The sequence below is a fragment of the Chaetodon auriga genome, chromosome 6 (assembly GCF_051107435.1).
Source record: "Chaetodon auriga isolate fChaAug3 chromosome 6, fChaAug3.hap1, whole genome shotgun sequence".
Classification (NCBI taxonomy): domain Eukaryota; kingdom Metazoa; phylum Chordata; class Actinopteri; order Chaetodontiformes; family Chaetodontidae; genus Chaetodon; species Chaetodon auriga.
In genome coordinates, this window is record NC_135079.1 from 2,585,915 (window position 1) to 2,705,554 (window position 119,640).

The window sequence follows — 119,640 nt, forward strand, 5'->3', positions numbered from 1 at the left end:
TGAGGGATGAGACCAGCTGTACTGCACACAGGTGAGTGCAGCTGAATCAACCTGCTCAGCGGAGACTCATCACTGTAATTTAAGCAGCTGCAGCTTCATATTTCTTCAGCGGAGAAACAGCAGCAGCAGCAGCTCATCACACAAATTAATTCATGTGAAGGTTACAAATGAGCTTTATGTCTTATTTGTAAATGGACACACGGCATCCAGTCCTGGACCCAGCACTCCTCCTGGACATTAAAAACCTGATGGAGACACTGAATTCAAGATAATTCTGGTTTTAAAGGTAAGTATTTGCATTTAGAACATTTTCGAACTTGTTAATAGGAATGTGTCACCTGTGTGAATGATTATTAATATTGTATTAGCATCATGGGTAATAGCAGCACATATCACAGCTTACAGTGTGACTCTGTTGAAGTTTTTTGGTTTGTTTTTCCTTGAGATTCTCAGTTTTTCTTTGAGTTTGGTCATTCTGCTAAATGGACATTAGTGGTATTTCATCACATTCAGAATCAAGTTCTGCCTCCTCTTTTCTAAAAATCCTTTGATAATCTGGCATCATCATGAAATTGGGTTAATTAATTTATTCATTTTATTATAATTTTTGTAATCTTAGACATTTCCATTAAGCTGGAGATCACATGATCCTTCAAAGCTGAAACTGGAAACCGACAACAACCAACCTGTAGCTCCTGGTAGTAGTATAAGTCAAAGAAACTACTCAAGCCTAGTACTGCAAAAACGTACTTGAGTGAATGTATATAAAAAGTATGATAGAAGTTACGTGGTGAGTCTAAATTTGACTCAGTGCCTTCCGGTTGCAGAGGTGACCGTCACGCTGAATTAGACTGAGGAAAGTGCATATTAGCAACTGTTAGCTTCAGGATATTTTTCTATTTCTTCATGTGGACCATTCAGGATCCTAAAAGATGATCGTTTCCACCGAGTGAGACGTCCCACAAAGCATTAACATCTTATTCTCTCTCTGCACAGAAGGTCGTAGTAATACAGAAACCTTTCTGTGAGCCCAGACCGCTCAGAAAACCAAATAACGTTCGTGTTATTTCATAGTATTTCGTGACGTAAATGCCTGGAGCTCGGCTCTGTGTGAATCTGATTCAGAGAGCTGTGTGAGCTGAAAACTGCTCAGTTTGAAAGGAAGTGGATTAAACATAAAGAAGTTTCCTCCAAACTTTCCCCCCAAACTCAAACTGTTCAGATTTCTGCTGTAATAAGATATCGGGATAAACGTCAGCGTGGATTAACTCGTCGCAGCTCGAAACAGAAGGCAAAGTTTACAGCTTATCCTTGTTCTCTTGCCTGGTCAGGGAGTTTAAAATCAGGCCGCCTCTGAACAAAGTGCCTCTGAGCAAAGCACTGACCTCCAAACTGCCTCCAGCAGTGGGCGGAGCTGCTGCGACTGGGAGCCGACCCGTACACCATCAAATGATAACACGAAGAACATGAAGTCGGCAGTTCGCGATCAGTGAGCCTAAACTGAGTTTGTTTTAACCGTTCAGTCGCTAATTTCTGCTTTATTGTCTAACTGAACGTGAATGTACCTCCACAGCTCTGATCCTGTTTTCTCATGAAAGCAGTTTCAGTTTGAGCACTACTTCATCAACACGTCGTACTGACTGACAACTGCATTAATATATTGTTTTCTAAATCTGCTTTATTTTGAAAATTTACTAGATTCACTACACCATTGTGGTGTCTGACCTCCTGTCTCGTTCGACTGGCTCTGTGCAGATTGACGCATTGTCTGTAAAAAATAGCGTGCCCGGTGGAATTGCAAACAATTTCTAGAATTGCGGCGATCAGCTCTGCTGTACGCATCGTGGACAGAGCGTTGAAGTTACGCACGATTAACAGGTTTGACTGTTCTGGAATAGTAATTTTGTTGGGAAAGCTACATCCACTACTAATGTTTTGTCTTAATATATAATAAACCAACAGAAAAATGCAGCGAGGCCAACATAAAATGTGGCTGGATGACAGAAATGTGCCCTCCATGTGGACTGTGCCCAGGCATTGGGCTTTCATAGAGGTGTTACACACTGTACCTACCTAAGAGGAAAAGGGCTGATTCAGGATCAGTTTTGAGTCTTTTCAAGTCCCACAGTTCTCTCCATCTGCTGAGTGACCAATCTGTCACTGCCCCTTTAAGAAACTAAGCTATGCTTTAACATCTGTGGCTATCTAGAACTAGCATGTAAGCAGTTAGCTGCCAGAGGTCACCTGCAACACCTGTTTCACCACCAAGCACAGATCATTCAGTCAATTATTGAAAATATTTTTAACCTATTTTTGATAATCTATCAACAGCTTAAGTCCACTTTTGATGAAAAATGTCAAAAATTCAGAATCCTTGTTGAATCTTAACTGTGAATTGCCAGTTGCGGCCGTCGATGTGACGCTGAAGCCAACTTGACATCAACATTATTTTGTGTTACTGTGATTTTTATCTGAAATTTTACTGACATGATCAATATGGAGACCTGAAGGTTTTTTTTATTAAATAAATAAGACATTATAAGAAAAAATATATTTACTTCTGGATCAGAAATAAACATTAAATAAACATTAAAAAAAAAACATTTGACATAAATGAAACCATTTTTGTAGACGTTAAATGTTTAAAAGTATTTTTTTTATGTTACTTCATCCTGTCCCTGTTTCATCTGTTTTCTTTTCACAGCACAATTTTTCATTCACAGCGACACTTTTCATCACAAAGTCTTTGTCTGTCACACACAGCAAATCCAGCAGATTAACCTTTTCCTGAGTAAAATCAAACAAAGTTATATCTCACCGAAAACTGATTAGACGTTCTGCAAAGGGAGACGGGGGAGGAGAAAGCGAAGGAAGTGTAGAGACGGAGGATAAGGAACAAAAAGATTCTCTGACTGAATCAGATTACAGACGAAATATTAAAAGAGTGAAAAATGTATTGTTTCAAAAATAGAGTGAAGTGACTGTAATGAGTAGATATTAGGATCAGCGCACATCTGCTGCACAAGACTTAAATAGCTCCGGCCTTTAATAGCTCCCCCACCACGAACCACCATTACATAAAACTGCTTTACATGAAGAAGTCTCTAAATCTGGAAGCACACAGGTCATAAAGGAGCCCGAACATGAAATTATTTCCATGGTTTCTGTCTGATAGCATTCGAGATCATTAATGACAGTATATAATGTGTAATGTTTATGTTGACGATGTCGAAGTGCCTTCACAAAGAATAGATTGTTCTTCATAATAATCATGTGCAGACGTTTTTTCTGAGAGACATCTGAGTGTTTTATTACAGCTGCTGCACAGATGTCAGCTTGAACAACATTTCTGGTCTCTGTCGCTTTGAAGCTCTTTAAACTTCTAACTGCTCTGCTCTCCCTGGAGTCATCAGACTGGGTGGGCTCATTTGAGCCTGAAACATGACTCAGACAGTTGACTCCAGGTTGTTATCGATGAGTTTCAGCTGATTACATCACAGGCTGAGGGCTGAGCGTGGTCAGCGACGTGAAGCTGATGACTGACATCTGCATGAAGAGGACACGAGTCGGTTCACTTCAGCCTGTCAGTTCACGGGCACGTTAACGCTGACGTCACTGAGCTATTAGCTCAGTGAGGCTGCACTTAGCATCAGCATGCTAACAGGCTGACAAAGACAATGCTAACGTGCTAATATCAGGCAGGTATGTCGTCACCCAGGTTACAGATAATAAGCAGTCAGTTTTAAAGGGTGCCTACCTGTTCAGGTGGAAACGAGAAAATAGTTAACTCAAAGGGAAAATAGCCATAGTAAACGGTCCTAACCTGTTAAAGGTGTTAAAGCAGGAAAATAGAGACAGGTCACTGTCTCCCGGAGGTTTCAGTGTAACGTACCTGCCTTGAAATACATGAATATATTATATGTGTAATGTAAATGTATGTTTTGCTGGTAATTGACAGTAAACTGTCGGTTGTTACTTTAAATACTCCAGTCTTTTGTCTACTGTTTTATTTAGTCCTATATACTATACAGGAGCTTATAGGTCATAAGCGCTAGAATTGTTTATTTTAGCATGCTAATATTTGCTAGTTAGCACTAAACACAAAGCACAGCTGAGGCAGATGTTTGGCGCTGGTGGAAACCATTGGGATACGTCATCTGGGGATGATTTCATGGCGATCCATCGATTAGTTGTTGAGATATTTCAGTCTGGACCAAAGTGATCGACTGACCCCCCCAACAGACCAACACTCCCATCCCTACAGCCATTAGCATGGCTGATAATAAGAAATGAAAATTAATGGACAAAAGAACGTATTTATTGAGTTTTAATGGATGAGACCAAACCAGAGCTAAAGGGGTGAATATTGGACATACATCCACCAGGTGGACACACACACGGCCAATCAGTGGCCGATGCGTTAGCTGTTTGCTAATAGCCAGCTGACAGTGTGTCCCAGACTGTTCTGTTGCGTCCAAGTGGATGAAAATTCTTTAAAAGTTAAAGATTTAAAGGTTTACAGATTCAGTGACCAAAAGCTGGGAGATAAACTCTCAGCTTTTTGATTGAAAACCTGGCAAACATATCGTGTTTGACCATGTCAGCACGTCTGTAATTTCCTCTGTTTTCACACTAACAAACTGAATTGAGAGCTGACAGATGTTCCTGTGTATCGACAGTCTGAAGGTCTGACTGCAGCTGCACTGACGCTAATGTTAACCAGCAGGAGCTCCGTGAATCCATCACTGATACTGACTGATCGCTCTGCCATGTCGCCTCCCGGAGCTCTTAACAGCAGTTTCCAGCAGTCAGATAACAACCGTCATCTTCTCAGCAGCGGCAGAAATAGCAGAGCCATTATCCTGCTGTGTGTTATCAGGATGAGGAGGCAGGATATCAGCTCCTAATCTCCCCCCGCCGCTGTCGCTCGCATCGCTGCTGCCACCGCCGCCGCAGCAGGCCGAGGAAAATGGATTCTACATGCTCGCCGCCAAAACATTCCTCCTCCCTCCTCCTGGCCAACAGTTTGGTGAGAAATGAAACGTTGGCAGGAGAAGAAGAAGGAGTGGAGGAGCTCTCCGACCACAAACAAACAATCAGTCTGACTTTTAATTAAAGCAAAGAGAGACAGACTTTCAAGAGGGCCAGGGGGCTGGAAATGATGCAAAGGACTGTCAAAGTACACACACACACACACACACACACACACACACACACCATTCACTTCATGGAGGTGAGTTTAATATAGCTGCCATATCTTCCTCTATCGAAACCCATTTCTGCCAGCAAAAAAGGAAAAATCGATGGGAAAAGTCAAAACATTTTAGACCAAAAAATGTGTAATCAATTTCATGAGATAACCTCGATTATGAGACACAAGCCTTAATTTCTTAAGAGATAAACAGTCAGAATCTTGACTTTCTAAGTTTATTTATTGAAATTATGACTTTAGAAATCAACATTGTCCAACAATATGTGAGCAAACATTTCATCATCTCAAACTTTGCATCTGTTTTTTTTATCTTGGCACAAACGGGCTTCCGTGGATGCCAAGTGTGAGCCGAACGAAAGAAGCATCGGTCTGTGAAATGTGTGAAGCTGAGGTGAAAAATCCTCCAGAGAGGTTTCCAAAAATGTCAAAGAGGAGGAGACGCGGGAGGTGAAGATAACCGACAATGACACAGATGGCGGCAGGTTTCTGACCTTTGAACGCTTCAGAGAACTTTACAGTGAAGACATGTAAAGCTGTTTCAGGGGGGTGGCGCCTCCCAGGGACTCCAGAAAAGTGTGAAAAACTGAAGGTTTTTGAGGGCAAAGAGCCTGACGGGAGCTGCAGATGTTTCCGTCCCTGCAGCTGGAATCAGTACATTTTCCGATCTGACATCGCTGTAGCACAGTCCCAGAAGTGACTTTTGCCTCATCCACATATTTGTGACCCATATCACACATTTTGAAATTTTGTTAAAGCAGAAAAAATACTGACAAAGTTATTTGCACTTAGACATATTGTTCACTGTTAACATTGAGACCGATGATGACACTATTGGACAGAGCCTCCGGGTCTGAGAACAGACGCTAATGCAGAAATGGCTTAAACCTGCATTCTTTCTAATGGCCAGCAGGTGGGGACATCACTGGTTGCAAAAAGAAGTTCAATTGTATGGAAGCTTATGAGAAAATGAAAGTTTCCTAATGCGTTTATGGTCTCAGTCACTAGTTTCAAGTCTTCTTCACCACAGCACGATGTTCGTTTTGTAAATTATGGTCCCATTTAGAGGAAAGTCGACCATAAAACTCTGTACACTTTAGGCCGTGGCTACCTTGTGAATATGGTCAAGTCTGCTCCAAAAAACCAAGATGGCAGCTGTGACGCCAAAGTCGAGGCGTCAAACGGTGCTCCACAAACCAGCGGTTGACGTCTGGGTGGCTGGACGGCGACATGGTGCTTGTGCTTGTGTGACGTCATTTCTTCACTGTCATAACTGAAGTGGCTCCTTTTGACTGACGTTATGTCACTGTTTTGTCAAGATGTGTTTTACATGTTTCATGGAGCAGGTAATAATACAAGCGATGAGAAAAGAGCTCAGGGTTGTGCAGAAGCCTCCTGTGTTAAACTCTTCTGCACTAACTTCATCCTTCACGCTGGTCCTCTGGCTCCACCGCGGCTGGCTGTCAGTCAGTCTGCTGTTATGAATCATTTGTAACCTGACTGTCAACAGCTGATGTATGAATAAAGATTTCATCACCGCAGGTTTAATCATCACTTAAAGTGTTTCTGTTTACAAAATGAATGAGGGAGAATTAACATAATGCTGCCACACACAAAGCAACGAAGCTCCGGCACCAACAGTTTAATACAGAGTTTATTAATGAAGCTGAACTCTGATTTATTCATGCAGCTGTTTTGAATTGATTCTCAGTTAATAAATGTTTGTCACAGTCGACTCAGACTGGGAGCTGCAGGTTAACAAAGGTTATTTATTACAGTAGAGAAACGCTTCAGGTCTATTCACATTTGTTAGTGTTGAAAGTGATGAAAGATTGAAGATTTACAGTGATGTGTTATTGTAAAATCACAATAAGCTGTAATCAAACTGCACCATTATCTTTAAGAGTCTGTGATGAAGATGATTCGACGCCACATCTCACACTTTGACATGAAGACTGCTCCTCTCATCGGCCCAAAGCCTCCCAGCATTAACTGGTTATTTCTAAATGATAATAAATAAGATAAATTAATAAGAAATTCATAACTACAGTGTTTGTCCTTAAATTAAACAAAACACCCTCCTTCACACTAACACATGTGAGAAATGCCTGAACCCAAAACTGAAATTTAAACATGTTGGTTTTAGATTTCCATCATTTACCTCACGTGTGTGTGTGTGTGTGTCTGTGTGTGTCTGTGTGTGTGTGTGTGTAGGTGTGTGTGTAGGTGTGTGTGTGGGAGGACTCTGGCTGTTTGCAGCTTTGATGATTTTATTTATGACATTTTAAGTCAAGGAGAGAACATGATGATAAATAGATCAAAGGTGTGTGTGTGTGTGTGTGTGTGTGTGTGTGTGTGTGTGTGTGTGTGTGTGTGTGCGCGCACTCCAGTCGTTTATAATTCATACAACCAGAGACTGTTTCCAGCTCTGAACACACACATTCTCCTCCCTCCAGTTTGTTGAACTGCTCACTGATTCATCGATACCATGAAGCCTCTCTTCTTCTTCTTCTTCTTCTTCGTCTTCTTCTTCTTCTGTTTCTTCATACAGTAAATCACCCAGTGTGAGGACACTCTCCCAGAGTATTTTGAAATGAAGTAAAAACTGAGACGAGCCGGAGACGACGACGATCGGATGCTTCTGTCTCACACATGAAGACCAAAGCCTTCACCTTTCCTACTGCCTAACAGCATGAGTTGAGATGTCATTATTATTATTATCACTATATATAATTATTATTATTTCGATAGGAGTCATTGCAGTTGCAACAGCTCATGAAGGATATTAAGTCCATTAAGACAGTGTCCAACAGCCACAATCTGCATTAAAAAATCTCCCTTCTTCTTCTATAAACACACAGACAACATTCACATATTTTTAGATTCAGTGTGACTCACACTTTCCTGTGATATCATTATCTCCATCACAAACAAATGTCCTTCAAGTCCACTTCAAAGATCAGACAAACAGCAAAGGGGAAATGCTGCGCTTTAGAGCTGCAGAGTGGTGAGTATGACATTAGGACTCGGTGCTGTGGAAACGTAAAACACACTGGATTGATAAAGATAACAGGGAAACGTGGACGAGGTGTCGAGCAGCAATTTGAAAGAGGAGCACAGTCGAAAACATTGAGGCCTCTTACTAAAATATAATCAAATGTACTTATTGTATAACGGAAATTAACAAATATAATGGCCTGTCTCTAACATAAGCCTGTTTGTGTTAGGAAAGAGATGCTGCGAGCACCACGAACTGAAACACATTAACCTGCAGCTGAAAAACAGTGAAACTGAGTAACTGGACTGCTTGGCCTCCTTCTTCAGAAGAAATCTGATTTTCAGAGTGCCTGCGGTGCCGATCGTCCCTCCTGTGATCCGACCTGAAGGGGTTTTCTTTCTCAGTGTTTCCTTGAAACAACCAAAGACTTTGTTTTGGGCAGCAGAGCGCTGCAGTCGCTGGATGATCCTGTTTCCTGAGAACTCACAGTTTTAAAAATTAAACACTCATCAAAAATGAAGGAGGTGAACTCTGTGTGTGTGTGTGTGTGTGTGTGTGTGTGTGTGTGTGTGTGTGTGTGTGTGTGTGAAGCTCTGCTGATGGTACAGTCTCTGTTGCTGCTGCTCACACTTTACTAACATCTGACGGTAACACTGAAACAAACATCAGAAACATCGTCTCCTCCAGAACCACGAGGAAAATTAGCCTGTATGGCTCAATCAGGCACATTTACATGATGGACGGATGTGCTTTTGTTAATTAATGTGCATCTTCCCCTCTGAAATTAAATGAATATGATTTTTTAAAGGAATAGTTTCGATTTTTTGCTCACAGTTAAATGAGAAGATTGATACCACTTTCATGTCTGAGCAATATAAAGATACCGCCAACAGCTGGCTAACTTAGCTGAGCATAAAGACTGAAAACGGGGGAAAGCTAGCCCGTCTCTCTCCAACGGTAATAACGATGGTCTTTAATTTGTACAAAACCCGAAGCCAAAAAAACAAAATACATCTTTAAGATGGCGATTACGTGCCAGACTAGAGACTCCAGAAATACTGGTCTCAGTCAAGAAATAGTTACGTTTTTGTACAATTTAAAGGTTCGATATACAACAATCAGTGCCACTAGATGTCGCAGTAGAGCACCAGCGTATCAGAACAAAACAAACCACCCCCCACCACAAACAGTCACCATCTTCTCAAAGACACCAGACTCCTTTCAAAAAATCAGTAATTTTACCTTCAAATCATTGTACGACACAATGAATCTCAACAGAAACAGAATTAAAAACGTCTTGGTTCATCTTTCCACTGTACACTGTTCACCGACTCGGTTTGTCTTTTGGGTGTTGTGTGGTTTGGGACCAGGCGGAGTCGGGGGGACGTTGCTGCTGCTCGCCAACAGAAACCTGATGAGCTCCAGGGAGCTCCAGAGGAGAGAACCAGGGCCAGAGCCGGAGCTTCTGGAGGGATAAAGACCTGGAGTCACACCGGATTCTGCTCTGATCCAGAGCTGTTTACCGGCGGGAGGAGAGTTCAAAGCTTATTTCTTGAACTTCTGGGATTAAAAAGTTGATTTATCTTCAATCTCTCTTCTCAACCTGTTTGCAGCAGCTAGCCGCAGAGGTGCCGACCTCCACCTCATAAACGTACAGAGAGGAGAAGGTAAAAAGAAGAGAGGCTGGAGGGAAATATGAGAAAGAAGAGGAGTCTCTGATGAGCGCTGAGTTCAGTCAGAGGCTGAGCTGAGCACAAACACAGACACACTCGGGACCTGACGTGGCTCGCTAGCTTGCAGCTAACGTACAGGAAGGTACTTTGGCTGTTTGGAGAGAATAAACACAAACGATCCCATGGCCAAACTCGAGCGAGTGACGACAGGTGAAAATTTGCTCTGCTTTCAGTCTAAACCTCTTTTTAAAGGCAGGCAGGGACTCACATACACTAAGATGTGCTCAGGGACACCATCACTCCACTGCATCGTCACATGAATAAATGTAATGCTAAGAGCTGTTTGCTGCTCTGTTAATATTCACAGTTTCATACAATATAAAGAACCTGTTAATCAATGAGTTTTTGGATGGAGCAAAATGCATAAATGGAATGCAACTAAGTACATTTACCCAAGTACATTTTGGAGGTATTTGTACTCTGGTGTAGCAGGATGAAGTAAAGAAGATGCATTTAAAAAAAAAAAAAACTACTGGACCAAACCATTCAAAGGATGAGATTCATTATTCCTTATTCCTTCAGACGTAAGACCAGTGATGGAAAGTACATTTACTCAAGTACTGTACTTTACTTGAGTCTTTTCGTGCCACTTTCCACTTCTACTCCACTACATTTCAGAGGGAAATATTATACGTATTACTTCACTGCATTTATAAGACAGTAACTGTTACTTTTGAGATTAATATTTCCATCAACACTCTTATTTGCGCCATTCTGCATATTCAGTACTGATACTTTAAGAAGATTTTGCTGCAAATAGTTACTTTTACTTTTGTGTTTTTATACTGTGGCATTGGTACAGTACTTTTACTTCAGTACAACATCTGAATTCTTCTTCCACCGCTGATGAGCGGACAGAATATTCTACACCACAGAAGTATTGGACAAATTTAACCTGATGATGGAACCGGATGAAAAAGTTAAAGGATCATCAAAACTTTCAGTTCAGCCTGAGGGGAAGACGAATTTCATGACATTTCGTGTCTAAAAAGAGCTGCTGGACGAGGCTGCAGTCATCATTTTAACATCCTATTGACTGTTTAATAGTCCACTGACAGAAAGTGCAAAACTCAGATCGCCATACAAATACTTTCTGACTGCAGTGGATGTATGAGATGTTTTTTTAAAGGGCTGAAAACACACCTTTAACAGCGTTTCGGTTTGTTTTAGTATCTGATGACCCGAGTCGTTAAACGGCGGTCCAGCTCGGTGTGTGCAGACACAACTTGTCCTGTCGGTGAGGAGCCGAGTGTGTTCAGCGCTGAGTGAGAAGTCATTACTGTGAATAATGACTCGCTGAAGGCGCTCGTGGCCTTCGCCTTATTAGAGCGCTGACGATGACACCTCAAGCAGAGAGAACAGAGAAGAGCAACGGGGGGCAGAGGAAGACCAGGATCCAATTACCACCACACGCTGAAAGCTCTCTGTGGGCGAGCGGCGGCCTTTTCTCCAGGCGGCGGCAGAACTGGAAGGTTTTTGTCCTCAAGGTCAGGTGGTGGGAAAGAGCTCTGAGACAGTTTTTCAGGTCATAGAGGAAAAAAATCTGTGCGTTTCATCTCTGTTGGAGGTCAAAAATGACATCCTGGTACTGGATACATACATGTAATCCTTAAAAGCTCTCCAGCTGCTGTGACCTTTAACCTTATCTGTCTGGTGTGTGATAGACTACAAGAAGAAGAAGAAGGAGACCACATGCAAAGGTTATTCTTGAGAAATCTGACATGTTACACCCCTTTTGTTAAACCGCCAGCAGCCTTCAATTAAAGGCACTTTCATCTTTGAATTGCAGCCTTTTAAAGTTACACTATGCAGGATTTTCTTCAAAAAAAAACAAGAAGAAGAAGAAGTGCATAGCGTTTATTTACCTGCAGAGTCTCTGCCCTCTGTCTTTATTTTCTTATTTACTTCTTAATTTGCTCTATTCAGGACATTTCTGGAGTGCAGCTTTAGGTCAAGGGTTGTGTAGCCCCAAGCTAGCAGCGACACACAGGTGAGATCGGGACTGTAGGTGGCGACCAGGTGCCGGACCATAAGCAGCATGCATCTAAGAGGAAGTCACAAAGTGGTCAACACAGCACTAAAAAAAGTGAGGATGGGGATGAAGAGTGATGCAGAGTTAGTGTGTTTTCTGTTGGACAGGTGGGTGCTAGCAATTAGCTTAATTAGCTTAGCATTGGTTTCTCCATTACAACCAATGGGACATTCCTACAAAAGTTGCTTGCAGTGTGCAAACAAGCAGTGAGCTTCTGGTGGAGTTTGCCAGGGAAGGAAGTTCGAAGGTTGTGTTTAGTTTCAAGAAACCTGCATTGTCTCATTGTTGGGTCTCATTTCCGGGTTGTCAAACACAAATGCTTTGGGTTTGTTGCTGAGGTTGAGCCGTCAACCCATTCAGCACTTTACGACCTGGAAATGAGACCCAACCATCAGCCATCTTTCTCCAGAATCACCTGCCACACCTTAAAAGTCCTTGAAACAGGAGTTGACTTTGTTCTGCGTTTTGTGATCCAGCACCCATCAGAACAGGTTCTGGGATGTGCTCATCTTTTTTATTATTGCCATCAGAAAGCCAAATACAATTTATTCATGAGTCCATCACTTTCTGTCTCAGAAGAAGTCGAGTTCGTCTTCCTTCAACAGTCTTTTTATGTCCGTCAATTTTTTCTTTTCCTTTCGTTGTTTTATCCTCCGTCCTCTCTTTTACATACATGTTTTAAAACTAGGACAAGATCTCAAGACTGGATGATGGTTAAAACCCTTTTAAGTCTTTAAATTACATTAAGATGTGGTCAAAGCTGTAATTATAATCATAATTATAATAATGATTATATTATAATTATAGGCCTTATTCTACAGTATGGCCTTTTTTTTTTTTTTTTTTACCGAACTGGTGATTAATGCTGTGTGAACATATTGTTGTTCAGACTAAAGCTTCATCACAGCAGCCTCTGGGTCTGTGTGTCATCCTTTCATTCAGTAATCCACCTCAGTCTGTCGTTAAAAACAGGGCAGAATTTCATTTTTGTGGGCACTGAGGACGAAGGATTACTATGTTTTCTTGTTTTCATCTTGAAATGGATAATTAATAAGAAAACAAACCCAGGAAACAAGTCTTACATTTGTTCTCTTATATTCTGGATTGTACTCATTTCTGCATTTTGAAATTGAAAATGAAAGTAAATTTTAAGGAATTTGGCTGTTAAGACAGTAGGAGTAGCCAAGTGCACATAAATGGTGTCCTATGTTGTGCAAGGTTTCCTGCATATTTGTCCTGAGTGATCATTTTGATAATTATCTTGTGATGCACAGTGTTGGGGAGTAACTTCTTACATAATAAATGTGACTGTAGGCTAATCTGTTACAATTACTGAGAAAAATATGTCATTAAATTACAGTTGCTAATCAAAATGTTGATCATTGCAAAGGGGTTACAATTAAATATATTCTTTTTAATAAAACCTGTGAAGTAACTTTAGCTCCATAGGTTGTCCTAAAATTAGCTTATTAGCTTCTCTTCTCTTGTTAGCTGTCACTCTCTGAAGCATTAGCTCATAGCTCCTCCTGTCAGTCTGTAAAGCTAGCATTAGCTCAATAGGTTGTCCTGAAGCTAAAATTATCTCCTCAGCTCATCCAGCTGTCAGTCTGTGAAGCTAGCATTAGCTCCTCCTGTCAGTTTGTGAAGCTAACATTAGCTTATTAGCTTGTCCTGTCAGTTTGTGAAGCTAACATTAGCTCGTTAGCTCCTCCTGTCTGTCTGTGACGCTAACATTAGCTCAATAACTCGTCATGTCAGCCTGTGAAGTAACATTAGCTCTTTAGCTTGCCCTGTTTGTCTCTGAACCTAACACTATGTGATTAGTTAGCTCGTTAGCTCTCAGTCTGTCCGTCATTTCAATTGAAATATTGTTCAGCGAAGCCACAAGTAGATATTTCCCTTCAAACCTTCAGCCCTTGTGGAGGTGATTTCGGTTCATTCCTGTATTTCATTTCCTCTCAGTGTTTTGGTTTTACGTCCTCAGCGTATTGATTGTGGGTCTGATGTTTGGAACCAGAGCCTTTCCTCCAGCAGCTTCCCGTCGTCTCGTTCAAACAGCTTCAGGCAGGCTGTTAGAAACAAACTGCTCTCCTCTGCGTCAGCTGAAGTCTGCTGGGTGTTTCCTCCACTCTCGAACGCCGCTCAGCGTGAATATGAAGTGGAGAAGAAGACTCACTGATGTCTTAAAGAGCCGTTTTCTGTCAGAGAGGAAGAAGCAGCGTTTTGAGGGGAGATGCTCAGCAGGAGACAGACGACTCTCCAGAGACTGAGACGCATCTTCTCTTCAGAAACAAAGCGCTCGGCATGCTAAACGTTCAATACATCGTCTCGTCTGAGCAGTTTGAAAAGGCTTCAGCGGACGTTTAAGCTTCGTGCTTCATGTACGTCATGATTTATTCACTTTATTCAGACTGTTTCCACTGCTCTTTGTCACATTTTGCTTCCATCATTACAACTTTTCCACCTCGGTAAACGGAAAACTTTTTGTTGTCAAGGCTGGTTTTGTCTGATAGTCTCTAGTGTTTTAGCCCCAGTTTTGGTTAATATTCTGTGGTGTTTTGGTCCTGTTTTAACCCTCATTTGCTGCTTTTTTAGACTCCGATTTGTCCAATATTCAATGGTTTTAAAGCCTTGTTTTTTCCAATACTCTCAGGTGTTCTTTCCAGTGTTCTGTGGTGTCTTCACCCAGCATTTGTTCAATAATCGGTGGAGTTTTATCCTCTTGTTAGATATTCTCTGTGTTTTAGCTCCGGTTTTTGTACAGTATTTGCTGCTTTGTAATAGTATTTTGTAGAGTTCCAGCTCCAATTTTTGATCAATGTTCTCAGTTTTTAGCCCTGTTTTTGTGCAATATTCGCTCTTTTTTAATGCTGTTCTTTAGGGTTTTATCCCTGTTTTGTTAGATATTGTCTTGTGTTTTAGCTCTGGTTTTGATCAATATTCTCAGTTTTCAGCCCTGGTTTGGTCCAATGTTCTCACAAAAACACACGGGCTCTCCTTCCTCTTTCCAGTTCGATCAATATCTTTCTCCCCCTCAAGCTCCTCTCTCTGACCCGTCTTTATTTGCAGCACTTGACCTTTGACCTCAGTATAGATCCGGACCTCTTCAGTTCATTTTGTCCTCGCTGGGAGTCCATATCGTTCTCTGGCACCAGCAAACTTCAGCAGCATCAACAGCTGCAGTTCAGACACTCTGAGGTCAGATGTTAATGGATTCAGGAACTCATCAGTAGTGTCAGTTTGTCAGATTATTTTGTGGGGATATCGATTACTGCGGATGTGATCGGCTTTGAAAGCACAGATGGAGAAAACACACAAAGCCGGAGACAAATTAACCCAAAACATGTCAGTAACTGCTCAGTTTCAGTGGATTATCTCTCATCACTGATCGATATCTGAAGGTTTCACTGAGCCTGAAGCCACAGAGACACATGTAGTCCTAAAAATGTGGTTTTACTACACCCAAGCTTTCATTTTGGAGTGCATTCATTCACTGTTCATGCTGTTTTGTATTTGTAAAAAGCTGATTATACACGGCCAAGACATCGTCGTTCTTCAGGAGAAATCTGCCCCGGTGGAAACCAGGTTTCATGTATTTGGATGAAACGAGTCGTCGAGGTACATCTGGACAAAACATCTGCAGCTTTTCTCATGATTCATTGTTTCATGACCAATAAACTGAGTTCCTGTTTAACTCCATCACCAACCTCTGCATCACCTGTGTAGGATGAAAACAGGAAGTGCTGCTATTTGTGTTCAAGCGTCTCATCGTGTCACCTCGTTGTTCCTGAGCTGCGTCACCTCGTCGACACGCGGCGTCCTCGCTAACATAACGAGTGTGTTTAATGATCTACTTCAACGCGCAGGGGGTCTGACTCCGGATGAAGTCACCGTGTTCGGAGCAGTTTGAAATCTGTTCAGCTGCTGATCCGATAAAAGAGACGATAACATGAGAAACTTAAATCCCCTCCTGTCCAGTGAAACCTCGTATCTCCAGATGTGTTGATGCTGAATTTAGCTTTGTGCGAAACTGAAGGATGAAGTTGTCCTTTATGTCTTGAGAAAATCTAAATAAACTCTTTGAAAAGCCTCTCGGATCAGCTGAAAAAGCATCGTCACAAAGCTGAAAACTTCAGCTCACCTGTGTGTGAAGCAGCGAACTGTCAGTGTTTCCTGTCTCAGACGACCTCGTTCCCCTTCCTGGTGATGTCAGATCGTTCTGGAGGCGCCGCCCAGGTGACAACTGAGTGACGTCACACAGGAAGTGATGTCCCAAAAACACACCTGTAATTACCGCCTATCGCCACAGGTGCCACCAAAGACAACTAAACAGATGTACGAAATTGTTACTTCAGGTAAGATGTTGTAGGCGGGACTTGCAGTGCAGTATCATCACAGTGTGGTACTAGTACTCACTGGTACCTGAACCTTTTTTCCACCATTGACTTCTTTCATGATTAAACTTGACTTTCATGTCTCTAAACTCAGGTCGTCTACTCAGTTACAGGCGGCGTTACTTCCCTCCCAGCTGTTAGCTGTTTGTAAATGGACTGCACTGATAAAGCACTTTTCCACCATAATGGTGGCAGTGGAGTCACCATGCAAGGCGCTGGCCTGACCATTTTTGACATGTGGACAGAATTGATTGGATGCTGCGATTCATTGATGAACCACTTTACCTCATTGGCTGTTCAATGCAGACGTCTGCTGATTAAAAAATCTGTGATCCATTAAAAACAATGAACGTTCGGTCAGTTCTGTATCAGCGCCGTTGGTCCTGAAGTGTTTCAGTGGATCTGATCTGTCAGACAGAGCAGCTTCTTTCTTCCTCCCAAACTCATCCTCATTAGTGCCTCTTATAGGAGCCCTGTTGGCAAGGTCACCGTTGCCCCGGTAACGCTTTGCCAGCAGGATGATGCTGAGAATAATGATGAGGCCTATCGGAGCAACATCAGCAGCGTCAGGAGATAAATCCCACCGAGAGAAAAAACAACTTTATCAAGAAGATTGCAGCCTGAAGGGGAGAGGAGGAGAGTCAGCGAGGGGGGGTCAGCGTGTCCAGGTCCAGGTCTTGTTCCGTCAGCATCAGTGTGGAAGCAGCGTGAGGACATCAAGGAGCCTCTGATGGAGGCGTCTCCCGTCTTCTACCAACAGTCTTTTAACCACGTGGTGAAAAGGACAGTTGACCTGTGACGTCTTCAAAGTCGTCCTTTTATCTTTTTCAGTTCCACCTGGTTTGTAGTTACAATAACTTCATGAGATGAATTATTTATTTAAAAAAAACTGCTTAAATGTATTGATGTTGTCCAACAATGGACAAATGCACTTTTAACAGTCCAATCAGGACGACTCAGTGATCCACATAAGATGATAAGAGTCCAGTTCAAGTACAGTCTGATTTATTTCCTTCAGTCTTTGAGGTTCTTCCCCGTTGGCTCTGATTTCCATTGTTCTGCGTTTGTATCGATCTGTTCATTATTGATCAGTCACGTTCAGTTAACGTTGTCTGAAAAATGTCCCTTCAGGCTGCACGAAGCAATAAGTGAAAGAAGGCGAAGTTTGAGTGTCTCTGTGGTGATTTGGGGTCTTGTTTTCTGTCTCTTTGTGGTTGTTTTGTACGTCTTTGTCATGCTTCTCTTTGTGCTCATATTTGGTCTCTTCATGCTTCTCTTTTAAGCGTAGTCTTACATGTTGAAAAGTCAGTGAGCACCATCACCTGCAGAACATTACATCCACGATGACAGTAAATTTTCTCCTCACACAGACTCATCTCTCCGCTCGGTGAGGTTTACCGTGTGTAATTAACCACGCCGTCATTCATCATTTATCACTGACGACACAGCGGCTGCTGTTTGATGCATGAATTCAGACTCTTCTCTGTAATCTGCTCCAGTCAACTCTGCTAACAGCCTGTACAAACTCCTACAAACCTCTGAATTATTGATCGGCACCCAGTGCTTCCTCCCATCAGCTGCGGTTTCCTCTGGTATCAGATCAATACGTTTCAGACCACACAGTGTTCAAACTCGGGCTTTGATCGGGGTCTCACCTGGGAGCCTCCAGCAGGTCACTGGAGGAGTTGAACAGTTTAATCAGTGGCTGTAGCTGCTGTCATCCTGCTTTCACGTCCATCAGGTAGCTGCTTTTCAGGAGATCGTTTGACGCATTAGCATCCATCCACCAGCTCTTATGCTGATTTTCAGTTTGTGTGTTAAAGAATGAAGCGACAAAAAATATCTTAAAAAGGTTTCACGCTTGGACTTGTGTGCAGATTTCCATGAGAATATATTTTCCAACTACGTGACCTCCAGGAGCGAAACTGATGTGAAGGTGACAGAAACATGCTCTTAATGTTATTGATTATGTTGCTTCCATAAAGCAACATACTGGGTCTCTTTAATGGTTGATGAAAAGTGAACTGGTCAATGCGAAGATGGCGTTGAAAAGCAAAGGTGACACAAAGCAGCTGGGTTTAATACTCACATGTTCAGATGTTCGGTCTGATTCAAATTCTGTCTTCCCCTAATTTCTCCTCTGTCGTTGCAGCTCTTCGCTGCGTCTGAGTCAACGTTTCATCATCTGCTGTTTGATTCATGCAGGCAGACAGGAAGTGAAGTACGCGGTCGATGGCGGCTGCTGACGTTCATTCGCTCGCTGGGGAAGCCCAGCGCCCGCGGGGAGCTGCTGACGTGTGAGGCCGGTTTGTCATGTCGCCGTCTGTGTTTATGCCTGTTAGCGTCACATCAAAGACTGATGAGACACAAAGCATGATGGGAGGGGAAACGGGCATTCATCGTTCTGTGGGAGGTGGTGACGGTGTCTCCGCCTGTCACCAGTCAGGTGATGTTGATTGACAGGTGATATTTAAAAACATTTACACCAGCACGACATCACATTCTGTTTCTACGCCGTAAAAACCTCATCTGGTTGCACGGAAACGCCATCAGAAGCTGTGAGCCGCCGCCTGCCGCTGACTCAGAGCGTCTCCTGCTGAAAGGTTAACGCCTACAGGGGTTACACTCCCCACGTCTCAGCCAATCACAGACGTCCTGCTGACATGTCGTCAGCTGTCGTCACACCGCTGGACAGCAGGAAGCGCCACCGACACGGCGTGTGACACCAGCAGAGTCGTCTCGGTCAAAGTCACGACCGGACGACGACGGCGGGGAGAGAGGACATGATGACGGCCTCAGAGCAGAGACAGGTGCAGTGATCTGATTGGCTGAAACAAAAGCTGCTGTGACACAAACAGCTGAAAATGATCATTATTACCCATTAATGAATGACTCAGTGTTGAGACTCGAGCTGTTTGGGATGTTTTAAACATGAAGGTGTTTTGTGTGTGAGGCTGCAGTATTTCAGGACGCGTCCGAACCTTTAAGACCAGGTCTTCAGACTGAACTGACGTCGTCCGTCCTCTCGGTGGCTCTTCACTGTCGAGCTCCTCACTGATGTCTGAGCGTCGTCGGTCCAGCTGTGATTCACACTATGTTACATCCTCATTAAAAGCCAATTAAAAGACCATAAAAGCTACAGAAACAATCATGGTGTGCTAACTGGCGCTAATAAACGGCTGCTGAGCTGTTAACCTTTTGAACAGCGGTTTTATAGTCCAGTAGAGCTAAATGCAACAGACTAAATGTACACTGAGCTGAAGACAGAATCAATGCTGAGCGTCACAGCAGTGAGAACGGTGATGCGTTCACTTACTGCAGAGTATTTGCTTAATTTTGAAAAAAGTGAATAAACTGCAGAGAGACTCGGATCTTTGACCTGATCTGAATCAGAGAAGTGATTCAGATTATAAAGACTGGAAAAGTTTTCTCACGGGGCACAAAAAGCACGACTGTCATATTTCACATTCAGTGCCAGGCAAGCAGAGACCTGACGAAGTGTTGGCTCAGCAGTGAGTCTGTGCTCTGTTGCGCGTGCAGGCGTTTCCTCCTCGTTCTCCATCGACGTCAATAAAGCCATCAGCCTGACAGCCGCCGCCGATATTTATGATCCTCGTCATCCAGTCAGCAGCAGGAAACACATCACTTTTATGGGGGGGGGCATTAATACGACTGTTATTCAGGGATTTATGTGTCCATCCTGCAGCGGCCGTTTGTCCCAGCAGGCACTAAAACGCACCACAGTGTAATAACCTGCATAAGATGTTCAACAGCAGACTGTAAAACCTGACTGTAGATGAGACGAGGGTGTCTTCAAACATACTGTGGACAGTTTGTTTGTTGGAGGTCCACAGCTCGGTATCCCGGCGGGTCCTGAAATAGTCAAGAAATTTAATCCATAAAAAGTGTCTCAGCAAGCTTTATTTTGAAAATCTTACAGAATGTTGGGTATTTACCGTTACTTAGTAGATGCACAATGAGAACGACGGTGGACGAGGCGTCACAGATCCGTCCAGGTTAAATACATTGGTCTGAAACTGAGTGTCACGAAACGAACCAGAAGCTCGTGTTCGTTCGCACGAATCCCACAGATGAACTGTCGTGACTACTTCAGGGTTCAGGGAAAACAAACAGACGACAAGACGGCAAAGAGTTAAAGATGTTCAGAGTAATCAGCTTCTTATTATAAACCATAAGGACACAGACGGTGGGCGTGGGTCACTTTTTTCTGCTTTGTGTTGTTAAAGATCAGCTGACAAAGCTTTTCCAGCTGTGTTTGCAGTGACTCAGGTGAATGTCTGTGTGCTGTTCGGTGACTGGGATCAGGTTGGTGGAGGCCCTCTGAGGATGTGATGCACAGACTCTTATGAACCCTCCTGAGCTCAATCACAGCCGCAGATGTCTGCAGGGTGCGACCGCAGCGCTGATCGATAAGTCACAGTGTGATGGAAAAGGCTGGCTGATGGTCTGAGCATCGATTCACAGGAGCCACTTTTCTCATCATCTCTCTGTTTTCACGACTTCTGCCAGCACGTCTGAATATAAACCTGTGAGAGTGAACGACGGCAGATCTGAAGCCGCCGCAGGCGCTGACTCACCAAACAGGGTGACCATGCTGGCAGCTCGGCGAGGTGGTACCGACGCACGGCTAAACGCTAATGTCAGTATGCTAACACGCATTACATGCATTAAATTACAACCAGATTAGACTGGGTTTGGACCAGGTTAGACTGGGTTTATAACATATTACACTGGGTTTAGATCGTGCTAGAGGTTTAGGCAAGATTACACTGGGTTTAAACCATATCAGACTGAGTTCAAAGCAGGTTAAACTGGGATTGGACCAGGTTATGTTAACTTTATGACATATTACATTGGGTTTAAACTGGGTTTAGACCAGATTAGAGTCAATTCAAACCAGATTAGACAGAGTTTAGACCAGATTAGAGTCAATTCAAACCAGATTTGACGGAGTTTAGACCAGATTAGAGTCAATTCAAACCAGATTTGATGGAGTTTAGACCAGATTAGAGTCAATTCAAACCAGATTAGACTGAGATCAGACCACGTTAGACAGGGATTAGACCAAATCGGACTCAGTTCAAACCAGATTAGACTGGGTTTAGACCAGATTAGAGTCAATTCAAACTGCATTAGACTGCATTTGGACCAGATTGGCCTGGGTTTAGACCAGATTAGACTGGGTTTAGGACAGATTACACTGGGTTTACACGAGGTTATCCTGAGTTTGGGACAGATTAGACTGTATTTGAACCAGGTTAGACTGGGTTTAGACCATATTTTGCTAGGTTTAGGCTACATTAGACTTTTCTCCCCACCTGCCTGTTTGTATCTGGAGAACAGACCTGAATATTATCTCATTAAAAATCTCCACACGCTCTGAAAATGACAGAAACTGCAGTTTGTCTCAGTGAAACTGAGCGTCTCGGTATTTTTTGAAAAGTTCAAGTGAACTTTGAGCAGACAGAGTTTGAGCTTTTTCAGCGGACGGATCAATATTTATTATAAGATCAGATTCTGCTCAAAGTCTGTGGGTGAGTCTGTCAACTGGAATGAGCTCATAACTTCAGCGGAGAGAGATATCCAATCACAGCCTGTCTGCCCGACTTTGAGAAAACACGCAGCAAGGTGAAGATCAGAGCGATCTCCAATATGAGTCCATCCAAATTAAAACGCTCGCCGCTCTCCTCCAGTGCACCCAGTGTTTTCATCTACCTGTCCTTCATCAGGACGGTCCGTCTAATGAAGGACAGGAAGCCCGTCTGAATATTAATCAACTCAATAATATCCTGTGAGTTCACACGCAGGTAAAATGTCCTGATTCAGAAACTTTTCTTCACCTCTCAGGTGAAGTCTGAGCAGTCAAATCGGGGTTGTGTGTGTGTGTGTGTGTGTGTGTGTGTGTGTGTGTGTGTGTGTGTGTGCGTGTTAGAAGCTGCTGAACTCATCCTGTGTGCTGGCGATCACACAGGAGCATCATGGGAACTGTCAGTCTGAATAAGGGGCTCTGACAGACGGTTTGGGCTTCTGGAGGTTCAGCCTGTAGCAGCGGTGACGTCTGCAAGCTGCTTTCAGACGTTCGCTCATGTTTAAACTGATGTTTGTTTACAAATTGCTGCCGTTGTCAGAGACAAATGAAAAAAGCTCATGTGAAATTCATGCTTCTACGTGTAAAATGTGTTATTTCACACGTTCGCGTTGGTCACATCACAGAGGTACTGAAGAGGGGGAAACGCTCTCAGGTCGTTAGCTCGATGCTAATGAGATTAGCAATGCCTCCTGACTTGGATCAGTTTACTCCTGCAGAGGAGGTGAAAGTGGAGCTAACGGTTACTTTTAGGTAACCACGTTTTTACCCACAGTGTCGTTTCTTGACATCTTTTAGAACCAAACTTCTAACGTTTTCAAGGAGTTCAGAAAACAGAAAACATGGTTTCTGAGTTCGCTCCGCTCAGCTGTCACAGTCTGAGCTGCAGATAATAAATTTTAAAGTGGAAAAGAAACTCTTTGATCCAATAAATCACACTGTGGACGAACTTGAAGTGTTTCTTGTGAGGGAATGAGCGGCGGTGTGCTGCCGCGGCCTTGAAGGAGCGTTTGGAGAGCGGAGGAGGTGTTTTTTATTGCAGGTGGAGGACGCAGCGTCTCCAGGCAGCTCGGGCTCGTGAACAGACTTCTGATGGAAACGTCAGCGTTCGTCTCCACCTTCACCCTGTGTCCGGACACCACGCCGCTGTCAGCGCGTCGCCGCGGCTGTCCATCACACCTGGCAGGGATATTATTGTTCTCACGCAGGTGGAGGCGGCCGCTTTGATGACGGATGAGGCGTCCTGCTCAGAGCGGACCAGGGGGAGAATCCAGCCCTGGAGAAATGAAAGACTTGAGTGTGGATGTCAGAGATGAACAGCTGTCCGCTGGCAGACAACATGAAACATCTTCATCATCAACAGAGACACTGACATTACACCTGCAGAGGGTCCGTGTATGTGAAGACCCTGATCCAACTCCTCAAAACGTTCTTTCTCCCCTGAGTTAATGTTGACTTGTGATACTTTAATACATTAGTAGAAGGGAAACAGGGAAAAACTAAATTTGTGCATGAGTAAATGTACTTTGTGATCCGATGCTCAGCTCCTCCACCGGTTCTGGTTTTCTGCAAATATGTCTCTCAAAAACTCAGTCTGGTGCAGAAATAATAAGCAGGTGACGCCAGAGAAAGCAGGTAACAGGTGAAGTTCTGACAAACAGGTGTCTCAACATGAATTTCAGATTGTTTCTCAGCAGTTTGGGACCGAGGAGCCACGACAGATAATGAGTGTTCAAGCTCTTTAATAAGAGGCAGATTTCTAATAAATTAGTGCTAATAGCTCACTATTTATATCAGACTAATGTGACATAATGAGCTGCGCCCTCAATTACAGCATGTTTCATTATATAATTGATGTTCATCCTCGTTTTATTTCGTTCAGAGACGCAGACAGCGAGAGGAGAGCTCAGCCTGCAGGATGAGAAATGTTTAAAGTTTAAAGAATCGCCCGAAGAAATCGAAGTTTCAGACAGAGGAACTCTCTCTGCTCAGGTTAATGAAACACTACACAACCAGTTAACCCGTTTCCCAACTTTCCTGCCAAACTTAAGCCAAGCTCCGTTAGAGATTTAGGGCAGATTACACTGGGTTTAAACCATATCAGACTCAGTTCAAAGAGGGTTAAACTGGGATTGGACCAGATTATGATACCTTTATGGCAGATTATACTGGGTTTAAACCAGATTAGACTCAGTTCAAACTATATCAGAATGGGTTTAGACCAGGTTAGGCTTAGTTTAGACCAGATTAGGGACAGTAAACCAATTTCCAAACTTCCCTGCCGGGCTAAAGTCTTAGAAGTGATCAGGTGAGAACATTTTTATCTCAATACTCCATTTTAAGATCTTAATAATGAGGTTTTAGACTGTGACATCATTCTGTCTTTCATGATGCTGCCTGTACAGAACGACCACAAGCCGCTGCAGCCGGATGCCATCAGTCCAGTTTTATGAGTGTAAACAGAGGTGTGCCACAGGGTTCTGCTCTCGGTCCACTTTAATTCACAGTTTTTATCAATGAATTAGGTGAAAAAGTTAGAAAAAGTAAAAATCCTGTGGATGATGCCTCTCATTCAACACACAGCAGCGCCCTTTGCTGCCCAGACAAGCTAAACAATGAGCTGAAAGTCAGTGTAACGTCCTGTAAAACCAAAGGAAGCTGCAGAATCAGGTGATAATTTTCTGCTGGTTCGTCAACAACAGCTTTCACAATGTCACATCATTTGATATATTGTTGGAAAAATATCCATCATGGCCGCTTTAAGCACAGTACTTGAGTAAATGAGTGACTTTCTGCCAACAAACCACAGCAGAAAAACGCTCATCTTCCTCTGACGGTCAGAGGAGTCACTCCACCTCCTCTTTTTCACTGAAATCAGCAGCTTCCTCACCAGCCGGCCCGTAAACCCAACCCACAATCCTCTGCAGGCCGTCCAAACGGGCCAGATTCAGCACGCTGAGATCAGCGCTGTCAGATCGCCTTCCAGCGGACAGCAAAGACGCCAAGAGGATCAGACAGGCAGAGACGCTGGTCTGAGTCCAGGTCCTGTCTAAACCTCTAAATCTGGATTCAAACAGTCTGAAGGTTCAGATACAAAGATCATCACAGACCAGAACCCTGAAATCCAACAAGAACCCCAAACTGCCTCAGCAGACGGGTGGTGACAGAGGTCAGAGGTCAACCAAACAGCAGAAAACAGGAAGTGTTTTTACTCAAATATGACCAAATATTAGAATATAAAACTGGACCTGCTGACTCAAAGCAACGTGAATCCATCCTCATTCTGCTCGATCTGAAAATACAAGCCCAGCTGTCTGTCTTCACAGAGATGTGATTATCACAGATTAGCCACAGTTATCGCTCTGCCAGCTGCAGGTGAACAGAGCCATATCACCGACACATGCATGAATACAAATGCAGCTTTATACGTATTAATGCAGGAGGATATTTACATAAGACTGAGACGCCTCATTTAACAGAGTCGAGTGTGGAGAGACGGATGAAGTCTGGCAGACAAGACCCAGGGAGAAACAAAAAACAGAAACAAACTGAAGTCCTTCATTTTTATTGTCTTAAAAGTGACATCAGTGTTCCCACGAAGCTTCCAGAGCAGCTCTGGGTTCACGACATTTCTCTCCTTCCCCGTTTTACTGAGTCAGTCAGAGAGCTGCTGTTTTTGTGACATTTGGCATTTTGCTCTGAAAGCTCTTTAAGTTCACTGTCAGTTACTGTTGTTTTGTTTTTTGGCCACTTGATGGCAGAAGTAACGCATTTTGACACATTATCACCCTTTGAGTTAATGTGGTGAATTTGTTAACAAACAGTTGCTTATTGACACATCCAGCAGTTATGGAGCGACATCGTCCTCCGTTTGGAGTCACGTTTGATGAATGTAAGTCCAATATTTAGTCTGTTTTTAGCTTCTGGTTTTGGTCTCTATACCAACTCCTGAGAGAAATATCTGGCTGTTAACTCTTAAATCCTCCACAGTGTTCAGCGGCCTGACTCTAACTGTGTCCTTCTGCTGCAGTGCACAGAGGGTTTGTCCAGCTTTTCCCATCAAAATGACACAATGAGGGTGAATTGTTTTCACATTGATGTTTGATGCATCATTACCATAAAAATATCGATCATGGCTGCTTTAAAACAGTCCTGCTTTATTACCTGTATTGTTCCAGCACTGTAGCCAAAGAGCTGTGTTTTTTTCATATTGGACTATACTGCGCTAACTATGCTCACTGCCAATGCAGGAAGTGGTGTATTCTAGTTGTTCCTCAAGTGATGTCACTTGAGTCAATGTCGGCTGAAGAAGTTTGACAAAGACAGAAATCTGAGGGTTGACAGAAATTACGTTTCCATACAACTAATTAGCAAAAGAAGACACGTTTTGATGTAAATATAACGCGTTATTCTTAATTATGTACCGATAAGTTCAGGTTGCATTGTGGGTAATGTAGGGTCGGGTTTTGACAGGAAAGAAGAACGCATGAAATAAAAACATGATATCTTTAGTTCTGCTGCTAAATTGCTCGTCCTCATTAAAACTTGAATTTCATTCTGAATTCCTGCCTGTCCTCTGTCCTCTGTCGAAGTTTACTTTCCTCGTCTCGGTGTCAGTCCTGTTTGTTCCAGATATGAATAATAAAGTTGAGCTGAAACATGTTTTGGCTCCTCAGAGGTCCTGCACAAGCCTCCAGCTCTCCGAGTCGATGTTAAAGAGCTGTGGGCCGCCGAGTCGACAGAGGCTAAACATCCCGCCCTTCTTCTTCTGCTCCTCCTGGACTTCCTGTCTCCTTCCATCTGCTCGTCCTGAGCTGCTCTCCGGTTTATCCCAGACATGTCAGGCTGTCTGCGCTCTGCTCCACCCTCTGCAGCGCTGCAGCACCGAGGATCTAACGGCGACGATCGCTGTTAGAAAGCTGTCAGACACGGAAACGTCTGTCTGTCTGTCTGTCTGTCTGTCTGTCTGTCTGTCTGTCTGTCAGCAGAAGCTTCCACCTAAGCAGCTCAAAGCAGCATGAAGACGACGATGATGGTGGTGTTTGTTGGGGTGGGGGGCAGCGGAATAAACTGTAAACATCTGTAGAAAACCTAAAAATGATAAATAAATACATAAAATTAAATAAAATACACAAATTCTCAGCTAATAAAGCAGCCGTGGCTAACATAACCTCCGCCTGCAGCAGACACATGACGGTGCAGTTTCTCCACCTGACGAACGTAAATCCAGCTTTCAGTCTGCTTTTAGTTTGTTCTTTAACTCCTGTGAAAACTCTCTTCAGCTGCTGGATTCTCCACTTTCTTCCCCGTCGTCTGTCTCTGTGGCCACAGGAGGTAACGTCATGTCACACCGGCTGAAATCCTTCTGAAAAAAGAGGAACTTTTCGACACTGCAGCTTCATGATGAGCCAAATTTTCATATTCATGGAGTCATGAATTAAGAAATAGAGTAATTTATATGCAATTCCTAAAAGTGCTGAATAAAGAAAAGCAGGAAAGCAGGAACTTTATTTTGGACGTTGTTGCTGTAATAAGGCTCATTTTCAGACCTCTCCATGCAGTCATCTGAATATACCTGTACGTTTGTACATATATCATGCATGTATATTTCTACTGAAATCATGTGTGTGCACCGTGCTTCTACTTAAACGTGCTTCTACTGAGACCTTTAACCTGATCCACAGTATAAACTGTCTTTTAGGCTGTTTTTCATTTGTTTTTAGACATTTCTTGCTTTATATTCTTCAGTCTTTCATAAATAAAACTGCACTGCATCCTCTGGTATGAAACGTGCTTATGGCTGTTATTGTTCTAGCTTTGTTTCTCTGCCAGTGACCGGGCCCATCACAGCACAGTTTTGTCATCTAAAAACTCTCCGCTCCTTCATCAAGGTCGTCCCAAAAACTTGCTGCCATCATCATCATTAACAAACTGCTTCGTTTTCGAGAAACAAGAAGAAACAGCCACGTCTGCGTAAAAATAACACGACATTAAACTTAAACGGCTGAACCCTTTACACACGCACACTCACACACACACACACCACACTCACACACACACACACACACACACACACACACACGCACCTCTTTCCTCTTGCTGTTAGCGGTTAATAAATAAAGGAAATGAGCAGAGAGAGCTCATTAATATCAGTGAAGGTGAGCAGCTAACAGCCCCAGGAGGCTGCTGCAGTTTATACAGGAAATGGATGGAGGGGGATGACCAGAGCTAATGCTAATGCTAACACACACACACACACACACACACACACACACACACACACACACACACACACACACTTACTGTATCTTTACAGACATTTAAATATGTTTTTTTTTTCATATGAAATACAATTATCATATGCAGCCCATTGGTAAAATGAATAAGTCATATGCAATTTTTAGTTTGCAAAATGTGTGTGTGCATGTGTGTGTACGTCTCACTCAGGTTTAATGCTGCGTTTTCTACCTCACAGGGGCGAAGACTCCCAATAATCACAATAACAATTACATTGCTTAAAATACGTGCAGAGAGAAGTATTCTGGAATATTTACACCTTATGTATTAGTGTGTGTGTGTGTGTGTGTGTGTGTGTGTGTGTGTGTGTTAGCGTTAGCATTAGTGGTAGCATGAGTGTTAGTGTGACCTTGGCTGGACTAATTATTTATATCGAGGACACGGGGGAGAGCACGTTCTCCTGCCTCTAATGACTCATAAACAATTTTAACAGGATGAACTCCATCAGGGCCTTAATTAGTCTGCAACACACACACACACACACACACACACACATTACATACAGATATCTCTATATGGCTGTACAGTGCATGTAAATTATATTCCAGTGGATTGGGAGCATCTCCATCACCTGTTATCACTTGACTTAGGTCACATGATTCACCTGATGAGGAAGACTGTTAGATGTGGTTGAAAGCTGCAGATAAAACGAGTCAGTTTACCTTTAGTTAAGATTATTCTGACAAACATCATTGAACAGCATTTAAAACCGCCCTGAAATCTCTCACATTTACAAAACAAACAACTTTATTACAATCCAACATAATAAAACTTTATTAAGATGTGGGACATTACAGTCAGCGATGTGTACTGTGTACCTGAGCACCACCGATAGCAAAGTGAGAGCAGAAAAAACCCCACAAAATAAACTGAAAAAAGGGGAAAACACCAGATTTGGGCCGAATTTGCCGTCTGATGTGGCCCAGAGCACCAGTCTGAGATACTGAGCCGAGCTGATCCAGGATAAGTCTGGATGGAGCGTCGGTGCCACGGCTTTGATCCACCTCCCTGCTGTCTGAGAGCGTTTCGTGAGCAGCGCTGACGCTGAGCCCGTGTGTTAAAGATCCCATGAAATGAACTCACTGGAAAACATCTGCATCTTCAGTGAGAGGACAGAACAGACCCGGGGGGGGGGGGGGGGGGGGGGGGGTGAGTGCAAAGACCCTCAAAAACAAGACATACAACAGAGCAGAAATATTACTTAAAATAAGCATAAGTGAAATACTCCAACAGGAAAACTGACTGGTAGGAAAATGTATCCTGTCAGACAGAAACAAGCTCTTATTGCCTTGATTTAAAGGTTCAATGTGTATTTTTTATATATTTAAAAATAACTTTTGCTGTTCATGTCACCTCATCCTGACAGTGGAACATGAGAACATGAGGTTCCAGATCAGAGAGAAAGTGAAGGTCTGTGTTGGTGCAGGTGAACGAGGCGCAGCTGGAGAGCCATCAGGTCTATCAGGCGGTGGGCGGGGCCGAACCTCAGGTCTAGAAAACCACCTGCTGCACAGGTGAGTGTGTTTCAAACAGAGGAAACACAGAATAAACTCATCGACATGAAGCTGTGTGTCAGAATCCTTTTCTGTCTGTTATGTGGAGCTTCAGCAGCAGCTCAGTACTTAAACTGGGACCTTCAGCCTGCAGCGGGCGGGTTTGGAGACCAGAGACCAGACCAGCCTGAAGTCCAGGAACCAGCAGGTAGACCTGATCCACACCACAGGAAACATGACAACACTGACCTGTTTAAGATCTGATGCAAAGTGCAGCATTATTTCATCAATATGGTGGATTTAACGATCGACTTTCATCAGAAATGTTTTGATTTGTGGAAATATTGACAGTGAAACTCACCTGCACTGAATAATGAAATCTGTGGAATTAAAAACACTCAATAATAAACAGAACAGAGGAGAGAAGACGCTCTTTCAGGTAGGGCACAAGGTTTCTGTCTGCACGTGACCTTTTAAAATTAATTTTAGTGTCAGGGAGATCACTCACTACAGCCCCTCAATCAATCTGAACATCGAATGTTTTAAAGGAACACAGACTTCACGGATCCCAAACTGCAAAATGTTCTTTTATTGTATGTTTGGGTTTTTCCTCAAAGCCTTTCACAGTATTTATTCAAACTAAGGCTTATTTTCTCCATTAATTGATTGTTTTATAAAAATTCTGAAAACAGTGACAAATACTGTTGCAGAGGTCAACCAGCGGTCAAAACTCAAAATCAGTAGGAAATGAAATTATTAAATTATTCACTGGAAAGCAAATGTTGACATTTATGAAGCTGGAACATCAAATGTTTTATTCTATTGATTTAATTTCATTGTTTCAGTTGTACTTGTATAAACTGTTGGGTAGTTTACTTTTTAACTTTGTGTGCAGAAATGTGTAAAGTAACTAGTCACAGAATGAATGAATGAATGAATGAAATGTAGTGAAGTGAAAAGTAAAAATATTCTGACACTGAAGTGTAGAAGTGGAAAAAGAAACTGATGGAAAAGACTCAAACTTCTAGTTGTTGAAACTCCACTCATGAAAGCCGTCTTCCCCTCATTCTGCTGCTCAGTACTGCCCCCTGTGGCCGGAGGGCAGAAAACCACTTGTGTGGTTGGTGAGAGCCGCTGTTGTAGTGGATGGGACAACACGGTCGATTTATGCTTAATGGAGGATTTGTCACTCCTGTCCCTGCCAGATGTCCTCCAGGAGAAGCAGTCTTTCCAGGAACCGTTGTCCTGGAGGTTTCCAGATCCACCGGCTGAGGAGGAGCCTCAGTTCCCTCCGAACTTTGAGCTGAAGGCTCCGTCAGCGGCCAACAGCATCAGCGCCGTCTGCGGGGAGAACTCCGTCCGGGTGGAGGCCAAGAAAGACCTGCTGGGGATCGGTAAACCGGTCCAGGCTGCGGACGTCACGCTGGGAGGATGTCCTGCCACAGGGGAAGACGCTGAAGCTCAGGTCCTGGTCTTTGAGTCCGAGCTGCATGGATGCGGCAGCCAGCTGCTGGTGAGGGTTTGCAGCGACACTTGGGTGACTCAAGGTCAGCTTCATGTTGAACATCGGACAAAAACATGGCTCACTGATTGACTGCTGTTGGTGAACACCTGAACTGACCTGCACTGAGTCCGGTCCCACTTAGTTACTGTTCAACTGTCATGTTTTTTAGTTTTGAACAGCAGCAGTTTGACCACTTTAAGCACAACACGCTTTACAGAAACAACTTATTCAGACAAAAGCAGCTTCTCATGTTGAGCAGACAAATGTCAGCTTTACCGATGATTAGTGTTAATGTCAAAAATCTAGATTGATGGAACAGCGAAGTGTGTTTCAGATGTCTGAGGACTCGTTCGTCTACGCCTTCACGCTGCTCTACACTCCCAGCCCTCTGGGGGACAGTCAAATCATCCGAACCAGAGACGTCTCAGTCAGCATCCAGTGTCAATACCAGAGGTCAGATTTTCCACTGCTGAAAACCTGAACCTGAAATACTTTTTGTTTTGAGTTTCTATAACTTCTTCTTTTGTTTTTGTTTTCAGGAAGCATGATGTGAGCAGCGGGCTGCTGAGGCCGACCTGGACTCCGTTCGGCATCGCCAAAGCTTCAGAGGAAAGTCTCTACTTCTCTTTCAGACTCATGACTGGTGGGTTTCTGTTCCGGCTTCATGGTGATAAAACCGGTGTGTCATCTCAACGGTCCTGTCTTGTCTTTGTTTTTGTCCCATTCTCTCAGATGATTGGCAGTTCGCTCGTCCGTCCCCTCAGTTCCTGCTGGGAGACATGATGAAGTTTGAAGTTTCAGTCAAACAGTTTCATCACGTCCCGCTCAGAGTGACGGTGGACAGCTGCGTGGCCACCTTGGTCCCAAACGTTGACACCGTCCCCCGATACACCTTCCTGGGAAACAGCGGGTCAGTTTACTTTAGCGGTGGTGGTTTTGAAAGTCCCTTCATTCAACAGTGCTCAGTTTAACACGTTTGTATGAGCATGATCTGAGTTTCCACTTCAGGAGACGGAGATGTAATCAAAGTTTTTGAGGAAAAAATGTGTGACAAAGAACTGAATCTGTGTGGATCTTTAATTTTTTGGTTATATTTTATTTATTTTTCCCTGGAACATGTGTGTTTATTCATATCAAAGCACACTCGTATCGTAATCTTTCCTCATATCTTTGCTGGGGGTCAGTTGTCTGTCGGACAGTCCTGTGTTGTGTTCAGGTGTCATATCTGTCTGACCAACCCCTGTGTTGCGTTCAGGTGCCTCATCGATCTGATGATCCTCAGTGTTGCATTCAGGTGTCTTTTCTGTTTGACTGACCTCTGTGTTGCGTTCAGGTGTATGTTTGACAGTCAGCTGACCGGCTCCAGCTCTCAGTTCCTGCCTCGGTCTCAGGACGACAAACTGCAGTTTGAGCTTGAGGCGTTCAGGTTCCAGCAGGACAACAGCGGTGTGGTGAGACTCAAACACATTCCCTTTTATCTACTGCAGACTGGAAATCAACTGGCTCACCCTTTCTGATTGGTTTCCTTCTGTCCAGCTGCTGGTTTCACTTCATTTCACTGATGTTCAAGAAACGTCGTCTTTGTGTCTCTTCAGATCTACATCACCTGCAGCCTGAGAGCCACTGCAGCTGCTACAGCTGTTGATAAAACCAACAAGGCCTGTTCATTCCTCAACGGGTGAGATGCCACCAACACTACAACTCCCATCATCCTCTCTGCTGAAAACGCCACTATCATTCTCTGTGGGAATTTTGAGTTTTTATCTTTTGTAAGAGGCTGAACTTTTGATTGGCAGGTGGAAGGAGGCCAGTGGCAGCCATCAAGCGTGTACCTGCTGTGATACAGACTGTGGGACAGGAAGCCAGAGTCACCTGACAGGAACAGGTATGGTGGAAGGAATACTTAGATCACTGAAGGAAAAGTAGCATTACCACAGTGTAAAATCACTCCAAGTACTCAAAATAGAAGTTTAAAGTAGTATAAAACTGAACTAATAAAATAAATATAAATATAATCCAGCTTTAGGTTTTCAGTTAATTAGAAATTATGGGATGTCTATATTGTAATTTTTTAAATATTATTATTTATTTTTGCAGGATTTTTCACTCCCTGAAGACAAATATTAACACATCATTTAAAAACCATTATGCCATCATAATCATTGGTGTCTGTTTCTGTGTTACAGATGCTCAGTGGGAACAGGAAACAGCTGTTGGACCAATCACAGTGAAGGAGAGACCTCTACGGTGAAAAAAAAAATCAATAAAAACTTAAATGATAATTTAAAATAAGAGCTAAAATGAAATGAATGAGATGAAAGCTGTCGTTACCCTGCTGAGACCTGGTCGTACAGAACACGACAGTGAGTGTTACTGTAAGCTAACAGGAGTAACCGTCTTGGAATAATGTGTGAGCGCTGCTTAAGTCGGAATAAAAGGAGGTTTATATCTTTCCCATTCTGCTGACTTTGCCTGAATGCAGCATGAACCTGTGTGGTGGAAAATCGAACAGAGCAGCAAATAATGGCAGGTTCATTAGTTTCGGACCCGTTAAAAGCATTCACAGCAGTGAAAACTAATTTAGGCCTACTGTAGCTTGGACTGTACATTGCTTTGAACAAAATTTTAGTTCATAAATGTAAATATTAAAGACATTATTACACCACGCATTCACAAACTCAAACAGGGACAACCAAGTCTGTCAGTGTACAGTATTAGTATCTGCTATTAGCCTGTTAGCTTCCTTGTTTCTGCTCTATTAGCCTGTTAGCTTCTTTGTTTCTTCTCTTAGCCTGTTAGCTTCCTTGTTTCTGCTCTATTAGCCTGTTAGCTTCTTTGTTTCTTCTCTTAGCCTGTTAGCTTCCTTGTTTCTGCTCTATTAGCCTGTTAGCTTCCTTCTTAGCTCTGTTAGCAGGCTCTTTGCTGCTGTGTTCATGGGCTCCCAGCTTCTTCAGACTTCATTACATCTCCAATTATCCAGGAGAAAAAAATCTGTGGTGTGAGACGATAATTGGTTTATAGATCTGAGAGTGTGATCAATAGGTAGTCCCAGCATCACATTCATTTTAATTAGTTGATTATTCTGCCTAAAAATGAAAACGCAAAGCTTAAAAAAGGCCCTTTGTTCAGTAGAGAGGGCACAATATGAAACAAACATAACTTACTCTCCTGTGTAAAACTGCAGCTGAATCTTGTTCAATCAGATTCAGTTTCAAGTTGATGTTAATTCATGTTTTTCCACTAAAAACCAAGAGGTAATTCTTGATTTAGCCCTGATAACAGACATGGATCCCTTCATTTGGAATAATTAAAGGCAAAACTAAACCCCTTAAAGTACATAAAGTTCTGCTTTTAACACTGACTTTAGACTGATGTCAACTCAGTTTGTCTCCTACACATTGACTCTGAACGTGGATTAAGGGGTAAATCCTTAAAAAATAAAGTTGTTCCATATAGCACTAAATTTTACCCCAGTAATTCAGAAATGGCTGGGAAGTCAGCTTTATTTTTAATTATTATTATTCATTGTACACTCAATACACTGTGAAACAAGTTGGGATCTGAAGAGTTTTTGTTGTATCAATAACTGACAATGTCGATATTCAACATACATCAAACCTGCAAACCGATTTTATTTTTTAGTTTTGTAGATTTGTGCAAATCTTTTTCTGTTGTTTAGATTTGTCTGTGAGCTGATTGGATCGTCTTTAAGTTCTTTATTGCTCTATTTTTACAAAACACTGGCATGAAAACACAAATGACCTGCAGCACATTTCTGACTGTGAGCAGCTTTTCATGATTCAGGACTCCGATGGACGACTTCTTTCAGATTTAGAAGCTACTTCGAGCTCTAAAATGTTTTCTTGATAAGTTGTAAACCAACAAACTGAGGAGTCTTAAAGTCAGGGCTGACCTTTGACCCTCAGTCTGACCCGTCTGGTCTCTGATCCTGCCCGTCTCTTCGTGCTGAGGTGAGTTGAACTGGTGGGTTGGGGCTGTCTTGGTGTTGTTCTGGGACAGCTGTTCTGCCGTTTCGCCCATCGTCCATTTTAGATGCCATCACCTGAGTGGACGCAGCTGGAGGGACTGTCACCATGCATCACGGGCGGGGCGGGGCAAAGGGCTCATCATCTATTTTCTATATATAACCCTGACCTACACCCTCCTCCTCCTCGCCATCGAGCTGCCTTGTTTCCTCACCGCGGCCTGAGCGGCGGAGGCAGCAGCATCCATCACGGGCCGGAGAGGAGCTTCCTGTCGGCTTCATCCATCTCTGCTCTCCGTCTCTCGGGAGGAGAGGACCACTGCTGGCTGTGTGAGCTGGAGCTGAGAGGTCACGGGGTCAAACTCGACATCACAGACTCCACAATAAAAGTCTTTGATGAAAGTCTATGAGAAATTTGTGTTTTATGTCAGTGATTTTTTTTTCTTTTATATCCAAGTCTGTAAACTCTCAAACTTCAAAGCAAAGAGCCAGTTTAACTTGTTTTCTGTAAGTCAGTTCACATTATTTTGTCCACGGCCATTCAAAGAAGTTTCCTTAGCAACAAATGTGAGTAAATTTAGTTTGAGGAATCTTCAACACTGTGGAAACTTTAACCCCAGAGAGTGATGACAGACTGAGAAGAAGAGTTTAAAGTTCACTGGTTCGTGTCATCAAACACCCCGCCAAAATAAAATGTCAGTCATCACTTGAACCTTGTCTTCTGAATCAAACCAGCGTCAGCTCTTCTCTGCAGACCTTCACATGTTTCTTTTCAGGACTGACAGAAAACCTGAGCATCTTCAGGGTCCATCAGAGATTCAACAGATTCAGTTTCATCAGGATAATGACAAGTTGTATTTGTCAGCGTCTGATTCTACTAATGCAGAGAAATGTCAGAATGTCAGAATGTCCTTTCTCTCAGCAGAGTGCAGCAGCAGCTCCCCCTGCTGCCGCTGAATAAAAGCTCATGTTTGAAGCTGGACCGACGGCCTGGAAATCACACAACCCATCCTGGAAAACCTGGAAATATCTCTCCGATCATGGAAACATCCTGGAAAATGTCAAATTAAAGAGAGTCTTTGAAAGCGGTAAGTTGAAATTAATGAAATTTGTTGTTGTTTTTTTTTAAGAGAAGTTCTATAGATTTATGTTGTTTTTTATCTGGTTTTATTTTGTGGGTATTCATTTCCTGTATGGTAGTTATTAGGATGGTTGATTCGGAGTATTTAATAAATTATAATAAATAATAATCAAAAATTAAATAGCTTGTTTGCTCGCAAATGTGATGTTAATTTGAGTAATTGAGGACACTCAGGTGTGAACAGGAGGACCAATCAGCAACCAGCAACTCTGCCGATTTGCATATTAGGACGACGTGAAAACGCGTTTTTCTCCTTACGTAGTTTGAAAAACTCCCTAAAACGGTCAAATTATCCAATATTTTGCGGGTTAGGTTAAAAAACACTGTATGACGTAGTCAAAACTTTGATACTTTAAGTACATTTCGTTGAAAATACTTCTGCACTTTGAATGCATGACTTGTAATTGAGTATTTTTAGATTTTTGTATTGGTGCTTTTACTTCAATAAAGAAGTTTTTATGTCAGATAGTCGGGATCACTTCAACCTTTGGACTCTGGACTTTGAGGAGTTTGGACAGATCGGATCCCCAAACATCCTGCAGACCTGTGAGCTGCAGCTGATCAGAGCTTCAAACAACAGCTGCTTTCACCTCCTGACAGGAAACACAAACACTCCCAGAAACAGCGAAGAAGAGAGACGATTGATCCTGAACAAACAATCTCCACTCAAAGTCAACTTACTCGCTTGTTCTGCAGCTGTCAGCTGGACATCACACAGCCTTCCTCAGTCATCATCGACCTGGAGGTGTTCATCAGCAGTGGGGGAGGAAGAGTTCAGATCCTTTACTTCAGTAAAAGTAATAATACCACACACAATACTCTGCTTGCTACAAGTAAAAATCATGCACTGAAGTAAAAGTACTCAGTGCACTCAAATGTCCCGGATGACTGTTGTCCTCTCAAAATATCAACCTGTAACGAGCAACGAAGGCTGTCAAATCAATGTAGTGAAGTACAAAATCTCCCTCTGAAATGTGGTGGAATAGATGTAGAAAGTGGCATGAAAGCAAAACACTCGAGTAGCGTACAAGTACCTGAAGTACAGTAAATGTGCTTCGTTACAGTATAGTGATGATGATGATGATGACGTATAAGTCAGAACAGACAAAAAATCCAAAAAGCTCACAATGCATATAAAGTTTGAACATTTACAGTACATACATTGTATTTTTGTACGACATGTACCTTATAGAGCTAAAAAAAATACACAAACTGAATTGTTGCTCTTGGGTAAAAGTAAACAGCGATAAAAAACCGAACATCGTCCCACAGGATTCACTGCGGGAGCGCAAGACGAGTCAGAGGACGTGATGACGTACGGTGACGACAGACGCAACAGATGCTGATGCATTAATGTGCCGCGTGAAGTGTTGGAATTGTGAAAGGCATTTCTTTGTTTTTGTTTTGTTTCGTTTGGTTATTGTCTGCTTGTTGTTTTTGTCTGCTTGTTGTTTTTGTTGCATAAACACAAACCAAACAGTGAGAATGGAGGAGAATAATCCAAATGATTTTGAAGGATTCTGAATATGTTTGATTATGTAATGTTAAGAAAGAGGAGAACACAGCAGAAACATTTCATTCTGATAAGCGGTCTGCATGTATTGATTTTTTGCTTTGGCACCTTTGGATACTTGTACATTTAAAGATTATATGTAAAGCTTCAAATAAAATTTGGTGTCCATTATAACGACAGAAAGATTGATTTCAAACACCCTTTCAACATCAACCTATAGATGAGACTTGATCATCCTTTTTTCCAGTTCCCAGAAACTGTAAACATGGTTTTGCAGGAATGTAATGATACTGTAATTTATTCACATCAAACCACTTTCAAACAAGACAATTTCTTTCTCAACATTATCAATAAATATGTCATGTTTGCTTTATTTCATAAACAAAAAGAACAGCAGGTTTGTACACGTGATAACAATAAAAAAAAATGCAGTTAAGATGAAAAAATATTCAAGTATTCAGTTTTGAATTTAAGTTGAGTCTCTCATTTTCTCTGAAAAGAGTTCTCAATATCGCATCAAAATGTATGAAGAACGGAAAAGTAGACTTTTCTGATTGCACTTGAACGCAGCATATGAACGCGGTGCCTCCCACTTCCGGTAAGAAACCGCTATCTGTCAGAAAAAAACATCCCGAGCAGGAATCCGCTAGACGGACACAATTTTACTGACATCGCTGCGTTTGATAGTCGGTTATTTTCAGGTTTGGAGCTTCTCCAGACAAACACAGAGAACATGCCCGGGTGTAGGTAACCCTCCCGGGCCTGCCGCTGCCTCCTCAGCCGGCTGAAGGACGGAGCAGAGACGGACGGACGGAGATGGAGAGGCCGGCCAGGCAGCTGCTGTTGTCCGAGCTCCGCGTCAGAAACGCCGCGTACGATGTGAGCCTGAGCCGGTCCCTGCTCAGCTGGAAAAGACGGATTTCCAGCCCGGTGTACCACCCTTTTAGACCCAGTAAGACCCGCATAACACGTCTCTCCGTTTCCATGTATCTTACACTCTCTGTCCGTCTCTGTGTCTGTGTGTCTGTCGGCCTTAAACACACCGCGACATCCACCGTGATAAACAAAGGGCATAAAGGACACGGAGAGGACATGTTGGACACTCGGTCAGTGTTTGGACCTGTAGAGGACATACGTTAATGTCCTGAACAGAACAAAACATGTCCAGACTGTGGTGGGAATAGAGACATGATATATCCGGTTACATAACACTCAACATCCAGTCTGACACACAATATGTGGAGGTCACGGCGAGGCTGCAGGCAGTAAACCAAACCTCATACATTTTTTACAGCATTTTAGACACACGGAAATCTGAGAAATACAGGACATAAAATGTGTTTGAAGGACTAAATGCCGGCATAATCTCACAGTTTCCTCTGTTCCTCTGGCGTGACGTGCTTACCGAACGTCTTGCTGTTACTTTGACTTGAAGAGGAGTATTTTTATATTGCAGTACTGCTATTTTTACTTCAAGGAAGTGATGACTTCTTAAATCACAGGGGCCGGCATGTGTCTGCACCCTCTCATAGTGTTTGTGGGGCATGAATGAAGGACATATCGGTGACTGGTTCTGCCAGTGGTTTCAGGGGGTTCAACCTGTGACACCATCAGGCGCTCAGCGATGAATACTTCAAACTTCCTCCAGTTTTTTCTTTCAGGATGTTCACTGTGATCTCTGTTAGTGAATACTGTGACACAAAGAGCTTCCAAACCAAAGATTCAGCATCCTCAGCAACAAGTGTGTTTAGGTTCACCGTGATGAAACAACCCATCGGTCTGTGCAGCTTGTGAGAAAAATGTAAAATGAATGCCTCAGAAATAATAATAATAACAATAATAGTGAATCTCTCACTGATCAGCACCATCTGCATCAGTAGCATCACTGCTCCTCTAGTCGGAGGAGGTGAGCTGCGTTCAGGAAAGATTGCATGTAAGGTTATGAGAAAATGACTCCTCACCTCAGTTAACTGTTTCTTAGTGAGTTTATGGTCTCAGTCACTAGTTTCAAGTCTTCTTCGGTACAGTATCATGTTTATTTTGTACATTGTGGTCCGTTCAGAGTGAAATAGATCTTTAAACAGGGTAAGTTTTAGTCCGAGGCTGCCTTGTGATTGGAGTTGTTACCACGGCGTGTCCTCGGGTTCTCACTCAGGTCGAATCAGGACAGAGGCGCAGCTCCACCCTCTCAGCCAAATAAGTAATGATTACACAGAGTAGAGCCTGAAATGCACCTTGGGAGTTGTAGTTGACTTCTCTCCTTCAGTGTGTCTGCAGGTTTCTGCCTTTTTTTTTTTTAATCAAAGAATGAGATATTTTCCTGCACAGACGTTCGTCTTTAATGAATCTGACGTGGCTCTGATGGTGTCGGCAGGAGGAGGCTCCTCTCTGACTCCTCTGACTCAGTGCGTCAGCTGATCATAGTCCAGCTGTGCATGGCTCTGTATTTGTGTGGCTCAGGTGTGAATCTTTAATGTGTGACCTGCTTTCTCTCTGCTGAGAGGAGCTGCGGCTATTTTTAGAATATTTGCTACGTTTAAAAGTACATGTAGTATGACATGAACATATGTAATGATATACATGACGTTACTTCACCACACTGTATTATTTTCAAGCGTCTGGTAACCTCCTGCTGGTTTTGGGGCTTCATGCGGTGGAGGAACACTCTCTGTAGGGGGACACTGGGTGGATGATGAGGGTGGTGTCCTGGGTGAACTCTGTGGAGTGTTTGGTAACTGTGTGGTTCTCCTGCAGGGTTTTGTGTTCCGTCGTTCCGTCGTCACCTGGACTCAGGTAGGAGATTTCGCCCCCACGATGCAGTGGGCCACCTCCACCTGCTGACTGCAGGTGTAGTGATTGTGGTGCTGCTGCTCGAACATGTTTCTCTGTTTGATGGCTGAGCTGTGAACTCTGACTGTGTGTTCCCAAACTGAATCTGCAGTTATGTTCCAAAATGGTGTAAATTCACAGTATTCACCTCCAGATTCCAGACTGCCAAACAAAAGCTGTAGTTTTTATTTTTAATGAGTCTGGATTTCAGGAAAGATTCGCCAGGAATCACATTTTGGAATAAAACGCATGTTTTCAGAGACGTAGTTTCAGTGTTAGTGCTGTTTTCCATCGACATCAAATCCAGCAGAAACATGCTGCCTCCTCGCTGCTCCTGGTTCAGTGTTTGATGTGTAGTTTGGCTGAATACTTTCAGTATTTCTGCTGTAGTTTGCTCAGATCGTAGAATGATGCTGCCGCTGCTCTCAGAAACACCCTGAAGGCACATGTTCTTCAAAGGAGTCGTTTCATATTTGCTGTTCAGATGGATGTCAGTGTGTTAGTCTGCAGCTGGAGTCAGAATGTAGTTAGCTTAGCGTAGCATCGTTCCAGCACGTGACTTACAGTTTGTCCTCTTTGTGCAGAAAGTAACCAGAGTGGAAAACAAACTGATAACAAATAAAGTTGCATAAAGTTGAATCTCAGGACAAAAACACTAAAAGTTAAAATAATTTCATGTCCAGTCAGCACATCTTCAGCTCATACAGCTGCTGCGGAAGCTGGGCGGCCCACGCCCACGCTGACCTCTTTCATGGCTACTTGGAGGTACCTGCCGGTCACATGACCTCACTCACCTGTGATGTCATGCTAACAGTTTGTATTGATCACCAAGAGCTGATTAATCTGCAGTTTGAGGAGAGAAATAAGCAGTAAAGGGAGTGATGGCCATGCAGCGGGCCGACCAATCACAGGGTTCGTAGTTGGATCCCTGCCGCCTCCACATGTCAAATCAAAGTGACACTGACCCCATATTGTTCCTGATTGGTCAGCACCTTGTGTCTGTGTGTGAGTGTATCAGAGCTGTACAGTTATTACAGAAACTGGAAGTTCTGGTTTCATTTCAGGTCTCCGTAACACCAGAGTCAAACATTTCAGACACTCAAAGCCAAAAACAACTCAGTCCACCCTGATCGTTGTGTTCTCCTTTGGTTCTCGATTGGTTTCTTATTTTCCAGCAAACTGTTGGCTTCAGCTCTTTCCTCTAAATGTCACTTTAAACTTGCAGCATCGCAGTGAATGTGTGATTCATTTGAGTCGCAGTGATTCCTGGAGCTGAAAGTTGGTGGTGCGTTCAGGTGCTGCAGAGAAGCTCCCAAACACCTAATGTACATCTGACGTCTGTGTGTGTGTGTGTGTGTGTGTGTGTGTGTGTGTGTGTGTGTGTGTGTGTGTCGGGTCAGGTGTGTGTCACAGCGTGTCAGTGTCAGAGATTATCTCCGTCCGAGAGGAAGAGGAGGACAACAGTAGCAGACAAAGAGATGATGGCAGCTGGAAAAAGATCAAAGAGAGAGACGGAAAGGACTGCAGGCCGGCCTTCACAGGTAAACACACCTGGAAACACAGTGAAAAACACCTGTACACACACCTGGAAACACAGTGAAAAACATCTGTACACACACCTGGAAGCACAGTTAACACACACAGAAACACAGCTGGAAACACACTAAAGCTTGAGGAGGTAAATGATCAGAATTATCATGATCATGATTGTAAGATGGTCAGTTTTGACTCTGTGTGTGTGTGTGTGTGTGTGTGTGTGTGTGTGTGTGTGTGTGTGTGTGTTGTGTTCCAGTCTTGTATGTGGAGAGGTGTGCGCGGCACCGCTGGCGGTGTGCTGAGGTCACCTTCACGTGTCCAGAGGAGGCGCTGTGTCAGCACTGGGTCAGCAGCATCAGAGAGCAGCTCGCCGCCATCAGTACGACTTCACACCCACACGCACCGACCAACACGCGTGATTGTTGATCGGATTGATCAGTAACATCGTTTTGTCTCTCCAGCCAGCAGACCCAAACACCTGCTGGTCTACATCAACCCGTACGGCGGGAAGCGTCAGGGCAAACGCATCTACGAGCAGAAGGTCGCCCCGCTGTTCGCTCAGGCGGGCGTGTCCACGCACGTCATCGGTACGTCCTGCAGCACTCACTTCCTGTTCGTTAGCTTCCTGTGTCAGGGCTGCGCATCTAAAGCTCGTTGTGTGTGGGTGTTTGTTGTCACAGTGACGGAATACGCCAATTATGCAAGGGATCACCTGAGGACGGAGGCGGAGCTGAAGAAGTTTGACGGGTGAGCTTCGTTACTGCGATCACATCGCAGAGCTTCCTTTCACTTTTTCACGCTCCTGCTAACGCTGTGACCCCGGCGCAGGGTGGTGTGCGTCGGAGGGGACGGCATGTTCAGCGAGATCGTCCACGGGCTGATCTGGAGGACGCAGATCGACGGCGGCGTCGATCCAAACTCTCCTGATGAAACTCTGCTTCCCTGCTCGCTTCGCATCGGGATCATTCCTGCAGGTCAGACGCAGAAATGACTCCAAAATACTGCTTTTATTCTTTCATCGTTGGTGGATTTGGATGCTTGAAATGTCGGCACTCACTGTGTAGAGGTTAAAGAGGTCCTTGAGGAGCTTGTAGTGGTCCTTGAGGAGGCTCCAGGGATCCTTGAGTGCAGTTTAACCCTCTGGGGTTCAGGTTGAATCCATTTCTGTCTTTGTTCAGGCGTCTGTTTCCTTTTTCAGCACAAACTTCAACCAAAATACAAGAAAAATGACACAAAAACCTGAAAATATGTACCAATTTTTATCGATAATCTCTCAAAATATTATTATAGAACAGTTCAAGGTTGTGAACAAAATATTTTCACTCTGTTTACGTGTGAAATCATTTTATTCCAACTTGTTTTTGTGTCTTTTTTACTGAAAGTCTGTTTGTGCCAGTAAATGGCTGAAAAGCTCCACGTCAGCACTTTCAGCTCTGTTTGTCTCTACATGACATGTCGATAAAGTTGTGTTGTATTAATGGAACACGCTCAGTGTAAACACTGTGCTTGAGGTGAACACAGCTGCCAATCAGAGAGCAGGATTCTCTGTTACTGAGGTGAAGGTGCAGATACCAACTGTGGCCTCGTTTCTCGGTTTGTTGTTTGTTTGTGTCGTTTTTTGCTTCCTGTTGTTCTGCTTCAGCGCTCTATAAACACACACACACACACACACACACACACACACACACATTCATTTTCTCTGCAGCGGTGGAAGAGAAGCAGCTCACCTGCTTGGGTAATGGCTGCTGTGATTGGTGCAGGTGTGTGTTTGATGAAAGACAGCAGAATGTTACTGATCTCAGTCCGCCTCCGTCCGCTGTTCAACATGAAGCTGTCGTCGAACGTGAACCTCGTCTGTTAACCTTCACCTGTTCGTTTGTTTCAGGGTCAACAGACTGTATCTGCTTCGCCACGGTGGGAACCAACGACCCCGTGACCTCTGCACTGCACATCATAGTGGGTCAGTCACATGGTCTCATTACACATCACCCACAGCGCAAAGACGGGATATTCAACTAGACAACAGACGCGTCACACCGCCATGTTTCTACAGTAGCCCAGAACGGACAAACCAAACATGTTTGAGGCGAGGGGCGTTCAGCTGGTTGCAGTCTTCCTGCTCACCACTAGATGCCACTGTTCAGTCCGTATTGATAGTGGAGGGATCAGTGAGGCGATACAACAAAGAGGTGCACTAACAGAGAAAAGGCAATACTATGATAATTATAATGAGAAGAAGAAGAAGAAGAAGAAACCATTAAACTTTCCAGTCACGTAAAATTATTTGCTGTATATATTTGGATAATTAATTTGAATTGAAATTGTTTAAAATGTAAAATAAAATACAGTTGATGTAAAGCAGTTACAAGCAGGTTTTAGATCAAATGTCTAAACTGTCCTAAAGTGTCTTGATTTTAAGGAGGTGCTGGACTTGAAACATGAAGCAAGTAGAGCGTGACTGACAGCTCGTCTGAGACGAATCAGGACAGAGAAGGTCCCACGTCCATCAGGAGGGGGCGCTATAGTAAAGACAATGTCCTGCTGTTAGAGCTGCTGGGCTCAAGTCTCCAGATCACATGGACGTGGTCTACGTCAAACAATAGAAGCGCCTTCCCTCTTACCTCAGGATTAAACTGTTCAAAGGTTCAAGTGTAACATGAACCCTCTCAGGTTCGTATGTTGAAGGTGTGTGTGTGTGTGTGTGTGTGTGTGTGTGTGTGTGTGTGTGTGTGTGTGTGTGTGTGTGTGTGTGTGTTCAGGAGACTCTCAGCCGATGGACGTCTGCTCGGTTCACCACAACAACACCTTCCTGCGATACTCCGTCTCCCTGCTGGGATACGGATTCTACGGCGACGTGCTAACCGACAGCGAGAGGAAGCGATGGATGGGACCGGCCCGATACGACCTCTCAGGTGGAAACACGACACGTGTTCAGATGTTTTCACAGGAAATCTGTGACGTGAGCTTCACAGAACTCGGTCCTGAACGAAGTTATTGTTGATTGGTCTTCAGGTGTTTTGTCTCACAGAATATCCTGATTACACAACTGTCAAATAAACTTTATTTGTACAGCATCTTTCATACAGGAAGTGCAGCTCAAAGTGCTTTACAAGACAGAAATCACACACACCAAGTGAGGTAGAAAAGACAGAATGGACTTAGAAATATGTAAACAAGGATAAAGCATCAAATCACTGTCATATGATGATGATGATGATGATGATGATGATGAGGGTAATCCCTACTCCATCCCATTCATGTGACTCCTGCAGGGGTGAAGATGTTCCTGACGCATCATTACTATGAAGGAACAGTGTCCTACCTTCCGGCCAGAGGCATCATCGGGACGCCGCGAGACGCCAGCAGGTGTCGCTCGGGGTGAGCGAGATGCTAATATAGACGTAACATCCAAGTGTTCAGCTCAAACAGCTGTCAGACTGCTCTTACTGTATCTTATCTAAAGCTGCAGAAGTTTTGTTCTTTTCCAGTGAAGTAACAGTTCAGTTTCGCAGACAAATCGTTTTAAGTTTACTTGCTAAAACGCTTTGCTTCGGGTTAGCATATGTTTTAGTTTAGCACCTTGAATATTTTGGTATTTGACGGTTCGCGTTAGTTGCGGTTAGAATCGTTTGAGTGCAGCAAAGGTTAGTTGAGGATGATGAAATGATCTGAGTTCAGTAGCTGGAACGGGGCGGACTTCTCTGCAGTTGAGTTCTGGTTACATATTCTTATTGTTTTATGCCCTAAAATAAAATTTGATGTGTCTGTGAATTTCCAGCTGTGTGGTTTGTCAGCACAATGGGCAGCTGCTTTCAGAGAGAGCTGAGAGGTACGAGACGGATAAACCATCAGACAGCGGTGAGTCCGACAAATCCTCATCCAGAGCTTCCAGTAAGAACTGGTCTTTGGACTAGATATCTGATTTCTACTGAAAAGACTGGAAGCCGGGGCAAACTGCTCGCCTTCATCAAAACAGACAAACATACACCCACAAACTTGTCTCTTGTTGCTCAGTTTTTCCTCTTGGACCCTGGTACCTGTTTTAGATGAATGCATTCATCATTGACTGTGTTTGTGCTCCTGAAACCCTACAGTCAATATTTTTTAAATATCAACATTTTTCTCAATGAAAGCCAAACAATTGAGAACCTGCACACAGCTGAGTGATGAAGGCTTTGCAGCAGAAACAGCAAGAAAGGTCACATCTGTCTGTTGGGGGTTTTGGTTCCAGAGAGGGACAGCGAGTGGAAGACAGTCCGAGGGAAGTTCTTGGCTATCAACGCCGCCAGTATGAGCTGTGCTTGTCCTCGCAGCCCTAAAGGCCTCTCACCTGCTGCTCACCTGGCCGACGGCACCACTGATCTCATCCTGGTCCGAAAATGTTCCCGCTTTGACTTCCTCAGACACCTCCTCCGACACACCAGCAAAGACGACCAGGTAAGAAATCTGTGTTCTAGCTTATGTTCTCTCTACGTGATCGTCATAAAAAGACTGAAAACTCTGGTTTTCTCAGTCAAAACTGGAGAAAAAAACTTGAGTTCTCGCGATCTGAACCAGATCCACAGTCTCTTTCTTCTTCCCTCCTCCTGTCTTGCCCAGTTTGACCTGACCTTTGTTGAGGTCCACCGCGTGCAGCGTTTCCGCTTCACGCCACGCCACTGCCAGAGCGATTCAGACCTGGAGCTGGACCTGCGGGAGCACAACAAACGCCAGATCTTCAGCCATATCTGCCGAGACCATCCGGCCTGCAGCTGCACCCCCGCCTACAGCAGCTGGAACTGCGACGGCGAGATTCTGACCCACACAGCGATCGACGTCAGGTATGGTGACCCTCTGGGAGTTTCTTACTTTATGTCCTCAAATAATTGAGCCCAGGTTAAAAATGGTCTCTTGTTTTTCCCAGAGTGCACTGCCAGTTGATCAAGCTGTTTGCACGAGGGATCGAAGAACCAACGGTGTTCGAGGATCTCACCAACCCCTGTGCAATATAGACCCACGACCCCCTTTTTCCCTGTCAGACACTGGAGTCGTCACTCTGTTTCCAGCCTCCGCCAACGTCACTTCTGCTGCCGCCATCATGTGACGCTCATCACCTCCTTCACCAGGAGCCTCGAGAGGATCCACCGACTCGCAAACAGGTTCTGCTTTCACTCTGCAAAGATAAGCAGTATGGAGAGAAACAAAAACTCTGCTTTCTGGGTCTTAAAGTCCAAAATAATTTCCACACAAGCAGGAAGTGATGTGTGGTTTCCTTAAAACAACGTGAACAGCTTTAAATCTACTTCCTGGAAACTAGCTGCTGGTTTTAGGAAATAATGAAGAAACTGTCAACCTGGAGAGTAAAGCTTCACGCTCAGGTTTGTTCTGGGTGCTGCTGTTGTTGAATGGTTGCTGGGTGTCTGGCACCTGATTTATTCCAGCTCTGAAAGTGAGACCTGTCCTGTTGATAATATTTTTTCCCAGAATCCTCAGATCATGACTTGATGATCTTACAAATGTTCCCCGTCACAGAAACCAAATGCGTTAACAGACACAAGCTGGTGTAGGTGGAAAATGTCAAAGCGACATGGACTGTCGTGTTTCTGCCTGGACTCGTCAGGACTCTGACTTGTCTTCGTCTTGTGGGTGTTTTGACTCAAACTTGTCTCTGTTTTGTTGGTGTTGTGACCTGGACTTGTCCTGACTGACTTGTCCTGGTCTTGCAGGTGCCCGCAGTGGGATTTGTCTCTGTCGTGTGGGTGTTTTGGACTTGCCATGACTCGGACTCGTCTCTGTCTTATGGGCATTGTCACTCTGACTTGTTACGTTGGTGTTTTGACCTGCATTTGTCTCGGTGTCAACCACCAGTCTTACCTGTTACAGACTTTATTTTCCACCAAGTCCAGATGTTTGGGTTTTTTAAATAGACCGCAGAGGCTGCTGTCAATCAGCTGTTCGCGGTCTTGGCTCAGATTCGACCTCATTTGGACGTTTGCTTTCTGTCATCTTTGACGTGTCTCTGTCTGACTCGGACGGCTTATAAGTCGATTAGAAATTGTTACATAAATGGCACCTTATTTGCACTTTTTAAATCACCTTTAAATACTCAAAACTTGGATTTGGAATAATCTGTTACATGTTTTAAGGATGCCAGACACCTGCCAGTCATTCTTAGGGTCACATGATCATTAGGGGTCAGGGGTTGAGACACATTAATGATAAGAAGAAGTAAACCTCCTGCGCATGGTCAGTACTGGGAGGAAAAATAACGACAGGAGATTTCTTTTCCACTGTTGAGCCATTTCCACTCGTCAGCTGTGTGAAGGTTTCTCTTACATTCTGCTTATCACACAGGTCCAATAGAGTTTTCTCCAATCCTCCACGTTTCTGTCATTTCTCAGGAAGACCTGAGTTCAATCGTAACTGTGAAATTGTATTTTTACATATTTCAACTCCCAGCAATTTCGGAAAAAAAAAAAACTGATCAAAGCTTCAAATTTTAGTCAAGAACATTTTGTGTCAGTCAAGCTGGTCGTGGCTGAGCAAGCTGAGCAGCGCATGCATGAATGTTTTCAATCTTCCACTTGTGCTCGATATGCAAATGAACTCGGTAATCGCAGAATACAAATCAAATCATCAAAGTTCTGCTTTAACACCAATGTTTCACACAAACTGTGCAGATATTCTGTCTCAAAATGAGCTGAAGTTGTAGCTGTAACTTCAATTTACTCTCTGTGCGACGTGATGTTCTGAACTCGTCTGTCTGCTTAATTTTGTTTTTAAAACCTCAAAGTAATCATCTCAACCTTCCAGGAATCAAGCTGATTCACTTACAGCAAAAGACCACTAAAGCAGCGGCTCCCAACCTCCAGGTCAGGACCCCCGAGTGGGGAGGAAACGAGCATGTAGCATTAGCATTGTTAGCATTGAGCTCAAAGCACCAACACCAAATTTTGCCTCACAGATTATTAATTGTTGGTTAAGTTTATGCAGTAACAATTCAAATAAAACAATCTAATCTGAACTTCTCACAAACAAAAGACAAAGAGCAACGTGTGACGAGCGATCGTACGTGGACATAGCCTTGTTTTAGGGGGTCACAAGCCAAAAAGGCGGGAATCACTGCAAGAGAGGGTATGGACGGGGCTTTTCCAACTACTTTAGGCCGCATAGTTTTTAAATGTTTATCCACAAATACTTGTACAACTGTAGATGTTCTCCATTGAATCCAAAAGAAAACTGTTTGTGTATCAATGAGTCCATCTCACTATGAAAAAGCCTGATTTTTTTTCACTTGTTAGAACCCAGATAGGAATTGTATGGTGTTAGCGGAAGGTTCAGATCATTGGTTTGAAGTTTTGCAAACTGTTTGTTGTAGGAAGCTGCAAAGTCCAGTGTTGATATTCAACCACCCGCTGTCATAAAACATGCTCACTGCAGAGGCTTCTTATGCATGAATCATTGTAGGGAGTTCACAGTGGACAGTTCTTGAAAACGTTGTAGCCGCCGCTCACTGAGCCCACAGGGTTCATTTTTCTTACAAAACACAATCTACATGTAGCAGCATCATCTGTAACGTTACCTCTCCATATTCTTTACTCATTTTACTCATAGTGAAGTTGAATTGCCTTCAGAAAGCCTCAGGATGGTCAGTCTGTCCACTCTCAAGAGGATGCACCCTTTAGATTTGAATGACACTGTGACCTCTCCTCCAGCTCCACCCTCAAGACAAACTAAAGCAGCTGAATATGATGAGCTGAACTGATATGACTGTCTGCATTTAATCCACTTGAAGCTCTGTCAGTCGTCCGGAAAATAATTTTAACTTGGACAGCAAGTGGCGTATCAGCACTGGACTGTCAGACTGTAGATGCTGTTTGTTTGTTGTTTGTGTGTTTGTTGTCCAGCAGTTCTGTTTCCTCTCTGCTGATGTCGAGCAGGACTCAAACTGATGGAGGAGGGAACCAGTAGCAGCTCACGGTGCTCCAAAAAAAAAACCAACCAATCAGCTTTCTCCTGATCCTGATCTGACCAAATACCAGCCAGGGTTTAATGATGTAGCTGTCTGTTTGTCCAACATCTCAGAGACCTCACAGACCTGATTAGACTGACAGTAATGTGAACCTGACCTGACTTTATCGCTCAGGCTGAACCTCATTTAGTAGGAAACTAGAGGACTTGTGAAGATCTTCAGCTCAGCTGTCTGTCTCATGTTGGTTTATCTCTTAAAATTGTATTGATGTTTAGTCGGAGTCTTAATGTTTGCTGTAAAACCTCCAAACAACAAGCCAAATGTGTTAAACGTGCACACAGAGGTCGACTGATGACTGACGTGGATTTTTAATTAGGAGATGAGGCAAATATTTATTTATAGTTAGAAAGCTGTCACTGTTAATTAAATGCTTGCGCTTTAGTGCTATAGATTTCGTGCCCGATCAAACCAGAACCGGCAAATTAGTCTGCGTGTTTTTTATGATATAGCCAGCGCTGGAGGCTTGATGATAAATACATAGCGAGCTACTGTAGCAGTGAGCTAACCGCTAAGATGCTATTTAGCCAGGAACATGCAGGCCCGAGCTAGCCATAGTAGCCCACCTAGCACGCTCAGTTGCTATCGGGCAGCAGCTAACCTTTGCAGCCAGAACAGCTAGCTTCAAGCTAGCTGGCTTGCTGCTAGCTTATGTCGCGTTCACAAATTGCAAAGCCTGAAAACGCATGAACACACCAGACAGTGGCACAGGGAAATTCATCCTCACGAAAAAGGCGGCGCAAGAAGCTTAGCAATGTAGCATCCACTCACAGGGCTAGCTAACATACTAGCAAACAGTAGTCAATCACTATAGCTCCTTTCTGTTTTCTCAGTGCGAGGATGATTTTCCCTCTCTGGAGCGCCATGTTTTGATTGTTTATCATTTCAGTTGAAGGAGGGGAAAAAAAGCTCTGTTTGTTAGCCAGCTCGTTAGCTTGGTTACAGGAGCGTATCTGTTCCCAGGGTCTTATGTTTTGTAGTACACAATAAGAATTTATTAAAACATAGAAAATATCATTCTGAAAACTAAAAGGATTAAGATTAAAAATGTCTACCGCTGCCACATTTACCACCTGTGGTAGATACAGCTATCAGTACTGATGATGACATTAAATGCAGTAAAGATGGAGGAGATTAAATGATTTAAAGTGGAAAATGTCGATGCAGCAACCGATCAACCAATCAACCCGACCCCTGGAGCTGTGGAACATGGGTTCCTGGGAACATAAGACCCAGGGACAGCACATGTAGAACTGGGGAACATAGAGCCCTTTGTCACGTTCCCATTATGTGCTCTATATATATATATATGGGGAACACTGAACCCTGGGAACACATGAGTCACTCCCTTGCTTACTATCGGGACACTGAATTCATTCAGTTTATTCAAAAGACGTATTTTTACCGTCTCCTGTCTCATGATTGTCTGTGAACCAGGTCTCTGTTACGAAACAGCTTATACTCCGACAGGGAGCAATACATAAACCTGGATGGTGACACACAGCTAAAAAGCTAAGCTAAGTCAGCACTACGACGTCATAAATCTGCAGTCGTGTCAGCGAGTCCTTATTAATTCCAAGTCCAAGATATCAGGAGTTACGATAGGACACTCTGATATCTTGCACTGGGCAAAGAACGACACAAGTATCGAAGACTGATAGCAAAAATGGAAGGTTTTCTTGTCACTTCACCCTCTGCTGACTTGTTTTCTTCCAGTTAGCAGTTAGCATGCTAGCTACAGGATGTCACTAAACTAAACAATAACAGTTCATGACAGTGACCGATTAGTGTCATGGCCTGCTTGGTGACTGCAGTACGTATGTACGTTAGCATCCTCAGTTTTGGACTTTCCATTCCCTCAAAGATTAGCAGTCAAGACGGTTTGAATGTGATCGACAGCAGATTTGCATGTCAAAGTTGAGGTCTACGCAGAGGCTTCATGCTAATTCATTTCTGTCCCGAAATAACACTGATAAATAATAAGAATACGTAAAAATCGAGATTATAACTGAACAGGCCAAATTCCAAATCATGAGAAAACTTCTAACGTCATGTGAGGTATTTTGCTGTCATAAAATATGTAGAATGAAGGATTACTGCAAAGAATGATTGTTTTTAGAATTCGTTAGTCTTGATTATCGTTCTGATTAGTCACCACAACAATGTTAGAACAAACTCTAATATCTAGCAGCTCTTTTTCCTCAAAGTCCAAAGTGATTCTTCAGACTCCTTCAGTTTTTGCTGAAGAAAAGACATTTAGCTCCATGAAGCTTTAGTTTCTCTCTATTTCAGCCTCTCCAGCTAACAGAGAATATTTTCATTGTCCACGTGAATTAATCTGAAAATGAGAGACTCAGTCGACCTCTAGCTGTAATCTGAGCTGTAACTGATCTTTACCTTCTGCTGTAGCCGTTTCATTATCAGGAAATAAAAACATATTCATCTGACCTCTCAGTGTTTGTTTCTGCTGCATGTTTGAAGCTCTGAGGTAAAAGTATATACACAGATACACTCTAAAACATAAAACATTGGGTCAACAAAAAAAATTAAGGCAACATTTGCATTAAGCTTTTTGAGTTATGCCAGCTGTCAATGTCTACACAAATTTTTAAGTTGACCCTATCAAATTGTCCAAAATATATTTTTTTTCAATATCTGAGAGCACTTTAAATAGAACTGCAGTATCTCTAGATTTATTTAAATGTTTATATTGGCAAGTCTTTTGCATTGTGTTGTTCTAAATAAAAACATTTTCTCATCCCAACTCAATTTTTTCTTCTCAGTAATGCCTCCCTTCCTGAATGAAATCAAACAAAGCAGATGTTGCACCATGAGGCTAACTTTATTTTGCACCTCATCACCTTATACTCAAAGCATAAAAAAAAGGAGTTGCCACAAATATCTATAGTGACTCTGGCCTTAGAAACTTAACTATTTGGCCTGCTGTTCGCCATTACAGGCACAATTATGAGTCTCTGTTTCAATCACAGTGTGAAACGACTCAGAAATGACGCAAACATCCCAAATGTATTATGATAACGTGAATTACCACCAGGATTGGATGATTAATAGCTCATTCACTATAAAAAAAAAAAAGCATTTACTTTAACACTCTGAGCTGACACTAACTGTAACAACAAATTAGTGGACTTAGACTAAAAAAGGCAGCCCTAAATATTACAAAGAGCATGAAATTTTAACCCCCACTACTTCTCCAAAGAACTGCAGTTATTTGTACGCAAATTATATGAGTCATATTTTATAGGAAATTACTACACTTGAGTTTCAAGAAGCCACGAAGAGCAGTAATTGATGACTCGAATATTTCGAGTTCGGGTTAGTCATGATTGTGAGTTGTGTAGTATCTGCTCTTCTGCAGGAAACTCTTACCTCCTGGGCTTGAGGAATCTTTCCACTCGTATATAATGTAAACCTTTAACATAAACGTTGAGAGGCCATGACCGTATTAGGCCCTCTCTTATTTTGCAGTATATGCTCTGCCATAACCATATTAGGTCTTCTTCAACCCTTCTGTGTTAGTTGTATGAACACAACTCCTCTATATAATTCAAGTCTGAGATGCTGTATGTGTGTGTTGATTCTATTGGCTGAAACCACCCAGACATAGCATGCTGTCTGAGATGCTGTACTTTAATAAACCTTTTTATATATGAACAAGACAGTATCGGCGGAGAACTTCTTCATCATCTTCACTTCATCACTGCATCATTTATACACAACAGTTGAAACAACAGTTTTAATGTGTGTCATCAGAGCTCAATAAAATAACAATTACAAACAAAAATATTTGTGATTCATTCAGAATATTAGTAACTAGTCACTCGATTCAAAATTGAATAGGCAACAGTGTAGGAACCTTTCTGAGCGGAGGTCCTATTTTCAGCGATCGGAAAATACTGACGGACAAAGGTTCCATCAACCTTTGTCCGTCAGTATTTTCCGTTCGGGTGGAAAACAACCATGGATCGTCTGTCTCGGAACTGTATTGCAATTTAGCAAATGTGATCCTCTGTCTGTCGCTGTTGTTATGTCTATAGGTCTTTACTCACGTCGTTACGTGATTGTTAAATGCAGAAAGAAAGATTGACAACAGCTCCGAACAGCAGTTCTGTGCCGAACTTGTCTCGCATGAACGCGAGCTGGCAAAGGAGCTACAGTTTATGTTGGGACCATGTTGGGACGTTTAACGCCCCACACGTGCCCTCATTATGTAAAAACAATTATCAGATCGTTTAAACAGACAGCCATACATAGATGTCAATCATTCTCCTGCCGTCCGTCTGAGGAGTATATCCGGAGGTTTATTTCAGAGAACACAGAGATAGTTGGAGAGCAGAGCTTGACTCCAGAGATCAGACTGAGACTGTTCACCCCAAACTGCAGATTTTGGCGTGAAAAGCCAGAGCTGTGGCCTTTTGATGACCCGTACTGGGCCATATATTGGCCAGGAGGACAGGCACTCTCAAGGTAAGATTTTAACGTCATGATAAACAGCTGCCTGTGTGTGTGTGTGTGTGTGTGTGTGTGTGTGTGTGTGTTTCTGTGTGTCTCATCTGGTGCCACCTGTCTGCAGGTATCTTTTGGACAACCCTGCAGTGTGTCGGGGTAAGACAGTCCTGGATCTGGGCAGCGGCTGTGGAGCCTCAGCCATCGCTGCAACACTGCGCGGTGCTGCTCATGTAGTTGCCAATGACATCGACTCTGGTATGCATCTTAGAATTACAGCAGTTGGTCTAAATTCCCAAACACTGGGTGTTATGAAGAGAAAAGGTGACGTGGTCTTGCTGTTGTTTTGATTCCCCTTGTCTCTTGTTCTTGGCAGATGGGTGATGCTACAAGTAATATGTTTGAGGAACAATTTGATTATTGAGGCAAATACCTTAAAAAGATGTACAAAAAAAGTTGAAGTTGCCTATAAAGTGCAGTGATTGGAGGGTTGAAAGCCAGTGCCAACAATCTGCTGAATCTCTCAGCTCTGAGACTGAGGCCACTGTTAAACACTTCAGTATTCAAGGAGCTGAGTGTGTTCAGTAGATCAATTTCAATACTTATGATCGCTGTTTCACGATGTCAGTGACCCACTGTGATGTTTTTCACAGTCAAATAAGTGTCATTCTTTCTTTAATGGCACAGACCATGTAGTGCAGTGGAAGGTAAATTACTCAATATGCTTGTTTGTGTTACAGTTGCAGTCGTTGCGACTCGCATGAACTTTGAGCTGAATGACCTGGAGCCACCTGTTTGTCTCACAAACAACATAATTGGTTCACAAGCTGTGGGCGTGGACCTGATCCTCTTGGGTGACATGTTCTATGATGAGGCTCTGGCCACCAGCCTTCACAGCTGGTTGGACTGCTGCATCAAAACCCACGGCACCAAAGTCCTCATCGGAGACCCTGGAAGAGCCCAGTTTGTGGAGCATGACATCCGACGACTCCTGCGTCAGCTGGCTCAGTTTGACCTGCCAGACTCCGTCAGAGAGGAGAACTACGGTCTGACCTGCAGCAGTATCTGGTGCTACTGTCCTGAGCTCTGAGGAAAATTAAACATTTTCTCTGTTTCATAGGGTTTTTATTTAAACTTCTGTACAAAGTCACCAAATTTCCACATTTAGATTATTTGTGAAACAGACCTCTGAAATCATCCCCTGTTTTTGTGCCCTTTTGAATGAATAGAGGTTGTACTTAAAATTTCTACAGTTAATGAAAAGTAAAATGACACAAAAACTGTTTGACAGTCTAATTTTTTTTCCCACTGACTCAGCAAATTGATTTAAAATGTCATATTTCATCACATGTATATTGGTTTATTTATTTATGAGATTGTATATCCCTTTATGAGATGAATTATGAAACTCCTGACGCCTGAAATTTATACTTGACAGACAAGAAATGATGACACAGAGGACAAGGGTAAAGGTGTATTAGAGTGTGGGGACAATGTGAAAGTGAGGAAAACGATATTTCGCTTTCTATGATCGACTGGGACGGACAGGCGGCTCTGGGGGACATCTTTACCTTCTCTTAAAACGGATAAAGACGGGGAGTAAAACCAGAGGGTGGCAGTAATGCAACATGGTGGATGCCAGCTGCCGTAAAACCTCGACGAAGAAGAAAGATGAACCTCATGGATGTCAGCTGCCGTAAAATGTCGTCGAAGGAGAATGCACCAACATGGATGCCGGCAGTCGTAAAAAGTAGTAGAAGTAGTAGTAGTAGTTCACCGGTTCCCAGGAGGTTTCCAAGATTTACAAAATGGCAACAGAAGCGAAGCGACCCAAGGTTGCAATTTAATTTGTTTGACCAAAAAAAAAAAAAAAAAAACATGATAGCGCTGGAGCTGACTGTGTGTGTGCTACACTGTTAGCTGGATGCTAGCCAGGCAAAGTTATGAACGCACTCATTTTGAGTTGCCGCTGATGGTGCGATTCGTTTTATTCCCTAAAATTAGCTACTCATGAAGCAGAAGCGATGTTTTTTGTCACTGTAGTTGTCTAATAAGAGCAACACTCTTTGGTATTTTGCTTTTCAAAACCTCTAGCTCATTCTGTTGGTGGTCATTGTCGCCATTGAAAAGCGGTTTCCTTTTAATTTAGCATCGTCTATGTTCTTTACTGCACCGATAACAGCATTCATCCTCCGTCTTCACTGACTCTTATGAGAGCTCATATAAACTTCTGCTGTCAGTAATAGATCACATCTTCACTCCCAGTCGTACCTTCATTTAACCCAGGATGGACTGATTGAAGCTGTCACCGTTTTGAGTTTATTGGAAACCACATCAGCTTTCAAACAGGGTCCCTTCTTTGTTACTTGACAGTAATAGAAGAGAGGTGGTGTCTGCGGGTGTGTACTGTCTCTGTTGTGTGGTCACACACTCCTGACCATATTATTGATTTTTTTTTTTTTTTTTACATTTTTTCATCCATGTGCTGACAGGTAGCTGATGGTTCAGAGCTCAGTCCCATTCAGAAATTTCTACACTGGTGTGACAGAGTTCGCTTGGTCCTCAGCAGTAAGGTTTGTTAGTCCCTTCATGAGTCTCTGAGGCTGTCTGTCAAACAGGCAGTCTTTGGTCTGTTCTTTCTCGCTATCTTTTCATTGCTCAGTGTTTAACATGAGTTTTTGAATGTACTCTTCTTTTGATCCCAGTCACCCATACTGTCTCTCTCTGTAGGTGTGTGTGAGTGAAAATGGAACAGTGGCAGGGTATGGGATGCTGGCAAAGGACAACATAGAGGAGGGGGAGGTTTTATTTACCATCCCCAGATCAGCTCTTCTCCACCATGGAACAACCAGGGTCTCTGCCCTGCTGGAGAAAGGTGACAGTTAGAATGACAAGGACGTTTTCCTGAGAGTGAAGCTGCCTGTTTCTAACCTCTCTGTGTGAATCGTCTCCCTCACAGAGCGTTCATCTCTGGTGAGCTCATCTGGCTGGGTTCCCCTGCTGCTGGCTCTCATGTATGAGCACATGTCCTCAGAGTCTCATTGGAAACCGTACCTCTCTCTGTGGACCGACTTCAAGACACTGGACCACCCAATGTTTTGGTAAGAAACCATCTTAGACTAATGTCTAAACTCCATCCAGGATCACTGGTCTTTTGCTTTGGTTGGTACTCCAGCAGCTTTTTCTATGACCGTTTTTTTTTTTTTTTTTAAGTGTGATTTTCAAGCTTAATTTACACTTTATCCATTCAGGTCTAAAGAGGAGAGAGAGAGACTGCTGAAGGGCACAGGTGTTTCTGAGGCTGTGAGCACAGACTTGGCTAACATCCAGAGAGAATACACAGACGTGGTTCTTCCCTTCATCACGAAGCATCCTGACCTCTGGAGCCCTGACACACACACACTGGAGCTGTACACAGAGCTGGTGGCCTTTGTCATGGCCTACAGGTTAGTAAGCATGAGACAAAACGCCATCATGTATATAAAGATATTGTATATCTGGATCTTTTCCTTCTCGTTCTCCTAAATTCACCAGTGATCTCTTTCGTCCCCTCCACCTGTTCCTCCTCCTCTCTGTAGCTTCCAGGAGCCACAGGAAGAGGAGGACAATGAAGAGGATGTGGAGGAAGAGAAGGCCCCCAACCCACCAATGATGGTTCCCATGGCTGACATGCTTAACCATGTGTCCAATCACAATGCTAAACTGGAGTTTACACCAGTAAGGGAACACATCCACTACTGTTATCATTCACTGTCTCTTGTTTCAAATGTCTGGATTCGACGGTTTGTTGTTCAGTTTGCCAGAATAGCTTCTCATCTGTGAAAACACATCACTTAGAGGTGAAGAAGTTTTTGTTCAATAAAGAGTAGATTTTACATCCAGCTGTGAATTAACTGCCCAGTTAAAACAGCATGAACTTTCTAGTTTGTTCCATTTGGTCCACACGTTTTATTATTTGAACTCTTGTTTTGTTTCTCTCTCATTCCCTCTATCCTGCATCTTTCTCAGGACAGTTTGAAGATGGTTTGTGCGCGCTCCATCCATAAAGGCGAGGAGGTATTTAACACCTACGGGCAGATCGCCAACTGGCAGCTGCTGCACATGTACGGCTTCACAGAGCCATATCAAAGCAACAGCAACGACACCGCCGACATTCCCATCAGCAACTTCTACAAAGTCGCCACACGAGGTGATTGTTGACCAGTGGTGGAGGAAGAATTCAGATACTTTACTAAAGTAAAAGTAATAATATGACACTGTAAATGCTGCAAGTAAATGTACTGCATTGAAAATGTTACGAAAGTAAAAGTATCGAAGTATAATCAGGAAAATGTACTTAAAGTATTAAAAGTAAAAGTATATAGTTTTAGAGAGCTTATAGTGGGAGTACAGAAGACAGGGAGATAGAGGTATGGTTACCTTGTGTGTCATCATATCTTAGTATGATTAAGGATGATTAGTGACATGACATCTTTCTGCCTCATGTGCTTGACCGTGGTTTGTTTTGCAGTCTGAAATGAGTCCCTTTGTTTTCGGATGCTGTCACTTTAATTGAATTTTGCTGAGCTACAGTCAGGTGACCTTGTCCAAAGTGGGCTAACTTTAGCCTTGCTTGACTGAGGGAAGCGAATTTTGCCAATATTCATTTTCTATGAGAGGAAGTAATTTGCATCTCAAGGAAACGTAGCTGACGGCACTTCAAAACACCCGTCCCCACGTTTTCCTGTCAGCTCTCACACACTGGGAGTGTGCTGACATACTGTCCAATGACATGTTCAGTGCTCCAGAAAGCACCTGTTTGATCACTGTGGGAAGCAAGCAAGCCAGATGTCGTTTCAGTGGTCTTTCAGTGGTTCAGCTTCATCTCACTCAACCATTAAATTCTGGTTCAGCTGCTCTCGCTCTGTACATCGTCTTTTTCTAACAGTTTCTTAGCAATTCACCTTAATTCAACAGAAGATAACATTGAGATGATTGTTTGTATGTGGAGCCAAAATCAACCCCGTGTTAATTTGTGATTCCTCCTCACCCTCCCTCCTCATCCTTCCCTCTTCTTTTCCTCCCAGGTCCTCAGTGTGATGTGGACCGGCAGCTGGTGGAGGAGCAGTGGGAGATATTGAGTCAGATGATGGAAGACAAAGAAGCAGCCATTGTCTTTGGCAAACAAGGCTGCCTTACAGTCACAGAGCTGCACACTGTGCTCAAGGTGAGGGAGTACATACAAACCAAACATGTAAAACATAGATAGAAACAGAATATGAGCATTTGCAAAACAGAAAAAAAGACAATGTATCAAATGTTGAAACAGAAACTTCATTGTTTTTGAATCATTTAGAATGTGTTGCCAGAAGCACAGTTATAAAAAGTTGGGGCAGTGTTGTGGAATGTTCAAAGACAATACCTGGTGGAACATCTCAGTTAATTAGGTTAACTGGCAAAGGGTTTTAACTTGACTGGATATGAAAGAGCATCCCACAGAGGCCGAGTCCATCTGAAGTAAAGATGGGTTCGCCGCTCTGTGACAGACGGTGCTCAGTTTTAGAAAAATGTTTCTCACTGTAAAATTGCAAAGAATTTGGGGATTTCATTGTCTAAAACACATAATGTCAGTAAAAGATTCACAATTCTGTAGTGGACGTCACTGCATGGACTCAGGAACACTTCCAAAAACTCCACCATGCAAAGAGGAAACCGTGTGGGAAACCAGACCCAGAAACAGTGCCGCCTTCTCTGGTCCTGAGCTCATTCAGGTGGATTGAGGTACTTCCTTCAGCAACATTCTGCATGTATTCCAAACAGCATGGCTCTGTAGAGAAAGAGCCCGGGGGCCACACTGGCCTGCCTGCAGTCCCAACCTGTCACCCATCGAAGATGTCTGATAACTTGTGAACCCCGGACTACTGAGCAGCTGATGTCATACATGAAGTAAGAATGGGAAAACATTCCACTTTGAAAATTCAGCGATTGGTCTCCTGAACTCCCAAACACCTACTGAGTGTTGTTAAAGGAAGAGGCGATGAACAGAGTGGTAAACATGACCTGTCCCAGCTTTTTGAAATGGGTTGTTGGCATCAAAGTGAAATTTCTGTTTCAACATTTAATGTTATCTTTGTTCTATGCGACAGTGCTTTTTAAATCACCCACACTTCAGAAAACCAAGGACTGCACACAGGAGACCACTTTGTTCAAGGTGAATATCTCAGGAATGCTTGTTGCTGAAAAGAAGTTCTTTGTTTGTGTGTCTTCAGGTGCTGTGCATGTCCAAAGAGGAGTTCTCAGAGTTTAAAGATAATGAAGGGTGGGAGGAAGATGAAGAGGAAGAGGAAGATGAGAAGATTTTGCTTGCTTTCTGTAATGAGGGTCTCCCTGGATTGAAGGCTTCATGGAAAAGGCTAATTCATGACGCAGCCCGTCTGACTGTGAAGTCTTATGGAGACGGGGACGGGGAGACAGAGGGTGTGGACAGTGACCACCTGCTGATAGAGGACAAGGCAGCACTTGCAGAACTGAGCAGCAGGCAGCAGAACGCACTGCAAGTACGCTGCGGACAGAAGAGCATCCTGTACACACTGATTCAGCTCACCAGGCCGTGAGTTCAGCGGCGAGCGGGACGCAGACGAGTCTGTCTTCTAAACATCTCTCTCATAATACGCCGTCAGTGTTTGTCCTAAAATCCTTGTTTCTTTCTCCTGTTAACAATAAACATTGTCCGTGTTGATCTGGAAGATTTTGCATTATCTATACATCAAACTTGGATAATTATGACAAAGTGGAAAAGCAGCTGCTCCCGTGCATACCGCTGATCTTAAACAGCCGGGGGCATGATCAAACACATCATAGCAGTCATATCATCTGGTACCTGTGTCAGTCATCTTATTTTATCCGTTTTGAGCCACAGTCAGCCTCCTTTCCTGTCACAGAATCCCCACAGCTGAAATTCAGCCTTTTTAATGCCAGATCATTGGCTAATAAATTCTTTTTCGTTAATGATCTGATAGCCGTATTTAGTGTTTTCAGTTGAGTCACCACTGATGAAGGCTTGACAAAAGCATTGCAGCCATTTTTCCAAACAGAATCAGAATCAGCTTCATTGGCCAAGTATGTGTGCACATGCAGTGAGTCTGACTCACAAAAAACACAACAACAACAACAAAAGACTGAACAAGAAGCAGTGCAAAAACAAAGCAAACAATAAATTCAAAGAATGTCTCTGTTGCGTTGTTACACTTTGTTTTTGTGTAGATGGAACAAACGAGATACAACGTGCTAATTAATGAGCTTTAGAGGTGCTAGAAGGTGGACTTTATGACTGGAAGTGCTGATAAGCCTCAGGTCCTTTCAGATTGCTCACTGCTTCAACGTTGGCACCAGCAGAATCGATAAAGTGGCTAAATATTTCTTCAGGTTGTTCTGGGTCCCACAGGGAAGCAGAAAGCTCCCGGTGCTGCTCTGAGGTCAAATTCTGCACTGAGAACAGCCGTGACAGAGCAAACACAAATCACAGTAATAAAAAGAGATGAACGTGTGTGTCTGGATCGATGCTCTGTGTTGATGTGAGCATGATTTCATGTGAACAAACAGCAGGCACCTCTCACAGGTGATTAGAGCTCATTAAGGAAGCCACATCCGATAATTTCATTAAGATGTCAGAATGGAACAAACGGACGCTGCTGCCGCCGGAACAAATGATTCCACACTCGACATGTTGACACGGTAAATAACCAGAACAATAAAGCTGGAGTGAAGTCTGTCAGAGGGTCAATACCTGAGGGGGTACAAAAGGAGGCGGCCCGGACCTGAACGGCCAGTGTGCAGGTCTGATCTGGTCTCTGAGCAGGATCTGTCCAGGTGAGTCTCTTCGCACGCTGACTGGAAACAGCATTTGTTCATTTTAGCCGAGTTTGACTGAGACCTTTAATTAGTCTGAACTGTCATTTCTTCACAGAAGCTCTCAGAAACAAAATTGTACCTTTTAGAAATGTTTTAATTTTGGTTTCTCCTGCTTTGCTTTTTGATTTGACACCATCTGTTCAGACTGCAGCCAGTATGTTCATTTCATTATCTCTTCAGATTATCAGTGAATATTCTCATGTTAAGGTCATTCCCATTGTGCTGGTGAGGTTTAAAAAGCCTGGCTGACTTCATGAGGAGTTTTTTCATTAAGAATGACACTAAAAGTATGTGGACAGCCAAACATTGCAGCCATTTGTACGAGATGAACATGTCAAAATATTTCAAAAGCAGCAGCATTAAAGTGCTGAAGCTGCAGCCTGCAGGGAAGGCTCACCGCCACATTTCCAGTCTGGCCATAGATGCATGAATATTACCTGCGTTAAAAAGGTGTGCTGATACATTGTTGTAGCAGTAAAGTGTTCAAAGCTGTCCAATGCAGGTCTGTGCTTACAGGTTTAGGTTCGGGGATTTTAGCCAGTTTGTGCTTTCAGTCTCAGTCACATGAGTTCACGAGCTGTGAGGCAAGAAGTTGCATGCAAGGGTGTTCATCACATGATTGATAAAACTATGCTGGTAATGCTGCGTTCATGTCATATGGGATGGATTATTAGAAAGATTCCTGTGTTCATTTCTTACGAGTGTTCATGCCATGAATTTGGGCTGAATTCACCGAGGTTTTTCAGCTGATGTGAGGCATCCATATGTTTGGTTTGGATGGACAGGATCAGCTTTCAGAAAAGGCTTCCCAATCCAATTATGACTGTTGTGAAAACTTGGAAACTTCTAATTACTGTAAGTCATATATGACATGAACATGGCACAAGTCCATTGACTGCAGCAGCTCCGAGGACACTGATTGGTCAGAAGGTGAATGTGCTGCCCTCTCACTCATGAATTCCCTGTTTTCTTTATGAAGCTCTGAGCACAAAACGTACTCATGTAGGAAACCTGCCAGAGGTCCAAAATACGAGCTTTCCAGCGCACAGGCACAAACGTTGATGCATGAACACTGTCATGTTGAAACAACAGGAAAGAGACAAACACAAGCTGTGTGTTTTATTTCTTTCATTGGAAATAAGCAGCTGAGAGACCAAACCAGGAAAAACAGACACTGAGGGCTGTGATTGTCTGTTTGGAGGTTTGAAAAATCGGTTTGTCTCCTCAGGGAATCATCATCCTCATCTTCACCATCCTCACGATGCCTTCCATCAGCGTGACTCAGGTGTTCTTGTTGTTGGCCCTCCTCCATCTCATCACATCACTTCCTGTCAGGTACCATCACCAAAACATCAAATCTACAGACTCATTTATCCCTGAAAACCTACAAACCAGGTCGACACCAAAGAATTCCCTCCCTGATTCCTCTAAATACGTTAATGCGCTCTAAGTCAAGATGATAACAATAGAAAAGAGTTTGTCATCCTGTCAGCTTTCCCGGTGGAGAAAGGCCGTCTCATTTCTGTGATACTGATCTTTGTGTTTGTTTAAATGCTGTGTCTCATCCTGTCATGTGACCTCAGGGATGAAGATGGGGTGGAGGGTTTCGTGACTCAGATCAGACACCTGAACGCACCATGGTCTCTGTCAGGGGTGACCTCTGAAGACGCTCTGCTCGAGGCCAGACTCAGGTGAGTCCACGCCCAAACATGAAAAGGAAACTTTTACGGTTTTTGGTGAAGAAAATGAAACCTCACTTCCTTTGGAGCTCTTACAGGCACAAATGCTACAGAGTCAAGGTTTAACTTGTGCTTTAAAGTGTCTATAATTGATACTTTCATGACAACAAAAACTGAATGACAATGTGAAAGGGGTCGCTCATTGTGATGAACCTGAATCTGCAGCTTTTATAATGAGCTTCAGCTCATTGTTTAGTTGTCTGGCCACAATTTTACTATTTCAGGTCACTCTTACCGCTGTCATAGCATAATTTGGGGCTGTTCTTAGAGAAATCCTCTGAAAACTCACTGAATATATGAATGTATTATATCCTGTGTTGATTAAAAAACACGTGCAGATCCATATTAAGGTGATTATTGACGGGATCTTGTTGCAGGCAGCTGCTCTCTGCAGGTCTGGACCGCAGGAGGCAGCTGGGAGACATCGAGTTCTCCAACAGATACGCAGAGTTCCTGCGATCTAAAGCCAAACACAGCTCCATCTGCGCCTTCCTGCGCCGCATGCAGGGCGTCAAGAAGAGGTGAAGCACAGTAACTGTGATACAGGTTACAGATATAACAACTGGGCGAAAGCATACAGAGAAAGTCAGGGACCTAAATACCACTTTCAAGTTTCAGTTTAATTCATTAGCACTATTTAAAAATTGAGATTATAACATTTTTCTGAAGAAGAATTACTTTATTAAACCTTAGGGAAAATTAGGTTTTTGCATTTCATTGTTGTGGAGGGATGTTAGCGGCCGCTTCAGTCAGGTGTCCCTCGAGCAGTTTGGGCTTCGGTGCCTGTTCAGCGCCAACCTCCAGCTGTAAAAAGGCAAACACCCAAGGACTGAGCTACTGCGGTGCCCAAGATATGGTCCCTTCCTCCAAAACTAACAACAGAAAATGAGAACTCCAAATGAAAGTTTCCTTTTCTAACTACTTATCAACGTATCCTGAAAGGACTCTTCCTGCTTAACAAGTTCAGTTGGGGTACGATTAAAAAAAAAGGTCTTGTTAGAACTGAGAAGAACGTGAAGAGAACATCACTTTCAATGGCCGTGTCTCCGTCCTCTCCAGCAGTGTTTAACGTCGCTGTGTTTTTGTCCTCAGTGGGGTGGGAGGAGACATGGAGAGGGTGAACCTGCTGCTGAACCAATACATGTGTCCATCTGTCTACAGCAGCTGGCCGACCGACCTGTAGGAGACGTTCAGCAGAGACATTAAAGCTGATAAACAAGAAGGACAAACGTGTTACTGATGTTCTGAATAAATGCAGCTGTTATCATGTTTAATGTGGAAACACGTATCTTTGATATTAAAATGTTTTATCAAGTACCTTAGATGTTTAGTGTGTTTGATGACTGTGGAGCAGTTCACATGTACACACACCGCTCACACACCACATTCAGTTTGATTAGTGGATATGAACGAGCTCTGTATTAAAAAGGAGAAGTTACTGATCTCAGTGAAAGAAGCTAACTACTCTGATGCACTGTCATTCAAAATGAGACTTCAGTCCAAGAACAAAGTTTGTCATGAGGGTGGCACTGAAATCTGAGAAGTTCCTCCTCTGAGGAGCAGGACTGAGATCAGAACATTTGAGGACAGTCTGACCAGTCGTTGTTGTGGCTGCCTCTGAACAGTCGTTTAACGGACAAATATCACCATCTTGGGAGTTTCCCACAGGACCAAGAACCTACTGAGGAACTAAACCTGTGTTCGACCCGAGGAACCGGGGTAAATTTAGGTCCAGTGGGCTGAGAAGTCCCTGCTCCGGGGGAGGGACCTTTTGAGTTGATGGTCGTTGATTCGTCAAACACAGACACCACAGCGGCTCCAGTCATAAAATACTCTTGTATCAATATTAGGACAAAGGTTAGATGTTTTTTTTTTCTATCATGTATTAATGTTAAAAAAACGAAGTTCAGCTTTGTTGTCCGCTTCCTGCTTTGTTTTTAAAATAGAGCAGGAACAAGAGATTGAAGGAGTGCTAAAGAGTGGCTGAGGCAGCAGAGAGAAAAGATAATCAACTGTGGAAACACAAACAGGGAATCCTGAAAACAAAGACTTCTGCTTTCTACTTCCCAAGATTCCTGAGAGTTCCACAGTTCCTGGAACTTTTGGTTGAAAAAGGAGCCTGCAGATGTTTATGAGGACTCACAGTCATCCAGCTCAAGGAATATCTGGAAGTGCAGAGTCAGGATTTCTCATCAAAAAGGATTCTTCAGCTCACACCTCAGACTTTGAATGTCTGAGAATCTAGAGTCCAACTGGCCTCCACTTAATACTGAGCAGTAGATGAACCATCCTCAGGCCGTCTGCTAGGATCCAATGTAGTCATGACATCATGACCACATTAAGAAAAAACGTCCACTCAGTAAGTTGAAAGGTCAACCAACTCTGCCTCCTCATGCTAACCTAAGCAAGCCTGAACTTCTATATAAAGTCTGATCACAATGTGCTTGTCAATACCAGATATGAATGCAGAGGCGTGTGGATTGGACATTACTGTCCTCATAGTGTGTCCTGGTGTAGGTGGAGATGAAGCCACTGTGGAAACTTGATGTAAGTTTGACTGGGACGAGTTAAAAACAGGGAACAAACTAAAGAGATGACTTTCATGTCGGTTAGGGCTTGTATATTTGTATGTCTGGTACTAGTGAGCATCGTGGGATGTGAAGATAAATTCACAAATATTTTTCTAGATCTAAACCAACAGTGATTGTTGTAACTGGAACTAAACGCTCTACCTGTGTCTCGACCTCCTGAAGTGAGGGACTGGGCTCTCCAGCAGTCTCACCGTTTATTGTTTGTACTGTACTATGAACTATGAGCTGAAAAAAAAAAATCAATGTCTATGGCAGTACATGTTACGTGTACATATATATCTGTGTGTGTGCCAACGGAGCAGTCCCACCAATTAAACTCTACTCTATGAATATTTCGTATATACACAATATGGGAGTAAATTTAAGTTTCAGTTGATGCTGCTTTATTTAAGAGAAACTCAGATTCCTGTAACGATTACCCATGAACACCTGCACTGTTGTGACATCACTGATGGTTTGATCCAGACATTTCTGAGTGGACTAAAGGCTGAAGCTCTCTCGGAGAACAGAGGTTACAGTGTAACCAACCATGGTTTGAATGGAGAGTGGCAGTAACGGTAGTTAGCCAAGAAGCATTTTGAAGCTCTAAAACACATGAAAGTCTTTCCTGTCCGTTTCCTTTCTGTACTTTCATGTTGTTATGTGTGTGTTTGTTCCATCGTTGTTGTCAACCATAAATGGAAATCAGGTCACTTGAACTCCTGATAAAGATCAAGTTAAGAAGAGGGTCACACAGGAGTTACTTTTATGAGGACATTAGCTGAACATTAGAGATCTTTATGTTGTCATTAATTCTTTCCATTTCTGGAAGATGAAACTATGATTTGTCTCAAGTTAAACTGATGACGCTAAAAGACAAGATAAGAAAAATAAGATCTTATATGGCTTCTTAGCAAACAGACACATAATTTTATGGCGGGGAAAAGTCCAGCGCAGCCATAAAGCCGAGCAGATAAGCAGAGAACACGGACAGACGAGGATCAGTTCAGGCAGGACGGACGGAGACATGGACGGGGTCCATCCACACTTCACCGTGAGGACGTCCTTCGGCTTTCTGCTTCTGATTCTGCTTCTGCTTCAACCGTCCGCTGAGGCCCAGTCCAGTAAGTACTGAACTCTGCTGGTTCAGCTGAGGCTCGTTTGTTTGATCAGACTGACGGTGTCACCTTCCACAAAATAATAGGCCCGCTAACAACGTGCTAACAGCATGCTAACTGGTCCAGATAGACCAGTCCTAACTACTCACAATGTGTAAAATTAAATAAGTGATGTACAAAAGGAATAAGACCAGAGGAAGAGCTCAGGTGACTGAAACCAGTGTGACATCTATAAACAGCTTTGTGGAAAAAGTATCTGATTGGAGACGGAAGTGAGGAGTGGAAACATTTACAGTCAGTGCTGACACTCAATTCAGGAATCCAAGCTAAGATTATTTATCTGTTGCTCTACAGATATTTTTGTTCATTACAAAATTCTCAAAAAGTGCAAGGAGCATGTGACCCGTCAGTGAAAGACAGTGAAAGTCTCCAGGCTGATCAAATGTGCAGGCAAGGACTGTGGGAGTGGACAGCAGCTGAAGCTAATGAGTAAAAGATTAAAACGAATGCGTGAAATCGCAGTGACGTCCTCGGATTGTGGTGGCAGAAGCAGCCTACTACTACTGACAACTAGAAAAACCTTTTGATTAGTTTGTTTTGAGTTTTAAGGACTGTTTTAAACACAGCATAAAAGTATTATCTTGTCATATTTACTGTGTGCTTTGCAGAACTACAACCGGCACACGTCTTGTGTTGAACATCTGCCAAGTTTGTAATATAGGAATTTACACGCTTTGTGACAGTCGGTGGGTTTTGTTTCTAATTCTTCCTGTTTCAGTAAATTTTACTGAGTTTGCCGCGGTTTCTAGTCTGTAACTTTCAAATTTTCCATGCTTTCGAGCGTTGGACTAGCAATGTGAAGAGCTCTGTACTGAACACGGAGATGAAACCGTTCTCCAATCTGACTTTGGAGAAGAAAGAGCTGACAGGATGCACTAAACATTGGTACTGTGTCTGTAAATGTGACAGCTGTGTTCTTCTTCTCACTCCACAGTATGCTCTGGTCCTATTGATGTGCAGATACCAGAAAATACAGAAGTGAATAAGACTGTGGCAACAATCACTGCCGAAGAAGATGTGACTCTTAAGTTTGCACCTGCCTCTGCAAACCCTGACAACCCGTTTGAGCTCGTAGGAAACGAGCTGAAAATTAAAAAGCCGTTGGACTTTGAGGTACTGTAGATCCAAACGCAGGTCTCAGTGTTGACACTTCAGTACCGTGAACACACCTGACTTTGAGCATGACGTTTGTTTTGTTTGCAGACTACAGCAAATTATGTAGTGCAGATTGCCTGCACTGACCCCTCAGGCGGCTCGGTAAGACTGTCCTCATACACTAAACATGTTAACTGAGATGGGTGAAATCTGTATTGAACTAATCTTTCACTTTGTGGTGTTTTCAAGCTTTTAAAATAAGTGAATGAATTTTATACAGATATTCACAAAAAGTCTTTCACTTCTTTGAGTAGGATTTAAGAATTTGAAGCAGAGTTTTGTGTCTTTGAATTTCCAAGATGTAGTAAACATACAAAATTAGTAATAACTGATATAAATAGCAATACCAAAGTTTGTAGTTTAAACAAGGATTTTGTCTCTTTGCTTCCAGGCGATCCACGTCATTGTTGTTATTGTGACCAATGTGAATGAAGACCCTCCAGTCTTCAATCGGAGCTCCTACCATTTCAGTGTCAATGAGGTAAGAGTCTGATAACTACATGTAGCTGAACAGGACTTAATGTTCATCATTGCAGGTTTTTATTTGTTTAGACGTGACCACCGACACAATGTTGTTTAAATGGATTCATTTTGTAAGTTTCTCTGAATTCATGGATTTGCAGCTTTATCTCATGTTTGGATTGTAGATATTCTGGATATTGCTCCTGTTGCTTAAGTACACAATATGGCCAAAAGTATGTGGACACCATGTCCATACATTTTAATGCATTTTTGGTCTGGAGCTGATTTTCATAGTTTGATTTCAGGCAAAGATTATCTGAATGCTACATCATGTGATCATATTTCAGACTGTAGACTGCTTCCGTCTTTGTGTCAACAGTTTGTGTTTGACCTTGTTCTGTTTCAACACGGTAATGCCCACATCCACAAATCCAGCTGAACCGAACCGTAAAACCAACTGCGAGCCAGATTTCATCGTCTAACATCAGTGTTGAACCTCACTGATGGGAGTAAATCTGCAGCCAGGTTCAACATCCTGAAACCAGAAGAGTTGAGGCTGTTACAGCAGCACATGGTTTTGGAATCTAATGTTCCACTCTCACGTATGGCTGCAATGTTCAGCTGTCCACATACTTTTGGCCATGTGGACTATGAATAGGAACCTTACAGTAGAGTTTTGGTGAGGTCTGTTGATGCTGTGACTGTGTCACAAAATGTGGGATTCTTACATTGCACAAAAAAGGATGGCTGGAGTCGCAATGAGTGAAGCGCCGTGCTTTTATTTACAGCGAAAAACAAAACAAGAAAAACTGACCCGTGCGGCACTGCAGCACCCTTCACATTCTTTCTGTGTGGCATCCCATCACCTCTCTCCTGGAGTGCTTTGTTGGCCAGGGCATTAAAAGGACTAAGCCCCTCCCCAAGCCCAACCAATTTCCAATTATCACCCCAAACTGCTATTTCTGACCACCACACATTCATAAACAGGTTCCCCTTTTACCCCACTAATACAATACACACACCCAAATCATCACAGCAAAAAAAACATCAGCGTACCTGCCTCTATTTGACTGCAACACAACCTGATATTCCTGCTGACCCCAAATCTCCCCTCCACTCAGAGGAACATGGTATGGCCAGCACCATTTCCCCACCATATAAGGCGGCTGCCTCAGCTGCTCTGGTTCCCACCCCAGGCACAGAGGAAGAGAGCAGCAGCATGGCAGCAGCAGCACTGGTAACCCATGAGTGAATAAACTGAAGATAACTAGCCTGATGTGTGGTTTAATTCTTTTATACTTTTGTAGGGAATGTGCATGTGATGTTTAAACCTTTGGGCCAATGTGGTGCGTGCACTCACCACAGGAACAGGGGGGAACTATGTGTTTTCTGAACTGGGGATGTATGAGAGACTGTGTGTTAGCTTCACCATGTGCCACCTTTGTCGTGTGACGAGGCCTTCGTCACAGACTGTCAGAGACTTTTCAGTGAGGCAAAATCCAGTGAAATGTCGAAAACTGACTGACTGAACCATTTCATCCCAGATGTCTCCTGTAAACGAATACTTGGGCACCATCTTTGCAGAAGATCCAGACAGGGACGCGCTCTACTACACGCTGATACCTGAATCTGTAAGGCCTCGTGGCGCTAAAATGTATTTTTCGATAAATTAAATATTAATTTGTTCTCCAATACTGAGGAAGATCCAGGATGCATTCAGCTCAAGAGGCAGATCTAAACCGTGTTCATTGTCCTGTTTGATTCCTGCAGAGCGGCTTTAAACTTGAGTCGACTACCAACGCGAGTATCTTTACTGAGAGGTCTTTCAACTATGACGAAGTCCAAAATGTCCAGCTGGTATTAAAAGTTCAGGTGAGTGCTGCACACTGCTGCTTCTGACGTCGCTCTTTGAACTCAACGAAACCAAATATTTCTTTTCGGTCTCTGGAGGTCAGGCACGCTCTCCTCAATGCTAAATCAGACAAAAGGTGAACATGGAGTGACTATGGCTTAGCAGGTGGAGCAGATCATCCACTAATCGCAGCGTTTGTTCCCCAGCTCTCCCTGTCAGCACGTCATGTGTTCTTCAGTTAGACAGTGAAGCCTCCTGAATCCCTTCTGATGGTCATATAAAAATGCACACAACAACCTGCATGCAGAATCACACTCACAGTAGCTCCACTGCCCAAAAACATCTCTTGTTCAGAAGTTCGGTGTTGCTGCTTGACCTGTTGCACTCCTGTTAATCAGCAGCATCTCACATTCGGTCAATAATGTCTGACCACAGATTTAGTTTCAAGTTCATCTACAATCCTGATCCTCTCTGTTGTGTTGATGTTGGAAGGAAAACATATCAGGATTAATGTTGCTGATCAAACATCTAAATCGTCCTCTAGATATTCGCTTAATAGATATCACTGTCATCCAACATTTTAGCTTCTCCTCTCAAGCTCAACCCAGACAATTACTTATTACAGATACTGAAATAACCGGACTGACTCTGATTGCAACTTTTTTTTTTTTTAAGGACACACCGTTAACATCCAATATTAAGCCTTCGTTTACCTCCTCCACCAACATCATGGTCACCATCATTGACGTGGACAACCGACCGCCATGGTTCCAGCCCTGCACCAATTTTACTGTTTCTGGGGTTTTGATCTGCCAGACCTCCGGCTACACTGGCACGGTCTTCTTAAACGAAGAGGTGCGACTCGTCAACTGTGGTAACACTTTATCCGGAGTCCAGTGCTGATACTGAACCTTCAGGGGACAGACGTAGATGGAGTGAAGAGATGTGTGCAAAGTGCATCTCACTGCGTCCCCGATCTCTCTCCAACACTTCAACACCATGAATCATACCTAGGAGGATAACAGTACACACTTTCAGACAGTCCCTTCTTGAAGACATTAATGGTGTTGCACTGGGTTGATGATTCAAAAAGAGACAGAGGTGCTACCTTCACCTCACCCATCACTACGTAAAGCCTGCATGATTGCTGAATTGTCAGTTTGAGAAAGTTACAAAAGTGGAGGATGCAGCTTCAGTCACTTTAGCTTTCAGAGAGGAGGTTTCAGACGTTGTTAGACAATCTGAAAAACACTCTCTTTGAAGCAGGCTGAGGCCTTGAACCAGTCTGTTCTCCACTGTGGTCATGCAAAAGAACCATGGTCTCCACTGTGTCAGTCACACGATGATGATCAGAGTGTTTTCTCCTCTGCAGAACGGCGTGATACCGCTGCAACCAGGACCGATCCACGCCATCGACGGAGACTTTGGGATAAATGAGGAGATCACGTACTCGTTCCTGACCGGTAAGCAGCCCAGATCATAATAAACAGTTTCTTTTTCAGTCTGACATCGAAATCCACAGAAATAAGTTGTTGATTATTAGCAGGAACTCAGTCTGTCTGTGTCTTAGGAAAAAAATCGGGTGCATTTGAAATCGATGAGATCTCGGGGAACATCACTGTGTGGAACACCACCATGTTGAACATCATGGACAAGACGATCAGTCTGACAGTGATGGTAAAGACCAAACACTCAGTTGCTTTTATCCAGTTCTTTCAGACGATGGCGTCTTTGTGTCTGTTAACTCTTTGTCTGTGTTGTTGAGACAAAACAAGCATTTCCAATATTTTCTGAAAGACCACATCTTCTTCCTTTTAATAATAAACAAAACAAAAACAACGGGGCTGCAACTAACAAATATTTTCTTTATGTTATTATTATTATTATATTTTTTTGTCAAACTAACACAAATCCAAACAAGAAAACCTGCATATACGGTTTTGATTAGCTTCTTTAAGAACCATGCACCAATTACTTTTGTGCATTTTCATTTATAAAATTGCTTAAATGATTATTCGACAATCAAATGACTGTCGAATGACACACTGATTCATTGGCTAATCATTTCAACTCTGCTTACCATTTTATACATTATTTTTGACTGCATAAAAGGTAACAATAAAATGGATTTAGTGTTCTCCATAAGACTTACATACCTGGCTGTGTGGAGGTTTTGAAATCAAATTTAGACCAAAATGTAAAGAGATGGAATTAACAGAAAATGTCTTTGAATGGGTGAATTAATACATAAAATGTAGTTTGGTTGGTGGGTAGTCAAAAGCGTCTTTGTAAGGTGAGTTCTGCTGCAGAACTCCTGGCTCCCTGGTTGCATTCCTGTCTTTTTTACCTTCAAATCACCAAACCTCTCAAAGGCTCCTGCAATTAGGAAAAAGATCTGCGTCTGTTTTTGTCTTCAGATATTCCATCAGTTATGTTTTTCTCTCCCAGGCTGTTCAGAAGAATAACAGTTATCAGTTTGCCACCACCAGCGTCACAATCACTCTTCAGGAGAAGAGTCGATACTCTCCAGAGTTTGAGAAGTCTGAGTACGAAGGCGTCGTCACTGCTGTGGGCAACATGGTGATGGACAAGAACATGGATAAGCCTCTGAGGATCACCGCCACAGATAAAGACTACGCTGTAAAACACTGATTCCACACACTGCACACTTCTCTGATTCAGTATAGCTCAGGGATGCTGAAACCTTTCCTCTTGGAGGGTCAAAACTGAACCTTCATGGTGGGCCACGGTTAAAAGCAAACACCTATTGTATTAGGATGCAAAATGGTGCTCGGATCCCAAGTTCCATTAATTGACCTTCTTACTGTGCACGTGCTCAGATTATGAAAAATAACTAATAATGAGGGACCCTACAAATTTAAAGAACATGTTTACCTCACATAAACAATTAACTTTTTTTTGGATAAAACATCTGGTGGACCAAACTGAACCTTATGGGAGGCCGACTTTGGTCCGTGGGCCCACTTTGGGCAGCTGTAGTGTGTCAAAGTGCGTTTCCATCCAGCTGTTTTTAAGTGCATTTGCATACAAAACGTCCATTGAATTGACAAAAAAAAGGCTGAAAACATCAGATCTGTGTGGAGCAATGAGGAGTCTGTTACCCCCCTCAAACTGACATAAGAAACAACAATTTATCATGTTATCCACATCATTTTTGTTTGATGTTTGACTGGCGATCAGTTTAATTTAACACAAAAATGTGGCAAATTTGGATGAAAACTTGATTTCAGACATCCAGTCTTTATTTTAGGAAAATTCTGGTTTATCTATTTTTTGTCCATGGTTTCTCTCAGTAGAAATAACATTGTACTCAGTTCACGGCTGAGATCCAGGAACACTGACATGTCAAGAAAGATGAATGGTTGATCAGAACAGGCTGTAAACAAGACACAACAAAAAAACAGCATGTTATTTAAAGGTCAAACTAAAAGTGAGCGCGCCTGAAATGGGGGAATAATCCATCACTACACAGGAAAACTGTTCATGGCAGGTCAAAGGTGAAGCAGGGGTCAGTCAGTAAAGTCTGATGGATATTTATGATGGAGAATGTCTCCAGGTAACCTGTGGGTTATGTCCAGACATGAGGTGTTAGCTTTTTTGGTTCTGAAAACAGTAGTAAAGTTTAACCTTTATGGTTTAAACTGCTTAATAAAAAAGTGTCTTTTCTAATGGTAATACGTTTGAGATGTGGTACCAGACAACGTTTCCGGTAAACTCTCTAGGCTTCAGCAAACTATGCTGCCTAATGTAGCTTAGCATTAGTCAACTAAAAGTGGTGGGCTACCTTTTCTGCGACTGAACATTCATTGAATCAGTTTTGTGTGTTTGGTGACTGACAAAGTCTTATTGGAGTTTTCTGCTTACTGGATGTGCAGCACAAACCTTTTCATTTCTTTTCAGGCCAGAGAGGATGGAAATCCCCACATCAATTACTCCATTAACAGCACTGATTTCGTCATCATAAACGGATATTTATTCATGACGAACAATCTCCCAGGAGGCAGGTTATATCTGCAAGTGAGTTTATCCGTCTAATTAAACTGTCTGATTGAAAGTTGTTGTCCTTATTAAGCACTCAATTTCACCTTTGCACTTCCAGGTGGAGGCAATAGACGAGTCTAATGGTGACAACGATACAGCCAAACTCTTGGTGGACGTGCCATTAGGTGAGAAGATAGCCTTTACAAAGGAATGTACTAAAGATTTAAAGGTAGTCAACATGAGTGCCAGAATGAAGAGCTTGTGGCTTATAACACCTGTGAATTAGTTGCTGAACCTTCCAGACCGAGAGATTTCTTGCCTTTTAGTTTTAATAGGTTTCAGGTTCACTGTTGACCAGTTTCCACCACAAAATTATTGCAGAAAAGTTTGAATTCAGGAAATATTTACTGAAATTTTAACCAGAGGAATCAGGGTGTAAATTTTAGAACTTGGGTCAACCATTGCATGGGAGCCCGATTGACTCTGCCCTGAAAATTGCATTTAGTTATGGTTTTTAATTGTGTCACATATCCACTGTCACACAGTCCTGTGGTTGGTCTGCTCTGATGTCACAGAAAAGCCGAACCACAAACCACAAAAGACATTTCATGCAGTTTTGGTGCAGTTGTTTGTAACAAAAGTGGAAAGGTCTACTTGTTTTTCAGACAACTCGAATGACAATATGCTGAGAAGTTATTATGGATTTTTTGCCAAATGACACCTAAATTAAACTGCCTACCACAGCTGTAAGGTTTGGAGAACACAGGAACATGAAAGTGTGCTCTCCTTCCAGACGTCCCCACCACCACTGTGGTCACTACAAACAGTGTGACCACACCACCCACAGGGGATTCCACCACCAATAGCAAGACCACAAAAGATACTGGAGGCAGCGGCTCCACAGGAAGCACAGCTCAGCCTCACACAGGTGACTTTCTCTCAGTAGGTTTAGCCACAGAAAATATTTTCACATTCAGGGAAGGTATGAGGAAGTCAGTACCTCCTGAGTCAAACCATACCGGTATAGACACCCTGTTGTCGTTCATAATTGTCAATTACGCTGGCAATTCATCGGCCATGACAAAATCGTCTCAGAATCGGGCTAGATTCATGTAGTCTGATCCCGGCATTAAACAGACCTACCTTTAACTCGTCCTCCAGCTCAGCACACAACCTAACAAAACAAATTCCACCAAGAAACCAGACTCAGTCTCTCAGGTATTTTCTCTGAAATGACCAGTGATTGGCCAAAATCTCACATCATGGACTTGATTTTCTAAAGCCTGAAGACAGAGTCAAGAGGAGGTGCGGAAGTCAGGTTGTCTGTCAAACAACTTGAATTCCAATATGCTGAAAAGTTATTATGGATTTTTTGCCAAATGACACCTAAATTAAACTGCCTACCACAGCTGTAAGGTTTGGAGAACACAGGGACATGAAAGTGTGCTCTCCTTCCAGGCCTCACCACCACCACTGTGGGCACTACAAACAGTGTGGCCACACCGCCCACAGGAGATTCCACCACCAATAGCAAGACCACAAAAGATACTGGAGGCAGCGGCTCCACAGGAAGCACAGCTCAGCCTCACACAGGTGACTTTTCTCTCAGTAGGTTTAGTCAAATAAAATATTTTCACATTCAGGCGAGATGTGAGTAATACTTACTGTACCTAGTTGATAAAAAAAAATACAGCACCATACATTATTTAAAAATGACACAAGGGTTACCGCACTGCACTCTGGAGAGACCACCTGATTGGTCAACGCTAAGAAACGTGTCATGGGAGATGTCATGCGAGGTGGATCAAGACAAAAAAGTCTTGACAAGCTAGACTTTTCATCAGGGTATCATGGGGCATCCCAGAGGCTGCACAACAGGCCATTTAGCATGTCAGTTTAGCATGCCCTCATTCATAATTGTCCATTCGGCTGACAATTCATCGGCCATGACAAAATCGTCTCAGAATCGGGCTAGATTCATGTAGTCTGATCCCGGCATTAAACAGACCTACCTTTAACTCGTCCTCCAGCTCAGCACACAACCTAACAAAACAAATTCCACCAAGAAACCAGACTCAGTCTCTCAGGTATTCTCTCTGAAATGACCAGTGATTGGCCAAAATCTCACATCATGGACTTGATTTTCTAAGGCCTAAAGACAGAGTCAAGAGGAGGTGCGGAAGTAGGGTTGTCTGTCAAACAACTTGAATTCCAATATGCTGAAAAGTTATTATGGAATTTTTGTCAAATGACACCTAAATTAAACTGCCTACCACAGCTGTAAGGTTTGGAGAACACAGGGACATGAAAGTGTGCTCTCCTTCCAGGCCTCACCACCACCACTGTGGGCACTACAAACAATGTGGCCACACCGCCCACAGGGGATTCCACCACCAATAGCAAGACCACAAAAGATACTGGAGGCAGCGGCTCCACAGGAAGCACAGCTCAGCCTCACACAGGTGACTTTTCTCTCAGTAGGTTTAGCCACAGAAAATATTTTCACATTCAGGGAAGGTATGAGGAAGTCAGTACCTCCTGAGTCAAACCATACCGGTATAGACACCCTGTTGTCGTTCATAATGGTCAATTACGCTGGCAATTCATCGGCCACGACAAAATCGTCTCAGAATCGGGCTAGATTCATGTAGTCTGATCCCGGCATTAAACAGACCTACCTTTAACTCGTCCTCCAGCTCAGCACACAACCTAACAAAACAAATTCCACCAAGAAACCAGACTCAGTCTCTCAGGTATTCTCTCTGAAATGACCAGTGATTGGCCAAAATCTTGCATCATAGACTTGATTTTCTAAAGCCTGAAGACAGAGTCAAGACGAGGTGAGGAAGTCAGGTTGTCTTTCAGACAACTTGAATGACAATATGCTGAAAAGTTATTATGGAATTTTTGCCAAATGACACCTAAATTAAACTGCCTACCACAGCTGTAAGGTTTGGAGAACACAGGGACATGAAAGTGTGCTCTCCTTCCAGGCCTCACCACCACCACTGTGGGCACTACAAACAGTGTGGCCACACCGCCCACAGGGGATTCCACCACCAATAGCAAGACCACAAAAGATACTGGAGGCAGCGGCTCCACAGGAAGCACAGCTCAGCCTCACACAGGTGACTTTTCTCTCAGCAGGTTTAGCCACAGAAAATATTTTCACATTCAGCCAAGATGTCAGTGATTCTTACCTAGTTGAAAAAAAAAAAAGGTACAGCACCACGCATTATTTAAAAATGACACAAGGGTTATCGACTGCACTCTGGAGAGACCACCTGATTGGTCAATATTCCCAATCTCTAATTTGCTGTCACTTTAAGGTTCACCACCACATGACGTGCATGCGCATCTGCATTTGTACAACAGATAATAGGAACGCCCTCTCTCTGAAATCCCCCATCAAAGCTTGATTTCTAAAACCTGAAAACAGAGTCAAGAGGAGGTGCAGAAGTCAAGTTGTCTCGCAGACAACTTGAATTACAATATGCAGAAAGGTGGAGAAAACAGAGGCAAAAAAGTGTGTTCTCCTTCCAGGTCTCACCACCACCACCACTGTGGCCACTACAACCAGTATGGCCATGACGTCCATGGGGGATTCCACCACCAATAGCAAGACCACAAAAGATATCATGTGCACTACCTCAACTGCCATCCCCAGCACAACCAGTGGAAACATTATATTAACCACTATGCCTAGTGGAGGCTGTGTTACAACACCTAATCCCACTCTGACCACTGAGGGAAGTGTTTCCGCTGCGAGCACAGTTCAGCCTCACACAGGTGATTTAGCCCTCATTAGTTTTGTGTTATACAATATATTCACATTCAGGGAAGGTGAGAGATTCTTACCTAGTTAATAAGAAATACAACACCGCACATTATTTAAAAATGACAGAAGAGTCCACTCTTGTAAAATTAGCAGTCACAGTGTGTTCAAGAGTTGCCTACTTTGACTCGAAAATGTGTCTTGTTGTTGACTATCAGAGCAACCAACCACAGAGTCTATGTCTTGCTGTTGAGTGATAGCAGTCAGGTCTGAAAAGGTGCTACAGACTTATGACGGGATCACACTACACGATATTGTTGTCTCTGACTATGGTCACCATGTCAGATCTAATGATCACAGTGCCATAAACTCTTGCCGTGTTTTGGTAGGGTGACTGTCAAGACTACATGTATGACCCCGACCAATCACAGCTCCTTAGGGGACAGTAGGGGCAACAAACCTTTCTTCTGTTTCATTGTCCCACCTGACAGCAGCAACCTCAACATCCCTCCTCCTCCTCCTCTTTGCCATGTTTGTTACTTGATTGCACTCTGGAGAGATCACCTCATTGGTCAATGCTAAGGATGGCACATCAAGACACATGTTGTGGGGCATCCCAGAGGCTCCACAAAAGGTCCTTTAGGATGTCGAACTTTACGGCATATACACTCTGTTGTTGTTCATAATTGGTCATGACGCTAGTGGAGGAGATTTCCATCATGGACTTGATTTTCTAAAGCCTGAAAACAGAGTCAAGAGGAGGTGGAAAGGTCCACTTGTTTTTCAGACAACTCCAGTGACAATATGCTGAAAAGTTATTGTGGATTTTTTGCCAAATGACGTCTAAAATAAACTGCCTAGCACAGCTGTCAGGTTTCGAGAAAACAGGGACATGAAAGTGTGCTCTCCTTCCAGGTGTCCCCACCACCATCTTGGGCACTACAAACAGTGTGGCCACACCGCCCACAGGAGATTCCACCACCAATAGCAAGACCACAAAAGATACCGGAGGCAGCGGCTCCACAGGAAGCACAGCTCAGCCTCACACAGGTGACTTTCTCTCAGTAGGTTTAGTCAAATAAAATATTTTCACATTCAGGTGAGATGTAAGTAATACTTACCTAGTTGATAAAAAAAAAAAATACAGCACCACGCATTATTTTAAAATGACACAAGGGTTACCGGACTGCACTCTGGAGAGACCACCTGATTGGTCAACGTTAAGAAACATGTCATGGGAGATGTCATGCGATGTGTATCAAGACAAAAAAGTCTTGACAAGCTAGACTTTTCATCAGGGTATCATGGGGCGTCCCAGAGGCTGCACAACAGCTCATTTAGCATGTCAAACCTTACCAGTATAGACGCCCTGTTGTCGTTCATAATTGTCCATTAGGCTGACAATTCATCTGCCACGACAAAATCGTCTCACTCTCGTCCTCCAGCTCAGCACACAGACTCAGTTTCTCAGGTATATTGTTTTTCTTCAGGATGTTAGTCTGTTAGCTACTAGATTGTTAGGTTTGACCTTAGCGAGATGCCTACGCGGTTTTGATGTCAGTCTGCTCGATTGTTAATTTGACTTTGTTTAGTATTGGTTCGCATTTCTTGTTCAGCTGAGAGTGAGTGCGTTAACAATCACATCACGAACTTCATACCAAGTGAGTCTAATCCAGTTTAGGTTTACATTCCGAGAACTTTATTTTTTTTTTTTATGAAACCAAAAAAATGACGTCTAAAATAAAGTGACAACAACAGCTTTGAGGCTTGGAGATAACAGGGGTATAAAAGTGTGCTCTCGTTCCAGGTCTCACCACTGAAGGATGCGTCTGCACTCCCAGCACAGCTCAGCCCAACACAGGTGGGTGTCTCTCACTAACCTCAGTCATCACTCAGGTGTGAGTGATACCTTACCTAGCTAATAGAATACAACACTGCATGTTATTGCAAAAAAAAAAAAAAAAAAACTGTAATAATAAAGTGAAGCAAAAGTCATCCGGAAGGCACTTTCATGTTCTATGTATTGCTATGTGACAACCAAACACAAGTCCACCTCTAAGTTCCAGTAAATTTAGCAGTCAAAATGTGTTCAAGGGCTTCATACTTTGACCAGAAAAGGCGTCTTGTTGTTGACATTGACAGTAACGAACCACAGAGTTTGTCTTGAAGTGACGGCAGTCAGGTCTGAAAAGGTGCTGAAAGACTTAAACCTACCTGAAACTCGTCCTTCAGCTCAGTACAATACCTAAAAAAAAGCTCAACCAGCCCCAATCTCTCGGGTTTAGTGTTTTTCTCCGGGACGTTAATCTTGAAAAATGCCCTCTTGATTTATATACGAGCTGTGTCTCGTTCATTATTTCAGAAAAGCGTGCAGTGGATGCACTGTAAATCAGTAATGTTTAACCAAATACAAGGAATTAATTCCTCTAATGGTTGTAAGCTGTTAGCTTTGATGGTAGCTACTAGATTGTTAGCTTCAGCTTTTCTTGCAGCTGTAACGTTAGCTTTGTTCCTGGTTAGCTTAACTGTGTCTTTAAATGTAGTTTTCTATTCTGGTGTTTGACTTTGATAAATATTTCATTGTTATGTTCAGTTAGCTACTAGTTTAGGTTTGACCTTAGATGCCTTCTGGCTTTGATATCGGTCAGTTACTTGACTGTTAGCTTGACCTTGTTTAGCACTGGTTCAAATTTCAAGTTCAGCTATCAAATTGGAGGTTAAACTGCCAGTGAGAAAGACTTCATCAAGTCATGAGACGTTCATGAGTAAATATGGTGATTAAGTATGGTCCTAATTCTTCATTTGCTATTCCACCAAGTTAGCGTCAGAGTTCGCTGTTTTTTGGCGACACCTGTATTTAGTGACCTTTGTTCCTGCAATGCACCTGTCAGATTGCTACGGGCCGGATGACATGGCAGCGCTCGGTGCCACCCTGGGTATCCTGCTGCTCATCTGTGTGGTCGTCATCGTGGTGCTCGCCTGTGACTTTAGGAGGGGGAAAGCAGACTGGAGGAAAATCTACGAGACCAACATTTTCCGAAGTTCTGTAAGTTAAGAGTCCAAAGGATCGCTAAAGTGCTCAGAATAAGCAGTGTACAAGAAGCAGAGAAGCCATTTCTAACTATCTAGACCGACAGTGCTATAAGGCCTTCAGGGTGTCCTGTCCAGAGGAAAGACTTCAAGGATGAGGACTCGCGGTTGTTCGGCAAATATACATCTTGTTACTCTAACTTCTTCACCTCCAGTAAAAAGTAGCACAGAGCTGCTTCCCTAAACTTTGTCTCAAGGCAGAGGTCTGTTAGCTTTGACTTTGATTAGCATCTAGACTGATTTGTTGACTCTTGTAAGTTTTGACTGTGAGGTTCTTCCTGCTCTTTAACTGCAACACAGTAGTTTATTAACAAATCTGGGTGTCTGTAGCACAGGTGGGGAATTTATTGTATACCTACACACAAATAGCCAAAGGCACATCTCAGTATCTATCCTAAAGAGTAAGGCTGCAGCCAGTCAACTTCAAAAGTCTAGTTGTCCTGGACAAAAGTGTGCTAAATAAATGTAATGTTTAATACAAATGGGAGATTTGGAAAGTCTACAAGAGCAAACATTCACTGGAACACAATACTACATGTAACGTTTTTAACTGTTTTCTCCTCCTACATGTTGTCCTTCCACAGCTGGGTCAAGGTTCAGATGGTCAGAAGGCAGGCATCCACTACACCAATGATGCCTTCCAAAAAGATGAAGATGAAGATGGAGACAGCACACAGCAGACAGGACAAAATGTAGTGGCTTTTGAAGAGCCACAGAAAGCAGTGCAGGACCTTCCAGTCTATGAGGCCATCTTGAAGTCTTCGGCGCCACTGCATGCCCTCCTGCGTGACGACATCAGCCAGTCGGGTTCAGACAGGTCCGACAGCGAGAAAGATGTCAAACCCATCCTGACCAAGGAGAGACGCATGGATGACGGATATAAGTCAGTCTGGTTTAAGGAGGACATCGACCCAGATGCCAAGGAGGAGGTGGTCATCATCCCAGGCAGCCAAGAGAGCGACAGCGAAGAAGAAGAAGATGATGAGGAACAGATAAAAAGAGTCGCCTTTAATGATGGTGATCTGGACAGTGGACTCGAGCTGAAGGTGGATGATGGAGTGGACAACTCGAGCTGTTGACCATTGATCTCATAGATCAGTGAGATCAACAGTCCTATGTAGGGGGGCCAGTGACACAGAACCAGAACTGAACTTACCTCATGGAAAGAAAAAAAGTCACTTATGAAGGTTCAGATTTTGAGTAAATTTAATCTTATCACATAATAAGCAGTTTGAGGCTGCTGAGATCAGTGTAGTTAGAACGCAGGAATGTAATCCAATGTTTCTGTGGGCCCCTGGTGGTCCTTGCTAGTATCGCAGGGGGTCTGTGAGATTTTTTTTATATAAATCTGCATTTAATGATTTAAGACCATTAAAATCAGACATGCATTTCAACCTTGCTTTTCATTATTAGATGACAAAGTTTGTCAAGACGCTGGCTGACAGCTGATGAAGCTATGGTTGTGTGTTAAGAAGTTTATAGCATGGCGTCAGTGCCATACACAGGTGCATAGGCATACATGCATTTGATATCATGAAGACATAATAGAGCAGGAGGAATGGGCTCGAACTGTAGTTTCACACAGGAAGCGTTTGTCCTTTTTTACTGAATCAGAGTTCTCCTTCTCTTTTTGTAACAGCTGTATTTTACTGTCAAGCTACCAAACATGATTTGAAGTGAAGTTGTTTGAAAGCCCATTTAGTGGAGTTCTGAGCATCTGGGGTTAATTATTGTTCTTTGCTGATGTAATTATGTCATGTAAAACTAGAACTGCAGAGAGAAACAGCATGTTCTAAAGACTGCTGTTACTGTCAGTGATAAAACCCCTCCTGCTGATACTGAAGACTGTAAAACATTATGACTGAAACAAACTCTGAACTCACTAAATTATGAAACGATCCACGGCAGTTACACTGAAACAATGAACTGTCATGTTTACCTTAAAGCAGAAAACTGGTGTGATTGCATATTAACTGTAATAAACCCTAAAAGTGTGAAGCTTTCCTTCTGAAACCGCAGGACGAACCCAACAAACATGTGGTGGCACCAACAGGCAGAAGCAGGTACTGCACAGAGACAACAGGACACTCAGTACTTGACATGTAATTTTACTTAAATTAAAAAAAGAGTACATTGTATTTATACAACAGAAATCATTTCAAGTTAAAAAAAAATCACACCTGTTTGTACAATGACACCATTTTATAAAACCATCAAATCCAAAAAGACACAGCAGGTCGACAGAGAACTGTTCACAGCGTTAAGGTAAACAGGGCAGAAACGAAACCTGAGGAACCACAAAAACAAACGGAGGAAGATGAAGAGTTCAAGACCAGCAGGAAATACAGAAAACAGAAAGTCAGACCACCAAGTCTGAGGCCACGTGACGTGAACAACCGTCATCAATATCGCAAAAATGAAAACACTTAAAGATTTGGCAACAAAAGTACGAGAAAGATTAATCGAACACTGGTATGATGTGCTGTGACTTAAGGACAAAATAAGCTGCTTCCTTTACGCTTTATGTTTCAAATGCAGGTTAGAAAAAAATCATCATTTTATCTTTAACACACTTCAAGACAGTTCAACATTTCATTTGTGGTCAAATCTGTAACGTGTTCATTAAAAATGGAGTGAACTTGATGCGTAATATACGTGATAAATGCTGGTGTGACAGCCTTCAGACTGACAGTTAATACATATCTAACACAGTTACAGACCAGTGCTGATCGACAGGAACAGAGACACTACTGGAAAATCTACACGGCGGCACTTTAGCTGGCTATCAAACCATTTCCAGACTGCAAATAATGATCCTCATTAGTGTTAACCTTAAAAAGCCTGAGAAAAAAAACATTTAGGACGTCAAAGAAACATCTGAAGTATATCGACATGTCTTGATAAGGAACAGGAATGTGACACAAATCGGCCATTTTTGGAGGATACCAACTGTCACCACCCAGCTAGCTAGGCAGATTATTTATGTATGAGCCCATGTTTTGTTAGCATTCAGTTAGCATAACATTAGCTAACCTTAACCCATACAGGCATTTGTTTTTGGTGTGTATTCTGTATATTTATTCTTCATTTTTGATTTAAAAATTAAAAAAAAAATGTGTTTCAGATCATGGTTATTTTTAGTGTTTTAGCTTTAGCCAATTAGCTTCAAGCTAGGAGAAATGCTAACACTGAGACAAATTGGAAAAAAAGGCCAATGTTTGTTGTCACCGTGTAGCTCCTTTTTTTAGCCTCAAACTTCAGTCTCACAGGTTTTTGACAAAGAAAACTAACCTAAACTAAACGCTGAAGCTGATTTTGTGGTTTACGTTAAATGTTGCACAGAAACTACTTTTTGAACATTCATACAGGACACAAACAGTCTTACCACCACATAAAATCAACATATTGTAATATTAACAGACTGTAAGGCTTAGCTGCTCAGTACAATACAGAGTCATAGAATGAAGTTTTTCCCTGAAGACACTAATTAAAATTTAAATGAGGTTTTAACATGTTTATCTGCTGATAACACTATAAAAACAACTGATTTCAAGCCAAAAAATGTTTTTTGTTTTTCAGATGTAGGTGGAAGAAGTTCAGAAAGTTGAGTAATCATTTCAGCACTAACAGACTGAAGTAAACCTTCTGGTATAATATAATCAGTGTACTGACAGGATACTGCAGTAATCAAAGATTTGGAGTTTTTTCAGTCTTAAATCATCCTGAGGTGAATATTTTGGGGGTTTTGAACTGTTTGCTGCACACAAAAAAAGAGTTGATGGAATTTGTCATTATTTTCTCTCTTTTTTCAAAAGAAAATGGTTAAAAAAAAACATCAGCAGAGCAGCATTATTGGATTAAATTTAAGTCCTTCACTGTAAAAAAAAAAGTCTTTGAAATTAGTTTAGTTTGTTCTTTTGTCTACTTCACTTCATCAGCTCGCTGCAGACAGACATCCATCACAGTCAAATATCAGAACAGTAAAAAAAAATGTCCATCCTGGACTGTCACCAGTCCAAAACTCAAAGATATTCAGTTTACAATTATCTACCTAATCAGTCTTTACACCGGAGAAGCTTCAAACGGACGACTGGTGCTTTTGATTTTAAGTGACTCAAATGATTAATTGATTATCAAAGTTGTCACGGATTCATTTTCTGCTCATCACTTCAGAATGTACGCATTGTGCCTTTAGGTTCCACTGTAATATATAATCAGGATAATGTACCTGTATGGAAGTAAGCTGAGATGACCTGCAACCAGTCACATGACTCCACTGACTGATGCGCTGCATTCAGCTGATCGACCTGAACAACCAGCAGTGATCAAATTCTCCTCCTGAACCACTGGTTCCTTTTCTCTGAGAACAAAACAGCTGCAGTTTCCAAACAGTTTCCCTGCAGATGTGTCGCATTAAAAGATCTCAGGTGAGGGAAGGATTGTGCCCTTGGAAGGCTTTTATTTTGAAGCATCTGTGCAGGAAGTGCTGAGCTCCACGGGGACAATCCGAGATCATCAGTGCATGAGAAGAGTATTGGTGTTAAACACAGAAAGTGTTTTCGGCAGAGCGACGTGACTGATGGATTTTACCCTTTATTTGTTTACGCAGGCCACTATTTGAGACTCCAAGAGAGTCACTAACTTGAGGATTTACTGTAAATTAACACTCAGGAGTGACGTAAAGTTCTCCATCTGGTGGGAACTTTAAGAACAGCGATTTGCTGGAATTTTATATTAATAAAAAAAGTGATTTAATGCCACCAAATCATTCAGTTGATTGAGGACGACACCGGTGGATGACATGAAACAGTCCCAGCGTTGGTGTGACGGCAGCTGTCTCGTGAAGGTGTCACTACGTCTCCGGGTCGATGGCTGCAGCCATGGCGTTGATCTTCATGTACTGAGTGTAGATGGCTTCGAAGGCCTCGTCTCTGTGGATCATCGCGCCGAACACCATCGGCTGCAACACAGCAAAGGAACAGTGCAGCACAAACTCAAGCACTGCACTTCAGTACTTTGACTCAGGGTTTGAAAATACATATATATATATATATATATATATATATATATAAAAAAAAACCATCATGCCTGCCCACTGGCAAGCCTCCTCCCTCTGACCTCTTACCTTTTGGGTGGATGGCGTCGCTATGGAGATCCCCATCCCAGATCCAGGCAGCACAGACAAAACTTTGTACTGTGAGAACAGAGAAGACGATTGGTGTTTCTGTTCTGGACGCTGCAGAAACAGGCGGTGCGACACGCCCCCCCCACCCCCTAACCGCACGCTCATACCTTCTGGATGTCGGTGATGTCAGTGAGCTTGATGACTTTGTTCCTCTTGGAGGATCCGGACCTGGAGCTGGAGCTCTCAAAACACAGATGACTGAGGACACAGAGGAGATTCAGTTGAGCCCCGTCACACAGACTGCGGCTGGACCACAGGACCCCACGAAAGGATAAACGACCGGACGGCTATTTAATGAATTCTAACAGCCTGCATGCATGAAGGACGGAGAGTTTTGAAACAGCGTGAATGAGACGTCAGACGGTCGGCCATCAACCGCGTCACATGACCTTCAGTACAGCTGTGACGGCCGTTTCTCAAGCTCTGATCAGGTGTGTTTGGACAGAAACTGAAGCGTGAGAATTTGTGCTAACTCCCTCCGAACACCTGTGGAGACGTTAGCTGTTGGGACAAACGCACATTTTTCACTCAACTTCACACATTTTCAAGTCGTCTCCACCTGAGTTCACACCGCCCGGGCAAAATCACCTCTAACCCCGACTCACACCTCTACACTGACTTTGTGTGTGATCACGCCACCTCTGAAATTCACATTCTGTCTGAATGCACCTTTAAATGGAGGCTAAATCACGTGTAGGTAACATGATGAAACACCTGTGCAGCGGACAGGAAGTGGAGGACTTACTTCTCAGTGACGTAGAGGACTCCGTTGCGGATGTAGTCTGTCGGTGTCCTCCGGTCTCTGTTGATGAGGCAGCAGCGCCAGCCGTTCTCACACACTGAGACAACGAGACGAAAAACACCTGATCAGACAACAGTTTACCTGCCGCAGGTGAGGTCATGTGCATGACTCGCAACGCTCACTGGACTGATTCTAGAGTTTTTAAACTTTAGCTTTCCTGCAGGCCTTAAAGAAAGAATTCAGTATTTCCCATCAAAGTTCTTGATGCTGTGAAGATGAAACGGCTTCAAACAGACAGAAAATCGAACATTAAAGTGAATGAATACTGCACTGGGGGACTGACACGACCTGCAGGATCAGGTTCAAACATGAGGATCTAACTCCACTCCGACGCATGAGGGGAACTGAAAAAGACGTTTTGTCTGGACGCCGTCGACCCTCCCCCACCTGTCAGAGGGCGCTCGCTCTCCGGCAGATTGAAGACCTCGTGAAAAGCTCCTCTCTTGGTGCTGTAGTATCGTCCTCCGTCCTCCTCCCGGCTGACGCCCAGAGGAGCCGCAGCACCGAGGCTGCCTCGACCCGCTGTCGCAGGAACCTGAACAGGCGGATAGACAACTTTAAATTTCAGGTAATGCAAACGTGAAGGACAGACACTAAAAACTAAAAAGAAGAAGGCTTGGGGAAGACCGAACCAAAATAAGGTAAAAACGTGAAATTGGGATACAAAAAATTTGGGTAAAACCCTGAAATTTAAAGTAAAATCCCAGAGAAGTTTGTCCTGAAGGAGGTGCTGGAGGAAGAGGATGGTGGAGGCGTTAACATCTAAAGGATTCACCCCTTCAGGAGCAGGAACGAGGCATTTACTGACAATCCGACCATGGAGCTCTGGGCTATTAAACAGGCAGACTATCACTAATGATCACTAATGATCAGCTCTATCAGAGGAATGGCAGCAGCTGATTGGTCGGTCACATTCAGTGATGTCAGCATCAGACTGGTCTGATGACATCACATCTCTACCTACAGTACACACTGCGGCCTTCTACACTGCAAATGACACAACACACACACATCAGGGTCCTACCTGTTCACACTCAGACGGCTGAGAGAGAAAAACAACAAGAGAGCTGAACCCAGACAGACCAGAGACCACCTACTGGGACCAGTAAGAACCAGTAACACACTGATGCAGATTGTTAGCTCGTTCATCTCCTCTGAATCTGAGCCTGAGGGCTTGAACTCGTGTTTTTAAAGATCACTTCAGTCGGACTCGGACCGAAGTCTCATTAGACTTTGGTTCATATTTCACATCACGGACAGACTCGGACAGACTGTCCTGAGCGTCCAGCAGCAGCACTGAAGGAGCTGTTGTCTCCTGTCGTGATGATGGAGGCCACTGACTGACCTCAGACCAGCGCTGCAGCCCGTTGGTACTGACCCGTCTGCTCAGCGTGGTGCTGCCGCGCTCCTTCAGCTGCAGGTCGGTGGGTAAATTGGTCCAGATGATGTAAGGCGTGTCGTAGCGCTGCCTCAGCTTTGGGCAGCTCTTAAAGATGAAGTCGATGATGAAGAACTTTATACCTGCGTACACAGCTGAGGAGGAGGAGGAGGAGGAGGAGGAGGGAGAGAGAGTGAAGAGAGTGAAATGTAAGCTGGACTCTTCGGAGTTTCAGTCACAGTTTGAGTGAATACTGGACAAACACACCTGTGATGTGTCTGCTGCAGGTGAGCAGCTGTTTGCTAACACGCTCATGTATGAGCCAATAACGTGTCAAAGCTAACCGTCTGTCAGCTTGTTTTTCAGCCCCAAAATCACTTCACGAAGCTTGAAACCAGCAAGTTTCTGGAAAACACATTTTCACAGAAATCTACTGAAGCCAAAGGCTGCCTTCAAGAGAGGAAATCAACCTACAAACAGACGCATGATTTGGAAGACGATCAGCGTGAATGTGAAGAATTTAGGTTGAATACAACATGTAAAACCTACAGAAGGATCCTTCGTGACGTGAATGTGTCTGTAGACATGCAGTAGATTCATATTACAGAGCAAACTATTTCTTTTATTTTCACTTTTTTGGGTGAAATTAGATCAGCGAACTTCTCCAGGATATCTTTATCAGAGATCATGAAGAGATGCTCCTGTCAACTGCAGATCACCACAAGTTCTTCTCCATCATGACTTGTATTTTTATTTAGTTTAAGATCAGTTTGTGTGAGATTTTTGTGGGAGGTCTGTGTGTGGTGGCATGATGGAAAATAAAGTACTATATGTGTGTATTTATGTACTCTGTGTACCTATGATGAATCCCAGCAGTTTGTACGGCAGCAGGCAGGAGGAGATGAAGGCCACCAACAGACCGACGTACAGCTTCTGAGTCAACTCTGGCTGAACCCACATGAACAGGCTGCACACGCACACACACACACACACACACGCACACGCACACACACACACATGCACACACACGCACACACGCACACACACACACACACACACAGAGTATTAAAGACCCGGCATATGGAGCAGCGGTTCGAACTGTGTGCAGACAAACTCACTTCTTTATTTTCTCCAGGATGTTCGCCATCTTCCCGAACAGATTCTGTGAGGACGAGACAACAGACAGAAACAGCTGCTGTGAAATCTGCCGGGTGGCGCCGGCTGTGACGCAGAGCCTCCGACCGGCACGCCGCGCCTCACCTGAGCTTTCTGAGCGACATCCAGAACCAGCTGGAACTTCTCCGACACCGTCAGGTCTTCTTTAGGAGGCTCCTGGAAAACAGAGAGGACGGTAATGTCTTAAACACCTGTCAGTCACCTGTCAATCACCTGAGTCAGGTCAGTCTGACGTGGATGTTTTTCATGTTATGAGGTTGATGTCGAAACACTGGATATCGTAAAGTGCCTGCAGGCGTGAGGAGACGTTTCTCACCACGGGCTCTGAGACTTCAGGTACGATGCTCCACTGGATCCTCCAGCCTCTGAGAGCAGTGCATCATGGGAACATACAGGTAGGTATGAGATCATTTCACACTCACCACATTTCTGTGTGTCAGAGTACTTTTACACTTTTAACGTCTTAAAGTACAACCCCCCCAAAATGGTTGTGTGATTGGCTGAAAGATAGTGGGCGGGGCTTCTACTGACTTGGCGATGAGGTAATTCAAGGAGAGGCGGAGGATGGCGAGGAACAGGAACATCGGGATGACCCAGCCGTGCCACGCGGCATACATGTACACCTGTGGAGAACACACGAACACACGCACGCACACACACACACACACACACACACAAAACAAGGTAATTGATATATAAATAATAGTAATAATAAATATGGCAATACATACATATTGATCAGAATGTAAAATACCATAATCCAAAACACTACAGATAAAAAGTACATATGGCTCATTAATCCCATTTAAATCTCTTTAAATCTTATTTAGAGGTTCTGATTTTCATCAAACTAAATGACGTTTTCTTGCTTCGTCATCACGTTTCTCTTCGTCGTAAACATCTCGACCGTCTGCGTGTGGACTCACTATGAAGGCGATGGCCGACGTGTAGACGGAGTACCAGCTGGATAAGGCAGAAAGGTTCCTCATGAAGTTGGTCACAGGTCTGAATCCTCGCTCTGGAAACACAGCGACAGACCGCCGGACTGATCAGACTTTAGAGACTTTGTGTGTGTGTGGCCAAAAGTATGCGGACGCCCTGTCCTTTGGGTCAGGGTGTGTTTTCTGTGTGATGTGTTGGGTGAAATACTCACTGAGCCGCCTCATGTTTTCCGTCAACCTGTGGATCAGAAACAAGATTTTTAAAAAACGCAGTCGCTTTAAGGTAAAAATGTCTCCCTGCTGCAGCTGGACGTGTCCTGAAGGGTCTCTGTGGGTCTTCTGTCCTCACCTCTTGGCGCTCAGCGGCTCCTCCGTCTCCACCGTCTGCTCCTCCGGCTGGAAGCGGAAGTCCTCAATATAAACGCCAAAACGATCATAAAGCCATTTCAGGAAGCTGTCGGACAGAGTGTCCTTCTGTTTGTCTGAGGACAGGTGAGACGTGGGAGAACTTCAGTGTCCCAAGGTGCATTTCAGTGAGAAACATCCAATCACAGAGCTTCACTTTTGATTGACAGCAGTTTGAAGAGAAAAACACTTTGCACTTTGCACTTCTTCTGATTTCTCTTTCTTTGATCTGAAACATTCGATTGACCGAACTCACCTGTGCTGCTGACTGCAGGAGGCGGGGCTTTAGGCGTCTGAGAAGGTGAGTCTTCAAAGCTGTGAAGGGACCATCGGACAGGAACAGCGTCAGTGTTAAACCACAGGAGCTGCTCTGTCTGACGTGTCAAACCAGCTCGTTAAATAAAGTTTAAAAAAAAAACACCTGGATCTCAAGGCGTCGTTGATCTTCTGCTCCAGCTCGCTGCACCTGCTGCGCTCCTTCTCCAGCTCCTGCCTCAGTGAATCCACATTGGACTCCTCTTTCAGTTTCCTCAGCTCCTCCTCTGAAACAGAAGAAGGGTCACATGATCGGAGTCCAGGTGTTTTCAGCTTCAGATGATCGGGGCAATAAGCATAAACCACAGCGAGGGAAACAACACAGTGGCCGGCTTTACTGGATTTCCCTGAACTATACACCTTTTTACCTGCAGCGGACAAACAGACCAATGAGGAGAAGCGGTATTGGAGCCACATCAGCCTCAAAGCCCGATTGGTCCGGGCCAATAAACAACATTCAGACTAATTTCCTTGGTTTTAAGCTGCTGCCTGCTCTATTTAGCTGTGTGATGAGATTAGAGTTGGTGGGCAGCAGCAGCCTGTGTGAGGTAACCACAGGAGGGGTGGTCACAGCCTGCTGTCGTCCAATCAAAACACAGAACATCAGAGGCAGAGGAAACCACTTACGGTATGAAAGTGCTTTTCGGTGCGTTTTTACCATCACTTCCATTGGGATGAGTTTACAGCCTGTATTGGATAAGCAGCTGCTTCCAAGCACATGTGGACGTGTGAATATTGATTTAACATCTGTCCTTTAATGGCTGCAGAGCTCATCAATTCTCATAATCAGCGATGGATTTTAAAACTTATCTTTACACAAACACTCGCTGCCTCCTCTCACTGATACGTTTTGGTTTCATCACCTGCTGCTTCCTGTTTTAAAATGACGAACGGCGACCGAGCAGAGCGTGACGACACGTTAAGACGGGACCTTTGTTGAACTCCTATAAAGACTACACAAAGTCCTTACTGTGTGTGTGTGTGTGTGTGTGTGTGTGTGTGGACATGTTGTGGAGACATACCTCTGTTTGCACAGTCACTTTGTGGGGACTCACCTTCCTTATGGGGACAAAAGACTCCATAATGTAAATCATTACGTGTGTGTGTATGTGTGTGTGTGTGTGTGTGTGTGTGTGTGTATTAGATCAGGTCAGCACAGTTATTAATAGCTCTGTGTGTGTGTGTGTGTGTGTGTGTGTGTTACATAACGCAGACAGATCAGATATTGATGGATTACCCAGCATGCTGTTGTGCTGTTTGACTCCAAACTGATGTGAGAAGCCACAATGATCCAACAGCCAATCAGCACTTGGCTGATTCTCAGATTAAATCTCACAAAGAAAACTGGACTTCAGAGAAACACCAGGTGATGTTTGTGAGACAGAAACGTTCAGTCTGACGTTAACTCTAAATTCTGTAAGAAAACCCACAAAAACTGCAGTTCACGTCCGAATACTCACGTAGGAAGTGTTTCTCTAACAAGGCGATTTCCAGGTGACCTTTGACCTCGTTGAGATCTGTCTTCGCATCGTCTTGGAGAGCTGCAGAAAATGATCCTGGAGCAGCCTGAAGGACAAACACACAGAGAGGTAATCATCTTTCACATGACGTGACCTGCAGCATGGTTTTTCTCCTACGTGGGGCGCCACAGGGTTCAATCCTGGGTCCTCCTACATTCACACCACATTAGTATTAATTCAAGATGGACGGACGACACTGAGGCTCCAAAGCTTGTGACACTGTTTCAGTACAGCGAGTCAGAGCTTGTGTCAAACGAAGGATACCATGTGACTGATGACGTCTGAAGTTCAGTCAAACCAGTATTTAAGAGAGAGTCTTGAAAGTCCTGGTTGATATATTTCTCAGATGTCCTCCATCACAGATCACACAGGTGTGTCTGTTTACCTGAGCGTCACTCTGCTGCTCTCCCTCCGCCTCCCTCGGCTCCTCAGAGTCTCTGACGGAGACGCGAGGTTTGAGCACGACCTCCTCGGTGCACTCTGTGTCGGACGTGTTGGGCGACTCGGACAGATCCAGGAACTCGTCCCGTCTCTGGCCCCGGAACCGGATCCTGTCCAGATGCTTCCGCATGGTGGGCGCCGTGAAGCCGGTCTCTACCTGAACATGACTGACGACTGCGCTGCAGAGACAGGAAGAGAAGAAGAACGCTGAGAACATTCAATGAAAAACTGATGATCTACAGCATCAATCGCTATTTGTACAGAATTCATGGTTCCCAGATGATGTATCCCCCCGACTTTGGTGATCCCGACTCTTATTCTAGTGCCAGTAAAATCTGTGTTATTTTTTTAACTTGGACAATTTTTCATGAAATCTGGCGCAGATATTCCCTTTTTTTTTTTTTTTTACTGAAGCTTCTTATTAAAGCACTATATCCCCTTTGGTGCTGTAACACTGCAAACTTCCCAGATTATCTTATTTTATCTTGGAACTTTGTTTTCCTGACTTTTCCTCAAGCCCGGTCAGAAGTTGAATTTGTCCAGAAATTTGTCACCAAATAGCTGCAAAACTTATGAGAATTGAGAGTTTATTTCGACCAAATCACAGCTGGTGATTTAACGTGAAGACAAACCAAGAAGGTTTTGATGAGTTTTATTTTGTTTCTGTCGAGTTTGACTGAAGTGTGTTTTATGATGATAAAATCAGTGTTTTTGTGAATGGAGTCTGGTGGCTTTGGCAAGAGCAATATGGCAGCTGTTTCTGGCTTAACAAGAAGGATGTTACTCTTTAACAAACAAGTCTATTTCTGTAGGAATCCTTTCCATCATCAGAGTAACAATCTGAGTCAGTGGCAAAAACAAACACTTTTAGTGGAGTCAGGGATGTAAAAGCCATTAGACGTCATCGTCTGGGGACCATGAATGTCCCTACAAAATTCATGTCAATCACATCAACAGTTGTTCAGACAGACAAACTGACCCAACAATTAAAATGAATGTAATGAGGAGTCTTTGAATCAGTTCTAACGTCTGACTCGCATTAAATCTGGCGTTCATTCGCAATCTGGAGAGATGATTCAACACCTGAACCTCGACGGAGACGACAGCAGATCGGCTGAAGCTGAAGCTGGAGGAGGCTGAGAGGCAGAAACAACCAACAAAAGCAGGGAGAGTCACCACTCAAGCCCACTCCCATGAAGACTAACACAAACAGCCAATCAGACGCTCCGCTGGGACAGCATCACAGTGTTTGTTCAGGGAGGAGGAAACGCTTCGTCGTCTGCTTCATGTTCCTCCTGTTCATGTTCAATCCTCGGCCCTCCAGACTGACACAGGGACCAGAAAACATGACTGTGGGGTCTGTCTCCTCGCCTGGACCCCTGTCAGATACTGGATCTCATTAGGTCAAACCGGTCGAGCTGGAACAGCTACAACAGCACAGTGTGACAGGCTGAGACAGCTGTCAGTCAACACAAACAGATCCTGCTTCAAAGGAATATTTTGACATTTTGGGAAATATGTTTGTTCTCTTTCAGACGAAAAATTAGGTGTAAAGATCAATACCACTCATATCTGTCTCACATCGAGGAATCAAGGAAATTTATCATTTTACAACACAAGGCTGAAAATAAAATGCAAGACGTATTTGTTATGATATAAATATCATTTAGAAAAGAATAAAATAGAACAATAGACATATAAATACTTATTCATATACATGCTGGCAGCTGGATTTTGTTGCCCTTAAGCAGAGCCAAGCTAGCTTTTCCCCTGTTTCCAGCCTTTATGCTAAGCTAGGCTAACCAGCTGCCGGCTGCAGCGTCACATTTACGGGACAGATGTGAGTGTTACAAATCTCATTATCTAACACCAGAGAGCCAATAATGGAGCTTTTATTCTGAAATCCTGCCCTCATCAGAAGACGGTCGGTGGTGCGACCAGAGCTGAACTTGTTGTGTACAAACTGTATTGATTTTGTATCAGTAGAGAGAATCTGAGGGTTTTCCTATTGGCTTCAATCCAGAGTTGAATCCCACAGCTTGAACATCGTCAGTGAGAGCGACAGGCCGGGTCTGAACCGGCTGACTGAGGTGGTTCAGCCTGATCTGGATCACTGCTGCGGAGCTGTCTGACTGGTCTGACCGCCTCTGATGATTATGGTCTAAATTTGTACCTGAAGGACTCGAAATGGTCCGGACAGGTACGACTGACTGACAACATCAGGTTCAATCACACGCTGTCTACTGACTGACAGACAATGAAAGAAGCAACTGGTCTGACTGCTTCTGGAGATTACTGTCTCATTCTTTACCTGCATGTACAGGTGAGACTGTTAACTGTCTGAGGATTTACTGACAGAATGTCTGAGTGATCGACAGAAACAGATAGTTTACTGACAAAAACAGGGTTTTACTGACACACTGTAGGTGTGAGCTAGGTCTCTGACTGCAGAGAGAGTCCGTTCTGCTTCTGTTCATCACCTGAACCGGTGACAGCCAATCAGCTCTGTGGACCTCAAGGAGGATCTCCAGGAACCCGACCGGTCTGCGGGGTCCTGGATGGACACACCTGGACGCCTCAGAGGGCCCACATGAAGAGGGTAGGAAGTGTGGAAGGAAGGAAAGAGAGGACAGAAGAGGACTTTCTTACCGTGAACCGAACCAGAAGCAAACTTTCCTTTCTTCTCTGTTCCCCGGCGGTCCACACCCGTTACAAACAGGCTCGAAACCTGGTCAAATCCGCTCTGAACCGGATCAGGCTCCTGTCGGACTCAAGACAAACTGTCCTCCTCTGTTCCAGACTGTTTGTTCGGATGTGGGGGGTTTGGAGGGCAAAGCCGGACCGTGTTTCTCTACCTGACACAGTAATCACAGCCATGGGCGGGGCGGCAGGCGGCACACAAACCAGGAAGTGACGCCATCACGCTGCGCTCTTAAAGCGAACGTCAGAGTTCAAGCAGGCGGAACCCAAACAGACGGTTTTCTGTTTCTGGAGGAAGTTTGGAGTAAGTTTGTGTGAAAGCCGGTTCGGTGTGAATTACCGTGTTGAGACGGTGAACAGGTCCGTACATTCACCTCGTAAGGCAGTTTATAACCACCGAAGTTCCAGCTGAGAGGCGAGCATGGTGTCCACCATCCAGAACAGCGACGTGAAGCAGGTAAGACTCACCTGAGTCGATTTATCTAGCTCTCACCCATTATGAAAGACCTGCGAGACAGTTGCGATCACATACCTGTAGAAACACTGCCACCCAGCCCTTGCAAACTGGGTAGCTCTGGAAATATCTAACTGTATTTTGTGCCATTTCTCAGAGTTTCCCACCAGATTGCATTTAAATAATCACCACTTTATTGTCACCTCTCTAATTTCCAATAGAGCATCGCGTAAATTTTATAATTTGAGACATCATTGTCTTCTGGTAAATTCAGCTCATAAATATTTTATCGTGCAGTCCACTAATGCACTAAAGTGTGAGCTCTTAAAGCTTATAAACGTCCTGTCAGAGTGGGAGAAAATCGAATCTTGCAAATAATGTGGAAAAAGTGCAGCATAGTGCATGTAATGTAGGCCGAATGAACGGGCGGGATCTATTGATGTAAAATACAACATAAATCATTTTTTAACTATGACATACTTACGCCCGTTTGCTACGCAACGCTAAAAATGCATATTTAATAATGGATATTTGGACCAAAGAATATGAGGCTGAAATTAGGGCGTTGTCTGCAAAGAGTTGGTTGCACATAATAAAACTATTTTTTAAGATATTGACAAAATGTACAATAGCATGGTGTCTTCTCTCACACAGAAATATGTGTAAGAACACAAGTATGTGTGTATGAGATTACAGGCCAGGTTTCCTTTCAGATTCTGTTAATTTAAGAATAATGTGAGCAGTGTTCCACGTTGGTTCTGTTTAGGTCTTCTGGTGATTGCATACAGGTTCTCTGCTGTGTCCCGGTCGGTTCGGCGTTGCTGCTGTGGACCTTCTCCAGACCAGACCGTCCTCTCTGAGTTTGATGTCAGGGTAAAAGAAGTTTCTGTGTCTCCTCTGCAGAAAGACGCTGATCGTGCGGTAGTTGTTGCAGTAACGTCACGCGCGGTCTTTGAATCTGGAGGTGACGATGGCGATGACGTGTCCGGAGAGGGCGTGGCCTTCCCGCTGCTGCAGGTCAGAATGAAAGGAGCACCAAATGTGTATTCATCCACCGCTGAAAATAGTCCCAACAAATGCACTCTTCCCTCCTGTTTGAGGAACGTCTGCTAAAAACTACATTCACCAGCAGGACACTGCAGAACACACATATATATTGTGTTTGAGCCATTTTTTAAGTTTTACATCTTCAGTGGGACCCAACTGACCGGGAGCTGAGAGCTACAGACAGGAGGAAGCCAAGTGGACTAACATCAGATTGAAGCTGCAAAAGAAAATGTCAAATATTCTTAATTTATATTCGTGTTTTAATCTTCAGGCGTTGCAGAAAGTGAATGAACGTCTGCTGAAGGAAAATCCTGCTGAGTCGCTGCTGTTTGATGTCGTCCTGATCACCACAGACAGCCAGCAACAGCAGCAGAGCTCCCGCATCATCAGCAGCACCAGACACTATGGTAATTTCATTTTAAGCATCATCAGCAGCACCAAACATTACGGTAATTTAGCGTTGACCTTCAGCAGGCAGAGTGCAGCCAGCCGCTGGTCTGTGTTTGTCGCCTTGTTTACATCAGCACTGACTTCCTGTCATGGTGTCATGGCCGCTCTGTTGCAGGTCTGGAAGTCAGCAGGTTCTGTTTTTCCAGCGAGGAGGATTTTATCGAAAGTTTACTGAAAAATAACGTGCAGCTCTTTCTGACGACGGATGGAAACGAGGCACGGCGGGCATCGCAAGAAGGTCGGGAAGTTTCTTGTCTGTCATTTATTACAGCTGGTGTGAGATGAACCTCCAACACAATTAAGATAAATAAGGTAATTAAGATACGTTCAGTGTACGGTCACGCTAGCCGCTCTGTGAGGCTGTGCTTAGGCAAAGCACTTTGAGCTAAACGCTAATGTCAGCATGCTAAAGTGCTTACAATGACAATGTTAACATGCTAATGCTTAAGCAGGTGTAATGTTTACCTTGTTCACCATCTTGATTTAGCTTGTTAGCATTCGCTCTGTAGCGCTGAGGCTCATGGGAATGTCATCGGGTGTCTGCTCATAATCCAACGTCTTGATCATGTTAATGGTGGCGCTAGAGAAAAGCTCACAGTTGAACCAGAATTCAGTGTGTTTAGGTCATGATTGATAATGTATGGTTGGTGTCCAGGTGAGTGTGTGACTCATCCTCCTTGTTGCTGGTCCAGGTGTCCTCTCAGCACTGCTAGACCAGCAGATGGCGTTCTGTCCATCGGAGCAGCTCAGAGTCATGATCTGCGGGGACGCCGTCGTCCGGCCGGACGCCGGCCTGATGAGCCGACAGGCTGCTCAGGTACTCACATCCTCTTTACTGCTCCTGCAGGAAGATGCTTATAAAAGCTCACAGTTCACATTCCTCCTCTGCAGAGTTTCTCGGCTCAGCTTGGCGAGATGCGACAGAGGTTCGGCATGTCTGACAGCCCTCTCAGCTTCGTCCTGGTGACATCTCGTGGCGGCAGGGAAAGCTGTGGCGAGGCCTTGCTGACGCTGCGGTCCCGTGGAGTGAGTGTGGACGAGGCGTACTGCCTGGCCGGGGCGCCGCGGGGCCCCATCCTGTCCCTGCTCCGGCCTCACTTCCTGCTCAGTGACGGTGGCGACGGCGGCTTGGAGGAGTGATGACATCATGGTGGGATGTGTTGTCACGTGGCGTCACAGAAAGCTTCACTGTGTCTTTGAAAGAAGTCCCAAATCCTCAGACTGAACCCAAAGTTGAACACCTGTTTGCACAAGTCAGCTCACTGAGCCTTAAAGAGCCAATCAGTGATCCTGATGTAAATCTAGGTGAAGCCCCGCCCACCAGCAAAATTCAAACCACGGGATTGGACGCTGTTACACAGAAGTAAACTGGCTATGTTTGTTTGTTTGTTTGTTTGTTTGTTTGTTTGTGGTTTGTTTCAAATTTATCTTTAATGTGTCCGATATAAATCAGAATCTATGTAACTCCATTACAGTCCTGAAGGGGGCAGTCTAACCCCGATACCTCACAGACATCTGATCAACAATGAGAACAAATGCAAGTTTTTAAATTCTCTGCTAAAATGAACTCTTACAGTGTTTGACCTTTGACCCTTAATACCAGGACTGCTGAGCAGAGGCTGTTTGTTTGATTTCCTGTTTACTTGCCGCCATGTGTTTTATTACCTGGATTTAAGCCTGAAAGCAGCCGTCGCTTAGTTTAAGAACAGCTCAGCTGTGTTCGGATCAGGATCTGTCTGGGGTCTGTCCCACACTGGTACTGGTACCATACTGGTACCACACCTGTGGTCTCGATATGGACGATATCCATATAGAAAATATTAAAAACAAAAAGGGAAATAGTGACGTGCGTGTTGTGCTGTTTTTGTTGCTGTAATGCCCAAAGAAGACCAGCAGGGGGCAGCAGAGAACTTCACTCAGTAAAAGCTGCAGCTGAAGACACACACACACACACACACACACACACACACACACACAAAGAAGCAGCTCATCTTAAACAGCAGAATGCTAATTAAATTATCTTTCTACATAATGTGTATTTAAGAAGGTTGGGTCCTTGAGGGGTTCCAGGGGTCCTTGAAAAGACTCCAGTGGTCCATGGGGAGGTTTCAGGGGTCGTTCACGGAGTTGCAGAGTGTCTCTTGTCCCACAATGCAACAGGAGCTTCACGCAGCATCAGGAATTAAATTCACTGATGACAAACAGAAATAAAACAAAACACGATGACTTCCTGCGTTTCACACCTATTTGTACCAAAATGAAAGTCCAGGTTTTGATGCGAGCTGTGTGTTTGCTGAACATCTGGAGTTTTGTCCTCTTGTGCAGCCGATTGACCTCCTGAGATTTTTGACTCATGATTAGTTTTTCTTTCATTCATTTTGACAGAGATTTTGTTTGTGTTTCTCAGGACTCGAGTGGATCTCGAGGAGGTTCCAGGTGTGCTTGGGATTTCTTTCGGAGTCCTTGAGGAGGTCTCGTGCTCCTTCAGAGTCTTCGAGGAGATTCCAGATGGTCTTGAGAACTTTGTAGGTAATGAATATAATCAGGGCGACAGCCTGAGACAGAGCGTGTCCACAGAGTCCAGCAGGTTCATGTGATCGGTTTTAATCATCAGAGGATGTAAAACAGACGGAGGCTGAGCTGATGCCGTCACGAGCCGCCGCCTCATCTGGAGCAGAAAGCACTTTGTTTCTGATGAAGGCTGCCATCATCATCATCTCCTGTTCAGCTCTGCCTCCTGGACGCAAACACATCCTCCATTAAAGAGAAAAAACAACCAGGAAGCTTCATTTCTACCTGCAGGACGTTTCTGTCCGGACACCCAGGCTGGGACCCGGTGATGTAGGACGAACGGAACATTTGTGGGTTACAGACTGGATTAAATGTCATCAGCAGCCAAAAACAGATGCAGCATCAGCCTGGTTCACTGTCTCCATAGAGGCTGGGAGGTGAAGCGTGCTGTCACCCCGAATTAGAGATGGAGGTGTGTTAGATTTCTGAAGACAGACAGGAGGTGTGTCCACCTCAGCGCCGCTGTCCCTCGAGGTCCGGCTGACATCACCGCTCAGCTGATCCATCATCACTGCAGCAAGGCCTCCAAATGAAAAATGCTCCTCATGACCTTCAGACCAGAGTCAGGTGAGACCAGAGAGCTCAGACCTCACCAGCGTTTGTGAGGAGGCTGTTCTGGAGTCCGCTGAGCCACGTATCTCCGAAAGGTTTGATGAGCCCGGAGGAACAGCCTGTTTTCAGCTTTGTGACGATGCATCTTCAGCTGATTCAAGAGGCTTTTTAAAGTTTATTAAGAATTTTCTCAAGACATAAAAGAAAACTTCATCCTTCAGTTTAGCACAAACATTCAGCATCAACACATCTGGAGATACGAGCTTTTCACTGGACAGGAGGGGATGAACAATTGTAATCTGAAAAGTAATGAGTAACTAGTTTGCCTCTGAGATGTAGTGGAGTGGAAGCACAAAGGCACTTAAAATGGAAATACTCAAGTGAAGTACAAGTACCTCAAATTGCACTTGAGTACAGTACTTAGTTACATTCCTCCACTGAAAATTAGTCACATCATCAACTTCAGCTGACGTCGTACTGCTTTCTTCTTTCTAATGACGTCCATCTGAAACGTCCCGACTTGCAAAATAAAGCGGAACACAAGCAGAGCCTCAAAGGTTCCTCAAAGTTCTGGTTCTGGGAGGAACCGAGCCGATGAGTCCGGGTTAAAGGGAACAAGGATGCTCACGCTGCAGCTGCGTACATGTTGGTAAACAGGAAGTACATGATGACACCAACAACCGTCCTCCCTCCTCTGCTCTTGTCTCTGCTCCTTCTGCTCTCAGCCACAGGCAGGAAGGTCAGGATGGAGGAGGAGGAGGAGGAGGAGGAGGAGGAGGAGGATGAAGCAGCTGTTGGATCCTGAAGCAAACTGTGGGGCATCGGCAGGAAAACCACAGTCTGAAAATACTGACTGAGCAACGCTGCGAGCAAACCACGACCAGACTGTTACCAACACGAACTGTGGAGGAACAAAGTGACAAACGTCTGACGTTCACGACGAGAGATTTTAGTGACGCCGACGCTCAGCAGACGTGAGAAATGTGTGACTCGCCACCAACCAGACTCTCTGCAATATTTCGACGATTTAAAGCAAATGTTTAACTCATTTAACTGTTGGTTTTTCTGTTTGAGTTGATGCTCCTGCACAGTGTTTGGAGGAGAAATCCTAAATCCCTTCATAGTGTTTGTGTTTGAATTTGACGTTTTTGGACCGAAACTCAGTCATTTTTTTAAAGACAGCTGAAAGAAAAGTGCAACCTTCAGATGATGGATCTCTCTGCTGATTGGCTCTGTCACTGTTACACTTTTACATCTCAGGCTTTAAAAAACATAATCAATAATGTGCAGCAATAAGCACAAGTGATAATAAAACTTAACAAATCTACCAGGTGCCTGTCAGGAGTCGTCTTTCATGTCGTTATTTTACTTTCCTTGACGTACTTTGAATAGAAATATCCAAAAAGAAGAAAGCATGAAGCTCAACAACATACCTGAAAATCTGTTTTGTTATTTGTTTTTCAATGGAAAGAACTGGGTTCAGAGCTCTTATGTAAAGATGTTTTCTCTCTTTTCTTTTATGTATCTGTGTGTTTAGATGTAGTAAAAGCAACAGAAGAGCAGAATCCGTCCTTCATCTCACATAAAACTTCATTTCTCTTGTTAAACTGTCGAGAAACTTGTTCCTGAAAAATCAATTCAAGGCAAACAATCAGCCAAAACGTGAAAAAAAAACTTTTAATAACTGAACTGAACTGACCAATCAGACGGCAGGATAAATTCTAAAATTTGTGAATGTGTGTGTACAGATTCTGTACGTGTGCACAGTGTGTTATAAAGTGAAGTTTAACAGGTTAAAGATCTCTGTGGTGAAAAAAAAAAACACTGGACTGAAAGCAGTGTCACCTGGAAGCAGGTGAGGTCACATGACAGCATCATCCCAGCTGATGTGGGCTCATGTTTCCTGAGAGGCAGACTGAAGTTCAGATGCTCAGTCTGACCGGCGGCGGTGATTTCTGAGCGCCTGACTGGAGGCAGCAGCTGCGCCCTGACGTCCTGACAGACCCTCTGGATCTGAGTCGAGCTCGTTCACACCCGTTCACACGTCTGATCCGCGTCCAGCACCGAGAGGAGGAGGCCGGCAGCCGGATCGGAACGGTTTCCCTGAGAGACTCCGGGTGGCCTCCTTCACTCTGAGGGATATTTGAACATCCAGTTAAACATCTGAAGGAAACAAATACGTGAAACTTCACACTGAGTACAAATAAAGCTTTGAAATTCATGTCTGCAGTGAACCGACTCCACTTCTCTCTGGAGCTTTCCCACTTTTCATTCTTGGTGCTGTTTGGTGTGAATGTTGGAAACACAAAGTCATTGGTGAAGAAAGTACTCAGATCCTTTACTTCAGCATAACTTACAGTACCACAGTGTAAAAATACTCTATTACAAGTAAAAACCCTGTCCTGGAAATTCTTCTTAGTAAAAGTGTAACCAGCAAAATGTTATCAAAGTATCAAAAGTAAAAGTACTCACTTTGCAAAATGGTCCTTTTCAGAGACCATTAAAAATATATATAATATAAATATATTTTAAATATTTTTCTCTTATGCAGCAGCAGCAGAGCTTCAGCAGCTGAATCAGAAACATATGAGACCTTTAATCCAACAATGAATCAGATTTAACGAGTGGATTTTATGTTTTGCATGTTAAAATCAAAGTAAATGTAGTGAAGTGAAAAATACATTTCCCTCTGAGATCTGGAGTGAATTGAATATATTTACATGAAGTATAAGTACTTCAAAATTGGACTTGAGAATGAATGAATGAATGTGTGCAGGGATTGAATATGAGAGTGTAACTGCAGAAGAGGGTTCAGAGTTCGGTCTGGTCCTGGTCTGCCTGCTCTGAGTCTGTCCTCTTGACTGAAATTAATCCAGATGTTGACACTGAACAGCAGCAGAGGATTCCTGCAGCTGGCTGTCTGAGGGGGGGATTCCTCCCCTCTGCCTTCAGGCCCCGCAGCTCAGTCCTTCACTCCACACTGCAAGAAGTGTCCCGCCAACACCTTTTAGACTCTAAATCATCAGACTTTTCTGCCTGTTAACATGTGAAGGGTTTCAACAGGTTTCAAAGGGGTAAAAATAATAATGATAATAATAATAATAATAATTAAGTTTTCAAGTTATTTGGCCTTTTTTAATGTGCTTTTACTTTTTAAAAACTACTTTTTGTGCACTCAAATGTGCATACAACCATTAAAATGCCTTAATGTATTTGAATGCCCTCGTTGATTCATTAATGAATGGGTTGAGTTGGTGTTGCTGCATCACTGCATTATCCATGATGTCCACATACAAGAGAACAACAGGATTTTCAAGAGATACTTAAAGGATAAATCCATGTCTTTAAATATGTTAACAGGTTTCAATGATTTGTCTACACTGAGTTTTTGATGACACAAGGTCAGAGCAGCCAAACCTTCATTAATACCTTTAAACAGACATGTCTCTCGGGCTATTTGGTACATTTTAAGGGTTTTTGTCATGAAGAAAATCTGTTAAAACCTCTTATAATCCATTCATTGATCCATTATGTGTGTGTGTGTCAAGAACCTTAGAATCTACCTATTTGACAATGACGGGCTCGATAAATGAATTCATTGATTAGTTTTTGTCTTGTTCAAATTACTGGGCAGATTAAGAGACTGTTGACCCGCAAACCAGAGTTTGATTAATTAACATGTTAGTTGTGTTTTTGGTGGTAAATTAAATGCAGTTTACTACATTTATTTGACAGCTTTACCTACTTTAAAGATTCAGATTAATCAATTCAGACATGATCAATAAATAAATGTTTTATTACACATTAAAGTGATGCTCACACGTGATATGATACAAAAAGTATTATTAAAAAACGGAACACTCCATATAATGAGTACTTTTACTTTTGGGACTTTCATCATATTTTGATGTTAGTACTTGCTTTGCAGGACTTTAACCTGTATTATTTCTGCTTTGTAGTATAAGTACTTTCCTCTACTAGAAGTGACCAAACAATCCATTAATGCAGTCATTGATTTTTTAAAAAATCAAATCAAAATACCTTAAATTAAATTTAAATAAATGAATTTACTGGAAATAAATCCGGATTCAGGTTCATAGTATTTGTTCATGTACAGCTTTCACATGTAAATATCTATTCCATTGCTTGTTGTGCTTCTCTTTACTGTTAATTAACTGTTAAATAAAGATGTGGATATTTTTTGCAGCGGTCGCTCCTCTCCTCACACACACACACACACGGACAGATGAACAGACAGACAGACAGACAGACAGATGGATAAACTGTGTCTCCTACTGGAGCTCAAGGACTGAAGGACACCGTAAAGCGCAGCTGATAAGCGGCTTTAATCGGCTAATTTGGCCCCGGTGGCCTTCAGCAGGCTGCAGGTGAACACTGGACCCGAAAAGACCCGCAGCCCGACACGCGCAGCGCGGTCTGACCGCAGAGCTGCGGCTGCTCGTCACTCTCCAACCCGAGCTTTCATTGAGGAGACATGGATTTCCTCCTCAACTTTCTAATGATTCCAGGATTTTAATGCGCTTTTTTCATCTTCACGACGCAAAATGTTCCTTCTCAAGAGACAGATGGGACTTCATCAGCATCCATCTAACGATTAAAGGTGTAAATGTGTGTTTTATTTTGTAATTAAATCCAAACTCCACCTGATTCCATTCTGTTTTACGCGGACTTTTTTTTGCGTAAAGTGCGCACCGGAGCGCTCTGGAGCTCCACGGTAGAGTCTGAGTCTCCGTGACACCATGATGACACCACGGTGCGGGGAGCAGAGCCCGGTCCGGCCTTCATGAGAGCCCGCTGGCCGCGCTGCTGCGGCTCGGACCGGGACGGAGCGGAGGAGGCGCGGCGGAGATGGCAGCCAACCTGAGCGCCGCGGCGGCGGCGGCGCCGGAGGCGACCGCGACGGGACACAACCTGCCGGCTCTGCTTTTCGGGGTGCTGCTGATCGTGGTGATCATCTGCGGGAACCTGCTGGTGTGTCTGAGCGTGTTCACGGAGAAGGCGCTGAAGACCACCACCAACTACTTCATCGTCAGTCTGGCGGTGGCGGATCTGATGCTCGCGGTCCTCGTGCTGCCGCTCTTCGTCTATTCCGAGGTTAGACCAACCGAAACACACTGAGATGTGACTCGTTACTTCAAGTTTAAGTGGAGTTTCTTAAATGTTTACCTCACAGCTGCACCCAGAGGTCCAGGGGCCACAATTGTTTCAGGGGCCCCACAGGGCCGCTCCAGGTCTAAATTTAGGGTCTTCAGGGTCCAGATGGAGGTCTGCCGGGTCTCTGCACAGCAGGTGATATGGATCCAAGCATTTTCCTCCCTGATCTGTTACAGAAAGCTGATCTCTTTTTGTCCATGTAACAAAAGAAACTTTAAAATACCCCAAAAAACTTAATTTACCCCAGATGACAAGTGTAAGTAAGTAAATAAAACTATTTCTAACACCTTTTTTAACAGGTTACAAAGTGCTTTACATCAATGTGAATACAGAACAAGCAAATACCTACAGGAAAAAAACATTCAGAAGTACATACAAATAAAAAGCACATAGGAACAACAAGCAGTCGCCACCCAGAACAACACTGAAACTGCAGAAAAGCCACCTGGAGTGTGTTTGTAAATGTTTGAAACAGACTCAGCTGATCTTCTGAGAGGAGGGAGATGGTGGTGCCAGGACATCAGAGAGCAGCTGTCTCTGGTTTAGTTTGGCACAGTGTTGCCAACAGGTTTTGGCTGGATGGCCGCAGTGAAGCTCGGTGCTGTAAGGATTTAGTAGCTCAGAAATGTGTGCATGAGCTAAACCATCTAGTGCCTTTTTAAGTGATTTAAAGAATCTTAAAACTGATCCTCACCTTCACTGTCAGCCACTGCACTGAGGCTGAAACAGAGCTCAGAGCCTAACTGCTGCATTTTGTACAAGCTGCAGCCGTGCTGGGGCAGTTCGACTGAGGCGAGAGAAAAGGGCATCGGAGAAGCTGAATGGGGAAAAATCAAGGTGTGACTGATACGTTCTAGAGCAGAAGGCAAAAATAATAGTGTTATTTTTGCAATGTTTCTGAGTTAAAAACAAAACAAAACAAAACAGGGTTGAACCAATTTGCTGACATGGTGGTCGGATTTGCACTGAAGATCGAATATAAGGCCAAGATTCCTCAAGTTTGGTTTTATTGGGAGCAAGTGGGCCAGTACGCAGGAGAATACCATCTATAAGATGTTCAGAGCCAACGATGAGAAGCTTCATCATGTCGGAATTTAGTTGAAAAAGGTTACGTGACATCCAGTCTTTTATAGCATCGTGGAGAGTGACTTGATTGATGAAATCATCAGATTTTACTGAAAAATAGAACCAAATGTTGTCTGTGTAACAATAATCAACAACCAAAGTGACTGTTTACCTCTACAGAGAAAAGAAGAGGACCGAGGATCGACCCCTGTGGGACCCCATGGCGGCTGGGGTCATGGTGTTTACCCACAGAGACCAAAAAACAATTAGACAAATGCTGCACAAACTCCTCCCCTGGCTTTCCGTAGACACAACACATCCATTCAGCCTATTAATGAGGATGATGGTAAGATTGAGATGGAGTGTTTGCCCCCATCAGCCTCCACACGGATGTCATTTGTGGGTCTTTAAAAAGCAGTTTCAGCGTCGTGTTTGTGGCAAAGCTGAAATTTATCAAAAATCCAGTCTCCAGGCATTTTTGAAAAGGCTCTAATTGTTCAGAACAGATGATTTTCCTTTTTAAGGGGCTGGAGACAAGTGGTCCTAAATTGATTGAGGATATAACAAGAGATGAGGGACGCGTTTATAAAAGCGAGTACAGCCGGGCCAATGACAATGGGACAAACTGGGGGAGTATATTCGAAACACCTTTGGTAGATCAGAAGAGGGGATCGAGGTAATGTTGGATCCGACTCTGATGAGCCTGTCGACAGAAAGTGATGAAAACTATTCACAGTCTTCAGTTGAGGTGGCAGAGAGCAGGTTGTACAAGCTGACTGGTTGTGCTGAACAGCTCAGGGATTGTGTTTATTAGTAGTAATTAAGTCTTTTTGTGCATCCTTGGAGTCAAAAGCTCTTTCGCGTGTAGAAATGAACATTAAGTGTTGTCTTTTTCCACCTGTGCTCGGCCTGCAGTATACTTTACAGCTACAGATAGCATCATTTATGCACAGGGAGCATTTATTGACTCCTACTGACGTAATTGGTGCGATGAACGTGGATCACTGAGCAACACAGGTTATTAAAATTATTGACCAGACCATTAATGTAAGATGGTTGAATTGAGCTATTGTATAAATCAGAGAAGGTGGAGGAGAAGTTTAGCAGACTGGTTGTTAAAAATGCAGGAGCGTACTGTTTGCTTCTGAATTGAAGAAGTCTGGATGCAAATAGAACAGATTTCTGACCAGAGACGAGGGCCGTCAAGTAACAGAGCACCCCTCAAAAACCATGTCCAGAAAGGTCACCACAGCTTATTTTTTATGTTTACTGCTAGGCGCCGACCTCTCACCTAAGTCAGGTGATGCTGTTTGTATAAACAGCAAGAAAGTATGGTGGAGGTCAGGGTGGTTGGATGGGTCAAACAAACACAGGACTTTCACCCAGGAGGTGGCAGGTGTTGTCCTGTCTGAAACTGAAAGTCAACAGTGACTTATTTTAATTTATGTATGTAAGTTACCTTCCAACTAAACACTTATTTTAACCAAAACCATCCATACTTTCCTAAAGCTAACCAACTGGTTTTGGTGCCTGAATCCAACCAAAAAGTTTCAGAACGTCAACCACATGACGACGAAGGTCCAGTAAGCAAATTTACGAACCCTACCATGGTGAAGGGTTGACCTTCCCTGCTCCAGCTCTGAGTGGCTTACCTTGATATTCTTACCCCAACCAATTATCACTCCTCATGCCTCAACCTAACCAACCCAACCAACGAAGGCAACGAGTAGCCAATGAGAGGCAGAGGAGGGCTGGTCATCACCATAGTACCATTCATAATTTAGCGTCCAGCCGGCCTGTCGCTGGTACTCTGTAAGGTAAATGTCGTTTTGGGTGACCGTTGAGACGGTAAATTGAAATACAGGAGACAGAGTTTTTACAGTTAAAACAGCCTGTGCACCTCAAGGACACATAGTTCAGACAGGGGCACCACCAAGGGGGACTCATCTTTGAGTAACAAGAGCTCACAAAGCCATCAAAGACAAGGTCCACTTACTTGCTTGTTCAGGAGCTTTTGACTACGTGACTGCAGAGGAAATGACTTCTGCTGGTCAAGATCATGTTTTTGTATCTTGGATCTAATTAATGGATTTGCTAAACGTACTATCAGTGTTTAAACTGCTGCCTGCGGTGCCGCAGGGAGCCAACATGTCAGTGAGATCTGGGTTTTAAACTCAGTGAACTGTCCCTTTAAATAATAGCACTGACCTCCAGCTGACCCCCCTGATGACGCCCCGCCCCCTGTGGTGACATCACTGAGCAGACTCAGAATGACCCAGTCTGAGTCTGATTTTTAATATTACTCCGATTGTCTTGGTTCTGGAGTCTTGAATTTGATTTGACTCTCATTAATTAATTTCACTTTTTTAATCTTTTGTTAACTTTGCGGATGTAAACTGTTTTTTCGCAGCGAAAATTCTTTTCATTCATAAAATCAAATTTTAATTAACCTGAACACTTGCCCTGGTACAGTCAGTCATTGTCCAGCAGAGCCGAGAGAACAACAGCCAAACACAGGCTGTACATTCCTCCTGACGATGGCTCTGGTCCAGGGGTCAGAGGTCAACCAGGGGGCCCCACAAGCGCTGTGTATTTTAGGAAAACAATGAAAACAACAGGATCGAGCTGGGCTTGTCTGTCAGTTAGTGTTCCTTCTTTTGTCCTCTCTCGCTCGTCTTTGTGTCTGTTTATCACGTTTTTCCTGTCGCTTTCTCCTGACAGTTTGTCTTTGTTTTGTAATCAAAGCTGTTTTTTGTTTTCTTGGCCTCAGCAAACATTTGACTGCAGAAAATAAAGTAATTAAAGAGTCGACCAGCTGACTCATATTTCAGGGCCCTTCTGCAGATCTCTGAACAATATTATGAAGGCCTTTTACTTAAGTACAAGTAGTAATACCACAAAATCAAAATACTTCACTTGTAAACTAATGGGCATATTCAGGGATTCCTGGCATGCCTCAGATTTCCAGTGTGTTTTCAGGGTAAATTAAGGATATTTTAAAAGAGCAGTTATTGATAAATTCTGGGGGGAAAAAAAAAAATCATTCCAGAGGAGTTTGTGTTGAGGGTATTTCATATTTTTATTTTCATAATTTCTCTATATTCACATGTATGTATTTCTGAATGTATTATTTGCTTTAATGTGTTTATTTTAGATTTTGATGATTTTAATGCATTTATATTTTATTTGATTTGTGTTACTTTTGTGCATTTTAGTAATTGGTTTGCACTTTTATCAAATTTATTTATTACCTTTAAACATTTGCATGTTTATAGATGATTTGCTCATATTGTATTTTCTTGTATCCAATTCATGAATTCATTTTTCAATGCTGACAATTTGTATAGCTTTTTTTAAACTAAACACTGTCTCTAGTAAAAGTACATAAGCATTGGCAAATTGTATGTATCACAAGTAAAAGCACTGATGCAAAATGTGTCCTTGGATGCCCCTGTGGTTCATAAACCATCATAAAGCGCTCTGTAGTCCTTCCAGTGGAGAAAATTTGATGCATTATATACTTTTATTGACTGCCTTAGTATTTTGTATTCTCTTAATGTCTAATTCTCACATTAATTTATTATTCTACCTCCCTGCACAGCGACTGTGGGCAGGAAATAACAATTTGCTGAAACCCATCACATTACATCTCTCCTTGCTTTATCCCTGTTCAGATAAATATACATGAGACATGAAACATAATGGCTGCCCTACATGCTAAATGCATCGCGCTGATGCTGAAGATCGCTGTGAGAGAACGTACTGAGCTTGTTTCTGTGTTTCAGTTCCAGGACGGCGTGTGGACCCTCAGCACCACCATCTGTGATGGTCTGATGACCATGGATGTGATGCTGTGCACTGCCTCCATCTTCAACCTCTGTGCCATCAGCATCGACAGGTCAGTGCTCACCTGTGCAGGTACGCACACCCAGGCAGACTACACATTCATACAGCCCTAAATCTCAAAACTAAAAGGAAAAACTAACTATTTGAAAAGTCTACAGGACTGCTAGCAGCTATGTGAAGCTGTACTTCCTGTGAGCTAAATGCTAACCTTGGCATGCTAACATGCTCACAATGACGATGCTAACATTCTGCTGTTAAACAGATGTAATGTTTACTATGTTCACCATCAAAGTTTTGCATATTAGCATGCTAACATTTGCTAATTAGCACTAAACAGTACAGCTGAGGCTGATGGAATGTCATCCGTTGTGCAGGATCACTAAAGTTATTACAGTTCATCCTGAGGGGGACATGAATGTATATAGCAAATCTCATAGCCATCCGTCCAACAGCTGCAGCCAAACAAACCCTGAAACTCCTGCAGAACTATGTGCAGTTGATTCAAAGGAAGCAGTGAGAGTTCAGCCTGTGTAACTCACAGACTCTGTGTCACAACCAGGGTTTTTAATCTGCCTCGGGTTGGGGTCGTCCAGCAGCAAGCAGCTGATTAATCAACCCTGAGCGGTCTGTCAGGAAGACACAGGACACCTTGGCGAGTGTTTCGGCTTTCCATCTGAAGGTCGTCAGGGTCAGACAGTTCACTCTGTTGTGGAAATATGATGATGACCTTTTGTCTGTTTCCTGTAAAAGCTCCAAAAGATGAAAAATCAGAGCAGACAGAACAACTTAAAGCCCCAAATGAAGGATACATCTGCAGAGATGAACTGCCAGCTTCGCTCTGCGCTCTTTAGTTTGACTCAATGAGATTATCTGAACTCTCAGCTGATGTTGAAGGATGAAAATCTGAGCTGAAAAGCGAGCTGCTCCTCAAATCTGATGTCCCAACTCCAGAAAATATAATTACATCAAAGACTGATGGAGGCAATGAGGCTAACGTGGACTGATGGTGATGATCCGAAGCTTTTTGAAGCAGCCAGCAGCAGTTAGAGGTTTAACTGGATGAAAGAGGCTGAATAATTCAACGGACTGAGCAGGGAAGAGATCCTGAAGGTCTGCAGAGTCCACCTGCTGCTGCTGCCCATAGCTGAAGGGGGGAATCTCCTGGTCTCTGTGCAGGTTTGATGGTTTTAACAGCAAACTGACTGATGGCCTGCTGTCATTCGTGGATGGATTACTGAACAGGGGTCTGAAGGCTTAGGAGGCCCTGAGCTAGATGAGCCTCTGAATGACGCATCTGTTGTTAACATTTCCTGCTGGAAAATCAAAGAGGTCATTTGTTCCCATCACATGTTTTTGCCCATGATCATGATCTAAGTCCGCTGAAGGGATAATTTGGGAAATATGTTTGTTAGCTTTCTTGCAGACAGTCAGATGAGTCAGAGTCATGTCTGTCCGTGAAGCTGCAGCCAGCAGCCAGAGCTATCTTAGCTTAGCTTAGCTTAGCTTAGCTTAGTTAAACATCAAAGTGTAAAAATGAAAATTGGCCTTTTTATGAGGGACTATGAGCCGTGCTAGTTATCGGCCGGGAGCAGTAACTTCCTGGTAGAAGCTAAACAGTATGTAGTCTGAGATCCTGTTTGAAAAGGTGGGTGGTCGACTTAGACCAACACAAGGGATTTGCACTGTGCATTTACTGAAGTATAAAGCTCTACTGCATTAAACTGAACCACCTCTGCTCTCTGGCCTCGTCTAATTACAGCCATGCGATGCCAGATCACGTGTTTAACTTCTTCTGTACCGCACGCTCAAACACAAAAAACCTTTGTCTTAATGTGTAACAACTCTTCTGTGTTTTTGTCCGTGACTACACTCTGCATCTTCTCGTGTGCAGACATCCATTTAAAGACATTTGGAACTGTCAATCACAGGTGTTACTAATAACTTTATTAATTGCAGGTTCATTAATCTCATTAGTTCCACGTGTGATTCTCTGGCTGTGAAAGGTCAAAGCGTCTGAGAGTCTGATTCACTCGGGGACGACAAAGATAGAGTGCTCTAATTCTGCCACAAACTGTCAAGATCCAGGTTAGGAAGATTTATGTGGACAGAAAACATCCCTCTGCTCAGTGTTGAAGGATTTAAGTTATTAATTTCTTATTTTCAACTGTTTGTTATTTTCATTTCCACCCTCTTTCCTTTTCATATGTACGTTTAAAGTGTCTTAACTATTGTTTTAATGGTCTCTTTTTCGGTTTAATTAAGCACTTTGAGCCGCATTTTGTGAATGAAGGGTGCAAATATAAATATAGTTTATTATTATTTTTGTTGTTGTTTGAAAAAAAAATGCTCATTAATCAAACGTGTGTGATCTGAAAAATGAAGACGTCTGACTTTTGTGTTTTTTGTGTTCAAACTCTGACAAAGTTCCACCAGAAAAACATCTTAAGATGATCAGATATTAATGAAAACTAATTGACAGGATAAGTCCACAATATAAACTGCTGTAATACAGAAGAAAAGTTCTTCATTATTATTATTCAGTATTTCTGCCAACATACTTCAAACTAATGTACCGATTGTCCTGAAATGTCCTCATCATATCCCTGATCCCCAGAGGATGAACCTAATTGCAAAATTTCCCTCACTTGTTGCAGGTTCATCGCTGTGTTAATCCCTCTTAACTACAACAGGAAGCACGTGGACCTGCGGCAGACAGTGCTGCTGTCGGCCACCTGGATCCTGGCTCTGGCCGTGGCCTCGCCTATCATGTTTGGCATCAACAACGTGCCGGGCCGAGACCCCAGAGAGTGTAAATTAGAGAACGACGACTATGTCCTGTACTCGTCCGTGTGCTCCTTCTTCATCCCCTGCCCCATCATGCTGCTGCTGTACTGTGGCATGTTCCGCGGGCTGAGGCGCTGGGAGGAGGCGCGCAAAGCCAAGCTGAGGAACAGCATCCAGGCCTGCCGCAAGCTGCAGGAGGCCGCCGCGTCGCTGCCACCACTGGCCTCGCTGCCACCGCCGCTGCCGCCCATCATAGAGAGGGAACAGACGGATACTCTGGATGAGCCGTCCACCTTCCCGTCCCCAGACCAGCCCTTTCACTCCTCAGAGTACAAGGACGGACCCGTGACGACGGTCAGCTTCGTAGAGATCAAGTTCAACCCCGAGCTTCGCAGGAAGAAGACGGCCAAGATCAACAGCCGGGAGAGGAAGGCCATGAAGGTGCTTCCTGTCGTTGTGGGTGAGTTCACTTCCTGTTCAGCAGCATTAGAGTTATATTAAAGGATCCAAAATTCAGGAACGCTAGAAGTATTAAGAACAACTTGATTGTGAGCTTGATGAATGTGAGTTCTTGGTCTGGTAGGATGCTGGAGAGTTGGGCTTTCACCTGCTTCCAAGGTGCATGGACAGAAGGTCAAAACACGTTTGAAAACAGGTTTGACTTGTAGCCTCGATGGCCACAAACTCCACCACTGCCCTGTAATCCCAGAATACCAAGCGCTCCCTGAAGTTCCAGGCTCATTGCATGTCATGTGGATCACAAACATTTAAATGAATTATTACCAAGTTGCTTGAGAGTTATGAAAGATTATTAGAAAGTTATCCATAAACCCATACACCTGAGCACTGCCGGTATCTGAACGCCTCACCTCCATGTCTCATAATCAGTTCAGAGGCTGCAGGTAGCTGAACGCCTCACCTGCACCTCTGACATCTGTTCAGAGACTGCATGCACCTGAACGCCTCACCTCCACCTCTGATGTCTGTTCAGAGGCACTAACACATCAGTTGGAAAAGGTCATCCTATTTATAGCAGCCAGTGTTGGTCCTAATGCGTAGAAGTGCTTCCCTTTAGCACACAGCAGCTAATCCTGCAGCTACTTAATCTGAAATCCAATTATTACGCAGGCTTGGTCAGTGTGCAGGTAGCTATCATGAATATCTGCTTCATTAGCTCACCTACAGTTCCAGCAGCAGTCTGAAAGTTGGGCTCAACAATATAAACAACATGATTAACTGAAAATTGTCTGACCAAATATTAAATATTTTGTATAAATAAGTAGATAGACTGTATGGCCAAATGTCACTGGACATCCCCACTAATTATTGAATTCAGGGGCTCTAAATGCCAATGAGCTCTAAAGAGCTCAGTGATTTTCAGTGTGGCATAGGACGCCATTTTTACCACAAGTCAGTTCATGAAATTTAGTCAGGTGTCCGCTCACTTTTAGCCGTATGGTGAAGATAAGAGGGTGTGCACATGTGCAGGTAGGTTTGCAAGAAAGTTGGTAGGGTGATAGGTAGAGAAATAGGCAGATTTGTAGGTAGGTAGATTTGAGGGTTTGTAGGAAGGATGGTAGACTGGTCGGTAAGTTAGCTTAAAGTGTGGTAAATAATTAAGTTGGTAGGTCGGTGAAGCTCTGCCTCATTAGCTCATCTGACTCCGGATAGATAAATTGGCAGGTAGATACTGTGGGTAGGCTGTTCGGTAGGTGTGTAGATAGGTTGGTGTAGGTTGGCGTAGGAAGACGAGGAAGGTGAAGCACTGCCTCATTAGCTCATCTGAGTCAAGTTGGTTGACCGGAAGCAGGTAATTTGGCAGATTGCTGTATAGTTAAGTTTGTAGTTCTCTTAGATGGTTAGTTTGTAAACAGGTTGATGAACAACTGCTTTATGAGCTCGTAAAATTATTCAGGTGGAAGCCTGAGGGTAATTTACCTGGCAGGTAGCTTCTTAGGTAGTTAGGTAAGTTGATAGGAAGGTAACATGGTCGGTCTACCTAGCTCGTAGGTACAAAGATAGAAACATGTGAGTCAAATCAAAGTGAGGTTCTCGGCGTTTCTGCCTCTGATTCTTCTTCTCCTCCTCCTGCAGGTGCCTTCCTCTTCTGCTGGACTCCATTCTTTGTCCTCCACACGATGCGCGCTCGCTGTCGGGACTGCCACGTCCCACCGGCCCTGATGAGCGTGGTGACGTGGCTCGGCTACGTCAACAGCGCTCTCAACCCCGTCATCTACACTGTCTTCAACACCGAGTTCAGGAACTTCTTCAAAAAGTTCCTGCATCGCTGCTGCTCCAAGAGTGATTCATGAGGACGCTGCTGCTGCTGCTGCATGGACAATTTTTAAATGCACAACAGCTGGAAGAGATGCTGCTGTCTGTTGCTTTAGTGTCTGTAGTCTGTGTATGTTGCCATTGTTTCCTTCCTCTGTGAGGTTTTATTTTTCTACATGTGCCGACAGCAAAGTTTGTTCCAGCTTCGGGTTCCCTGTGAAGAAGCTTCAGTCTGAGGAACCAGCTGTTCAGAGGATCAGCAACACATCAAACAACCGACAAGAACTGATTTTATATGTTCAAATTCATCTTTTCAGAATAAAAGTTTTCACTAAAAATGTGGATTGTTGAGATCTGTGTGTTTGTGGAGCGACGCAGACGGAACAGCTGACGGTCTGCAACTGCCAGACGTCATAGAGGAGGATGAAATCAATGAGGAGGAGCTAACTGTCAACACACAAGAACGACGTGAGCGACCTGAGACCATCACTGAACCCGTTTTTCTTTGGACTCCCTGCAGTCTGCTGAGGCTGGATCAAACAGCTGTGATTTGTCTGTCTGTCATATGTTCGGCTGATATTCTGTGATCCGGTTCCCATATTGCAAACTCTCCATTCATAAGTTTAAGGAATAGCTGTTAATTCCAGCTTGTTGTGGTCATTATTGCCCACTTGACACTGAATCAGGGACCTGTTCTTATTTAAATCTGCACACATGTTTAGGTCAAGTTTACAACTTCTTTAATATTCTCTCATATTCTTTCAGTTGTTGATAGAGTTCGTACAAAAACTCACTTCTTTTGCAAACCCTTCATACAAAATGGAAAGAGGATTTTCTCCAACCTCCAAGCATCAAAGACCTCTCAGACGTCTGACTGTGCTGAATCAAGCCTTTGTGGAAGGAGAGTCCAAACTTCTGAAGGATAATGTGCATTGAAACAGTTTCTGCTTGTTCATACTGGCCAAGTTCTGGTGTGTAAAGGTGCAAACTGTGCCAGAAGTAAGTCCAGTTAGTGTGTCCAGTAAGACCCCAGCAGCCTCCTAGTCCACTGATGTCCACACAGCGACAGAGTGGGGATGACTAGTCCAGTTTGTTGGACTGATCTCCTGTGCTGCTCGGTGGAACACCTCGAGGGTATCAGTCTTCGGATGCAGATGTTGGTCAGAAAGCATCATCTGCCTCCAGAAAATCCAGCTCCTCCCATCACTGAGTCGGTTTTCCTCGTTAGCTAGTTGAGCTCGTTAGCATCTCAGCATGAAAGACGACGCTGGACTCCAGACCGGAAGAACATCTGCAGCATCTTGTTCCAGACGTTGGAACCAGCTCTGGCTGTTCTTGTCGAGGGTCCCTGTGTTCCCAGCTCGCTCTAACCTGTCATCCAGATGCAGCTATTTATAGGAGCGAACCACCTCAACATCCTCCCACAGGGTGGATACAGGAGTCAGGGGAGGCTCAGTCCTGCAGAAGTCTGCAATCAGCTCCTTCGTCTCGCTTATGTTCAGCAGCAGATGCTTCAATCTGGAGCTGAGGGAAAGAGAGCTCGAGGGCAGAGATCCTCGCCTGACACGATTCCAGCTGAAGAGACGGAGAATACCCCAAATCATTCATATGAGCGCCTGAATGTTGTTTAAGGAAAACTGTGAAGCCTTCCTTTAAGGAGAAGAGGCTGCAGCTTCCTCTGCTAAGGTTTCCTGCATTTACAGGTGGCTGTTAGTGTAGGAAATGTCTGGTCCTGGGGGGGGTCCCCTTCACTGTCAGTGAGCAGCAACAGACGCCTGAGCGCCGCTGGGACCGAGACTCAGCAGAATCAAATGTCATCATGTCTGAGGTGATTCCTCAAGAGTGGCTCTGAAGGATCAGCTGACTGCTGACTGTGAGAAAAAAGAGAAAACTAAACTCTGTCTTCAGCTGCTCAACTCCAAAAAAAACAAAATAAAAGCTCAACGAGAAGCAGAACACACGACGCTGAGTCCTGCAGGGGGGGGAAGCTTTGCCTCTGAGACTCCGGCTGGATAAAAATAAACCTGGAATTTGTATTTCATTAATAAATGAACTTATGAAATAAACATCTGAGGAGATGAATGAAGACAGAGGGACAG

At 43.5% G+C, this 119,640-nt stretch overlaps 7 protein-coding genes across 8 annotated transcripts; 6 read left to right on the forward strand and 1 right to left on the reverse strand.

Annotated features, from left to right (window-relative positions):
- The first annotated feature begins 29,830 nt into the window (after positions 1–29,830).
- LOC143321776 (zona pellucida sperm-binding protein 3-like) lies at positions 29,831–33,519 on the forward strand. The gene is made up of 9 exons (XM_076732414.1): positions 29,831–29,972; positions 30,970–31,277; positions 31,603–31,721; positions 31,808–31,911; positions 32,001–32,178; positions 32,602–32,719; positions 32,864–32,946; positions 33,065–33,153; positions 33,455–33,519. Exons 1-9 carry the CDS (start codon positions 29,831–29,833, stop codon positions 33,517–33,519), a joined length of 1,206 nt encoding a protein of 401 aa, XP_076588529.1.
- A 4,979-nt stretch (positions 33,520–38,498) lies between these two features.
- On the forward strand, positions 38,499–51,175 carry LOC143321960 (ceramide kinase-like). Of its 2 annotated transcripts, XM_076732755.1 has the most exons (14): positions 38,520–38,859; positions 40,662–40,700; positions 42,137–42,277; positions 42,529–42,651; positions 42,734–42,859; positions 42,953–43,019; positions 43,101–43,246; positions 44,158–44,232; positions 45,032–45,184; positions 45,545–45,650; positions 46,051–46,130; positions 46,504–46,709; positions 46,872–47,092; positions 47,176–51,175. In XM_076732755.1, exons 1-14 carry the CDS (start codon positions 38,724–38,726, stop codon positions 47,261–47,263), a joined length of 1,707 nt encoding a protein of 568 aa, XP_076588870.1. In that variant the 5' UTR covers positions 38,520–38,723; the 3' UTR covers positions 47,264–51,175. The 2 variants fall into 2 exon arrangements, with proteins under 2 accessions (XP_076588871.1, XP_076588870.1); XM_076732756.1 differs by lacking the exon at positions 40,662–40,700 and having other exon boundaries at positions 38,499–38,859.
- A 3,043-nt stretch (positions 51,176–54,218) lies between these two features.
- On the forward strand, positions 54,219–56,500 carry etfbkmt (electron transfer flavoprotein subunit beta lysine methyltransferase). Its single transcript, XM_076734063.1, has 3 exons — positions 54,219–54,768; positions 54,875–55,005; positions 55,488–56,500. Exons 1-3 carry the CDS (start codon positions 54,473–54,475, stop codon positions 55,835–55,837), a joined length of 777 nt encoding a protein of 258 aa, XP_076590178.1. The 5' UTR covers positions 54,219–54,472; the 3' UTR covers positions 55,838–56,500.
- Positions 56,470–61,956, forward strand: LOC143322696 (N-lysine methyltransferase setd6-like). The gene is made up of 9 exons (XM_076734062.1): positions 56,470–56,582; positions 57,240–57,320; positions 57,478–57,622; positions 57,707–57,848; positions 57,999–58,193; positions 58,326–58,464; positions 58,756–58,936; positions 59,814–59,953; positions 60,996–61,956. Exons 1-9 carry the CDS (start codon positions 56,556–56,558, stop codon positions 61,338–61,340), a joined length of 1,395 nt encoding a protein of 464 aa, XP_076590177.1. The 5' UTR covers positions 56,470–56,555; the 3' UTR covers positions 61,341–61,956.
- A 22,597-nt stretch (positions 61,957–84,553) lies between these two features.
- Positions 84,554–97,516, reverse strand: LOC143322286 (GRAM domain-containing protein 4-like). Its single transcript, XM_076733393.1, has 19 exons — positions 97,273–97,516; positions 94,568–94,802; positions 94,123–94,228; positions 92,769–92,889; positions 92,604–92,662; positions 92,292–92,424; positions 92,155–92,180; positions 91,928–92,019; positions 91,533–91,624; positions 91,318–91,366; positions 91,086–91,157; positions 90,944–90,987; positions 90,683–90,792; positions 89,826–89,980; positions 88,835–88,982; positions 88,391–88,484; positions 87,753–87,843; positions 87,586–87,654; positions 84,554–87,420 (listed from the first exon to the last, which is right to left on the reverse strand). Exons 2-19 carry the CDS (start codon positions 94,751–94,753, stop codon positions 87,313–87,315), a joined length of 1,755 nt encoding a protein of 584 aa, XP_076589508.1. The 5' UTR covers positions 94,754–94,802; positions 97,273–97,516; the 3' UTR covers positions 84,554–87,312.
- Positions 97,517–97,557: 41 nt separating this feature from the next.
- On the forward strand, positions 97,558–101,096 carry LOC143322287 (cytosolic 5'-nucleotidase 1B). Its single transcript, XM_076733394.1, has 6 exons — positions 97,558–97,780; positions 98,681–98,794; positions 99,096–99,231; positions 99,390–99,512; positions 99,967–100,091; positions 100,166–101,096. Exons 1-6 carry the CDS (start codon positions 97,745–97,747, stop codon positions 100,412–100,414), a joined length of 783 nt encoding a protein of 260 aa, XP_076589509.1. The 5' UTR covers positions 97,558–97,744; the 3' UTR covers positions 100,415–101,096.
- A 5,684-nt stretch (positions 101,097–106,780) lies between these two features.
- LOC143322692 (D(4) dopamine receptor-like) lies at positions 106,781–117,883 on the forward strand. The gene is made up of 4 exons (XM_076734045.1): positions 106,781–107,512; positions 112,423–112,535; positions 115,138–115,727; positions 117,362–117,883. The coding sequence occupies exons 1-4, from the start codon at positions 107,267–107,269 to the stop codon at positions 117,577–117,579; spliced, it is 1,167 nt and encodes a 388-aa protein (XP_076590160.1). The 5' UTR covers positions 106,781–107,266; the 3' UTR covers positions 117,580–117,883.
- Positions 117,884–119,640: the final 1,757 nt, after the last annotated feature.

Coding starts and splice junctions, on each gene's coding strand:
- LOC143322692 (XM_076734045.1), top strand. CDS start 107,267: ATGGCAGCCAACCTGAGCGCCGCGGCGGCGGCGGCGCCGGAGGCGACC. Junction 112,536..115,137: donor TGTGCCATCAGCATCGACAG/GTCAGTGCTCAC, acceptor CACTTGTTGCAG/GTTCATCGCTGTGTTAATCC. Junction 115,728..117,361: donor GGTGCTTCCTGTCGTTGTGG/GTGAGTTCACTT, acceptor CTCCTCCTGCAG/GTGCCTTCCTCTTCTGCTGG.
- LOC143322286 (XM_076733393.1), bottom strand. CDS start 94,753: ATGCGGAAGCATCTGGACAGGATCCGGTTCCGGGGCCAGAGACGGGAC. Junction 90,988..91,085: donor ATGTCGCTCAGAAAGCTCAG/GTGAGGCGCGGC, acceptor TCGTCCTCACAG/AATCTGTTCGGGAAGATGGC. Junction 88,485..88,834: donor GAGCGAGCGCCCTCTGACAG/GTGGGGGAGGGT, acceptor TCGTTGTCTCAG/TGTGTGAGAACGGCTGGCGC.
- LOC143322287 (XM_076733394.1), top strand. CDS start 97,745: ATGGTGTCCACCATCCAGAACAGCGACGTGAAGCAG. Junction 98,795..99,095: donor TGGCCTTCCCGCTGCTGCAG/GTCAGAATGAAA, acceptor TTTAATCTTCAG/GCGTTGCAGAAAGTGAATGA. Junction 99,513..99,966: donor ACGGCGGGCATCGCAAGAAG/GTCGGGAAGTTT, acceptor TTGCTGGTCCAG/GTGTCCTCTCAGCACTGCTA.
- LOC143321776 (XM_076732414.1), top strand. CDS start 29,831: ATGAAGCTGTGTGTCAGAATCCTTTTCTGTCTGTTATGTGGAGCTTCA. Junction 31,722..31,807: donor ATCCAGTGTCAATACCAGAG/GTCAGATTTTCC, acceptor TTTTGTTTTCAG/GAAGCATGATGTGAGCAGCG. Junction 32,947..33,064: donor GCCTGTTCATTCCTCAACGG/GTGAGATGCCAC, acceptor TTTGATTGGCAG/GTGGAAGGAGGCCAGTGGCA.
- etfbkmt (XM_076734063.1), top strand. CDS start 54,473: ATGTTGGGACGTTTAACGCCCCACACGTGCCCTCATTATGTAAAAACA. Junction 54,769..54,874: donor GGAGGACAGGCACTCTCAAG/GTAAGATTTTAA, acceptor ACCTGTCTGCAG/GTATCTTTTGGACAACCCTG. Junction 55,006..55,487: donor TGCCAATGACATCGACTCTG/GTATGCATCTTA, acceptor TTTGTGTTACAG/TTGCAGTCGTTGCGACTCGC.
- LOC143321960 (XM_076732755.1), top strand. CDS start 38,724: ATGGAGAGGCCGGCCAGGCAGCTGCTGTTGTCCGAGCTCCGCGTCAGA. Junction 44,233..45,031: donor TGCACTGCACATCATAGTGG/GTCAGTCACATG, acceptor GTGTGTGTTCAG/GAGACTCTCAGCCGATGGAC. Junction 47,093..47,175: donor CACACAGCGATCGACGTCAG/GTATGGTGACCC, acceptor TGTTTTTCCCAG/AGTGCACTGCCAGTTGATCA.
- LOC143322696 (XM_076734062.1), top strand. CDS start 56,556: ATGGCAACAGAAGCGAAGCGACCCAAG. Junction 56,583..57,239: donor CAGAAGCGAAGCGACCCAAG/GTTGCAATTTAA, acceptor ATGTGCTGACAG/GTAGCTGATGGTTCAGAGCT. Junction 58,194..58,325: donor GCCTTTGTCATGGCCTACAG/GTTAGTAAGCAT, acceptor TCCTCTCTGTAG/CTTCCAGGAGCCACAGGAAG.